The sequence below is a fragment of the Scyliorhinus canicula genome, chromosome 6, assembly GCF_902713615.1.
Source record: "Scyliorhinus canicula chromosome 6, sScyCan1.1, whole genome shotgun sequence".
NCBI classification, from domain to species: domain Eukaryota; kingdom Metazoa; phylum Chordata; class Chondrichthyes; order Carcharhiniformes; family Scyliorhinidae; genus Scyliorhinus; species Scyliorhinus canicula.
This window is the reverse complement of record NC_052151.1, coordinates 86589753-86733931: the sequence shown is the minus strand read 5'-3', so window position 1 is coordinate 86733931 and position 144179 is coordinate 86589753. Positions and strand designations below refer to the sequence as shown.

Sequence of the window (144179 nt, the reverse complement as noted above, 5' to 3'; positions counted from 1 at the left end):
TGTAGAGTCAAGACAGACCTGCAAAGGTGGGATAACCTTCCCCTGTCCTTGGCGGGCAGGGTCCAGTCGGTCAAGATAAACATTTTGCCAAAATTTATGTTTTTGTTCCTGTGTCTGCCGGTTTTTCTTCCTAAATTCTCCGACCAATTGTGTTTCACGATTCCAGCGTCAGCCAATTGAAAATCCTGTCCTTTGTCTCCTGAAAATTGATTTAAGTGCTGTGTTATAGTAAGTTGTACGTGGTGGTACCACCTTGGCCTGGGACCAATAGGCCTGTGTTACTCTGCCTTTGGTCACTATAAGAAGTTTTACAAGACCAGATTAAAGTCCAACAGGTTTGTTTTGAATCAGTAGCTTTTGGAGTGCAGCTCCTTCATCAGGTGAATGAAGAGGTGGGTTCCACAACCGCATATATAGACAAAGTCAATGATGCAAGATAATACTTTGCATATAGGCACTTTGCGCACTATGTCCCTTATTTTCTACCTATCTTGCTTTATCTGGATCCTAACTGCATCGTTTATTGTTGGAAATGTAGCACTCTAATTACGGAACCAACATTCTAGGCTATGCTCCACATTTTGATCACAGATTTCTGTTATATCCCACTGTGCCTTTGGGTAGTTAGAGACCACATTATTAAAAACTGCTACTTTTCAAAACTCTTTGCTTACAAATCTCATCCTCTCCTTCATTGCCACTGTTCTGTAGCTTGTAATTTACTCTCAACATATGGTAACAGGTCCTTTCTTCATTGCTTAACTCAATCCAGACAGACTGAGCAAAATCTCATGAATGCTTCGAGAACTCCACAGTGGTGCTCGCAGAGGACATACACACATGGAGGCAACCTATGCCAGATTGGTGAGGCAGTTAATGTGCGTGCTGAACGCTTCCAGATGTATGCAGGACGGACAGATCATGAAGTCAATCACAATGCCACACTGATATGGTGCCAGTGGCGTCATTAGGGATTCAAAACATCAGCTAACGCTGTCACTTAGCCTGACATTGCTGAACACATGGTGCTATACCGAACCTAGGGCGGAAATTGGAAATGGCGATCGGGCGGAGATTTGGGGCTTCAGCCAAAAATCGAGGTTGGCGCCCAATGGAACGCCATGGTCCGAATGCTTTCCACGTCCCGCCCTGGCGTGGGCATGAAGTAGCTCGTTAACATATCGTTAACGGGCCCGACCCAGTAGTCTCCTGCCGCCCGCGATGCTCCGCCTAAACCAGGTGGAAGTGACTTCAGCGCGGTTCACTTGTGATATTTAGAAACAGGAACCGGGCGCCGTGGCTGCTGAGGGAGGGGGAAGAAGGGAGAAAAGTTTCCAAAGGTTCAACGATGGGCTGACAGTTATGCCGCTGGGGGAAGGGGGGGGGGGTGGGAAGTCAACCGGGACCGGGTGGAATAGCGGGGGCAACCAGGAAATGGACCATGGGTTTGGGTTTCCTCCCCCACCCCTGGGACCGGAATGGTCGGATACTGACGCCATTGCCACTGTCTGAATGGCAGCCATTTGGCTGCACACTCTGTCGACTGCCCACTGTGACCTGTGAATGTGCAGAGTACCACCGATGGTATGGGTACGCTCCTCCCCCCTCACAGGCCACACCCCCCCCCCCCCTCCCCCCAGAAACCCGCGCATCCAAGCCGCTCCATCCACAGGGTGGGCATGGTCCTGCGCTGCCAGTGGCCCACCAGATGCTAGCACACCTCAGTGCACCCATCCAAGACACAGCCCTACTGCAGGGACAGAGCAGGGGAGAGCAAAGTGCACTCCAAACAGCAGACGCAAGCGCCCTGGCTGTTAGCACCTAGCCTGGCTTCCTGCCCCTCGCAGAGTGGATGCCTCACACGTGGTACTCTGCTAGCACACCTCGGGGGACCACCAGCTTTCTCCAAGACCCGCTTATCCCGGGGAGGTGGGCACAACCCGTGCATCGCACACAGGACCGATGGCACAATACAGCTACAGTCCCAATGGGTGCCCACCTTCCTCACCCAACCCCATCCGTGGGCCCTGCCCACAGGCATGCCACGAGGCATGGTGGCACACGGTGGGGTTCCCCCATCCCACAACCAGGTGTCACCCTGCTGGCTGGATATCAGACGGCCAACTCAAAGAGGGCACAGCTGAGTTGAGGTTCTGGAGATTCCAGGTAGCCTCAGAGGATGGCCTCAAGCAGCTCTGGCCTGGAAGGCCTGGCTGCAGACTGCACCATCTTGGGATAGGTGATAGCAGTCTGGGCTGTTTGGCTGCGAGATAACAACAATAACATCGGCAAAGTGGCAGCACGGTAGCATTGTGGATAGCACAATTGCTTCACAGCTCCAGGGTCCCAGGTTCGATTCCGGCTTGGGTCACTGTCTGTGCGGAGTCTGCACATCCTCCCCGTGTGTGTGTGCGTTTCCTCCGGGTGCTCCGGTTTCCTCCCACAGTCCAAAGATGTGCGGGTTAGGTGGATTGGCCATGATTGCCCTTAGTGTCCAAAATTGCCCTTAGTGTTGGGTGGGGTTACTGAGTTATGGGGATAGGGTGGAGGTGTTGACCTTGGGTAGGGGGTAGGGTGCTCTTTCCAAGAGCCGGTGCAGACTCGATGGGCCGAATGGCCTCCTTCTGCACTGTAAATTCTATGTAAAAAAAGGATGAAAGAGTGAATGCTGTCATCTGAGAGAGTTCAGTTTGTCCTCCAGAGAGAAACTGCCACTGTGGCAATGCCTCAGCATCCTAGCTCTTGGTTAGACTGTAACAGATAGAGGATAGATAGCTGGTGAGACACCAGCTTCGTCTAGATCTAGACATCTTCGTCTAGATGTTCCTCCGAGGCATCGGCCACTACAATCTAGGACGGCATGGTAGCACAGTGGTTAGCACAGTTGCTTCGCAACTCCAGGGTTCCAGGTTCAGTTCCTGACTTGGAGTCACTGTCTGTGCGGAGTTTGCACGTTCTCCCCGTGTCTGCGTGCGTTTCCTCCGGGTGCTCCCGTTTCCTCCCACAAGTCCCGAAAGATGTGCTGTTAGGTCATTTGGACATTCTGAATTCTCCCTCAGTGTACCCGAACAGGCGCCAGAATGTGGCGACTAGAGGCTTTTCACAGTAACTTCACCCCCACCCCTGCAGACCGTTAAGTTTGGGCATCACCCAGCGATGTTGGCCGCCGTATTGGGAGCCGCCCTTCTACATGTTGCCCTATGGGTGCTGGAGCAGGAACGTGGCAGGGAGGCGGCAGAGGCTGCCACAGAGGGGCAGGTGGCAGCAGCCCAAGCTGGAGAGCCGCCCGCCCGACAGGACGAGGAAGAGGATGTGGTGGTGGTACCACGGCGACGGACGGGCCGATGAGGCCCTGTGTGTACCGGCGCCACTCTTCGTACCAGGACCTCATGGACCGGGCATGCAGGAGGAGATTCAGGATGAGCCGGGAAACGTCGTCCATATGTGCCACCTGATAGCACACCTAGCACCGCGTGGCACTGGGGGTGGAAACGTGGCAATGTACTGGACAGACGGGCTGGACAGGGACAGGAGGCTGCCCATCGTCACTGGCTGGGCCAGCGAGCACGGGACGGGTTGATAGCCACACTGTTCACAGACTAGGGGGGGTGGGAATCGCCGAGTATGGGCACGGACAGCACAGTATGGCACCAGCCCACCACCCTCACCCTGCCCACCACCCCATCACCCGCATGCATACCACTCCTCCGTTGCACATCCACCTGCGGCACGATGGACAGGGCTCACACAGTCGCCAGTGGAAACATGTCTATTGCAAGCTGTGGAGGATGATGACAACCCGCTCTGTGATGAGCTCCGGGCTCTACATCGTTAGGCAATGTCTGGCTCATGGCCACAGTAATACCCTCCACCTGGGAGGTGCCTGCATGCGGCCGTGACACTGCAGCACACGGTCCCGTCGTCTGCCCGGTAGCGGGATGGCGAGGGAGACCCGGGGAGTGAGGGGAGGAGGGACACTCACCTGAGCTCGACCTGCTATCACCCCTCAGGCATACACTGGCGCTCATCTCACACCCCACCCCTGCATGCATCAGACAGAGTGCAGAGGCAGCTTCTGTAGGTGTGAAAGTGATTTTAATTACAAACAGTTCGTACACGTGCCCTTGCCCCTATGACTAATCTATGCCCTGTACCCATGCCAACTTACTCAGTGTCTAATTTTTTGGCCTTAGGGGCCCTATGACTACATCCAAGTCCTATGACTACATCTAGGTGGATCCCCAGATGGTACAGCAGAACTGGAGGTGGACTCCTGTGATTCCTGCCCTGTGACTAGGGTCCCCTTTGGCGTGCGTTTCCTGGGATGGCCCGGCCGAGATGGGCCAGGCTGTGGCTCGGGCGAGCGGGCCAGGCTGTTCTGCCCATTGCCCAGCTGATGCACCTGAGACGGAAGGTGGGGAGTCCGAGGTGTCGCGGTGTTCCAGGACATTCCCGACAGGGGAGGACCCGGAACGGGCCCCAGCACCACCTCCTCCCTCGGATAGCCCCCGGGCCTCTCCATGGGGCGGAGATGCGAAAGGATCCAGCACCCGACGCACCCCGTGCACCTGCCGCTGCCAGTCCTGGAGGGCCGCCCTGGTATCAACAATGGTCAGCAGGTTTGCAGCCATGGAGCTCAGGGAGTTGGCCATCTCTGTCTGTGTCTGGGTGACGCCGGCCAACACCTGTGCAATGGCGCCGATGTCCTCGGCGATGGCCTGCTGAGACTGGGTCACGGCGTTGAGCGTCGCTGCGATCTGCAGCTGGCTCTGGCTCATGGCTTCCTGTGAGAGGGCAGCTATGTCCCAGGTCACGCATGCCGGCTGCACGGAAAACCCCAGGCCTTGCATACTGCGACCCATGTCTGGCACCATTGCACCCATTACCTCCACCGCAGACGCCACCCGTGTGGTTTCGGCCTGGGTTGCACGCATGATCGGCACCACTCCTTGCTCTTGCACACCGGTGGACTCCTCCATCTGCATCTGCAGGTGCTGCAAGCCGGCCATCACCCACTTCGATCGTCCCTGGTTTCGTGACTGCATCAGGTCTATGCGTGGGTGTGGCTACTCCAGGAACCCGGGACCCGTCTGGACGGCAGATGGTTGCTTGCACCGGGCTGCCCTCCGACCGTCCGGCCCCTCGGCTGCTCCTACCTTCACCTGCTGTACCGGAACGGCTGTGTTGTGCGCACCAGTGAGTGTACCAGAAGCCTCATCGCTAAAGTGCCCAACCGAGGTGAGTGTCTCTGCAATGGTGCAGGGTGTAGGAGATAGCAGTGGCGTAATGTTGAGGTCCTCATTGGACCCGAAGTCCGGGGTCCCCTGGGGTGGTGTTTCCTGTCCGTCTGACCCCTGTCTTTGGGTGTCCTGGGTGGTTGTGTCCTGTGTGTCAGTGTCCTCTGTGTGGGTGTCCTCTGTGTGGGTGTGTCCTGTGTGTGGGTGTCCTGGGTGGGTGTGTCCTGGGTGGGTGTGTCCTGTGTGTCACTGTCCTCTGTGTGGGTGTGTCCTGTGTGTGGGTGTCCTGGGTGGGTGTGTCCTGTGTGTCACTGTCCTCTGTGTGGGTGTGTCCTGTGTGTGGGTGTCCTGGGTGGGTGTGTCCTGGGTGGGTGTGTCCTGGATGGGTGTGTCCTGTGTGTCAGTGTCCTCTGTGTGGGTGTCCTCTGTGTGGGTGTGTCCTATGTGTGGGTGTCCTGGGTGGGTGTGTCCTGTGTGTGGGTGTCCTGGGTGGGTGTGTCCTGGGTGGGTGTGTCCTGTGTGTCACTGTCCTCTGTGTGGGTGTCCTCTGTGGGGGTGTGTCCTGTGTGTTGGTGTGTCCTGGGTGGGTGTGTCCTGGGTGGGTGTGTCCTGTGTGTCAGTATCCTGGGTGGGTGTATCCTGTGTGTCAGTGTCCTGGGTGGGTGTGTCTATCAATTACGATGAGTAGAGAGTAGAGTGTAATCGAGGCTTTATTAAGCAGAGATGTGGAGCCTCCCGCAGCTGCTGCCGAAATGTCTGCAGCTCGGAGAGCCCACACATTTATACTCCGCCTACTGGGCGGAGCCAGCAGGCAGGGAACTACCCACGTACCTGTAGTGCAGGGGCCTTACCGTAATACCTTCGTATGCAGTATATACAATAAAACAGTGGTGACTACCACATATCATTGATGAGGAAAATCTGAGACTTGGGATGACAGCAGTTAGAAAGTGTCGCCTGTTTTCAGCTGTGAATATTGGAAATGTGGCAGCTACTGTATTCAGATACTGTAAGTATTTTGGCCTGCTATTTGCTTATTGGAATGTTTATCTTGAGGAATGTTTGTCAGATCTCATTCAAATTTATTTAGAAATAGAACGGTCCATCCTTTCTGGAACCTTCTATCATGATTTCTTCCCCTCTCAAAGACTCAGAATTTATTGGTGGGGGGGGGGGGGGGGGGGGGGGGGGGGGGGGATACAGAATTGGTCTGTGGGAGGGATCGGGCTGAGCAGTAAGCTTTCCCTTGAAGAATGTAAAAAAAGTCGAAAATGCAGTTTGCTGGGCCTCTTCTGGCTCTTGATCCAGCTGGCAGGTTTAGCCTGGCGAGAAAAATCCCTGGTTAGGCCTCCAGTTAAAGTAGCAGCTCAGACTCTAATGATATCATTGGAGTCCGATTTGATATTTAAATAGGACCCTGCCAGTTTTGGGCTTGTTGACTACGCAACATTTTTAATTGTAATCGGTCTGGTTAGGGTGGAAAAGGAGTAGATAAGTCTTCCACTACATTTTATCCATCCCCCTCAGTGAAGGAAGGAAGTCCCATTTGGCCCTTGTTTAGCCTCCCCACAGTGCATTATGGCTGTGTTATGGGTCAGCATAGAGTATGCTGGCTTCATGCCAACTTTGCTTCCGGGATTGGTGGTGGGGAGGGGGGGAGGGGGGAGTGACATTGGCGAGCCATTCACGTTCCAATATTATTCAGACCATAGTATCATAGAAACATAGAATCGTAGAATCTACAGTGCAGAAGGAGGCATTCGGCCCATCGAGTCTTCACCGGCCCTCGGAAAGAGCACCCTACTTAAGCCCACACCTTCACCTTATCCCCGTAACCCCACCTAACCTTTTTCGATACTAAGGACAATTTAGCAAGGACAATCCACCTGACATGCATATCTTTGGTCTATGGGAGGAAACCGGAGCACCCGGAGGAAACCCACGCAGACACGGAGAACATGCAGACTCCACACAGACAGTGGCCCAGGCCGGGAATCGAATCTGGGACTCTAGAGCTGTGAAGTAACAGTGCTAACCACTGTGCTACCATGCTGCCCATTTTAGGCAAGGAGAATACATTTAGTTTATATTATACATATTCGTATTACTTCCATGGTGCATTTCAAATAAACACTTCACAAAATCTATATGATCAGTCTCATTACTGTTACTAATAAATCTCACTCCTAATATTTACCCAGGATGGCAACTTTTTATATGAACACGTCAAAACCTCAAGGGATTCTTCATTATTTAAAAACTTCATGAGCTAAGTATGTTCTCATTTTAAGGACTTTAAGGAGATAGTTTCCGTCGATCTTAGCTTCGGCCAAAAATGAAAATAATAAATGAATGAAATTGTATTTTCGATTCAGGAGCAGGGAATGATCCATCAGGCAGGACTTACTCCACTCACTTGATGCAACATGTGGATTTACAGTGAACCGTGGAAGGTTCTGGATGTTTCAGACAGAAGTTTTACTTGAACTTTACAACTAATGAAATTCCTATCAAACAATTTTGAAAACTAATCAATTTCCCAACATTCATTATCCATTCATTTTTCCCTTTTGCGGTCCACTGCCCATGAGCTTTCCACTAGTTAATTTTAATTGATGGAAAATTGTGCACTGAGGAAAAGAAATGTAAAATTTTGCTCGTTGTGTTGTTCACTCAGGGTAAGCCTCAATTAACCTATAATTGTCGAGCCAGCGATTCTCACCTTTGAGAATTAGAACTCATAGAATCTCTACAGTGCAGGAGGAGATCATTCAGCCCATCAAGTCTGGACTGACCCTCTGAAAGAGCACTCTACCCAGGTCCACTGCCTTGCCCACCACGCCCTATCGCCATAACCCTGTATCCTAACTTGCATATCCTTGGGCACTGAGGGCAATTTAACATGGCCAATGTACCTAACTGCACATCTTTGGACTATGGGACGAAACCAGACCACCCGGAGGAAACCCACACAGACAATCACCCAAGGCTGGAATTGAACCGGGATCCTTGGCGCTGTGAGGCAGCAGTGCTAACCACTGTGCCACCATGATGATCTAATTGTCACCTGTGTAAAGAGTTGGTCATGTAAACCATCCTCCAGCCTAACCATTTATCATGACTCGCTGTTTTCTGTCCTTACAAGCCAATTTTCGTTATCCAACTGGATACTGACCCTCTTATTCCTTGAGCCTCAATATTGTTAACCGGAATTCTATGTTGTACATTGTCGAACACTTTTAAAAATACCATAGACAAAATCCACTGCAGCCTTTCCATCAATTTCTCTGTTACTCAGTAAATTCAGTTAGGTGAGCAATATACCTTTTATAGATTTGTGCGAGTTATTCTTAAGTAACTCAAACCTCTCCAAGTTTCTGTTGATTTTTTCCAACTAACTTTAACCAGAAATAAAATCACTGTTAAAATGACGACGCATAAAAATATTTAAGCAATCAACCTTCCTCCTGCCGGTTACAAAAGAAAGCTTTTTAATTTTTCCGAAAATTGATCTAAAAGATCGTCTTGTTCCACTAAGTGATTCTATATAAAACCTGTTCAAGCGATGGGCAGCTCAGAAATACGAATAGAGGTCTGTGAGGGTTACCACAGTGTGTTGGGAGCATCAGCAGCTGCTAAACCCAGAGCTACAATATCTTCTGGTACTTACACAGAGTTGGGTCTGGAGCCAATTATCAAAGGGCTCTTTTGGCAGGCACATTACACTGTGCAGTACTTTCCTTTTTAATTAGATTTGGTTTCATTTCTCAACCCCTTTCCCATAAATGGTCATCACCCGTGAATACTTGATATAAATTATTTACAGCGTGCTCTCAAAACGTCTGAAAGGAAGTTGCATCAACAGTCATTTGGTTGTAGTGTGCATACTGTAAAGATGGAGAAATATAGGACGGTGCTGAATTTAGTGCTCAAGCAGCATGCTACCCTAGGATACGGCTTTCTGGCCTTACTAACAGCTGGGGGAGAACAACTGTTCTCTGTTGTCGTTTTCAGCTGTCCCTGTAACTCATGGAACTTTGCCTACAGCATGGTTTTTCTTTTCATCCCAGCCCTGGTGTTATTTTTACTGGGATACTTCATAAGCAACAGAACCTGGAAGCTATGTACTGGCTGTTGCATTAATCAAGCAAGGCATTGCCCGAAAAGAATCCTCTGTCGTGGCATAAAGATTTTTGTGCAAATCACAGTGGGTGCTTTAGTAGCCCCCATAACATGGATTTCTGTTGCTTTGCTGAACGGCACTTTCTATGAATGTGGTATGTCCGGCTATTACAGTGAGCATCTCTTAAAGGCAATCTGCAATAACAAATCCAATGACTGTCAGTCCAATCTTTATAAACTGCCTTGTCGTCGTACAGCATTGCCTCTGTCCACCCAGGAAGATATTCGTGTTACCCTGTTTGCGCACTCTCAGGTAAGACATACTTTGGATGACATAAGTTAGTCACTACATAGTCACTATATTTTCTTCTGTGCCAAATTATGTGAAAACTTTGCTTTTACATTTAGCTGAAGAGAAATATACATTTATAACATTTGACATTACTATATATATATATTTACAACAGCAAATAGAATGCATGAGAAGACTAAGTGATTTGGTACTCAAGGCTAATACTCAACATAAGGGGCGTGTCTGAGAAGGAAACATGTCTCAACCTGCCCTGAAGAAAATTGGATGCCTTAATTTTGGTTTGGCTAATATCCTGTCAGAGAGTAAGATAAATCCTATCGTATTCGCCACTCTGGTCTGGGATGAACATTAATTGGAGGATGCTTATTGTTTTTTGCCATTTGGCACATTCCAATGTAAATTAACGTGATAGCTAGAGCGTCTTTGAGTTCATTCTGTTTTTGGCATGAATTCTTCATAGCTAAAAATGTACTCTTTGGGTGAAATCCAAAGATTAAGAATTATCTTGAATTTGTGCATGGTTGCATATTGATACTTAATCACTTCTATTCAGGCAAAGGCTCAGTACATTTTCAGGAAATGCACTCAGCAAAACCACATTATAAATGGAATACATTAGCCTCGTGCCTATTATGTCAACTGAGAAAAACGGATATCAATTTCCCATCCCCAAGTAATACTAGGTAAATTATTAATAAAATCAGAAAATGCTGGAAATATTCAACTGGTGAGACCTATTGCAGTTTCAGCTTAATTTTGATTAATATTGATGACTGTGGTAACAATATGTGTTACATTAAGATGTTCAAGATGAAAAGCATTTGGGTAAACAGGCAAGCAGGCCAGATTACGAATTGCAATACCCATCTGGAATTTGTATTTAGTGGCATCAGATTATGGAACGAAAGGGCCAAATTAACAGACCAGAATAAAAGGCCACTTTATTTGCTGTGGTCCTAGGCACCACTACTAATTCTTCTATTCCACTAATTTAAAAAAGCCTGTGATTCTTCCCTGTCACTATGCCACCACTTGTCCTCAATTGCAATTTGATGCGGTGTCTTTAATTCTTCAAAATAGAAAAGTCAGTTGTTGTACTGGCTGTTTCTGATCTGCTGCCAGGCTCTTCCTGTCTGTTCCTTTCCTAAATTTGGAATTGTAAAAAAAATGGCAGAAGATTGCATTTCTGAAGTAATGGGAAATATATGTTAAGCAGAATTTTCAGGAGTTACCAGATGTGAGTTCATTTGAAGCATACCTGTGTTGAATTTCAATGATTCCACCAGAACTAATTTCAGAATGGTTGTATTTTCTTTTCAAGCCAGGCTTGTACATGTACAAACTTTAAGTTTGAGCCTGGTTCTATCATGCATTGTACCTCACAGTTCATGCACTTGCATAGATTGCACAGTTTAAACAAGTTGGACATTTTAAAATCCTTTTATTAAACATAGAATACAATTTCAGAATCACTACAATTAGACTTCTTGCCTTGGTATCATAATTTTTATCCATAGATCAAAAAATAAATTCCACGCCTCTGCACTTGTAGGGGCTCTGTGATCCTCCCTATCAATTTTTATCTTTCAATTCCAGTCAGGAGTGCCGTAACACCTCATGCTTTACATTTTGTCAACTTCAATCAGCAGATTGAATTGTTTAATTTGATAGAGTTGAACCCCATATAGAACATAGAACAGTACAGCACAGAACAGGCCCTTCGGCCCTCGATGTTGTGCCGAGCTATGATCACCCTGCTCAAACCCACGTATCCACCCTATACCCGTAACCCAACAACCCCCCACCCCATAACCTTACTTTTTAGGACACTACGGGCAATTTAGCATGGCCAATCCACCTCACCTATCCATCTCACCTTTGAGAATTAGAACTCATAGAATCTCTACAGTGCAGGAGGAGATCTATGTGGAGACTATTGCTGATTGAATGCATTGTGTATGGTGAGAATATGAAGTGCATTTATGTTTTCTTGCACATAGGTGATTGGATGGAGCCTGATAGCAGCCATCACGGTTTTCACTCTGGCCTCGACCTGCATTGTACGTTGCTGCTCTCCTGTCAGCTTCCTCCAATTGCAGTTTTGGAAAAAGTACAAGGAAAAGGAGAATGAGCTGTTTGAGCAGAAATCAGCCGAACATGCCAAACAACTGGCGGAGCGAAATCTGAAAAGCTTCTTTGAATCCGAAGGGCCAAAGGAGATCAAAACCCCAAGCAGGGTAGCATGGGAGGAGATTTCCCTGCTATACACTTTCAGCAAAAATGAAGAGTATTACAGCACAATACACAAATATGCAGAAAGAAAGGCAGGTGACAACCATGCATCATCCTCTACGATCAACATAGATGTGCCTGCTGTACTGGACTTTGTTGATGGTGTTAAAAGTTCTGTTGACACACATGTTTGAGAATGCTCAGGCAACAGTAATTTCAGTGTTTCTACGCCATGCCCCCTTGCCTGAAGTAAGTTGTGTTATTATGCTTGCTCATCAAAATTACGTGGCAATATTTATAGAAGATTTATCTTATTAGACAAGTATGGGCACTTTTACAACATTATTTTTATTACATTTTATATATTTTATACACTTGTACACAAACTCTTTTATTGAGAGTGTGAGTAGGGCATTGTGTTAATGAATAGCTTTGCCATCTGATGGAGGTTGGTTCTGACGCCTGACAGAGAGGAGCAGGTCTCTTCTGTCTAGTGGGTTGTGCCATGAAATACGCTGACGGATCTGATAGGGTATCCGGACTTGAAACATCAGTTAGTGGGGTGTATTGTTTGGTTTTTGGAATGGTTTGAGGAGTCACGTGAAACTCCAGTGAGAGTAACAAGCCCAATTGTCATATAACAACTATTAAAGACTATTTATTGAATTAAAGAAAAGATAACTATAAACAGAGAGGATTACAATGCTGTAGGACAATTAAGTATATAAACCACTAAACACACACACACACAGTTTATGTGGCGTACACCTGGTTCCAAAATATACCTAGGTCCCTGAACACCTTAAGATTTCCCCTTTTTCCAATCAACATCCAAATTAAATAACTCTAGAAATCAAATCCAGCTTACAGTTACCACACAATACAGGGCAGATAACCAAATCCAGCTTACAGTTACCACACAATACAGGGCAGATAACCAAATCCAGCTTACAGTTACCACACAATACAGGGCAGATAACCAAATCCAGCTTACAGTTACCACACAATACAGCGCAGATAACCAAGTCTGATAAACATCTTTTCCTGGTCCAGTGGCATCAGGGGTGCTAGGGTACAACCAACTCAGCGTCCGACCACCCTGGGGCCTCTGATTGTTTGGGAGACCCCCCCCCCCCCCCCCCAGTGCAATTACGTCTGGCCCACATTTGTGAAAACCAGTGCTAAATGGTGCCACGACGAGGTCTTCTAGGCATGGGTGTTCGATCCCGCACCTTGGCATACTCTGGCACAGACATATTGAAGTGAGGGTTAACTGCTCACTTGAGTACGCAAATCTGGATCCAGCCCAGTGAGGGTGAGATTCAGATCTCATTAGATCTCGCGAGGCATCCCGAGTGCCATAAATCTCCCAAGAGGCCACTCGCGAGATTTAACAGCCACATCATATCACCGAATTGGACATGGCTAGGCCGTAGGTTCACACCCTTATTCTGTAGATACATCGCCAAATTTCCTCAGTATGTAACACACGGACTAAAACGTAAGCCAATGAACTAATTGATACATTGCCAAATAGTGATTGTTAGAATAGTATCCCTAAATTACACAATTGCCTAAATTAATATGACAGTGTAGACTTTATTCATGGGAGGCTATTAGTAGTTTGGGTGGGGAAGAAATTTCTCTTTGGCAGGAGCCAACTGAAGTCAATTGAAATGAAAATGGGGTCGCACGGTGGCACAGTCGTGAGCACTGCTGCCTCACAGCTCCAGGGACCCAGATTCAATTCCAGTCATGGGTCGCTGTCTGTGTGGAGTTTGCATGTTCTCCCAATATCTGCGTGGGTTTCCTCCGGGTGCTCCAGTTTCCTCCCACAGTCCAAAGATGTGCAGTTTAGGTGGATTGGCCATGCTAAATTGTTCAAAAGGTTAGGTGGGATTACTGGGTTACAGTGATAGGGGGGAGGCACAGGCTTAAGTAAGGCGCTCTTTGCAAGGGGCTGTGCAGACTCGATGGGCCGAATGGCCTCCTTCTGCACTGTAGTGATTCTATTCTATTACAATCAAAGAGAAGTTGAAATGAAAGCTGATTCTCTATTGGCTGAGACACAATGACCATTGTAAGAGACTCAGTTTGAAGCTATAGAAAAACCAAAAATATCTTGGCTCAAATGTTCAAAAAGGGTAGGCCTAGGAAATAAAATGTGGCCTAAATCGGTTAGCACTTTTCACTTTTCCTGGAATCTTTTACCTCCTTCAATTAAGTTCAATTAAATTTTATGCTGAACTGACGTTTTGTAATGATACAATTTTACTGAGAGAAAACTGGATTGTTCATTAACATAGTGTTATTATTCACGTATTAAGTCATAACTTCAAGGTACAACAAACTTATAAACATTCTATTTTAGATAGGAACATCAGTAACCATGAGAAAAAAAACTTATTTTAATAGATATCTATATATTTATAATTCAAAATAGATTTTTAGTTTATCAGATGGAGCCTTAAAGATCATAATGTTGGCTCAGATCTTGCTCAGATCTGCTCCCACTCTCCCCCTATATTTTCACCACAAACATAAACAAATTTGCCTCCGCCACTTCCAGTGACCTTGTGGCAGCAGAGTGGGAGCTGCTCTGAGGGAATTTCTGGCCATAATGCCAATTTAAACTTAAAGTTTTAACATTAGTTAATATATTCTTATTTTTCTCAACCCTTCATAAGCTGGTACCTTGTTATTTTGTCAGAGGATAAGGTAAAAATGACAAAAGTATGAGAACAGAGCCTAAAATCAAGTTTGTCTTGTAATATAACTATTTGATTTGTTAATCTGTGACATTATGAATAAAGAAGGTAAATCCAGTCTATATTTATTGAAAAAAAGTGTATTGGGTTGCCTGTGCATTATAGAATATGTTTACATGTTTATTTGCATTTCATTGTCTATTCATTTATGAAGTTGTAAGAATTATACTGAGAAGAAAAATAAAGTCTTCCATTTAATTTGGTACAAGCAAAAATCTATTTTTATTGATATATGTGCTGCTAATATGTACCCCGTTTAGTATTTTATGCTGAATAAAAATTATTTAATTAATTATTTGAACTACGACTATTTATTGTTAATGCCTGTGAAGTTATTTTTGGTTGACAGCCAACTTGTCCTCCAGTATATGGCACTGTGAAAAGGAGAAACATGAATTGCCACAAATACACCTTCCTTTTTTGATCATGGGTGGTATTTAATGGCTGGAGAGCCATTGGAATCTGCGTATTGCTTTTCAGGAAGCCATGCTGCATTAAGTGTCAATCTGCCATTTAAGTAGGTAGCAGTAAGGCTTCCCGGGATCAGGCACCAGAGAGCAGAGGTCTTACCTGCTGAGATCTGCCAGCCAATCAGAGGTCTGCAGCACTACATTGCTCAATAACACCACCAAGGAGGGTGACTGCTGTCAGTACTACATCCAACTGAGAATCCAGAAATAGGTAAGTGATAGATGGTGGGATGTAGAGCACATGGGAGGAGGCTTTTAAAGCAGACCAAGCAGGCCAGCAGCACGGTTCGATTCCCGTACCAGCCTCCCCGAACAGGCGCCGGAATGTGGCGACTAGGGGCTTTTCACAGTAACTTAATTGAAGCCTACTCGTGACAATAAGCGATTTTCATTTTCATTTCATTTTCATAAGTGTTATTGAACAAGGCATCCTCCCAACCAATTAAATGTCCACACCATTAAACTCATCCCAGGGAACGGGGTTTAAATTATTCTCCGTGCCTCTCAAAGGGAGCTAATTAACCCAAGCTGCTAAGGTACCGGGAAATGTAAAAAAAAAATAAACCTATATCAAGAAGAGGGAAATACTGGAAACATCTAGCAAGTTAGTCAGCACCAAGAAAAGTAAGATTTTGGATCGGTTCAGCTCTGACGTAGAAGTAAATTTTGAATGCTAATCTATCCTTTGCACCAGTGCTGACTGATTGACCACATAAGTCTTCCCTGTTTTTATTTTAGATTTTTAGCATTTGCAGTGTTTCTAATTTTTCTGGAGTTTTCCTGGAATGCCTTAGTTATTAGTCACGAGAATCTCAAGGAGTTCTTTGTTTAAAATCCTCTTTGGAGCTCGTGCATAAAAAAACAGCTCATAGTTAATTGGTCAGAATGGTTAAATGTTATAATAAAGCAATTGTTCTGCCAGCTTTTCCTGAGTCATTGAGCCAACATACTATTTGTTTATAAGAGTTGTGCTTTGCCGATCTTATGAACATAAGAAGCAGCATACTCTAAGTAATTAAAAACTAAAGCATGATTAATAATTCAATTACTTTTCTCGCTGCAGCATGACACCATGGCCAAGAAATTCAATGGCATTGTGACAGTAATTTAGTTGAAAAATGGGGGCTGAAACATCCAATATGACAAAGAGGATGCACAGTATCTGTTTTAAGTGGTCAACTTGATGGACGTCTTTAATAACTGTTTGAAGTTTCCTTTGTAAAACTGGGCTTGGCTGCATTTGGCACGGTTCTGGCTGTGTCCAGCTAAACATTGTGTTTGTGCAGCCTCACCGACAATCTTCAGAGGAACCATTTGAAGTTGCCTCCACAAGGTAATTTATTTGATAGTTTTTTAAAATGTTTTTATTAGGCTTTTTCTTTTTATATAAAATAAAGATGAAAGTGAGCATACACATGTTACAATTCATATTTTATTTACAGCTTTGACTTGGCCTCTTAGTCTCAACTCCCCCTCTTTCTCCAGTCCCCCTGCCCTTGTTGCGTAGTGTATCTAGTGTGTCTTCTTTCTTCGCTGGTTCATCAGACCTAAATCTATTGGGGTAGCGTAGTGCCACGTATGCTGCTTCGTGTTAAGTTACTCTTATTACGTTGTTCCTGTTCATAAGCATTTGGTCTGGAGGGGGTGGGTTGAGTTCTATGTCTCTTTGTTCCCCCCCTCCCTCCTTCTCCCCCTACACCTTCCCACTTCTCTCCCATCCCCCCTTTCATATGTGTCTATGTTTTTCTGTGGACCCTCCCTCCCCCTGGCTTATTGGATGCTAGCGACAAATAGGTCTTGGAACAGATTGGTGAATGGCCTCCATGTCTTCTGGAAGCCCTCTTCCCACCTCACCTCCGATCGTGAATTAGATTTTTTCCACTTGGAGAGATTCAGACAGGTCGGCTAGCTAGTCTGCAGATTTGGATGGTGCTGCTGATCGGCAGCTGAGCAGTATTCTTCGGCGGGTGATTAGGGAGGCAAAGGCTAGGGCATCGGCTCTCCTCCCCATGAGGAGACCTGGCTGTCCTGATACCCCGAAGACTACCACTTTCGGGCATAACTCCACCCTCATCCTCACCACCTTGGGTATCGACTCGAAGAAAGCTATCCAGGACCCGATAAGTCTGGAGCAAGATCAGAACATGTGGACGTGGTTGGCCGGGCCTCTTTGGCACCGTTCACATTTGTCCTCACCTCCAGGAGGAACTTGCTTATTCAGGTTCTGGTTAATGGGCTCTGTGTACCAATTTCAGCTGCATCAGGCTTAGCCTTGTGCAAGTGAAGGTGGAGTTGACCCTGTGCAGTGCTTCGCTCCAGAGTCCCCACCCAATTTCGAACCCGAGGTCATCTTTCCATTTTTTTCTTGTCTCATCCAGTGGGGACCGTACCTTTCCCAGTATTCGCCCATATAGGTCCTCACAGTTTCCCCTCCCAAGTTGTCCTTGTCCAGTGGGTCCTCTAATAGCAATTGTTGCGGCGCCCATGGGTATGTCTTTGTTTCCCTCTGTAGAAAGTTTTTACTTTACATGTATCCTAATTCATTTCCCCCAGTTAACTGGAAGGTCTCTGTCAGTTCCTCTAGTGTTGACAATCTGTTGTCTGTGTAGAAGTCCCTAACTGTCAGGGTCCCCCCTGTCCTGTCTCCAACTTTTGAAGGTGGCATCCATTTTGGCTGGCGTGCACCTATGGTTGTTGCAGATGGGGACCTTGATGGACATTTTGGTGCTGTATTAGCTGGTTCCACGACCGGAATGTGGCTAGCACCATTGAGCTCATTGAGTGCTTACTTGGTGGGGATGGGAGCGCTGCCGTGGTCAAAGCCAGGAAGGATGTCCATGTGCAGGAACTCTTCTCATTCTTAGCCATTCGGCTTCCGGTTCCTTACTCCATCCCTTTACCCTTTCTGCTACTATTTCTGTGGAAATATTGCAGGTTTGGGAGGGCCAGGCCCCCCCATGCTTTTTGTTCTGCAGGACTTATTTGGGGATCACAGGGTTCTCCCCCCCTCCACACACACAAATGCCATGATCATTTTTTCTACTGAGTTGAAAAAGGCCTTGGGGGATGAAGATCGGTATGGATCTGAACAGGAAGCAGAACCTGGGCAGGACATTCGTCTTGATCGTCTGCACTCTCCCCACCAGCCCCACCTCTGCAGGTCCTTTTTCACTTCCTCCACCAGGCTGGCCAGGTTCCACTTGTGGATCTGCGTCCAGTCATGGGCGATTTGGATCCCCAGGTAGCGTAATTTGTTTCAGGCCTGTTTAAATGGCAGTCCCTCCCCCTTACAGGTTCACTGGGAAGATTTCACCTTTGCTCAGGTTGAATTTGTCGCCCAAGAAGGCTCCAAACTCTTTTCAAGAGTGCCATGATTCCCTCCATGCTACCTTTTGGGTCTGTGGTGCAGAGGAGAAAGTCATCTGCATAGGGGGAAACTCTATGCTCTCTGTCTCTTCTCCGATCCCGTTCCAATTCTCTGCCGCTCTGAGCGGGATCGCTACAGGCTCAATCGATAGGTCGAACAACAGCGGGGACAGCAGGCATCCCTGCCTTGTACCTCTGTGCAGCTGGAATTGAACAGAGCTGGTGATATTCATCCAACGCTTGCCATGGGAGCATTGTACAGGAGTTTCAGCCGTCGAATACTGTTCCAAACCCGAACTTCTCCAGTACCTCTATGAAGCACTTCCATTCGACTCTGTCGAAGGCCTTTTCTGTGTCCAGGGAGATGACCACCTCTGGTGTTCTCTCCCAGGATAGGTCATTATCACATTCATCAGGAGCCTGGTATTCAACATTAGTTGTTTACCCTTAACAAATCCCATCTTGTCCTCTGTCACTTCCTGGCTAGGATTTTGGCCAGTATTTTTAAGTCCACATTAAGCAGTGAAATGGGTCTGTAGGATCCTGATTCTGTTGGGTCGTTGTCATTTTTGGGTATCAGTGAGATTGAGGTTTGTGTTAGTATAGGCGGCAGAGTGCCCCTCGCCAGTGAGTCTGTGAACATCTCCCCCAGGTGTGGAGGCCAGTGCCATCGTGAGTTGATTGTACAAGTCCGCCGGGAATGACCATATCCCACCGCCTTCCTGCCTGCATGGAGCTGATGCTCTCTATGATTTCCCCTCAGTTCGAATGGTGCTTTCAGCCCCCGTTTCCTATCCGCCCCACAACTGGCATGTCCAGTCCATCGAGGAACTGCTTCATCCCCAAATCTCCTTTGGGGGGCTTGGAGGTGTACAGCCCCAGGTAGAAGGCCTCAAATGCGACGTTGACCTTTTCCTGATCCACTACTAGTTGGTGCTTGCTGTTCCTAATCTGTTCTATTTCCCTTGTGGCTGCCTGCTTTCTCAGCTGGTGAGCTAGCGGACAGCTGGCTTTGTCACCGTGCTTATGCAGGATTATGCAGGGCGGAATTGGTGCACTACTTTCAAAGCAGGTCAAAGTCCATCTGTAGCTTTTTCCTCTCCGCCCGGAGCACAACCTTTGGGGCCTCGGAGGACCGCCGGTTGCCTCCAGCATGGAGTTGACTAGCTGTTGCTTAGTGACCATCTCTTCCTTGTTATTTCATGCTTTGTAGGCAATAATTTCACCCCTGATCACAGCCTTCAGCTTTTCCCAGAGTGTGGAGCGTGAGACCTTCCCATTCTGGTTATTAGTAATGTACTTGTCTATGGCCTGTGATATTTTCTCACAGAAAGCCTTGTTTGTTAGGAGGGCCATGTCCGACCTCCATGTGGGACGTTGGGCATGACCCATCTCCAACCTCACATCTAGGTAGTGTGGAGCATGATCAGAGATTATGATCGCGGAGTATTCCATTCATACTATCCCTGGAAGCACTGATTTCCCCACTAGAAAGAAGTCATCTGGGTATATATGTTATGTACCTGGGTGAAGAAGGAGAAATCCTTTTCCCCGGGTGAGTGAATCTCCATGGGTCCACTGCGCCCATCTGCTGGGTTCCTTTGCCATGTTAGAGGTCCTCCCTGTTTTGTGATTCAACCTGTCTGTCCGTGGATCCTTTATACAGTTAAAATCACCCCGCCCTACCCCACCCCCCATGATAAGTCGGTGTGTGTCAATGTTGGGGATTTCCGCCATGGTCTTCTTTATAAATTCCGTGTCGTCCCAATTGGGTGTGTACACGTTGACCAGGACCACTGCTGCCCCATCAAGGACACCGCATGACGTAACGTCCCCCTGGGTTCGTAACCGTCCTTGGCAGAGTAAACATCATCCTCTTATTTAGCAGGATGGCTACATTCGTGGCTCTCATCCTGTAGCAGGAATGATAGGTCTGTCCCAACCAATCCTTCCTTACCCACAGTCAGTTCTTCTCTCTCAGATGCGCCCCTTGGAGGAAGACTATGTCAGCTTTCATGCTTTTCAGCTGGGCGAAGACTCTGGATCTTTTCACTGGGCCAGTTAGTCCCTTGATGTTCCAGGTGACCATTCTGATGGGCGATTTTGTCCCCCCTCCTGCGGAATCAACCATACTTACCTGGTGGACTCGCCCCTGCACTTGGATGGGGGCCGTCCAAAATGGCTGCAGTCACGTCTTCACCATGAGGCCAGGTGCCTGCACTCCGGGGTTTCCCTTTGTCCAGAGACCCTCCAAAGTGACTGCTTGCAGTGCCATTATGTTCATGTTGCCACATGTGGCCTAGAGCCCTTACCATCTGTGGTAGTATGACTAGGGAGATTACGGTACCCTTGAACCAAGCTGCCATTGGTGCAGAAGACTCGCTGCCCATTGGCGCAGGCAAGTCATGTGCCTCTCTGCAAATTGGCTGAGGCTAGTCATGTGACTCCCCGCCGATTGGCTGAGAGGTAGGTAGCTCCGCCTATGAAGCGGGGTATAAGAACCCGTACCGGCTGGCAGTCGGACTTTCTCTGTACGTCTACTGCCGGGCACACATCTAGTATATTAAAGCCTGTTGTTTGCAACTATCTCGCACCTCGAGTCCGATTGATGGTGCATCACCATCCGTGTCCCTATGTTTCCCCTATGATTTACCCCCCCCCCCCATTGTCTTCTCCCCCATCCTCTGGGGGGGGGGGGGCTCCCTATTCATAGAATCATAGAATTCCCACAGTACAGAAGAAGACCATATGGCCCATCAAGTCATCATCTCCGAAAGAGGCACTCCACCCAGGTCCACTCCCCCCCCCCATTCACTCCACCCTATCCTCGTGACCTCGTAACCACTTCCCTGGACACTAAGGGCAATTTAGCATGGCCAATCCATCTAACCCGCACATCTTGGGACTGTGGGAGGAAACCCACGCAGACACAGGGAGAAAGTACAAATTCCACACAGACGGTCACCTGAAGCTGAAATTGAACCCAGGTCCCTAGCGCTGCGAGGCAGCAGTGCTAATCACTGTGCTACCCCAAGATATTACAGGGGTCCTTGGGGGTGGGGTGGGGGGGGGGGGGGGGCTTCCATATTACAGGTGGTTGGAGTTCAAGGTCAGCACAACTGGACAACTAAAGGGAAATCGGAAAAAAAACATGTGAACACTGTACGAGGACAATGGATGCAAGGGAAATAAAGGAGGCCTCTCACACATGGCAGTCATTGCCCTTGTCATGAGGAACTGAACAAATGAATGTGATATAAAGTAGGATTATTAGTTAGAATAATGTAGATGTGAGCCAGTCTGATGGTAGTGAGCTCACAGACAAAGAACAATGGAATTCAGCAAAGCATGGCCAGGAAGGGAGGAGGGGAGCCTCGTGCAGGGGATGGTGAAAAGGGTGCTGGGTAACAAGAGGCCCAGGGTTGAGGAATGCAAAGTGAGCCAATCAGGATATATGGCCAGGTCACGGGGTGTATAAGATGACCTATGGGAATCTTGTATGTGAAACTTGATGCCATTTGAATGATATGTGCAGAGATCTCTTTGTCTTGGACCTCACTTGGTTCTGGGAGATTCAGGAGACAGCATGTGTTCTGAATCTCTATAGAGCGGGTCAGCCTTGAAAGTTGTTTAAAAATAAATAATACTATACCTACAGATCCCTCTAGAGTTTTATTGAGGCCAGACTGACAGGTAAAGAACTTTCTAACTAATAATCCTATTTTATATCACATTCATTTGTTCAATTCCTCAGTCAAAGAGCAATGTTTCCATGTGCAGTCATGTTTCAGGGGAAGGAAAACTCATCTTTGGTCCCCTCCTGGAAATGGTGGATTGTGCTGACCATTAAAGCTACGAGCAGCAAGAATTAATCCAGGAGACTTTGAAACAGCCAACATAACGGGGGCAATTCTCCCATGCCACACCCTCTGGGAGAATCGATGTTAATGCCATTTTTTCACGCGATGCCGGTCCGACGCCGTCCCGCTATTCTCCCAACCGGCGGGAACGGCTTCATTGGGGTCGGCGCCGGGCTCGCCGGAGAACGAGGCGCTTCACACAGGCCCCCGCTATTCTCCGGCACGGATGGGCTATGTGAACTGTGGGGTGGTGCAGTGTCAGGCGGTGGGGTATGAGGGTGTGGACTGTGGGGCGTGCAGTGTCAGGCGGTGGGGTGTGAGGGTGTGGACTGGGGGTGGTGCAGTGTCAGGCGGTGGGGTGTGAGGGTGTGGACTGTGGGGTGGTGCAGTGTCAGGCGGTGGGGTAGTGAGGATGTGGACTGTGGGGTGGTGCAGTGTCAGGCGGTGGGGTGTGAGGGTGTGGACTGTGGGGTGGTGCAGTGTCAGGCGGTGGGGTAGTGAGGATGTGGACTGTGGGGTGGTGCAGTGTCAGGCGGTGGGGTGTGAGGGTGTGGACTGTGGGGTTGGTGCAGTGTCAGGCAGTGGGGTGTGAGGGTGTGGACTGTGGGATGGTGCAGTGTCAGGCGGTGGGGTGGTGAGGGTGTGGACTGTGGGGTGGTGCAGTGTCAGGTGGTGGAGTGTGAGGGTGTGGACTGTGGGGGTGGTGCAGTGTCAGGCGGTGAGGTGTGAGGGTGTGGGGTGGTGCAGTGTCAGGCGGTTGGGTGGTGAGGGTGTGGACTGTGGGATGGTGCAGTGTCAGGCGGTGGGGTGTGAGGGTGTGGACTGTGGGGTTGGTGCAGTGTCAGGCGGTGGGGTGGTGAGGGTGTGGACTGTGGGGTTGGTGCAGTGTCAGGCGGTGGGGTGGTGAGGGTGTGGACTGTGGGGTTGGTGCAGTGTCAGGCGGTGGGGTGTGAGGGTGTGGACTGTGGGGTTGGTGCAGTGTCAGGCGGTGGGGTGTGAGGGTGTGGGGTTGGTGCTGTGTCAGGCGGTGGGGTGTGAGGGTGTGGGGTTGGTGCTGTGTCAGGCGGTGGGGTGTGAGGGTGTGGGGTTGGTGCAGTGTCAGGCGGTGGGGTGTGAGGGTGTGGGGTTGGTGCAGTGTCAGGCGGTGGGGTGTGAGGGTGTGGACTGTGGGGTGGTCATCAGCGCTCCCATACCCGGGGAATTACCGATGGCGTTTGGGCTGCCCAAAATGGGAACTCCCGTTGACTGGCTGGCAGGACAGAGAATCCTGCTGTTGGCGAGGGCGCGCCACGCCAGAAAACTGGAATGGCGGTTTGGAGAATCCCGCCCCATTTTCCCAACAGTTTCAAAGAAGTGGGTGTCACTGACCGAGCCCGCATTTGTAGCCTATTCCTAATTGCTACTTGAACTTTCGAGATTATTTCCAGAGGGCAGATAAGAGTCAACCACATTGCTGTGGATCTGGAGTCACATGTAGGCCAGACCAGGTAGGACAGCAGATTACCTTCCCTTGTCGACATTAGTGAACCAGGTAGTTTTTTATGATAATCGATGATAGTTTCATGGATATCATTACCGGGAGCAGCTTTCAATTCCAGATTGTACTAATTAAATTCAAATTCTAGCAGCGTCTGTAGTGGAATTTGAATCTATCTCCTCAGAGCTTTAACATGGGCCTCTGGATTACTGGTTTGGTGACATTACCACAACACCACCATCTCCCATCAACGATGTGGTGAGGTAGGGTGGAAGGGGAGAAAGTTTGCTTAACCTAATGGCGCGGATTAAATAATTGACCCTTTCCTGCAGAGTGGTCTTCCTCTGCACTGCATGGGCTGTTAACTGTCCTAGGTATCACCTCCAAGGCTGGGATGGCCTCCTGTGACTATCCCTGGGGAAGAGGAGATCCCGCTTTTCCTGACAGGCCTGCAGTAGATGCTCCAGGGATGCATTGCTGAAACGGGAGCCACTGCTCGCTACCTTTCTCTATTCATCCTTTCTTTCTTCCTGTTACTGAAAGGCTGTCAGGGTGCATTTTAAATATGGCGCCTGAACAATAATGGCGCAGCACCCGAGTTCCTGCCCGCCATGCCATGAGGCTCAATGTGGAAAGCACGCATGTATAACTAATGAGGTGATGGTGTACAATTGTGCGTAAAAGCCCACCGTGTTTCATGATGCAAACTATCCCCAATTTCTCACCCTGTTACAGAATCTTTGGCAAGAGGGAAAGATTTTGCCCTCAGACTGCAATGGCCTCCTGTCAGAAGACTTTAAATCCTAACTGAAAATTAGATTGAAACTTTCCTCTGTCATTAAAGATTATTAGTCAGACGATATTGTGGAATTCGTGGGGGCACAATGCTCCATCAAATTTGGGGGAAAATTGGAGGACTAATCCTGCCTTACAGAGATCCAGACCAGCAGTAACAGTGGCTGTTCAGGCACATGCAACCCAAACAGCTGAAGTTTGTCGAACAATGAACTTCATCCCATTTGTAACGCGTTCAGTTTTAAAGATGATTCCTTTATATGTTTTTGAGAGGAAACGATTAAAATAGTTTTATGGGTCTGGATTTTAAGCACCCCTCTCCCCCTTGGGGAGTGGTGAGGGGGCCGCGACATAAAATATGGACAGGTGGGTAGCCCATTGTCTTCCTTCTCACCCCTGACCCAGTCCTCATAGTACAAAAGGTGGGTAAGGCATCAACTAGCCCGCTTGCTGTTAAGCCATTTAAAGCCTGTAAATGTTCAGTTGATGGCCACTTTAGGATTTCAGTGGGTTCTAAGAATTCATTTATGGGTTGCGAGTATCGCTGGCTGGGCCAGCATTTATTCTCTGTCCCTAACCTCCCTCCATTTCAGAAGGCATTTGAAAGTCTGATGTCACATGTAGGCCAGACCAGGTAAGGATGGCAAATTTCCTTCCCTAAAGGATTTTAATGAACCAGCTGGGTTTTTACAATAGACAATGGTTTCATGGTCATCAGTAGATTTTTAATTCCAGATTTTCTAACTGAATTCACATTTCATCATCTGGGATTCAAGCCCGGGGTCCCCAAATATTGACCTGGGTCTCTGGATTCCTAGTCCTGTGACAATACCACTGCGCCACTTGTCATTGTCATGATATGCAGACTTGCAGATAATGATTTACAGACAGGCACAGAAAGACAGCTAATAAACACAGAGAACAGGACATGACCAATGAGCAGGCAGGACACTCGGGGTGCTATCTCACTATAAAAGGCACGAGGCACTCACACTCCGCCTCTTTCCACTGATGAACATCCTCAGAGTGAGTCAGGGTGTATGGACAATATCACACCTCCAGCACGTGGCTAAGAGCTAGTCTGGTTCAGTCAGACAGAGTAACCACACTTAGCTTAGCAGAGAGTCGAACTCATAGAGAACTGTGCTAACTGTGCTACTGGTTCAGTAAATCAGATTGAACTAACTTCAAGGTCTGAAGTATCTTTTGGTTAAAGCTGCATTCAATTGCAGCCTGTGTTATCCCAGAGTACATAACACAACAGTAATTTCAGCAGGTGAAAGTAGGAAGGCCGTTTTTCACCAAAGTTGTGTCCACCTGCGGATGAAATACACCCTCCTGTAAAGTTTAGCCCTCGGTTTCTAAGAATCTAAAGTTGCAGTCCATAATGGGGAAGCAGTGGCGTGTGGTATTGTTGCTGGACTAGTAATTCAGAGATCCAGAGTCATGACCTGGGGACCTGGATTCGAACCTGCCATGATAGATGGTGAAACTTGAATTCAATTTTTTTTTAAAATGAAAAATGAAAATCGCTTATTGTCACGAGTAGGCTTCAATGAAGTTACTGTGAAAAGCCCCTAGTCGCCACATTCCGGCGCCTGTCTGGGGAGGCTGGTACGGGAATCGAACCGTGCTGCTGGCCTGCTTTAAAAGCCAGCGATTTAGCCCAGTGAGCTAAACCAGCCCCTATCTGGTGTTAAAAGTCTAAAGATGACCATAAAACCATTACTGATTGTCGTAAAAATCCATCTGGTTCACCAATGTCCTTTAGGGAAGGAAATCGGTCATCCTTACTTGGTCTGGCCTACCTGCGACTCCAGACCCACAGCAATGTGGTTGACTCTTAAATGCCCTCAGGGATGGGCAATGAATGCTGACCCAGCCAGCAACCCTCACATCCCATGAACAAGTAAACAAAAAGTATTGGGAGGAAAGAAGAGTTATTTATTCTTCATTCATATTACAGTCTATTTTCTGTGCTTGATACAATTCAGTTTGTGCATAGTAAAAACATTTGCATTATTATTCATTGAATATTATCAATTAATATTAACTCAGCCAACACAGTTTCCCTACAGTCATCTTAAAGATGCCTAAAGCGAAGACACAGTGAAATCAAGCTACAGAAAAATATACATGATTTTTGCAAACATTAAATAGTGCTAAGATATTACTCATTAATATGCTTGAATTCAAGCAGAACTTATAGTTTAGGTTTTGAATTTGCTGTGCATACATTTGCCCACAGGAGCTTCTTCATGGTTACTTATGTTGCTAAACCACAAACCAAAAATCAAACCAGAAGACAATGAGACAATAGGCAGAGATTTCTTCCATTGATATTGTAAATCTTCATACTTCATATCATTGTCCACTTGAAATTGCAAAAACTGGTGCTATGAAGAATAAATGTAAAAGCATGCTCCAAAGCGCATGAAGAATTTTTCTGGCCCAACCCACTCTTTTGGCATAGCAACAGACACATAAGCTTGGTTTTAAGTGCCGACGGGGTGTTTTTGCTCTTTCTCAACTGTGCGAACAGCTTTGTGTCTTCTCATTAGCTTCATTCTAATTTCTGTGACCTTGTCATCTTTGACTGAATCCTGAAGAAGTTGAATATCCACTTGCAGACGAACCTGGGAATACAGATATGCAGCCCTGTCAGATATAGCTGTGGTTTTGGTATTTGTCATGGGGGTTAAACCACAACGGCTGAGGTTATTCATGAAGGCCCTAGCTTCCCAACCTTGCCTCTCGCCTGAGGTGTGGTGGTCCTCAGATTAAATAACCAGCAGTCAGCTCTCCCCCTCCAAGGGTAAAGCAGCATATGGTCATCTGGGACTATGGCGACTTTACCTTGCCTTATTTTAATCTCCTTAGGGCATCTCCTGTTTTGCTGCTGAAAATTTAGCAGAAGCTCACTCCATTTGTAAATTGGTTTCTGCTCAAATTATGGTGGCAAAGCAGGAGACACTCCTATGAAATTGACCTCCGTTCATAAGACCTGAAAACATCATATATAATAAGTTATCAGGTTAAGGATAATGCTCTGGAGTTTGCTGAAGTGGGGCAGCTTGAGGCATACGTGGTTAGTTAGATATTTTATAGCATACTTTCTCTTGAAAATTGAATTGCCCTGTAAATTACAGGACATGTGGGCTGATAACAAAGCAGGAAGATCGATGATGGATCTGGAACATTGTTGAATAACCAACATGCTATCGCTTCAACCAGCCAAATTAAAGGATTAAAAATAAATGGAGGAAAGACGGAATAGGAGGGTAAATTACAGTTGGTAAATTCAAACTCAAATCAGGTTCAGAAAATAGATTAAGAGAGAAAAAAATAGACTTGAAAAATAAAATATAAGTAAAATTTAAAATTTGACAACTTTAGAATCTCCAACCATAATTCACCACCTGAAGGCTTGGGATGTCAGTTTTAATTGTTCATTTCCCGGACCAGAGAGGATGATTGGTAGTTATTAACAATTACCATGTTGTTAAAAGAGTATTTATGCAGTTAATTACTAATTTTATCTCTCTGTGGTGAGTTTAATGGACAATGAATGCACTAATGCAGCAACTTCATGAATGATAGGATAGTGTTCTGATTTTCTGCCAGAACATCAGACTGTGTAAATCTGTAATAATTCCGCAACTGTGTAAAATATGTATTTAAATTACCCCATTCCAGGGATTCAGGATTAGGTCTAAAATTGGGAAAAGTGTCAGCTAAAAATCCTGCTCTTCCCTGTTGCATTTCCCCTTCCCAGGCCTTCAGAATTTGGGTCCTGAGAGTTTTTCTTTCTATTTTCCGGCATTTTTTACACATCAGCAGGGCAGAATGAGTAAACATTTCCCCAGTTGACCTATTGTTTGCAAAAATTCTTTGCATTTACTAAGCATTCCCAAATTAAGAGTCAACATATGTCTCTTTTTTAACTTCTCTCTCCAAATTGTCTTTCCTGAAGACAGAGATTTTCCTGGGTCTGCACCCAGTAGCACTGGATCACCTAGGCGGTCAATATCAGAACATTTTGAGCTGGTCACTTTGTATTCCTGTGAAGCATTTTGCTCCATTCATTTACAGAGAGAGAAATTGGGGGCCTAGCCTGGCCAGAATCTTGACCCTCCCATTTTCCAATATTTTCTGGAACAGCTGAACACCGAAGCAAAAGATCTCCTCTCAGCACTTATTTCAGGGCACTATTTCACAGTATCTTGACCAACTGGCTACCCTTCACTTGTGAATTTGGACAGTGGAAGCTAGGAGGCTGCTTGATCATGGAATGAATTCTAGCTGTAGATCTTCTCCTCACTTCATACTCATGCACAGGGATTTTCCAGCAGTTGTTACTGAGTGACAACCCAAACTGAGAACTTTCTGTTGATTTTCCCCTCCCTAATTGAGGAATCCGATATAACTCCAGAACGGTTCTTAAGTCTAGAGTCGAGAACATTTCAACTATTATATATGAGGTGATTCTTTGCTAAACCGCTCCCACTGCACTAATCTTTTCTCTTTCAAATATTGAGCTAACTTTCTCTGTAAAGCTGGTGTGTGCTTCAAACGCTCTCTGGGGTAAAGTATATCTGCAACCAATACTTTGTGTAAAAACAAATTCTCCTATTTTCATTACTGCTCATGATTTTTGTACCATTTTCAGTGCCCCTCTGAGAATGCCACAGATCATATTGGAGTACAGCAGATTGGAGTGCTTGTCAGGAATTTCCACGTAGCCCCTCAGTGGATTCTTCTCTAGGAATAGTGAATAATCATCTCCAGCTTGGTTCCAGAAGGTCACACGAGGGGTCACTCCAAGGTACATCTTGAAAGCAACCTGCGAGTCACAAAACAGAGCAAATTTATTCAGCCTTGCACCACCTTGGGGTGTTTATCAAAGAATCATTTATTAATTTCAATTGTGTTGTAACTCCGGGTCAGGTGAGGCTGGAATTGACCGTGTACTAGACCAGGGGGTTGTAACAATAGCAATCTTTAAAAAATTATATTTTAATTCCAAACCAAAGTATACAAGATACATTGGGGTGATTCTCCGTTTGGGAGGCTATGTTCTCCAGCCAGAGCTGAATTACACTAGTTGTACTGGCCCCTTGCAGTTGTAAAGCAGGATGTAATTCAGTGTTCCATACCATACATATTTATGCATGGCGTGGAATATGAGGGATTTCCAAGGTCCATCTTGAGTGAGTGTCCCGATAGTGAGATCCTGCAGCTGTCCAACCCACCCCCCCCCCCCCCCTCCGGACCGCAAATCAGCCCGTTCCCCCACCACAAAATAGCTATTCCCGCCCCCCCCCCCGCAAATCAATCCAGACCCCCCCCCCCCCCTACACACCCACAGCATCACAGACCACCCCCCCATCCCAGGATTGCCTGGTGTACCCCCACCCCAAAGTACGGGGGAGTGACCCGACACCCACCCCCCCCCCCCGCCCCGGGACCCCTGTAATAGGGGACCCCCTCCCCTCAGGGTCCATGTAATGGCTTGCAGATAATGGATCTGTGGGAACAGATGCAGGCACAGCTTCGCTCCTTTGAGGAATAGACCGGTGGAGCTGCAAGGTAAATATTACAGCTGTCTGGACTGCTCTCTAGAGGGCAGTTCTGTGTGTGGGGGTTCCTGAGCGGGGTTGGGTTGGGTCACCCCTGTACTCTGGGGTGGGGGGGGTGGGCACCCAGACCTCCCCCATTGCACCGCAGCTGCCCATTCTCCCATCCCCAGATTGCCCCCTTGCTCTCCCAACACCATCAGGGAAGATATACCAAGGACTTGGAATCATCCCCTATTGACATAATAAAATATCAATTCGGCAGACATGCAAAAGAAAACACATTGCAAACATTGTACAAACATGTGGAAAAACAAAATAATTCCAACCAATAACCCTCTTCCAAACCCTCCTCCTTAATAAAGTAATTTGCCTCCTCAGGCATTGTAAAATAGCGTTCCTGTCTCTTCAAGGTCACCCAGAGTGCAATACTTGCCTGGGTACAACACCCCAAACCGGACCTCGTTTCGAAAAAGCACCGCTTTGGCCCGGTTAAAACCCACCCTCTGCTCGACCCCAATGCCTTGATACATTCGGATACTCTGGCCCTCCCAACTGTAGTGCCGTGTCGTCCTCACCCATCTCAGAATCATCTTCTGCTGGAATTTATGCTTTCAGACTACCACCGCCCGTGGCGGCTCTCTCTGTTTTAGCGGTCGGTGTACCTGGCCCACCTCCGGGGCCCTTGCATAGACCCCTTATCCACCAGCTTCGCATACACTTTCGAAACATAGGCTTTGGTACTCGGTCCTTCCACCCCTTCCGGCAGACCCACGATTCGTAAATTTGTCCACCTGGACCAATTCTCCTGATTGTTCATCTTGACCTTCAATACCTTACAGGCCACTCCGAACATCGCCACCTCTGCCTCCAACTCCACACTCCAGTCACTATGATCTGTTACCGCACATCCCACCTTGCGGATCGTTGCACTGGATTGCCACCTGCTCAAAAGTCTTGCGAAGAGGGGCTACTGCTCCCTCAATCGCCTGAACCAGTCCTCTTACATCTCCAACCGATGCTTCCAGAGCTCCCCCTTGATCAACACCATCAACTGCTCCACAGGCAGTGACTCCGGGCTCCGCCACGTTGTCTGTAACTGAGCCAAGCAGATCCTCCACCTCCGGAGATGCCCGCTGCCTTATTCGATTTCTGCTGGGAGTTGGAGTTTCTGTTGGGGCCTCACAGTAGCATGGTGGTTAGCGTCAATGCTTCACAGCTCCAGGGTCCCAGGTTCGATTCCCGGCTGGGTCACTGTCTGTGTGGAGTCTGCACGTCCTCCCTGTGTGTGCGTGGGTTTCCTCCGGGTGCTCCGGTTTCCTCCCACAGTCCAAAGATGTGCGGGTTAGGTGGATTGGCCATGCTAAATTGCCCGTAGTGTAAGGTTAATGGGGGGATTGTTGGGTTACGGGTATACAGGTTACGTGGGTTTAAGTAGGGTGATCATTGCTCGGCACAACATCGAGGGCCGAAGGGCCTGTTCTGTGCTGTACTGTTCTATGTCTATGTCTATGTCTATGGTAATCTGCCGACTTTCCACTTCAGAGAAAAATTCAACCCCCACCACTTGTTTTGCAGGATCTCCAGCACTTCACCCCAGTGGTGATGCCTCTGACCAACAGGTGTCTTTTATGTTAAAACAAACTTTAATTTAAACACAGAATTATCATAGAATTTACAGTGCAGAAGGAGGCCATTCGGCCCATCGAGTCTGCACCGGCTCTTAGAAAGAGCACCCTACCCAAGCCCACACCTCCACCCTATCCCCATAACCCAGTAACCCCACCCAACACTAAAGGCAATTTTGGACACTAAGGGCAATTTAGCATGGCCAATCCGCCTAACCTGCACATCTTTGGACTGTGGGAGGAAACCGGAGCACCCGGAGGAAACCCACGCACACACAGGGAGAACGTGCAGACTCCGCACAGACAGTGACCCAGCGGGGAATCGAACCTGGTACTCTGGAGCTTTGAAGCAATTGTGCTATCCACAATGCTACCGTAACCACATTAATTTCAAAGAAGTAGCTTTACAATCATCAGTCAGCTATGCTCTATGTAACTATAAGACTCTTTCCGGAAGGTAACTCCGTAATTCTTCCAAATTTCTTATTACTGTCCCATTGTCCAATCTAATTTGAAGAATGTCAAATTCAGAATGATCTAGATTGAACTATATTATCTGAGTTATAATTACTGTAATGATAATAATCTTTATTGTCTACGAGTAGGCTTACATTAACACTGCAGTGAAGTTACTGTGAAAATCCCCTAGTCACCACATTCCGGCGCCTGTTCGGGTACAGACAGTGATCCAAGCCGGGAACCGAACCTGGACCCTAGAGCTGTGTACCAACAGTACTACCCACTGTGCTACTGTGCTACCTACCAACACTTCCTCCTTATTTCCTTCCCTATCATAATACCTTTTGAGCATATTAACATGACATATTTCCACCTATCTGGAGTTCTTATCAATTAATTCACCTCACCCAATTTTCATTTGATTTGACAAGGCCCACTAAATCTTGTTCTTAATGGTTCACCTACCACGAATACTAATACTTTCTCCTATGAACAAAACAACGTGTTTTTGATTTCTTATCTGCCTCTTTTTTCATCACATGCTGTGACAATTACAAATGCTTTCTAGCCAACTCACTACCCCTATTTAATCTCTCCCTAAAGTTTGACACATAATCCAACAATGTAGTCTCAGAATGCTGACTCAACAATTTTTCCTTAATTAATTAAAGTTCTTTTTAAAAAATATTTTATTAAGGCATTTTAATAAACAACAAACAAAACAAATAAGAGCAGAAGCAAAATTGTACAACATAATAAATAACCAGCACCCACACCCCCTTCCCTTCCCCTCTTCCCGTCCTGCCTTCCCCATTTTTAACCCCCACTGAGCTCATGGAGTACCTGGCCGGCGGGAATGGCAGAGGTACTGTCAACAATGCCCCTAAATGTGTTCCCCTGCAAGAAACTGATTCCATCCGCCCCATACTGACCCCTCTCCCACTACCCATTTCCTTATCATAGCGATGTTAGCCACCCAGTAGTAATTCATTATATTCGGCAACACCAACCCTCCCCCTCCTCGCCCCCGCTCCAAGAAAACCCTCTTGACCCATGGGATCTTCCCAGCCGATACAAACCCCGAGATCAACGCGTTGACCTTTTTTTAAAAAATAATTTTTATTGAAATTTATGAATTTATACAACATCGAACCATAATAAAATACCAACAATAACAATAATGATAGCAATCATAAATATTCGCCCCTCCTCAATGAACAACACAACATATTAACAACAACTTAAATTAACACAATGTTAAGTTACATAACCGTAAAGAAAAACAATAGAAACTATAATAAGGAACCTTCCACCCCCCCCCCCCCCCCCCCCCCCCCCCACCCCAAAAGGCTGCCGCCGTTTATAGAACCCTTGTATTGATCATCTCAGGGCAAATTTGACCCTCTCCAATTTTATAAATCCCGCCATGTCACTGATCCAGGTCTCCACACTTGGGGACCTCGCATCCTTCCACTGCAGCAAGATCCTCCGCCGGGCTACTAGGGACGCAAAGGCCAGGACACCGGCCTCTTTCGCCTCCTGCACTCCCGGCTCCACCGCAACTCCAAATATCACGAGTCCCCACCCTGGTTCGACCCTGGATCCAACCACCCTCGACACCGTCCCCGTCCCCGCCACCCCCTTCCAGAATTCTTCCAGTGCCGGGCACGCCCAGAACATATGGGCATGATTCGCTGGACTCCCCGAACACCTGGTGCACCTGTCCTCACCCCCAAAGAACCTACTCATCCTAGTCCCGGACATGTGGGCCCGGTGCAGCACCTTAAATTGGATGAGACTAAGCCTCGCACATGAAGAGGAAGAGTTGACTCTCTCCAAGGCATCCGCCCAAGTCCCGTCCTCTATCTGCTCCCCAAGTTCCCCCTCCCATTTAGCCTTCAGCTCCTCCACTGACGACTCCTCCACCTCCTGCATTACCTTATAAATGTCAGACACCTTCTCCTCTCCGAGTCAGCATCCTACTCGCCTTTTCACCTTAGAACATAGAACGATACAGTGCAGTACAGGCCCTTCGGCCCTCGATGTTGCACCGACATGGAAAAAATCTAAAGGCCATCTAACCTACACTATGCCCTTATCATCCATATGCTTATCCAATAAATTTTTAAATGCCCTCAATGTTGGCGAGTTCACTACTGTTGCAGGTAGGGCATTCCATGGCCTCACCACTCTTTGCGTAAAAAACCCACCTCTGACCTCTGTCCTATATCTATTACCCCTCAATTTAAGGCTATGTCCCCTCGTGCTAGCCACCTCCATCCGCGGGAGAAGGCTCTCGCTGTCCACCCTATCTAACCCTCTGATCATTTTGTATGCCTCTATTAAGTCACCTCTTAACCTTCTTCTCTCTAACGAAAACAACCTCAAGTCCATCAGCCTTTCCTCATAAGATTTTCCCTCCATACCAGGCAACATCCTGGTAAATCTCCTCTGCACCCGTTTCAAAGCTTCCACGTCCTTCCTATAATGAGGCGACCAGAACTGTACGCAATACTCCAAATGCGGCCGTACTAGAGTTTTGTACAACTGCAACATGACCTCATGGCTCCGGAACTCAATCCCTCTACCAATAAAGGCCAACACACCATAGGCCTTCTTCACAACCCTATCAACCTGGGTGGCAACTTTCAGGGATCGATGTACATGGACACCGAGATCCCTCTGCTCATCCACACTACCAAGAATTTTACCATTAGCCAAATATTCCGCATTCCTGTTATTCTTTCCAAAGTGAATCACCTCACACTTCTCCACATTAAACTCCATTTGCCACCTCTCAGCCCAGCTCTGCAGCTTATCTATGTCCCTCTGTAACCTGCAACATCCTTCCGCACTGTCTACAACTCCACCGACTTTAGTGTCGTCTGCAAATTTACTCACCCATCCTTCTGCGCCCTCCTCTAGGTCATTTATAAAAATGACAAACAGCAACGGCCCCAGAACAGATCCTTGTGGTACGCCACTCGTAACTGAACTCCATTCTGAACATTTCCCATCAACTACCACTCTCTGTCTTCTTTCAACTAGCCAATTTCTGATCCACATCTCTAAATCACCCTCAATCCCCAGCCTCCGTATTTTCTGCAATAGCCGACCGTGGGGAACCTTATCAAACGCTTTACTGAAATCCATATACACCACATCAACTGCTCTACCCTCGTCTACCTGTTCAGTCACCTTCTCAAAGAACTCGATAAGGTTTGTGAGGCATGACCTACCCTTCACAAAACCATGCTGACTATCCCTAATCATATTATTCCTATCTAGATGATTATAAATCGTATCTTTTATAATCCTCTCCAAGACTTTACCCACCACAGACGTTAGGCTCACCGGCCTATAGTTACCGGGGTTATCTCTACTCCCCTTCTTGAACAAAGGGACCACATTTGCTATCCTCCAGTCCTCTGGCACTATTCCTGTAGCCAATGATGACCTAAAAATCAAAGCCCATGTTCGTACACTGCCCCTTGTGCCTTCCTCCACTGCGCCTCCGCCTTTCTAGTGGTCAGCAAATCAAATTTAGCCTGTATGCTGCGCCTCTCCCCCAACAGTCCCTCCTCTGTGTACCTCCTGTCTACCTCCAGCATCTTTCCCACCAGTCTATCCCTCTCACTCCTCTCGCTCCTCTCCCTGTGTGCCCGGATGGATATCAGCTCCGCACGAATCACTGCCTTCAGGGCTTCCCAGACCATCCCCACCTGGACCTCCCCCATATCATTCACCTCGAGGTACCCCTCAATACTTGCCCGGACCCTCCTACACACCTCCTCCTCTGCCAACAATCCCACATCCAACCGCCACAACGGGCGCTGGTCCCGCACCTCTCCCATCTCCAACTCTATCCAACGCGGAGCGTGGTCGGAGATTGCAATGGCCGAATATTCGGCCTCCTCCACTCTCGGAATCAGTCCCCTACTCACCATGAAGAAGTCTATCTGAGAATAGACCCTATGTACGTGGGAGAAGAAAGAGTACTTCCGTGCCCTCGGCCTCACAAACCTCCATGGATCCACACCTCCCATCTGATCCATAAACCCTCTCAGTACCTTGGCCCCCGCCGGCCTCCTACCCGTCCTTGAACTGGACCGATCCAGTGAAGGATCCAACACCGTATTGAACCCCCCCCCCATAATCAGACCTCCCGCCTCTAGATCCGGGACCCGTCCCAGCATACGCCTCATAAAGCCCGCATCGTCGCAATTTGGGGCACACACACTAGCAAGTACCACCTTCTCTCTCTGTAGCCTGCCCGTAACCATAACATACCTACCCCCCTTATCCGCCACCACCTCAGATGCCTCAAACGACACATTTTTCCCCACCAGAATCGCCACTCCCCGGTTCTTCACATCCAACCCAGAGTGGAAAACCTGCCCCACCCACCCCTTCCTCAGATGGACCTGGTCCGCCACCTTCAGGTGGGTCTCCTGAAGCATTGCCACATCTGCCTTTAGCCCCCTCAGATGAGCAAGTACCCTAGACCGCTTCACCGGCCCATTCAGTCCTCTCGCATTCCAGGTGACTAACCGGATCAGAGGGCGTCCCGCCCCCCTCCCCCGTCGACTAGCCATAGCCCGTCGACTGCCCGCCCCAGGCCAGCACCCCCAGCCCGACCCAGTCCCCACAGCGACAACACCTCACCTCTGTCCCCCCGGCCCCCCACCAGCTCCTTCCTGACCCTGCCAGCAGCAACCCGGTATTCCCCTTTCCCCCCTCCCTTTCCCCCCAGGCTAGGAACCCTTCTAGCCACGAACCGTCCTCCATTGTACTTCCGTGGGTCAGTTAACTTCTGCTGACCCTGGAAACTCCCGCCAAAAACCCGACCCATCCCAAAGTGGGATCATCCCCCATCCTATCCCACCTCCAGGCACCGCTCCAGCGCGGGGAAGAACCAGTTAAGGCACCGCCTCCCCCGTCATCATCTCCACCCCCCAGTCCTGCAACGCGGGAAACCAGAGGAAAGCCCGCGCTTTCGCACTGCCCCACCACACCCTTCTGACGCAGCTCCCAAATACCAGCCCCACTCCATACCCCCTACCCTATACAGAATACAACAAACCCCCCCAACCCTCCCCCCGCAAGATACAAAACTCAAACAATGCCCCACAGCAAAAAAACATAACAGAACAATACCCCCATAAATAACCATATCAAAATTGCCTCCGCACTCCAATCCTGGTAGATCCGTACTACCCCATTCTCCCAGTTGCTGCTCTTCACCTTCTTGGCCCAGCGCAGCACACACTCCCGATCACTGAACCGGTGGAACCTCACCAGCACCGCACGCGGGGGTTCATTCTCCTTAGGCCTCCTGGCCAGTATCCTGTGGGCTCCCTCCAGCTCCAGGGGCAGATGGAAAGACCCGGCCCCCACTAGCGAGTTCAGCATCGTAGCCACATAGGTCGTCAGATCCGACCCCTCCAGCCCCTCCGCAAGGCCCAAGATCCTCAGATTTTTCCGCCTCATGCGGTGATCAAGCTCCTCGAAGCGTTCCTGCCACTTCTTGTGGAGTGCCTCGTGCCGCTCCACCTTACTCACGAGGACCACGGCCTCCTCCTCTCGTTCAGTGGCCTGCGTCTGCAACGCCTGGATGGCAGCACCCTGGGTCATCTGAATCTCCGAGAGCCTTTTGATTGTTTCCTGCAGAGAGCTCAGTACCTCAGCCTTGAAATCTGCAAAACAGCGCAGGAGAGCAGCTTGTTGCTCCTGGGCCCATTGCTTCCACTCCTCTGGTGCTCCGCCGGCCGCCATCTTAGATTCCTTCCCCCGTTTTTCTGGGGGGCTGCTGCCGTTTTTTCCCCCTTTCCACTCCGAGTTTGAGTCACGAAATGCGGAGAAAGTCGATCAGCACACCTTCTCCCACCGTGAGACGTCGAAGAAATTCCGTTTTGGGCTCTAAAAAGAGCCGAAAATTCCGTTTGAAATGGGAGCTCCCAAATGTGCAGCGTCCTACGTCATCGCCGCCACCGGAAGCTACCCGAGTTGACCTTTTTAAAGAATGACTACGGAACAAAGATTGTGATGTTCTGAAATATAAACAAACAAGAACCTTGGCAGCACCGTCATCTTCACTGTCTGCAGCCGTCCCACCAATAACAATGGCAGCACATTCCACCCTCTTCAACTACTCCACCTACCGAGCCAAATTTAACTTATGCAGCTGCGCCCAACCCCACGCCACCTGGATGCCCAGGTACTTGAAACTTGCCCCTACCACCTTGAACGACAACCTCCTCTCCTGCCCTCTGGGCTCAATCTGGAACACCTCGCTCTTTCCCATGTTCAGCTTGTATCCAGAGAACCGACCAAAGTCCTCCAAAATCTACATAATACTGCTAATGCCCCCCAATGGGTCTGAAATATATAGCAACTGGTGGTCTGCATACAGCGAAACCCTGTGCTCGACACCCCCACCCCCGCCAATCCCTTTCCAACCCCTCGAAGCTCCAAGTGCTATTGCCAGTGGCTCTATAGCCAAGGCAAAAAGCAACGGGGAGAGCGGGCACCCCGCCTCATCCCACGATACAACCCAAAACATCCCAAACTCACCCAGTTTGTCCGCACACTTGCAACTGGTGCCTTATACAGCAACCAGACACAAACCCCTGCCCAAACCCGAACCATCCCAACACCTCCCACAAATATTCCCACTGCATCCGGTCGAAAGCCTTCCATGCATCCATCGCCACTGCCACTTCCACTTTTTGCTCCTCATAATCACGTTAAATAACCTCCTCACATTTACTGACAACTGCCTCCTCTTCACAAACCCCGTGTAGTAATCCACGGGAGGCAGGAGTTCTGTCACCACACCAATATTTATTTACAATAACGATATTACAGGAGCAGCTACAAACAGTGCTGCTAACAGTCCAGTCAACTTAAGACTGGCTCACAAAGCCTACACAGGTGATTATATGGGCCCCCTCAATGAGCTATCATCGAGGGAGCTCATACTCCAATTGGCCAACCAATAAAGCCAATTGGAGTTCATTACACCCCATTTGGTCCTTGCCTATCACCCCCGGGACACAGTCCTCAATTAGCGAAGCCAACACCTTCGCCAACAAATTAGCATTCACATTTAACAACGATATCGGACAGTAGGAACCACACAGTTCCAGATCCTTATCTTTCTTCAGTATCAGGGAGATGGATGCCCTTTCCCTAGCCTTGTTATATGCCCTCACCAGCAGCGGCCCCAGATCCCTCCAAAGATTTTTATAACATTCCACCGAGAACCTATCCAGGCCCGAGGCCTTCCCTGCCTGCATTGCCCCCACACTCTCCATCACCTCCCTCAAACCAATGGCGGTCCCCAATTCTTGCACCAGCTCCTCTTTCCCCTGGGAAACTCCCCCATCCAGGAGCTGCTGCATTCCACCCCCCTCCTCCCCGACTGCGGGCTCCGACACATATATGAAATGAAATGAAATGAAAATCGCTTATTGTCACGAGTAGGCTTCAACAAAGTTACTGTGAAAAGCCCCTAGTCGCCACATTCCGGCGCCTGTTCGGGGAGGCGTGCTGCTGGCCTGCCTTGGTCTGCTTTCAAAGCCAGCGATATAGCCCAGTGTGCTAAACCAGCCAAGTCCTCAAACATCCCATTCACCCACAACGGACCCAGCACCACCCATCCTGGCACATCTTTCACTCTGCCAATCTCCCTTGCCGCCTCCTGTTTCCTAACTTGATGGGCCTTCTCCCCGTACCCGTACATTCCCCATTTGGCCCTCCGCAACTGCCTACCTTTCCCGTGGACACCAGCCCAAACACCATCTGGAGCCTCGGCCTCTCCCTTAGCAACCCTGCCTCCAGGGCCTCCGAATACCTCCTGACAACCCTAATAATCTCTTCCACCTTTCTCCTGCGTGCCCGAATCGAAATAAACTCCCCCCCAACCACTACCTTGAGTGCCTCCCACAGTGTGGCGGCCGTGGCCTCCCCCATATCATTGAGTTCCACATACCCCCGAATGGCAGTCCTCACCCGCTCGCCCACCTCCTTATCTGCCAGCAACCCCACATCCAACCTCCACTGCGGGAGCTATGCCCCCTCCGGTCCACTCACAAATCCACCCAGTGCGGCGCGTGGTCTGAATCCAAATCGATGAATATTCTGAGTTGACCATCCCTACCAACAACGCCTTGCCCACCACAAAAAAGGAAATCCGGGAGTACACCATGGGCACATGGGAAAAATATGAAAACTCCCTCCCTGATCCGCTCCATGAACCCTTCAGCTCCTTTGCCACCGCCAACACCTTCCTCGACCTTGGGCTCGACCGGTCCAAACTTGGCTCAATGACCGTGTAAAAATCCACCCCCCTCATCATGATCAACCGGTGCATGTCCAGGTCCGGGATCTTCCCCAGCACCCACCTCATAAACTTCACATCGTCCTAGTTTGGGGCATAAACATTACCAAAACCACTGACATCCCCTCCAACTTCCAACTCACCATCACAAACCTTCCCCCTAAATCTGTCACTATGTTCCTCACTTTGAATGCCATCTGCTCATTTACCAGCACCGCCACGCCCCTCGTCTTAATGTCCAGTCCCGAATGGAACACCTGCCCTACCCATCCTTTCCTCAAACTTGTCTGGTCCCCCATCTTCAAATGTGTCTCTTGTAGAAAAGCCATGTCCACGATCAGACTCCTCAGGTGCGTGAACACACTTGACCGTTTGGCCGGCCCATTCAGCCCCCTCATATTCCACATGACCAGCTTGGTTGGGGGCTCAGCACTCTCTCCCCTGCCGATCAGCCATATCCCTGCTTGGGCCAGCCCCCGGCCCATATTACGTGACCCTCCAGGCCCACCCCTCATCCACCATCATCTCTCCCTTTCAAACTGCGCCGCCATGACCAAACCTCTGTCAGTGTCACCCTCCCCCCAAACCAAACACACACCCCATCCCCATCCCCCTCCCCTGCACCAATGACCTGACCACCCCCCACTGAGCTCCCATTAACTAGCCCACACAGTTAGCATTGCAGGCCCCGCCCACAGCTTCCAAACCTCCTATGCCCCCCCGATTTCTCTCTTCCCCCGTCAGCACTCCCTGAAGAAACAAAAGAATGGAAAATGGTGTACTCACCCTTCATGCTCCCCAAGCACCCTGCTATCCAGCCCAACAAAACATTTCAAAGGAGAAAAAGCTCTCCAACAAACACCAAAAGCCATAATTGAATGGCGGAGCAGAGTCGATGGGCCGAGTGTCCTAATTCTGCACCTGTGTCTTACGGTGTAAAAGGAAACACTGCTTCACACCTCCTCACACCTCCTCAAAAGTTCAATATCCTCCTTCTCCTGCCATTGTCTCTCAAAGGTTCCGTCGACTCCTCTGGCGTACCAAATTCGATTCTGGAATGTCACCCAGAAGCGGACCAGGTACAGCACTCCAAACTTCACCCCCTGATTAAAGAGGGCACCTTGACCCAGTTAAACCTGGCCCGCCTCTTCGCTAGTCTGCTCCCTTTTCCTGATAAACCTGCAGCTCGTTCCCCTCCAAGGTACACTTCCTCATCTGCCTCGCCCACCGCAGAATTTCTCCTTGTCCAAGAAGGGGTGCAACCACACCACCATCGCCCTCAGCAGTTCATCTGCCTGCTGCCTCCTCATCAGCACACTGTGTGCTAGGTTGACATCCAGGGGCTGATCAAAATCCCCCTCTTCTATCAGCTTTTCCAACATCTTGGCCACAAACGTGCTGGCCTCCGCTCCTTCAATGCCTTCAGGTATTCTCATGATCCGCAAGTCTTGTCTTCTGGAGTGCTTCTCTAGGTCCTCCACCTTCTCCTTCACCCTCCTTTCGGCCTCCGGCATCACCCTTATCTTGGCCGCCAGCGAGGCGAGCTACTCCTCGTGCACGCCCACCGTCTCCTCCACTTTCTGGATTGTCTGACCCTGGGACTCCAGCTCTGCTCCACATAATCAGTCCCTGCTTTTAGCAGCTCGACCACATTGGCCAGGTCCTCCTGGGCTTCCCTTCTCTGCCGGCTGAACTTCTCATTTAAGAAGTCCACCAGCTTCTCCGTTGACCACTGGATGGGTAGGACAGGCCCTTTTCCCTGCGCCATCTTGACCTGTGGCACACAAAGATTCTCTTGCGCCATCAGCGCCCTTCTTTCCGACCCACTCCTAGACCGTGGATCCATGTACCAGCCACATCAGAAGAGTCACACTTTCTCCTGGCACGCCTACATCTTTTTCCATCCAAACTTCCACCCTGCAAATGAGGAAAAGACCAAAATAATCTACCTTGAGCGGGAGCGACCAAATGTGCGACCGCTAACTCCATGGCCACTAAGGGAGGACTCTTATGGGTCCTCTTAACACATGACCAAAAATCAATCTGCCTGAATTTAGTTGATTCACTAAGTGCATCCTTAATTTCAAATAGTACAAATGGAATTCCTTTACCCCAGTCCGCTCGATAATCCTGAGTATAGACCCTCAACACTGTCTGCAAAACTTGGTGCCACATTTCTAAAACTTCCTGTGCTTCTGGATCACTTGATTTAAACTTCTTTATTTCTAAGCTATCCAAAGCTTCTCTGAATAACTTACACATAAAAATGGATCCCTAATCTGATGGGATGTGATTGGATTTCTTTCGTATCTGGTAAAAGAATGTGGTTAATTCCTCCACAACCCTCTTCGATGTAATATTGCATAATGGAATGGCCTCCGGAAATCTAATAAACATATCCATTATAATAATCTTTATTATTGTCACAAGAAGGCTTACATTAACAGTGCAACAAAGTTACTGTGAAAATCCCCTAGTTGCCACACTCGCCTGTTTGCGTTCACTGAGGACAACACATCTTTTGGGACTCGTGGGAGGAAACCGGAGCACCCGAAGGAAACCCATGCTGACACGAGGAGAACGTGCAGACTCCACACAGACAGTGACCCAAGCGGAAATCGAACCTGGGACCCTGGCCCTTGAAGCAACAGTGCCAATCACTGTGCTACCCTACAGTACCGCATTATGGTCAACAAATACTGATTCCAAATTTTGGCTTAGTAAGAGGTCCCACGCAATCAATCAAGATCCTAGTAAAAGGTTCATTAAATGCCAGCATTAGTATTAAGGGTGTTGGTTTGATTACTGCTGTGGTTTTCCTATTACCTGATGTGTGTGACATGTATGGCAAAATTCAACTACATTCTTATGCAATCCAGGCCAATAAAAAAGTTTTTGTATTTTTGCTTGAGTTTTACTGACTCCTAAATGACCCCCTACTGGAACCTTGTGCTCTACCCGCAAAAAAACATTTCTGTACCCCACCGGTAAGACAACTTGATGAATTTCTGCTCATTCTCATCTGCTTGAATACATTAATTCTAATGTAATAACACTCTGGTATACATTCAGATTCTATTCCTGTGTATGCTTTCTGACACAATTGCTTTATCTCTGAATCATTCTGCTGTAATTCTACTAATTTTTCTGAACTAAAGATATCCACTTTATCCTCCAGCTGCTTTTGTTCTTTATCAACCATCTGGTCAAAGATTGTATCCGATAAGTGAACCTCAGCCTCCCTATCGTTATTCCTTGATTTCTCCTCCTATTTCAACCTGTGGCTTTGGGATCTTATTGCCACACAATCTGGAAACAACCCAGGATATATTTCTTGGAGCATCTCAGTTGTTTGACTCGAGGGCACACGTGCTATGTCTCAGATGATGATTAGTGCTTAGCATTTCAATCAAACTTTGAAGTCTGAACACTATGCCTGAACTCTATGAGAATTAGCACCATAGAGGTGACTGCAAACAATCAAATGCTAAGGGCAGGGCTTCAGCACTGAGGATCTTCTCGCGACCAAAAATGGCGAGTGTGTGGATCAGGCAGGGCACCTGATCATAGTCTCACTAATGTTCCCGGCAGAGGTCTGGGGTCTAGGGACTCCAGATGTGGCCAGGGATGAGCGTGCAAAGCAAAGTTTGCCAGCATAACTGGCTCGCTGGATGGCACTCCGAGAGAAGGCAGGACAGGTAAGGATGGGGAGGCTTGGGGAATTTGAGGGTCCCGGGACCCCGTTGCTGGTTCTCCGACCTTGTCTTACATCAATGGCATCGGGAAGCCTGACCAGGTTGGCATCCCCAAAACGAGGAGCAAATCTCCAGGCTGCCATGCTTGTGTGTTGACTGGGAGTGAATGGTATGGGAGCATTTAAAAGCAGCTTAATCTTGTTTGTGGTGAGATGCTGAGGTGTGAGGCTGGTAAATCAGATGGCAAGACAACCAGTGAGGGCTCATTTTTGGCACTAAATGCCATTAAATATGTGTCACGATCTCGCCAACACGGCCATCGAGGAACACCCTGCCAACTGTGCCCAAAATGACACCTCGCAATCTTTCTGTTAAATTGTGTCCCATATCTCCTTTTCTGTTACCATTAAAGATTAATTTGCTCCTGTATCCCTGAAGATCTTAACCTCCTTACCGACCCCACCTTTCACACTGTAATTGAAAATATGGAAAGATATGTCATTTGAAACATGGAATTCTGGCAATACCTGATCTAAGAGTGCATGAGAGAATGTAGGGAAAAATCCCATGAAGGGTTAACAGCAGCTGCAGGAGAGGATTGTAAAATGCAGATAGCCTTAGTCAAGCAAGCTTAGCAAACAAAACAAGCAGGTCTTTCAAGACACAATCAAGTGAATTTTAGTATACAGCTAAAAACAATATTTCACACCTTCATTGAAGTTAAGTAAGCAGAGTGAAAAGAATGGATGAGGTTTTCAGTTGAATTAGGTGACAAATGTATAGGTGTGAAATTCTGCTGACATCAATTAAATTAAAGAAAGCTGGAGACAACCTGTCTACGAGAACACAAATTAGACCCAAATCAAAGTCAAAATTATGATCTGGGACACAATTTGATAATAATAAAACTATAGAAATGACAGGAACCAGAAGTAACACCCCTTTGGAATCAAAGCACTTTTGAACATCACAAAGGATACAATGTGAAATGAAAATTGCTTATTGTCACGAGTAGGCTTCAATGAAGTTACTGTGAAAAGCCCCTAGTCACCACATTCCGGCGCCTGTCCGGGGAGGCTGGTACGGGAATCGAACCGTGCTGCTGGCCTGCTTGGTTTGCTTTAAAAGCCAGCGATTTAGCTGAGTGAGCTAAACCAGCCCCTGTAATCAGAGATCTATGAGCTGAAGTCATGCTCAATATGAATATAGTCGTGTTAGAAATAATTCAGATTAGTGTAGTTACCAATGGAAGGAGATCGGAGTACTTTAGGCTCTACCGTGGGACCAGGCAGGGGTGCCCCCTGTCCCCCTTGCTCTTTGCACTGGCGATTGAACCTTTGGCTATGGCGTTGAGGGAGTCAGGGAGATGGAGGGGTCTGGTGAGGGGTGGGGAGGAACATCGTGTATCGCTGTATGCGGACGACCTGCTGTTGTATGTGGCGGATCCAGAAGGGGGAATGCCGGGGGTGATGGAGCTGTTAGCGGAATTTGGGGGCTTCTCGGGCTATAAGTTAAATTTAGGCCAGAGTGAGGTATTTGTAGTATACCCGGGTGATCAGGAGGAGGGAATCGGGAGACTCCCATTTAAGAGGGCAGTGAAGAGTTTCAGATACCTGGGGGTGCAGGTGGCCAGGAGTTGGGGGACTCTCCATAAGCTTAATTTTACCAGGCTGGTGGAGCAGATGGAAGAGGAATTTAAAAGGTGGGACATGGTGCCGCTATCGTTGGCGGGTAGAGTGCAGTCCGTCAAAATGACGGTTCTCCCGAGGTTCTTGTTCCTTTTTCAGTGTTTGCCCATCTTTATCCCTAGGGCCTTTTTTAGAAGGGTGACTAGCAGCATCATGAGCTTTGTTTGGGCGCATGGGACCCCGAGGGCGAAGAGGGTCTTCTTGGAGCGGGGTAGAGATGGTGGGGGGCTGGCGTTACCCAATCTCTCGGGGTATTATTGGGCGGCCAATGTGTCGATGGTGCGCAAGTGGGTAATGGAGGGGGAGGGGGCAGCATGGAAACGGATGGAGAGGGCGTCCTGTGGCGATACAAGCCTGGGGGCCCTGGTAACGGCGCCGTGGCCGTTCCCTCCTACGAGGTATACCACGAGTCCGGTGGTGGCGGCTACCCTCAAGATTTGGGGGCAGTGGAGGCGACATAGGGGAGAAGTGGGGGCTCGATGGAGGCTCCGTTAAGGGGGAACCATAGGTTCGTCCCGGGGAACATTGATGGGGGATTTCAGGGTTGGCACAGAGCGGGCATCAGACAGCTGAGGGACCTGTTTATTGATGGGAGGTTTGCGAGCCTGGGGGAGTTGGAGGAGAAATTTGGGCTCCCCCCGGGAACATGTTCAGGTATCTGCAGGTAAAGGCATTTGCTAGGCGGCAGGTGGAGGGATTCCCTTCGCTTCCCGTGAGGGGGGTGAGCGACAGGGTGCTTTCGGGGGTCTGGGTCGGAGAGGGGAAGATATCTGATATCTACAAGGTTATGCAGGAGGCGGAGGAGGCGTCAGTAGAGGAGCTGAAAACGAAGTGGGAGGGGGAACTGGGGGAACAGATCGAGGACGGGACGTGAGCTGATGCCCTGGAGAGGGTTAATTCTTCCTCCTCGTGTGCGCGGCTTAGCCTCATCCAATTCAAGGTGCTGCACAGGGCCCACATGACTGGGACGAGAATGAGTAGGTTTTTTGGGGTGAGGACAGGTGTGTCAGGTGCTCGGGGAGTCCAGCGAACCATGCCCATATGTTCTGGGCATGCCCGGCACTGGAGGAGTTCTGGAAGGGGGTGGCGAGGACGGTGTCGAGGGTGGTGGGATCCAGGGTCAAGCTAGGATGGGGACTCGCGATCTTTGGGGTTGGGGTGGAGCCGGGAGTGCAGGAGGCGAAAGAGGCCGGTGTGCTGGCCTTTGCGTCCCTAGTAGCCCGGCGAAGGATCTTGCTACAATGGAAGGATGTGAGGCCCCCAAGCGTGGAGACCTGGATCAATGACATGGCGGGTTTCATTAAGCTAGAGAAGGTCAAATTCGCCCTGAGAGGGTCGGTACAAGGGTTCTTTAGGCGGTGGCAGCCTTTTCTCGACTTTCTGGCTCAACGATAGGGTACGGGGACAGCAGCAGCAGCAACCCGGGGAGGGAAAAGGGGAGGGAAAAGGGGGGGGGCCGACAATGACTATGTTTGTTTATTTAATTTTAATATTTTTTAAGTTCTTTTGTTGTTCATTAGGGTTGGGGGGGTGGGGGGATGTGATACATGCGCCGATACGGTCTGGGGGTGTCACAGTTATTATGGGTTATTTTGTTGCATTTCATTGTTTGTCGTTATGTTTTATATTTTCTGTAAAAAATTCCAATAAAAATTATATTAAAAAAAAGAAAAAAAAAAAGAAATAATTCAGATTAAAGGTACCTTTTACAATCAGAAGTAAAATAAAGTGACTTTACAATAATGTCATAAAAAGTTAATAACTGCTAGAAGGGGGATATAAACCCTAAGAAAGGGGACAGCCAGAGAGTCAGCTCAGAGTCAGCTCTCATAGCTCAGTCATGGGAAAGATAGAGCACAGCAACCGAGCAGAACAGTGAATCCATCTGAGAAAGACCAAAAGCTAAAGAAGAGAGAGTGTCAGCTCTAATAGCTCGGTACATGGGACAGATAGAGCATAGAAACTGAGCAGAACAGCGAATCCATCTGAGGAAGACCAAAAGCTAAAGAAAAGTGATTGTCAAGGTGGACCTGAAGGTCTCTTCAAACAACTAGGAGAATCCAGAAGCAAGATCTTTTTACTTTTCTGTAAAGATAGTGATTGAATCTTTTAAAAGAAAAAATATAATAATAAAATAACTTAAAAGTTTTAACCTGAAACAGTGGTTATTACAAAGTCTACTTTACTTACTTAGCAATGCGGGACACAGGATCGATGCTACTGAGTGGTACGTAGATAAAATTCTTCTGTGAAGGTATGGGTTATACCGGGAGATAACTTGAAAATATAGTTTGACCTGAACAGCATCCACCTAAGCCTGCATAAGAGTCAGGGGGTGAGAATCGCTGTTCACCATTTAGAATGTCGACCCTTTTTGGTATAGGCAATTCTAAGAATAGTGGTGAGTTTTTAACTTCAACACATGAGTAAACCTTACCCTCACAAATAAAAATTTTAAAAATATTTGACAACTGCTTATCAACTAACCTCTGAACAGGCTTTGCACTCTTTGGCACCTCTTCCTCTGCAATCATGGTTTAAGTTTCCACTTTAATAAATCCCACTGGCCTATCCTGTTTCAGAGTCTGTCTTCCCAGTACGTCTCTTAAGCCTCCAAAACTGTGATTTTGTGTGTCCAACTTTATTACAATGGAAATATTTAAGTTTTCTTATCACTCTTCCACCCTAATAAGTTTCCTTTTTAATCTGAGGAAAAATCTATTTAATATCTCCAGCTATTAGAGACCTCATTTTCCTTGATCACCTGTGGATTTCTCATTTCCCCAGTTTCACACCTTCACAGATTGAAATTGCTGTTGAAAACCAAACCTTGATTTATGAACGAAGTCAAAACCATCTGCCATTTCTGCTGCCGATCTAGCAGTTTGAACCTTTTGCTACTGTGGGGAGTGAATCTTTAAATTCCTCCAAAATAAGGGCTTCTCATCTACCTATTATTTTGTTGCCTTCCTACAAATTCTATTTACATCTGACCTGGTTCTTTCCTGACATTCTTAAACTTTTGTCTGTAGGTTTCTGGCACTAATTCATATGCACCTAATTTGGCTTTTCTCATCTTATCCTAATCCCTAGATACCTCCTCTGATAATAACACAAGCACTTCACTAGCTCTACCTACCAACCTTGTTTCAACCAACACTACCCACATGGTTTTGGGCCAATTAAATTGTTTTATCACTTTCTCAAATAAGTAAAAATAAGGCCTCCACAACTCTCTTGTCAAACCTTGGCAGTGCTTGAATATATTTAAGCATACCCGCACTAGGCTTTTGATTAAGAGGGGTTAATACTTCCTCTCATCTTTCCTCACATCTGCATTCAACTGCAATCTTTTAAGCTGATAAACACTTTGCAGTTCAATTTTCTGACGTTCAAAATCTTTCTCCTTGTCGTTTTCTTCCGTCATTGTAGCTCTTTCCTTTTCATTTTCATCCCTTGCTAATCCTTCCATTTCCACATCAGGTTTCCCCATTTCAATTTCCTTTTGCGGAGCTCTTTCTTTTTCCTGCATTACTAATTGTTTAATTTGTAATTGAATTCTAGCTAATTCCAATGATTCAGACTGTGTCTTTGGCAAATTTAAATGTGGCGCTATTGCTTGAATTATCTCCACCTGCCTTACCCTTACAGGTAAAGTCAACTGCAGCTTGACTGCAAAATCCAAGAGCTTTGTTTTAATCACCCTTTGTAAACCAACCAGTGTGACCTCTTCAACACCCAGGAAACTCTTTGCCACTGAAAGAGCCATTTTACAAGACACTTCCTTTTGAAACTGACAAGAGAATTAACACCTGAAAGAAAGCACCAGTTCCTCACACTCACTGTTGTTAAGTTCAATAACCTCAAGCCAAACAAGGAATTAAACTTTTGAATTCTGGTAGGGTGGCCAATTTTGATAGAATGCCAGACCAGACCCAGTTCAAATGCCTCTTATAAATAAGTTAACAAAACAGGCTACTTGCTTAGCCGGGTAGAGACTTTTGGAGAGTGTTTCCACTCAACCTAACAGCATGTGGCAAAGTTGCTGTTCAACTTAAAACAGACTGCAAAATACAAACAGATCTGGCTGCTCGCATTAATTACATCATCTGTATTCCACTAAGTGTCATAACCTACTTAGCTAGGCCTAAATACAATCACTCAGAAATTATCAACACTCCAGTGAATCTCTATCAATCAAAACATGATTCCATTAGCCCTTTATCTGTAATCAAGTAAGCGGTTGGAATGGATCATGACCTCACCTTTACGACTCTTTAATTACAGCTTTAGCAGACACACAGTCTGGGCCTTAACCTAGGTTCATTAATATTATTACTGCAACAAATATATACCTTAACTCAGGTTTTTTTTATAACATTACTGCAACAGACTGTAAAATATAATATATAACAATTTCTACCTTCATCATAGTAAGCCAAGAAAAGATAATGGAAGCATCAAATGTAATAGAATTAGTATTTAGGAAGGACAGGCATTAAAGAAAAGGTGGCGGTGTGGCACTGGTGATTAAAGAGGAAATTAACACAATAGTGAGAAAGGATATTAGCTCTGACAATGTGGAGTCAAAAAACATTAGTGGGTGTCATATATAGACCCCCAAACTGCAATGGTAATGTTGGTATGGTATTAAATACAAAATTAGAGATGCATGTAATAAGGGAATATCGGTGATCATGGATAATTTTAATCTTCACATAGATTGGGCAAATCAAATTAGCCACAATGTCATAGAGGAGGAATTCCTGGAGTGTATAGGGGATGGTTTTCTTGACCAATATGTGCAGGAACCAACTGGAGAGCAATCCATTTTTGACTGGGTACTGTGTAATGAGAAGGGAATCATTGCCAATCTGGCTGTGCGAGACCCCTTGGGGATGAGCGACCATAACATGATGGAATTTTTTATCAAGATGGAGAGTGAAGTAGTTGATTTGGAGACTAGGGTGTTGGATCTTAATACAAGAAACTATACAGATATGAGGCGTGAGTTGGCCTTGATAGATTGGGGAGTTACTTAAAGGGGTGACAGGGGATAAGCAATGGCAAACATTCAAGGAACGCATGGGGGAACTGCAGCAACTGTTCATTCCTGTTTGGGACAAAAGCAAAATGGGTAATAGGACCAATCCATGGCTTACAAAGGAAATTAGAAATAGTATCCAATCCAAGGAAGAAGCATACAGATTGGCCAAAAAAAATAATGGGCTCGATTCTCCGCAAATGCGGAGAGTCGTGAAGGCTGCCGTGAAACTGGCCGCGTTTCACGGCAGCCTCCGCGCCCCCTCCCGGGACCCGATTCTGCTCCCCGGTCGGGGCTAGCAGCGGGGCCCCGTGAACCTCGGCATCGCAGGCTTAGCGAACTTCACTAAGCCCGCGCGCCAAGGTTAACAGCGGCTGACGCAAACGATGACATCAGCCGTGCATGCGCGGATTGGACGGCTCCAATCCGCGCATGCGCGGATGATGTCATCACGCATATGCGTGAACCCGCGCATGCGCGGGCCGTTATGCCCCTCAGCCGCCCCGCGGACTGATCCAGCGGGGCGGCGGAGGAACAAAGAGTGCGCGGGGTTCGGACCCGATGCCCGCGATCGGTGCCCACCGATCGCGGGCCCATACCACCCATACCAATTGGTGGCATGGTTCTCCAGAACGGCACTTTGCGGCCGTTTTCACGAACTGTGAGAGCAGGTGTGTTGGAGTTTGTGAAAACGGCCGTAAAGGCCTGGGAAATCGGCCCATCGGATAGGGGAGAATCGCTGCTCGCCGTAAAAAATGACGAGCAGCGATTTGTGTCGTGGGGCGGCCGTGGGGGGGGGGGGGGGGGGGGGGGAGAATAGCGGGAGGTTGGGAAAAATGTCGGGAAGGCCCTCCCGCTATTCTCCGACCCATCATGGGGGGGGGGGGGGGGCGGAGAATCGCGCCCAATAGGTCTGAGGATTGGGAGCAGTTTAGAATTCAGCAAAAAAGGACGAAGGGATTGATTAAGAAGGGGAAAATACAGTACAAAACGAAGCTTGCAGGGAACATAAAGACTGACACTACGAGTTTCTATAGATATGTGAAGAGAAAGAGATTGGTAAAGGCAAATGTAGGCCCCCTACAGACAGAAACAGGGGAATGCATAATAAGGGACAAAGAAATGGCTGTGTATTTGAATACATACTTTGGTTCTATCTTTACAAAAGACACAGAAATCAGATAACAGAAATGTTGGAGGTTTAGTGAGAGGGAATAACTGAGGGAGATCAATATTAGTAGACAAATGGTGCTGGGAAAGTTGATGGGATTGTAGGTGGATAAATCCCCAGGGTCTGACAATCTGCATTCCAGAGTGCTTAAGGAGGTGGCTCTGGAAATAGTGGATGCATTGGTGGTCACCTTCCGGGATTCTATAGACTCCTGAACAGTCCCTGCAGATTGGAGGGTAGCTAATGTCACTTCAATATTTAAAAACGGAGGTAGAGAGAAAACAGGGAATTATAAACCATACTTTGGTTCTATCTTTACAAAAGACACAGAAATCAGATAACAGAAATGTTGGAGGTTTAGTGAGAGGGAATAACTGAGGGAGATCAATATTAGTAGACAAATGGTGCTGGGAAAGTTGATGGGATTGTAGGTGGATAAATCCCCAGGGTCTGACAATCTGCATTCCAGAGTGCTTAAGGAGGTGGCTCTGGAAATAGTGGATGCATTGGTGGTCACCTTCCGGGATTCTATAGACTCCTGAACAGTCCCTGCAGATTGGAGGGTAGCTAATGTCACTTCAATATTTAAAAACGGAGGTAGAGAGAAAACAGGGAATTATAAACCAGTAAGCCTAACATCGGTTGTGTGGAAAATTCTTGAATCCATAATCAAGGACTTTATAGCGGAACATTTAGAAAGCAGTGGCAGGATCAGTCAGAGTCAGCATGGATTTATGAAGGGGAAATCATGCTTGACAAATCTGTTGGAATTCTTTGAAGATGCAACCAGTACAGTTCACAAGGGGGAGCCAGTCGATGTGGTATATTTGGACTTTCAGAAGGCATTTGACAAAGTCCCGCATAAGAGATTATTATGCAAAACTAAAGCGCATGGGATTGGGGGAAGTGTACTGAGGTGTGTAGAAAACTGGTTGGCAGCAAGGAAACAAAGATTAGGAATTAATAGGTCCTTTTCAAATTGGCAGGCAGTAACTAGTGGGGTAACACAGGGATCGGCGCTGGGACCCCAGCTATTCTCAATATATATTATTGATTTGGATGAGGGAACAAAATGTAACATCTCAAAGTTTGCTGTTGATACCAAGTTGGGTGGGAGGGTGAACTGTGACGAGGTTGCAGGGATCCTACAGCAAGATCTGGACAGGTTGGGCAAGTGGGCAAATCAATGGCAGATGCCAGTCCAAAGATGTGCGGGTTAGGTGGATTGGCCATGCTAAATTGCCCGTAGTGTCCTTAAAAAGTAAGGTTAAGGGGAGGGGGGGGGGTTGTTGGGTTACGGGTATAGGGTGGATACGTGGGTTTGAGTAGGGTGATCATGGCTCGGCACAACATCGAGGGCTGAAGGGCCTGTTCTGTGCTGTACTGTTCTATGTTCTATGCAATATAATTTGGATAAGTGTGAGGTTATTCATTTTGGAAGAAAAACAGGAAGGCAGATTACTACCTGAATGGTTGTAAATTGGGAGAGGGGAGTGTGCAGCTTGGTGTCCTTGTGCACCAGTCGCTGAAGGTAAGCATGCATATGCATCAGGCGGTGAAGAAGGGAATAACATCTTGGTCTTCATTGCGAGACGTTTTGAGTACAGAAGCAGGGATGTGTTGCTACAATTATACAGGTGAGGCCACACCTGGAGTATTGCGTGCAGTTTTGGTCTCCTTCTCTGAGGAAGGATGTTCTTGCTCTCGAGGGAGTGCAGCGAAGGCTTACCAGACTAATTCCAGGGATGGCAGGACTGTCATATGAGGAGAAATTGACTAGGTTAGGATTGTTCTCGCTGGAGTTCAGAAGAATGAGGGGAGATCTCATAGAGACTTATAAAATTCTAACAGGACTAGACAGGGTAGATGCGGGAAAGATGTTCCCAATGGTAGGTGTGTCCAGAACCAGGGGTCACAGTCTGAGGATTCAGGTAAACCATTTCGGACAGAGATGAGAAGACATTTCTTCACCCAAAGAGTGGTGAGCCTGTGGAATTCATTACCACAGGAAGTAGCTGATGCTAAAACTTTGAATATATTCAAGAGGCTGCTAGGTATAGCAATTGAGGTGAATGGGATCACAGGCTATGGGGAGAAAGCAGGATTAGGCTATTGAGTTGGATGATCAGCTATGATCGTGATAAATGGTGGAGCAGGCTCTGTATCTATGTAAATAGAATAGAAAAGGAGAATTTTGTGCACTAAAAAGAATTATCTGGTTCAAATTAACTGGGCAGAAATGTTACCAAACAGGTTGGGGAAGTGGAAAATCTTCCAATATAAGTTGCACAATAATATAAAATAAATATATTCCAGCAGGCAAATATGGGATGCATCAAGATTTAGAGATTCTTATGTAAATTGGAAGATTGCAACTAAACTAAATTTTCAAAGGAATGCATAGTAAATTTAAGGTTAGCCGCATTAAAGATAATTATCAACGTTATGGAAAATATGAGAGGGAGATTAGAAGTGATTCATAACAGGAACATGATTAAAAACTCAAAAGGTAACCTAAGAAGAACATGTGAAGAACATTAATTAACACATGAAATGAAAATGAAAATGGCTTATTGTCACGAGTAGGCTTCAATGAAGTTACTGTGAAAAGCCCCTAGTCGCCACATTCCGGCACCTGGTACGGGAATTGAACCGTGCTGCTGGCCTGCTTGGTTTGCTTTAAAAGCCAGCGATTTAGCCTGGTGAGCTAAACCAGCCCCTTCCTAAACCATAGGAAGTAAAAAACAGTTAGAGCGACAATAAAACTACTCGGAGCCAAACAAATTATTACAAAGTAGAAATGGTGCAGATATTAAACAAATAATTAGATTGATTTTTACAAATGATGGTGCAAGTAAGAGGTGCATAGAACATGCATATTCATAGAATAGAATCTATTCATAGAATGCCTACAGTGTACAAGGAGACCATTCAGCCTATCAAGTCTACACCAACCCTCCAAAAGAGCACTGTATCTGGGTCCACTCCACCGTCTTACCCCAGTAGCCCACCTAACCTGCACATTTTTGGGCATTAAGGGGTAATTTAGTGTGGCTAATCCACCTAACCTGCACGTCTTTGGACTGTGGGTGGAAACCAGAGCACCCGGAATTCCATTGGTGGCCATGAGCTGAGTAATCGCACGTAAGGTGGTCTAGTCTAAGAACCTCGACCAAGGGCTTTTAATATCAACAATTTGTCAAAAGTACTCTTAAGCCCCCAGGTTAACCCATGTCGACCGGACTGCCAAGTAGGATGGGAAAGAATTAGACGCCCATACGGAAAGCCAATAAAGACGAGGGGAGGGAAACCACAACTTCAGATCAAGGAATCGCACGTAGAGGCACAGAACCGGTGAGGATCGACCCGCAGAGCTCCCAGTACAGACCCAGATGCTGATCGACATGTTGACAAGCATCAGCATCTCCGAGCTCCCAAGACTCCTGGCAGCTGTCGAGTTGGTAATGGAGGCCACAATGGCCCCCATGTGGGAGGCAATGGACAATGCGGAGAAGAGGCTAGAGGCCCAGGAAAATACGATACAGGACCTCAAAAAAGGTGCCTCAGACCAACGGGACCGGATCACGGCAATCGTGGCTGAGGTGGCGAGCCTGGTCAAGACCCAGAAGGGGTTGAAAGGTAAAGTCGAAGACAGATTGGGTTTGGAGAAGGGTTCACTGCCTCGGTGAAGTTCCTGTTCAGCTCTCCTATAGCGAGCAGACGGACGAATGCCACCAGCTCCGAATACTATCTGCTGCACAGGGGAATGAGGCAGGGTTGCTGCTATCCCCATTCCTGTTCACACTGGCGATCGAATCGCTGGCCATCTTAGGAGTGGTGGACGGGCATTCAGAAAGTGGGCAGAGAGCATAGTCCTGCCCTATGCGTATGACCTGCTCCCCTATGTGCCCCCGCAAACCAACACACCCCTCCCACCCCCACACACACATGTACATTGGAGCTTGGTGGTAGTGGCAACACTAAGGAAATGGAACAGTTCAGGCACCATTTCAGGCTTGGAGAGGTGTTCATAGAGGCCCTCCATCTGCAATGATCATAGGTTTACACCAGAGAGGATAGATGCCATATTTCGGACATGGAGGGAGGACAGGTGGACACTAAGAATGAAGGACATGTACGTCGGTGATAGACTGGTAATCCTGGGGGAATTCTCAGAGACTCCAACTTACAAAAGGGAATGAGCTCAGGTACCTGCAACTGCGTGACTTTCTCCGCAAGGAGCCAAAAATGTTCCTCAGAGACTGGGACACACATTTCTGCACACAATGGTAGGGCTGGATTAGTTAGGGGATGGCTAATGTGGCGAAATCTATGGACGACTCATAGAAAAGGTCAGAACCCCGCTGGATGTGATCAGATGGAAATGGGAGGAGCAGATGGGCAAGGAGATAGGGGGCGTCATGATAGCACAGTGGTTAGCACTGCTGCCTCACTATGTGGAAGAAGTTTACAAACCTCTTCTCAGACTGTTTTCAACCAGCAACCTAACTGGGGGGCTGGGGGGGAGCAGATAGGAAAGGAGGGCAAGGGGGAGGGTTCGGAAGAGGGGAGGGTTCTGAAGAGGGGTAGGAAGGGGGGAGACAGGGAGAACCAGCTGGATGAAAGGGAGCTTGTATGCAGCAAAGAAGAAATGGGGAGGAAGGCCACTCGCAGGAAGGGGCACATGTTGAACCGGGAAGGTGGATCATCCGGACCTCCCTCGAGAACATAAGGGGGAACAGAACCTCCCCCCCACCCAGCAAAACAAAAGTAATTAGAAACAATGTAAAGAATCCTGGCAGTATTTGTAAATACGTATGTAAAGTTGTGTACAATTCTTACTATTAAACTTTAAAAGCCCCAATAGGAACACCTTTTTAAAAATTGTACAATGCACACTAATGTAAATAATGTAGGAAATGATAGTACTGGACTACTGTCACAGACACAGTGGCAGCTTGTGATATTTGTTTTGGTGTTGTTATCATTGTGGTTACTATTACTTTTTATGTATTGTTCTGCAAAGTTTTGATATTAATGCAGAATTTCAATAAACATATTTTCAAATAAAAATCGGAGCACCCGCAGAAAACCTCCGCAGACATGGAGAAAAGGTACAACCTCCGCAGAGGCAATCACCCAAGTCCAGAATTGAACCCGGCCCATAGTGCTGTGAGGCAGCCGTGGTAACCACCATGACACCCTAGAGTTAGAGATATTTGTAGAAATCAAAATGGATATGAAAAAAAAAGCAGAGCCCAGATGACTAGGTTACAGAACCCTGATTTCATCCAATTGAGGCTGTTGAGACATCTGCCATCTGATTCGGCATTATAACTGCGTCTATGAGTATTCTCATAGAATCTGTGAGCCATGGTCCCGTAGTATGACCACCTGTGTCTCCCAGCACAGAGCACATTGGAGTTTGAGGAATAGACATCATGTTGTCTGGAGCTGGTCCGTTTCTGGACTACATTACACTTACATTTTTGGTACCTGGTCCATCTAATGCAGCCAGCAAACCTGCTCCATCATTGTGTAGAAGGAGACTGCTCTATGTACAATTGGCTCCATGTGCAAGGAGGCTGATCCAAATCTGTTCTTTTAATACACATTTCTATTCCTTGGGTCTCTGGACTATTTCCCTGCCATGAGCTGTTGCCCATGGAGGTTGGCATGCCTCATCTCACTTTGCATAGGATCTCTGATCTCACATCCTGACTGAGCCCAGGGAGCAGGAACCCCCAACTTAGCACATCTCAGTCTCTGAGATCACTAGGACACTGGTACCAGCCTTGCAAGGACCATCTGGAAAATCGCAGGAAAGACAGACCTGGTGATATCCCCATAACAATCCCTAAGGAAACTGAGGGCCTAAAGGTGAACATTTTTAATACCATAAGCATTATTGATCTGATTTGCCAGTAAGCAGTGGAAAGAATGATCTCTGCAGTTCTGAATTTCCACTTGGCATATTGCACAGTTGCCAATGTACAGGAACAGCAGCTTTATTATTAATGCAAATGCATTTTATTGATAGAATTAATTGGTGAGCGGTTGCACAATGAAATTGAATGCTTTCAACGGCCACGAATATTTGAACTGATCTATGGATCGCTACGGGAATCATAAATTCTGCAATATTTAAAGGAGCTGCTGCATATCTCATATTCCATTTCCTTCTAAATAACCGCTCTAATATTACAAAAGAGGGAGTGGCAGGATGGAATGGATTTCAGTCAGCTGCTGCTAAATTTAACGGTTGGATCTGACTGCCCTTGTTTTGTGCCTTTATTTTCCTACCAGTGCCAACTGGACTGAGATGCTGCCTCGCTGCTCTGCAAGTAGACAGTAAGGAGAGAGGAGAGAATGTAAAGAGGGATTGGAGGGCAGGGGAGTGGAGGAGTGATGGAGAGTGATTGGATGCTGGGCTGGTAGTGGTGAAAAAGTTGGAATGATGGAATGTCAGCAAGGGGGTCAGTTGAAGAAAGATCAGCCAGATTGGGGGGGGGGGGGGGGGGAGATCAGAGGTTGGCGTTTGGGATGTGGAGATCAGGAGGGCTGGTTGGGGGTCGGAGTGGGTGGGAGGGGTAGGCGTGGAGATTAGTGGCAGTGTCCTGGGGAAAGATGGAGAAGAGATTGTGCTATTTTGGAGGCAATGATATTAGAAGGGTCAATGGTAGAGAGGAGGGAATGGGAGGTGATCGGGGGAAGATTGGAGGCTGAGGTGAGCAACAGTAAGACGTCTTACAACAACACCAGGGACGGGATTCTCCGACCCCCCGCCGGGTTGGAGAATCGCCGGGGGCCGGGGTCAGTCCCGCCTCCGCCGTATCCCGAAATCTCCGGCACCAGAGATTCGGCGGGGGCAGGAATTGCGGCGTGCCGGTCAGCGCCCCACCCCCCTCACCCCGACGATTCTCCAGCCCGCGACGGGCTGAAGTCCCGCCACTGTCATGCCTCTCCCGCCAGCGTGGATCAAACCACCTACCTTACTGGCGGGACCAGGCGGCGCAGGCCGGCTCCAGGGTCCTGGGGGGGGGGGGGGAGGGCGCAGGGCGATCTGGCCCTGGTGGGTGCCCCCACGGTGGCCTGGCCCGCGATCGGGACCCACCGATCACAGGGCGGGTCTGTGCCATGGGGGCACTCTTTTCCTTCCGCCTTCGCCATAGTCTTCAACATGGTGGAGGCGGAAGTGACCCCCTCCCCTGCGCATGCGCGGGGATGTCGTCGGCAGCCGCTGACGCTCCGGCGCATGCGCAGACTTCCGCCGGCTGGCGGAGTCCCTTCGGCCCCAGCTGGCGTGGCGCCAAAGGCCGTTCCCGCCAGCCGGCGGAGCGCCAACCACTCCGGCGCGGGCCGAGTCCCTCAATGTTAGGGCTTGGCCCCTAAAGGTGCGGAGACGTTCGCACCTTTGGGGCGGCCCGACGTTGGAGTGGTTCACGCCACTCCGACACGCCGGGACTCCCTCCCCGCCGGGTAGGGGAGAATCCCGGGCCAGGTTACCGTCCAACATTTGAATTTATTTGAAATCACTAGCTTTTGGAGCGCAGTTCCTTCATCACTCAACTGAGGAAGGAGCTGCGCTCCGAAAGTTAGTGATTCCAAATAAACCTGTTGGACTTTAGCCTGGTGTTGTAAGACTTCTTACTGTGCTCACCCCAGTCCAACGCCAACACCTCCATGTTAGGGTGAGGGAGTGCAGAGGAGGGAGCAATCAGAAAGACAAGTTTGATGGCGGGGGAGAGGGGGGGGGGGGGGGGGGGTGGGCAGGGCAGTGATTGCAGGGCAAGGAGAGATCAGAAAGGCCGGAGTGATGAGTCAATGTAACACGGGAAAGGTGAAAATAGAGGTCGGGTTGAGGTGGGAAGGGACTGCTTCTAGGCAGAGTGGAAGAGGCTGTGAGAGGTGGTGGTGGAATGCAGGTGGGGGGAGGGGGACAGTGGGGGGGGGGGGGGGGGGGGATGGCCAGTCGCAAGGCTAGAGGTTGATGAGCCCGATATTTGATGGTACTCCCGCTACTCCTGGCCCACAGCAGTGCTAGGAAAGTATTTACCTCATCCATATAGCAGTCCTTGGCTCCCTTTAACTGTAAGATTTAAGGTGAGCATGATTAAACCTAAAATGAAGATAAATATCTGAGGTTTGTATTTAAATGAAAAAATTGCCTCCTCAGATTTGATTGGTAGTGTGTCCCACATCCTGCCTCCGTTAACACAAATGGGACATACATTTGGTCAGTTGGATTGGGGTCTGATATTTCAAACATTTTAACATTTAACTTGATCCAGTTTTAAGAGTTATAACTTTCCTCCAGTGTGTTCAATAATACTTACCTTCGCAATTACTTCTGCTGTTTCGTATGAATTACGACATTGCGCAGTGTTTGATCGAGCCAGAAAATCTTCGACTAGCCTTGTGCCAATATTGTGCCCCCTATAAACAAATAATTGAAAAAGCAGTTACTAATAAATCCAATGGGCAAAGAAGGAAACATGGGCGGGATTCTCCGATCCCCCCCCCCCCCCCCCACCCGCTGGGCACCGGTTTTTCGGCGGGGTAGGAATCGTGTCGCGCTGGTCGGGAGTCGTTGTCAGCAGCCCCCCCTAGCGATTCTCCACCATGTGATGGGCCGAGTGGCCGTTTGTTTTCGGTTTGTCTCGCCGGTGTAAATCAATCCCAGTCCGTACCGGCGGGATCTGGGTCTGCAGGCGGCCTACAGAGTCCTCGGGGGGCATGGGGGGATCTGGCCCCGGGGGTAGGGGGAGCACAGTGGCCTGGCCCGTAATCGTGGCGCACCAATCCATGGGCGGGCCTGTCCCGTGGGGGCACTCTTTCCCTCCGCGCCGGCCGCTGTAACGGTCCACCTTGGCCGGCGCAGAGACGAACCCCCCTGCACATGCGTTGGGATGACGCCTGTACTTGCTGGTGCTCCTGCGCATACGCCAACTCGCGCCGGCCAGCAGGGGCCCTGCGGCACCGGCTGGCGTGGCGCCAGCCCCACCGGCGCCGGCCTAGTCCCTGAAGGTGCGGAGGATTCCGCACTTTCTGGGCGGCCCGATACCGGAGTGGTTCACGCCACTCCTCGGCGCTGGTACGGCCCGCCCTGCCGGGTAGGGCAGAATCCCGCCCCATGTCTTTATTTAGACGGTAGTCAGAATCAGGAACTCACTGCCACAGGGAATGGTTGAAGCAAATTACTTAAATCATTTCAAAAGGAAATTGGTGAATACATGAGAGGAAAGGGAATAGAAGGGGACTGGGATGAAACAGATGTGATTGTAGGAGACTAGTATGAACACCAGCTCAGACAAATTGGGCTAATGCCCTGTTTCTGTACCGTACATTCCATGTAATCTTATGTCAATTGATATAATTACAATAAATATTAAGCAGAAGCTACAATTTGCCTTGGTCTCAATTAGCAATAATATGATCTCTGATGCCTTCCCCTTCCATTGACATGCCCAGCTCTCTTCTAACCCTACCTCCTTCCGCATTTGCCTCTCGGAAAAAAAAATCCTTGGAAGCATTCCTGATCAATTGCAGTAACCTGAGTGGAAATCTCATTTATGTGTCTCACCGAGGATTCAGTCAACCTTTAGCCAAGATTGCAGCAACCCTCACTAGGGAGATTTCTTGTGGAAATTCCTGATGAACCTTTTCAGCTGCCTCTGCTGCTTAACCCTTTCTCCTTGTCCATCAAGCCAATCCTCCCCATATTACCACCAACTCTCCATAAGACATAGGAGCAGAATTAGGCCATTCAGGCTATCGTATCTTCTCCGCCATTCCATCATGGTTGATATGTTTCTCATCCCCATTCTCCTGCCTTCTCCCCACAACCCCTCATCCCCTTATTAATCAGAATCTCGTCTAGAAGATCAGAGGCATTTTCTTTTCCCATTTCCACCGATGCCCTCTGCAAGGTCAACTTGTTTTAAACCCTCCAAAAACATTTCAACCTCTCCCACAGAACTGAAAGGGGTCTAACTAAAGTCATAAACAGCATTCTTTATGATTGTGGTTCATTATCATTTTTCTTCTTCCACAACCTCCAGCGTTTCTCCTCTGTTGTATATCTTGATAACAGCACACTACTCTTATCTGTGTCATCATATGCAGTCAGAATATCTCTACTCATGGCTTCCGTCCCCACTGCAATAACATTACTTCTAGAGAATTCTATACAATCAACTTTCACATGTACACTAATGACACCCCTCTCTCACCTCTCTCAACCTGCCTACTGTCTCTATATGGATAGACTGCTTTCCAACATAATCCACAATTTTCTTAGCTAAGGAATTGAAAGACCACTTCCTTCTAAACCATTATCCGTGTGTTTGAGGACCTAAATTGGTGCTTAGGTGTTTCTGGGGCTGGTTTAGCACAGTGGACTAAATATCTGACTTGTAAAGCAGAACATGGCCAGCAGCGTGGATTCAATTCCTGCACCAGCCGCCCTGAACAGGTGCCGGAATGTGGTGACTAGGGGCTTTTCACAGTAACTTCATTTGAAGCCTACTTGTGACAATAAGCGATTTTAATTTAAGTCATTTCATTCAGTGTCTCAAATTTCAAATTCTTATCTATGCATTTAAATAAACCCATGTTTTGGCTGCTCCCTATCTGTAATGTCCTCTTGAGCTATAACAGCACCCCATCACTGAATTTGCTGGATTGTCTTAGATTCTGGTACCTTGACTATGTTCCTTGCCTTCACCCAACCACTGGTGACTACGCTTTCAGCCATCTAAGCTCAACCTAAGTTCATTCTCTAAGCTCCTCTCCCCTTCAAAATGGAATCCTGGCAGATACTCTTTTGTCTGTTACTTTAATGGAGTCAGTTTAGAGCAATAGGTTAATATTGCTATTAAAATGGGGGATGTAGGAATGCCACATCCGTCCCAATACTGCCATGTATAATTTCTAGCCGTATAATTAGTTACTATTGTGGGACAGGGCTAGCCAACCGATTTACTGAATCATTTGTCAAATGTTAGTCAATGTGTGAATGAAGTGGCCTGAAATCCCCATCCATTTATCTCTCATCTGGAATCCTGTCTTCAGTGGACAAAATTTCAGCTGTGTGTTCAAATTCCACTCAACAACTTCAACAAAAAAATTCCCCTGATAGAACCTCAGTATCCCTTTCCTTAGGAACCCAGCCAACTTTCCACTCTCACTTGTTCACAACTGACCTGTTTCGGGTTTTATGTTTTTCCAGTTCGTCACTAACATTCTTTCATCTGCTAGTTACTGCCAGCTGGAGAAAACAAGCTTAACTGTGGTTTACTGCTGTTTAAGTCTGGGCTGTTATCTCCCATTGAGGGGAAATTTAGCCTTTTAATGTTTCCCGGCTATTTCATCATATAAATGTACAGGAAATTCCTTATTACTGGAAATGTAATAAAAGCACAAGTTAAATTTGCAGCTCTTCCGCTCACTGATGATTTACTGTAAACAAAATAATAAATGAAAGGGAAAGTTTACAATTCCCAAAACTGACTGAGCAATTACTGTCGATGAAAAATCCACTGAACATTCAAAGGTTGTGCAGCCTCTAATTAAGACATGGTTAAATACAATTCTACATTTATATGAATGGTGGTCTCAAAGCTCGGCTCTATCCTGCCAAGCGATTTTGGTTGCAAAATGGCCTCTGTGCTGTAGAATTCGTAGAATTTGCCAACCATGTGAAAGAGCACCCTACCTAGGCCCACTTCCCCGCTCTATCCCTGTAACCCCAATACCCCATCTATGGACACTATGGACAGGATCACTCTTTTTGGCAAATCTGCACATTAGAGCGAGGCAGGAAGTCTCACTGGAATATGCAGATTCCCGTGGATTCAACCCCTTCGCCTCAGAGACCTTGGATGAGTGCCATTCAGCACTGGTCCCACAAACGGGCACCAGACGGCACGGCACTCATGAGGGTCTCCCGGGGACCCCCAGCTGCATGCCTTTGGATAGGATGGTGCCCTGGCTCTGCTGGTGCCACCTGGGTACCCTGGCAGTGCCAGCCTGGCATCTTGGCAGTGCCATGTGGCTGCCAGCTAAGGTGCCCAGGTGGTACTGCCAGCTGACATGGGCACTGCCAGGGTGCCAGGCTGGCACTGTCAAGGTGTCAAATTGGCATTTTCTGCACATGCACAATCGGGCTGGGATTGCCCGGTGTGGGTGTTGTGGGGGAGCGGGGAGGTGGAGGCTGTCCCATAGTGCTTTTAGGCTGGGGGGGGGGGGGGGGGGGGTCGGGGATTGTTTTGTGGGATCTCTCGTTACAATGGGGAGTTCCAGTGAGCGGAGCACCCCACTGGATAAAACGGGGCTTTGTGCAGCCTCGGCCACGCGTTCCCCGTTCAGATCCCTTATTCAAAGCGAGTCGCGTTGAGTAGTCATGTGTTTCTCGGCTCGGTGAGCGCCAGGAAACCCATGGTTAAACCTGTTCGCTTTGAGCTCAAGTCTCTGGAGTGGAACTCATACCTACAATCTTTCTGACTCAAGAGGTGAGAATTCTATCCAGGGAGCCTACATTTTGCTGGAGTTTGTTCCCTTTTGGGAGAATTGCGACCTCAGAAGCAATTTAGCATGGCTAATCGACCTAACCTGCACATCTTTGGATTGTGGGAGGAAACCAGGGCACCTGGAGGAAACCCACACAGACACGGGGAGAAAGTGCAGACTCCGCACAGACAGTCGCCCAAGGTACACCCAAGGACCCTGGTACTGTGAGGCAGCAGTGCTAAGTGCTGCCCCATGTATAAGCATACTTGTAGTGTGTCCTGCATTAGATGCCATTTTGGTGAGAGTATCAGTGTGAGTGTTCGGAGTGTGTGCCGGAATTATAAAGGGTTGGCAGATTGTGACGTCGGCGGAGCGTGATTTTATGGTGGCAGTGTCATTTTCAACATCAACGGGTTCAGCTAATGCCGTTGGTTAAACAAGCATAGTCGGACATTGGTTAAGCAACAAGAAGACCCCCCAATCCAATCAGCAGTATTCAAAAGGATCATCAACTAATTTCATTTAATTTCTGATTGATTTCTACAGATTTTGTCTGAACATGCAGAAGTACTGTGAGTTTTCCAGTGCGATTTAAAGTTAGTGAAGTCTGCAGCGAGTGGTGATATGGTCGGTGAGGGCCATGCAGGTTTCTGCTCAGGCTACTTGCTCTTAACCATGAATGATGGAGTCACACCAGCCCCCTTAGGCTGTAGCATGAAAAGCAGATTGAAGAAACAACACAGAGGAGGATGAGTCACTCCAGTGACTAGAGAGGAAGAAGTGCTCCCTGGAGAATGCCACATACAGCCAAGGTCTTCAGGGAACAAATCTCAACCTCAGTGCGGAACTTAATCAATTCCTCAGGGAGAGTCAGCGTGTGGGCTACACAGTTCCCAGCCTGCGGCACTACTGGCCCTGGGGAATTGATGTAGTCTGCGTGGCGAACAAATTTGTCCCCCAGCGTTTAGTGCTTTCGCCATTTTATTCGCTGGCCAGCATTTATTGCCTATCCCTAAATGCCCTTGAGAAGGTGGTGGTGCCTTCTTGAACTGCTGCAATTCCTCTACACCTACAGCGATGTTAGGGAGGGAGGAGGTTTTGACAAAGTGACAGTGAAGGAACAGTAATATAGTTCCAAGTTAGGATGCCAATTGGCTTGGAGGGGAACTTTCAGGTGGTGGCATGCCTATGTGCCTTCTGCTCTTGTCCTTCTAGATGGTAGTGTTCATGGTTTGGAAGGTGCTGTCAAGAGCCTTGGTGACTCCCTGCAGTGCATCTTGTAGAAGGTACACACAGCTGCCACTGTTCGTAGGTGGTGGAGGGTTGAATGTTTGTGGATAGGGTGCCAATAAAGCGAGCTCCTTTGTACTGGATGGTGTCAAGCTTCTTGCATTTTGTGAAGCTGCACTCAACCAGGGAAGTGGAGAGTATCCCATTACATTCCTGACTTGTGCCTTGTAGGATGTTGGTCAAATTTGGGGAGTCAGGAAGTGGGTTACTCATAAAAGAATTCTGTTCTTGTGACCACAGTATTTGTGCGGCTAGTCAAGTTCAGTTCCTGGTCAATGGTACTCCAGGATCTTGAGAGTGGGCGATTCAGCAATGGTAATGACATTGAGGGCATGATTTACAAGCCTTGTTGTGCCCAATTTGGCATTGCGATGAGGTTGTTGAATCTCGCGAGAGGCAAGATTTGCGCGATTTGTTAGGCTCATTTAAATATATCTGCACCGGATTCCCCTGGTGTCTTGGGAACAAATGGCGCCCCCAGTGAGGCCTTGACTGGGTAGCGTTTAGTACTGCTCCACACAAACATGGACCAGACGTAACAGCACTTGCAGGATTTCCCAGGCCATTGGAGACCCCTGAGTGCTCAGGAACAGGACAGGGTGGCAGCCCCTCTGGCATCCAGTCACATTGGCACTGCCAACCTGACACTGTCAGGGTGCCCAGGTGGCAGTGCCAGTGTGCCCAGGTTCCAGGGTGGCACTGCCAAGGGTTGGGGTCTGAGGGGGCCATGCCCTTGAAATGGGGAATGAGGGGGACGTAAAGGGTGGGGGAAGGGCGGAGATCCTGAAAAGGGGGGTTAGGAAGGATGTGAGGGTCCTTGTGAGGTTGCAGGTGGAATTTACCAGAATGGCTCTGGAGTAGGGGATGTTAGGTTGGAAAAGCTGGGCTTGTTCTCTTTGGAGCAATGGTGATTGAGGGGAATTTAAAAAAAAAATAAACATAGAGTACCCAATTCATTATTTTCCAATGAAGGGGCAATTTAGCGTGGCCAATCCACCTATTCTACACATCTTTTGGGATGTGGGGGTGAAACCCATGCAAACACGAGGAGAATGTGCAAACTCCACACAGACAGTGACCCAGAGCCGGGATCGAACCTGGGATCTTGGCGCCGTGAGGCAGAAGTGCTAACCACTGTGCCACCGTGCTGCCTATTGAGGGGAAATTTGATAGAGATGGACAATATTAGCACAGGTTTGGATGTGGTAGATCATGAAAAACTGTTCAAAAAGTAGAATATGGCGAATGCTGGGAATCTGAAATAAAAACAGAAAATGCGGGAAATGCTCAGAAGGTTATGATGAAAGATTACAATTAACTCCATTTTTAAAAAAATCTAAATTTAGAGTACTCAATTAATGTTTTCCAATTAAGGGGCAATTTAGCGTGGCCAATCCACCAACCCTGCACGCAGACACGGGGAGAATGTGCAAATTCCACACGGACAGTGATCCAGGGCCGAGATTGAAGCTTGGACCCCAGCGCTGTGAGGCCGCAGTGCTAACCACTGCACCACCGTGCTGCCCCATTAACTCCATTTCTCCCCACATTTGCTGCCATAACCTCTGAGCATTTCCAGCATTTTCTGTTTTTATTGTAAGGGTCCTTCCTGATGATTCCCTTATTTAACCTTGCTTTATTTTTGCTGTTATCATTTTGACCCATGGATGGCTCAATGGACTTGTATCTTTAAATCAAGCAACAGAGAGAATGAGCCTTCGAAAAGTTGCACAATAGTATATGGTGCTGGTTTCTCGAACTGGAGAACTCAGACTTTCCGGCACCCGAGAGGTGGGGTGGGACTCAGTTCGATTGGTTGGCTAGTGGCCAATTAATTGGCCATAAGGTTGTATTTTGCCCGGTAACAGGTGGTGATTGTACCTTGCCTGATTGGGATGATATCCAGAGACATATGAAAGCAGAGTTGAGAGCTGGACACACAGAGACCTGCTCTCTGGTCTGCAGGGGCTGGATTAGCTCACACAGCTAAATCGCTGGCTTTTAAAGCAGACCAAGCAGGCCAGCAGCACGGTTCGATTCCCGTACCAGCCTCCCCGGACAGGCGCCGGAATGTGGCGACTAGGGGCTTTTCACAGTAACTTCATTGAAGCCTACTCGTGACAATAAGCGATTTTCATTTCATTTTTCATTTCTCTCTCAGTGGCAGTGGCATAGTGGTATCGCAGTGAACTAGCAATCTAGAGTCCCAAGGTAATGCTCTGGGGACATGGGTTCGAATGCCGCCATGGCAAATGGTAGAATTTAAAGACAATAAAAATATGGAATTAAAAAGTCTAAGGACAACCATGAAACCATTGTCGATTGTTGTAAAAACCCATCTGGTTCACTAATGTCCTTTAGGGAAGGCAATCTGCCATCCTTACCCAGACCCACAGCAATGTGGTTGACTCTTAAACGCTCTCAAGGATGGGCAACAAATGCTGGCCCCGCCAGTGACGCCCACATCCCATGAACATATTTTTAAAAATCTCTCTGTCTCACTCTCTCCCTCTCCCTCATGTTTCTCTAGAAATGCTGTGAGCTGCTGTATTTCTGAAACTGCAGAGACCTGAATGAATCTACAATGAAAACCAAACCATTACAGACGGGAAAGCATAAATGTTGACCCGAAAGCTTGGTTTGAAGGACAATGTTCTGGAAACAAGCATCTGAAACAAAGACCTTTATCCCTTTCATTATTATTTTTGTACCCCTCTTCGCCCTCTGTGTTTGCCTGTCATACATGTGTGTGAAGAGGGTGGGGGCAGTTTAAAGTGGGGGATTAGGAATTAGATAATAGTTAACCAGTTGTATTTGCTGCATATTTCATTGTAGTTCTTGGTATAAATAAAAAGTAATAGTGTTTAAATATACAAACCTGTTGACTGTAATTACTGGGCAGCCAAGGATCAATGACTTCGGGTATTTTTCTAAGAATTATTGGTTAATTCAATTGTGTTGCAACTATGGGTTAAGTGGGGCTGGAATTGACCCCGCCCTAGCCCAGGGCGTTCTAACATTCTCATGGAAAACTGTTCCGATTAGCTGTTGACACAGGGACTCAGGGACGCAAGTTTAATGTTTGAGGCAAGAGATGTAGGACAGAGTGTGATGAAGATGTTTTTTAAACAATGGTGATGATCTGGAACTCGCTGCCCACAAGGGGTTTTCGAAGAAGGAGAAAAGATCAATCATTTCAATAGGAAATTGGATTGGAACTTGAAGGCAGTAAACGAGCAGGACTATTGGGGATCGAGCGGAGTGTGATTGACTTGATTTTGCTGTGAAAAGCTGGCATGGTCTCGATGGATGAACAACCTCCATCTGTGCTATGAATGACTCTGACTCTATGACTTACTTTGATGCCAGTAGCCTGGGCTTGCATATTAAGAATCTGTCCTTTCAGGGTAACATGCTCCCAATGCTTCAGCCTGCTGCACTCAAGCATTGGGGGCTTAGAATCCATAGAATCCCTACAATATAGAAGAAGGCCATTTAGCCCATTGAGTCTGCGCGGCCCTCAATAAGAGTACCCTTCCTCGGACCACCCCCCCCCTCCCCCTGCCCCCACCCTACACTGCAACCCCATAACCAAACCTAACCTGTACATCTTTGTAATGTGGGAGGAAACTGGATCACCCGGAGGAAACCCATGCAGACACGGGGAGAATGTGCAGACTCCACACAGACAGTCACCCAAGCTGGAATTGAACCCGGGCCGCTGGCGCTGTGCCAACTATTGTGCCACTCTGCCTTCTGCTAATGCTGTAATGGAAGCTGAGACATCTGCCATCTGATTCTGCACTATGACTGCATCTATAAGTATTCTCATAGAGTTAAGTCGATCACTATTTTCATGCTGAAAATAGAAACATAGAAAATAGAAGCAGGAGGAGGCATTCGGCCCTTCGAGCCTGCTCAGCCATTCATTATGATCGTGGCTGATCAAGTTCAATCCCCTGATCCCTCCTTCCCCCATATCCCTTGGTCCCTTTAGCCCCAAGAGCTATATCTAATTCCTTCTTGAAATTACACAATGTTTTGATCTCAACTACTTTCTGTGGGTGAAGAAATCTCTCCTCACCTCAGTACTAAAAGGTTTACTCCTTTTCCTCAAACTACAACCCCTAGTTCTGGACTCCCCTACCATCCGGAATGTTCTTTCTGAATCTGCCATGTCCGATCCTGTTAGAATTTTGTAAATTGCTGTGAGATCCAATCTCACTCTTCTATACTCCAATAAATATAGTCCTAACCGATTTAATCTCTCCTCATATGACAGTCTCGCCAGTCTAGGAATCAGCCTGGTGAACCTTTGCTGCACTCCCTCCATGGCAAGAATATCCTTCCTCAGATAATGACACCAAAACTGCACACAATTGTGGCCTCATCAATGCCCTATACAATTGCAGTAAAACATCTCTATACCTATACTCAAATCATCTCGCCATGAAGACCAACATACCATTTGCCTTCTTTACTGTCTGATGTACCTGTGCACTTATGATGTGTTCCATGCTCTGTGAAAAGTCTTGAACAAAGTTATTGCTTCCATGCTCCTTGATGATGTGGAGATGCCGACGCTGGACTGGGGTGAGCACAGTAAGAAGCCTTACAACACCAGGTTAAAGTCCAACAGGTGTGTTTCAAACACTAGCTTTCGGAGCACTGCTCCTTCCTCAGGTGAATGAAGAGGTATGTTCCAGAAACATATATATAGACAAATTCAAAGATGCCAGACAATACTTAGAATGCGAGCATTTGCAGGTAATTAAATCTTTACAGATCCAGAGATTGGGGTAACCCCAGGTTAAAGAGGTGTGAATTGTCTCTAGCCAGGACAGTTGGTAGGATTTCGCAAGCCCAGGCCAGATGGTGGGGGATGAATGTAATGCGACATGAATCCCAGGTCCCAGTTGAGGCCCTATTCATTTGTGCGGAACTTGGCTATTAGTTTCTGCTCAGCGATTCTGCGTTGTTGCACGTCCTGAAGGCCGCCTTGGAGAACGCTTACCCGGATACCAGAGGCTGAATGCCCTTGACTGCTGAAGTGCTCCCCGACTGGAAGGTAACATTCCTGCCTGGTGATTGTCGTGCGATATCCGTTCATTCGTTGTCGCAGCGTCTGCATGGTCTCGACAATGTACCACGCTTCAGGACATCCTTTCCTGCAGCGTATGAGATAGACAACATTGGCCGAGTCGCACGAGTATGTACTGCGTACCTGGTGGGTGGTGTTCTCACGTGTAATGGTGGTATCCATGTCGATGATCTGGCACGTCTTGCAGAGATTGCCATGGCAGAGTTGTGTGGTGTCGTGGTCTCTGTTCTGAAGGCTGGGTAGTTTGCTGCAAACATTGGTTTGTTTGAGGTTCGCGGTTGTTTGAAGGCAAGTAGTGGGGGTGTGGGGGTGACCTTGGCAAGATGTTCATCTTCACTGATGATGTGTTGAAGGCTGTGAAGAAGATGTCGTAGTTTCTCCGCTCCGGGAATGTACTGGATGACGAAGGGTACTCTGTCGGTTGTGTCCCGTGTTTGTCTTCTGAGGAGGTCGGTGCGGTTTTTTGCTGTGGCGCGTTGGAACTGTTGATCGATGAGTCAAGCGGCATATCCCGCTCGTACAAGGGATCTTTCAGCGCCTGTAGATGTCTGCTACGCTCCTCGCCATCTGAGCAGATCCTGTGTATACGGAGGGCTTGTCCATAGTGGATGGCTTCTTTAATGTGTTTAGGGTGGAAGCTGGAGAAGTGGAGCATCGTGAGGTTATCCGTGGGCTTGCGGTAAAGCAAAGTGTTGAGATGACCGTCCTTGATGGAGATGAGTGTGTCCAACAATGATTTTGGTGAGTAGTCCATGGTGAGTCTGATGGTGGGATGGCACTTATTGATGTTGTGGTGTAGTCGTTTCAGTGATTCTTCACCGTGGGTCCAAAGGAAAAAAAATGTCATCGGTGTATCTGGTGTATAACGTCGGTTGAAGGTCCTGTGCGGTGAGGTCTTGTTCAAACTTGTGCATGAAGATATTGGCATATTAAGGTGCGAATGTGGTCCCCATGTCTGTTCCGTGCATCTGGATGAAGAACTTGTTGTCGAAGGTGAAGACGTTGTGATCCAGAATGAAGCGGATGAGTTGCAGAATTGTGTCTGGAGATTGGCAGTTGTCGGTGTTGAGGACTGAGGTTGTTGCAGCAATGCCGTCGTCATGGGGGGTGCTGGTGCAGAGTGCCGAGACGTCCATTGTAACGAGGAATGTTCCTGGTTCAACTCGTCCAGGGTTGCTGAGTTTCTGCAGGAAGTCCATCGTGTCGCGACAGAAGCTGGACGTACCTTGTACGATGGGTTTCAAGATGCCCTCGATGTAGCCAGAGAGGTTCTTACACAGGGTCCCATTGCCTGAAACGATAGCACGGCCTGGTGTATTGGCCTTGTGTATTTTCGGGAGGCAGTAGAGATCTCCAATGCGGGGAGCACATGGGATGAGAGCACGTAGGGTGCTCTGAAGGTCTGGATCCAAGGTCTTGATCAGTCTGTTGAGTTGGCGGATGTGTTCCTTGGTCAGATCTGCAGGTAACAGTCTGTAGCGTTCCTGGTTGTTGAGTTGTCGGTATACTTCTTTGCAATAGTCCGTTCTGTTCAGTATGACGGTGGCCCCTCCTTTGTCTTCAAACAGTCAGCAAACAGTTTGTGAAGGGTGCCTCACAAACTTTATTGACTTCTTTGAGAAGGTGACCAAACAGGTGGATGAGGGTAAAGCAGTTGATGTGGTGTATATGGATTTCAGTAAAGTGTTTGATAAGGTTCCCCACGGTTGGCTATTGCAGAAAATACGTAGGCATGGGATTCAGGGTGATTTAGCAGTTTGGTTCAGAAATTGGCTAGCTGGAAGAAGACACAGTGGTCGTTGATGGGAAATGTTCAGACTGGAGTCCAGTTACTAGTGGCGTACCACAAGGATCTGTTTTGGGGCCACTGCTGTTTGTCATATTTATAAATGACCTGGAGGAGGGCGTAGAAGGATGGGTGAATAAATATGCAGATGACATTAAAGTCGGTGGAGTCGTGGACAGTGCAGAAGGATGTTACAAGTTACAGAGGGACATAGATAAGCTGCAGAGCTGGGCTGAGAGGTGGCAAATGGAGTTTAATGCAGAAAAGTGTGAGGTGATTCATTTTGGAAGGAATAACAGGAAGACAGAGTACTGGGTTAATGGCAAGATTCTTGGTAGTGTGGATGAGCAGAGAGATCTCGGTGTCCATGTACATAGATCCCTGAAAGTTGCCACCCAGGTTGAGAGGGTTCTTAAGAAGGCGCACGGTGTGTTAGCTTTTATTAGTAGAGGGATTGAGTTTCGGAGCCATGAGGTCATGTTGCAGGTGTGGTGCGGCCGCATTTGGAGTATTGCGTGCAATTCTGGTCGCCGCATTATAGGAAGGATGTGGAAGCATTGGAAAGGGTGCAGAGGAGATTTGCCAGAATGTTGCCTGGTATGGAGGGAAGATCTTATGAGGGAAGGCTGAGGGATTTGAGGCTATTTTTGTTAGAGAGAAGAAGGTTAAGAGGTGACTTAATTGAGGCATGCAAGATGATCAGAGGATTAGATAGGGTGGACAGTGAGAGCCTTTTTCCTCGGATGGTGATGTTTAGCACGAGGGGACATAGCTTTAAATTGAGGGGAGATAGATACAGGACAGATGTCAGAGGTAGGTTCCTTACTCAGAGAGTAGTAAGGGCGTGGGATGCCCTGCCTGCAACAGTAGGGGACTCGCCAACAGTAAGGGCATTCAAATGGTAATTGGATAGACATATGGTTGATAAGGGAATAGTGTAGATGGGATTTAGAGCAGTTTCACAGGTCGGCGCAACATCGAGGGTCGAAGGGCCTGTACTGCGCTGTAATGTTCTATGCTCTAGGTTCCGCACACAAGTGCAGCCTCAACCGTGACCTGGGATTCATGTCGCATTACATTCATCCCCCACCATCTGGCCTGGACTTGCGAAATCCTACCAACTGTCCTGGCTTGAGACAATTCACACCTCTTTAACCTGGGGTGACCCCTATCTCTGGATCTGTAAAGATATAATTATCTGCAAATGCTCGTATTCTAAGCATTGTCTGGCATCTTTGATTTTGTCTATATATATGTTTCTGGAACATACCTCTTCATTCACCTGAGGAAGGAGCAAGTCTCCGAAAGCTAGTGTTTGAAACAAACCTGTTGGATTGTAACCTGGTGTTGTAAGACTTCCTACTATGCTCCTTGATAGCAGCCATAGCATTTCTGTCAGGCCGACCAATGCATCAAACATTTGTTTGTTCATGCGTATAAGCCTTTTTCTGTACGCTGCCCGGCCAAACTCTTCATCTGAGTCCTCCGCTGCAAAAATCGTGTGCGACCTTGCCATCCAGGGAGATGACACCTTCAGGACCCTTACTCTCTTCCAAGACACGGCGACCATGAAGGCAGTCTGCTAATTGACTGCCTTCTGTAAAATTAAACTGGCGAGTGTGCTGTGTCAGTGAGTGGGTTGAGAACCGAAAGTGGTGTCAGCTCCCAGTTATTTTCAATGTTGGCAAGGTCTGGCCCATACTGTTACAACAAAAATAATGCTTAAATACTAACCCTGGAGGCATCTGTTTAGGCAAATCCAAATGATGATAATCAGCAATTAAACCAAATGATGATAATCAACACTGACTTTCAAACAGGCTTGTCTTATTAGCACGGCACTATTTAGTGACTGTTTTCGCCAATGGCCAAAATAACTCTCAGGTGTTGAGAGATAAACATTGGCCAGCACACTAGGGATGTGTCACTTGCTTTTCTTCAAACTAGTGCCATGGGATCTTTCATGTCCGGCTGAAAAGGCAAACTGGTCCTCTCAGCATGGGACCTTGCACATTAGAAACGCGTGGACACAAAGTGGGCAGTGATCACAGGGAAGTGATGTTTATAACAGATATTTCTATAATATTTCAAAACATGGGAGTAAAACCTTCAATCTGCAGGATAGTAAAGTCCTCTCGAATGTTAATTGTATGAAAATTTGAATATTAGGGGGTATCTCAGGATGAGACATGTGTACAGTATAGTTCAAAGTGCATGCTGCTCAGGTGTATAAGGAGCTATTTGTAAGACATGTTTTATTTACCTGGGCATTATATTGACCTAATATCTGTGGATTTATTCCCCTTCTTACTCTGATAATGGATTACAGCACTACATTACTCACATTTTATCCAGCACTTTATTGATATCCTCATCCTTTTTGCAGTCTTCACAGAGCTGTGCTACTAGAGTTCCATATGTGAGTACAAAGAGTTCAGTGCCCTGCAGGGTATAGTAACAACACTTTAGAAACGTAATTGACCAGGTAGAAATAGCTCACACATCAGTTTTAGACCCAATCTAATTTACAGTGCAGAAGGAGGCCATTCAGCCCATCGAGCCTGCACCGGCCCTTGGAAAGAGCACCCCATTTAAGCCCACAACACCACCCCATACCCATAACCCAACAACCCCACCCAACCCCTTTGGACACTAAGGGCAATTTAGCATGGCCAATCCACCTAACCTGCACGTCTTTGGACTGTGGGAGGAAACCAGAGGTCCCGGAGGAAACCCACACAGACACGAGGAGAACATGCAGACTCCACACAGCCAGTGACCCAAGCTGGGAATCAAACCTGGGACCCTGGAGCTGTGAAGCGACAATGCTAACCACTGTGCTACTGTGCCGCATAAGGCGAAGGAGTTATTTTGGCCATTGGTCAAGGCGAGGAATAGAAAAGTTTTGCACTTTGGTTACTCAAAGTCATCGTCAAATACACAAAGGCCATGTATAGCACAGCCAGATGCTGCTTCATGTTCACAAAAGTCCATCTACAGTGCATTTTTATCTTAAAGTTTATGGGTGTACCTACACCTCATGGACTTCTGTGGTTCAAGAAGTTAGCAGTGTGCAAATCCCGTGAAAGAATATTAAAAAAAAAGTTAAAATTTTACAAACTCAGAGGCAAGTAGGCCACATCTGTAATGGAACCACAGTATAAAATGGACCTCTAAAAAACCTTGGTGCTGGAAGACATGCCCGGCTCTGGGTAGATTACCTGATTTCCTTTTTATTTCATGAATTAATGGGATGTGGCTATCGTTGACTAGGTCAGCATTCATTTCCATTCCGAATTGCCCTTTAGAGGATGGTGGTGAACAGCTTTCTTGAACCATGTCCATGTGTTGTAGTCCACCCACTGTGCTACTGGGAGGGAATTCTTGGATTTTGACCCAACGACAGTGAAGGAATGGTAACATATTTCCAAGTCAAGACGGTGAGTGACTTAAAGGGGCAACTACAGGTGGTGATGTTTCCTAGGGCACGATTCTCCGCCCCCCACGCCGGGTGGGAGAATAGCGGGAGGGCCTCCCGACATTTCTCACGCCCTCCCGCTATTCTCCCCCCCCCCCCACGCCCGACCCATGCCACGAATCGCCGCTTGTCGTTTTTTACGGTGAGCGGCGGGCGATTCTCCGAGGCCGATGAGCCGAGCGGCCGGGCCTTCACGCCCGTTTCAACACGGCAGCAAACACACCTGCTCGCTGCCGTCGTGAAACGGGCGCCAGATGCCCATTTGGGGCATCTGGGGGCCCGATTGGCACGGCAGTACCACGGCCGTGCCAAGGGGGGCATAGGCCCGCGATCGGTGGGCACCGATCGCAGGCCGTGCGTCCATAACGGACGCACTCTTTTCCCTCTGCCGCCCCGCAAGATCAAGCCGCCACATCTTGTGGGGCAGCTGAGGGAAAAGACGCCAACTGCGCATGCGCGGGTTGGCGTTGTGCAACCTGCGCATGTGCGGAGGACTTCATCGGCCGTGTCAGCCGGCGTGACGCTTGACGTGCGGCCTTGACGACCGTCGTCAAGGCCGCCCCGCCGTGATGCACGGGCCGCGTTCCTAGCCCCGCCCGGGGGGGGGGAGAATTGGCCCTGGAAGTGGGCGTGAAGGCTGCTGTGGGTCACGGCCTGTCCCACGGCAGCCTTTACGATTCTCCGCATTTGCGGAGAATCTCGCCCCTGGTATTTGCTGCCCTTTTCTGTCTAGATGGTAGCAGTAATGGTTTGGGAAGAAAACAAAAGCAGAAAATGCAGCCTTTGTTTCAGATTCCAGCATCCACAGTAATTAGCTTTTATCTATGGATTTTGACGGTGCTGCGTAAGGAGCTTTGGTGAATTCCTGCAGTACACACTGCTGCCACTGTGCATTGGTGATGGAGGGAGTGAATGTTAAGGGTGGTGGATGGGGTACAACTCAGGTCAGCTGATTTGTCCAGATACTGTTAAGTTTGTTGAGTGTTATTGGAGCTGCACGCTTCCAGGCAAGGAAAGAGTATTCCATCAGACATCTAACTTGTGCCTTATGGATTATGGACAGGTTGTGGAGAGTCAGGAGGTCAGTTACCTGCTCCAGGTTTCCTAGCATCGAATCTACTTTTGTAGCCACATTATTTATATGGTCAGGGGCAATGGTTAGGTTCTCCCTTTTTGGAGATCTCCTTGCTTGGTATCTGTGTGGCATGAACATGACTTGCCATTTGTCAGCCCAAGCCCTAGATATTGTCCAGGTCATGCATTTGGATATGGACTGCTTCAGCATCTGAGGGGTCGCAAATGGTGCTGAATATTTTGCAATTATAAACAAACATATGCAATTCTGGAGGGAAGGTCATTGATGAAGCAACTGAAGACGTTGGTCTTGTAAACAGCCTGAGGAACTCCTGCAGTGATGTCCTGGAACTTAGATGACTGACCTCCAACAATCACAACCATTTTCCTTTGTGCAATGTATAACTCCAAGCAGAGTAGAGTTTCCCTCTGATTCCCATTAACTCCAGGTTAGCTAGGGTTCCTTGATGCCATATTCGGTCAACTGTTGCCTTGATATAAAGGGCAGTCACTCTGAACTCCCCTCTGGAGATCAGCTCTTTTGTTCATGTTTGAACTAAGGCTGCAACAAGCTCATGAGCTGAGTGATCCTGGCGGATCCAAAGTGAGCATCAGTGAGTAGGTTATTGCGAAGCAAGTGCCACTTGATAGCACTGTGCATAACACTTTTCATCACTTTACTGAGAGAAGTAGGGCGTGGGTCTCACCCCCACAACCCAAAAATATGTGCAGGGTAGGTGGATTGGCCACTTAATTGGAAAAAAAATAATTGGGTACACTGAAATTTAAAAAAGCTTTACTGAGAGCAGGTCGATGGAGTGATAATTGCTGGGTTGGATTTATCCTGCTTTTTGTGTACAAGATATACCTGGGCAATTTTCCACATTGCTGGATAGATGCCAGTGTTATAGCTCTACTGGAACAGTTTGACTGGGGGTGCGACAAGTCCTGTAGACTTGTGTCTTCAGTACTATTATTGGAAAATTGTCAGGGCCCATAACCTTTGCAGTTATCCAGTGCCTTTTACCATTTCTTGATAACACGTGGAGTGAATTGAATTGGTTGAAGACTGACATCTGTGATACTGAGGACTTCTAGAGGAGGCTGAGGTGAATAATCCGCTCGACACTTCTGGCTGAATGTTGTCGCAAATGCTTCAGTCTTATCTTTTGCACTGATGTGGGTGGCACCTACGCTATTGAGGGTGAGGATATTTGTGGAGCCTTTTCCTTCAGTGGTTGTACACCACCATTCTTGGCTGGATGTGGCAGGGCCTCAGAGCTTAGATCTGATCCATTGGTTGTTGAATCGCTTAGCTCTGTCTATCACTTGCTGCTTTTACTGTTTGGCACACATCTAGTGCTGTGATGTAGCTTCACCAGGTTGCCTGGTGTTGTTCCTGGCAAGCCCTCCTGCACTCTTCATTGAACAAGGGTTGATCCCCCGACTTGGTGACGATGGTAGTGTGGGGGATATGTCAGACAGTGGGGTTACAGATTGTGGTTGAGTACAGTTCTGCAGCTGATGGCCCATATGCCTTATGGTTGCCCAGTCTTGAGTTTACAGATTTTTTTCGAAATGTATCCCATTTAGCACGGTGGTAGTGCCACACAACACGATGGAGGGTTTCCTCAATGTGAAGATGGGACTTCTACACAAAGACTGTGCTGGTCACTCCTACCAATACTGTCACTGACAGATGGATTGACGACAAGTAGGTTGGTGAAGAGAAGGTCAAGTATGTTTTTCTCTCTTGGTGGGTCCCTCACTACCTGTCTCAGGCCCAGTCTAGCAGCTATGCCTTTAAGGACTCAGCCAGCTTTGTCTCTAGTGATGCTACTCTTTGGATTAAATATTGAATTCCCCCACCCAGAGTATATTCTGCACCATTGCCACAGTCAATGCTTCCTCCAAGTGGTGTTCAACATGGAGGAGTATTGATTCATCAGCAGGAGGTGGTGGGGGTAGGGGGGGGGGAGGGGGGGGGAATGAGCTGGTAATCAGCGGGATGTTTCTTTGTCCCCCCTTTTCATAGAATCATAGAATTTACAGTGCAGAAGGAGGCCATTCAGCCCATCGTGTCTGTACCGGCCCTTGGACCCTTGGAAAGAGCACCCTACCCGAGCACACACCATCACTCTATCTCCGTAACCCAGTAACCCCACCCAAACTTCTTTGGACACAAAGTGCAATTTAGCATGGCCACTCCACTTAACCTACACATCGTTGGACTCTGGGAGGAAACCGAGCACCCGGGGGAAACCCACACAGACACGGGGAGGACATGCAGACTCCGCATAGACAGTACCCAAGCCGGGAATCGAACCTGGGACACTGGAGCTGTGAAGCAACTGTGCTAACCACTATGCTACCGTGCTGCCCTCTGATGCCATGAGATTTCATGGGGTCTGGAGTCAATGTTCAGCACTCCCAGGGCAAATCCGTCCCCACTGCATACGACTGTACTGCCACCTCTGGTTGGCCTGTCATGTTGGTGATGGTTGTGTCTGGGATGTTATCTGTAAGTATAGATTCTGTCAGTATGTCAGGCAGTGAGTCAGCTCTCCCAATTTTAGCTCCCAGATGTTAGTAAGGAGTACTTTGCATGGGTGACATGACTGGGTTTGCCGTTGTTGTATCCATTTCAGGCCTTTTAAGAGTCTAGAGCAACATGTAGACCAAACAAGGACAGCAAATATCCTTTCCTGATGTGCAGGAGTGTCATTACAACAATCTACAATGGTTTAGTCATAATTAGACTTTAATTCCAGATAGTTATTGATCAAACTCAAATTCCACCATCTGCCATAGTTGGATCTGAACCTGTGTTCATGGAGCATTGCCCAGGCCGCAGGATTACTAGCCCAGTGACAATACCACTTTGCCACCATCTCATCTGTGGTTTGTAAATAGTAACTATTGTTGACAACACAGGATTTCATTCGAGATATGAAGATTCATGTTGCATGTGTTACTTTACAAAATTTGATATAAGTACCTAACCCATAGGAGGATTCTGGATGAATAAAGAACAAAGAACAAAGAAAGGTACAGCACAGGAACAGGTCCTTTGGCCCTCCAAGCCTGAGCTGACCATGCTGCCCGTCTAAACTAAAATCTTCTACATTTCCGGGGTCCTTATCCCTCTATTCCCATCCTATTCATGTATTTGTCAAGATGCCCCTTAAACATCACTATCGTCCCTGCTTCCACCACCTCCTCTGGTAGCGGGTTCCAGGCACCCACTACCCTCTGTGTAAAAAAACTTGCCTCGTACATCTCCTCTAAACCTTGCCCCTCGCACCTTAAACCTATGCCCCCTAGTAATTGACCCCTCTACCTGGTGAAAAAGCCTCTGACTATCCACTCTGTCTATGCCCCTCATAATTCTGTCGACTTCTATCAGGTCGCCCCTCAACCTCCGTCGTTCCAGTGAGAACAAACCGAGTTTATTCAACCTCTCCTCATAGCTAATGCCCTCCATACCAGGCAACATCCTGGTAAATCTCTTCTGCACCCTCGCTGAAGCCTCCACATCCTTCTGGTAGTGTGGCGACCAGAATTGAACACTATACTCCAAGTGTGGCCTAACTAAGGTTCTATGCAGCTGCAACATGACTTGCAAATTCTTATACTCAATGGCCCGGCCAATGAAGGCAAGCATGCCTTATGCCTTCTCCACCTCTGTTGCCCCTTTCAGTGACGTGGACACCTAGATCTCTCTGACTGTCAATACTCTTGAAGGTTCTACCATTCACTGTATGTTCTCTACCTGTATTAGACCTTCCAAAATGCATTACCTCACATTTGTCCGGATTAAACTCCATCTGCCATCTCTCCGCCCAAGTCTCCAAACGATCTAAATCCTGTTGTATCCTCTGACAGTCCTCATCGCTATCCGCAATTCCACCAACCTTTGTGTCATCTGCAAACTTACTAATCAGACCAGTTACATTTTCCTCCAAATCATTTATATATACTATGAACAGCAAAGGTCCCAGCACTGATCCCTGCGGAACACTACTAGTCACAGCCCTCCAATCAGAAAAGCACCCTTCCATTGCTACTCTCTTCCTTCTGTGACCTATAATGTGGAGATGCTGGCATTGGACTGGGGTGAGTACAGTAAGAAGTCTTACAACACCAGGTTAAAGTCCAACAGGTTTGTTTTAAATCAATAGCTTTCAGAGCACTGCTCCTTCACCTGAGGAAGGAGCAGTGCTCCGAAAGCTAGGTGATTTGAAACAAACTTGTTGGACTTTAACCTGGTGTTGTAAGACTTCTTACTGTTCTAGGACCTAGCCAGTTCTGTATCCATCTTGCTAGCTCACCTCCTATCCCGTGTGACTTCACCTTTTGTACCAGTCTGCCATGAGGGACCTTGCCAAAAGCCGTACTGAAGTCCATATTGACAACATTCACTGCCCTACCTGCATCAAACATCATTGTGACATTCGAAAAACTCTATCAAGTTCGTGAGACGGGGGCGGGATTCTCCGACCCCCCCCTGCCGGGTCGGAGAATCGCCGGGAGTCGGGGTGAATCCCGCCCCCACCAGCCTCCGAATTCTCCCACCCCCCAAAAGTAACCACGGCGTGAATTGCGCTGCCTGCCTCGGAGAATGGCGGGGACCGGTGCGACTCAATGGGTCCCGGGGCCGCCCGTATTCTCCGGCCCGCAATGGGCCGTGTTCCTGCCTGTTTTTGCCGGATCCTGCCGGCGTAAATCAAGATAGGTCCCTACCGGCGGGACCGAGCTCCGTGGCTGGCCTCCGGGGTCATCGGTGGGGCGATCTGGCCCCGGGCGGGTGCCCCACGGTGGCCTTGTCCGCGGTCGGGGCTCACCGATCCACGGGCGGGCCTGTGCCGTGGGGACACTCTATTGCTACGCGCCGGCCTTGTAAGCCTCCGCAATGGCCGGCGTGAAGTTGAAACCCCCTGCGCATGCGCGGGGATGACGTCAGCAGATGCTGATGCTCCCGCACATGCACGGACCCGCGCCGGCTGGCAGAGTCCCTTCGGCCCCGGCTGGCATGGCGCCAAAGACCTTCCACGCCGGCTGGCGGGGCGCAAACCACTCCTGCGCCATCCTAGCCCCTGAAGGTGCGGAGGATTCCGCACCTTTGGAGCAGCCCAACGCAGGAGTGGTTCCCGCCACTCCACTGCGCCATTTCTGCCCGCCCCGCCAATTCCCGGAGAATCCCGATCTCCCCTTCACAAAACCGTGCTGCCTCTCGCTAATACAATGACCACTTGCATGAAATAGATTTATTAAATTGTTCATGAGCTGGGGTTTTTGCAAGACTGTTGTGATTTGCTACATAGATTGTCACTTTGGACAGGCAATGGGAACAATGCTCATACCACTCCCCTGAAGTCGATGCTACAAGATGGATCATATACATTGTGAGGGCCATATCCCCAAAATAAACATTCCTCCCTTCCAATGGAGTATGACAATACAATCTTCACTTCCTATCCCTATCCCTACTTCCAGCAGTTCCAGAGTGAATTCTGTGGGGGAGGTGCCGGAGGATCCGTTTTGTAAGGGAGTGGAGTGCTGGGTGGTTCTATATTCGTGGAGATGGGATCCATGTCCTTGATGGAGAGAGGGGTCCCACAGAGAGGGGATCCAGGTCTGTATTGGAGGGGTACATTCCCTGTCCATGGGGTGGGGGGGAGGGGGGGGGAAGAGCCTGGGATGGGGGGTGGTGGAATTCTGTGTCTATGAGGTGTTCGCTTTCGGAGTCTCAATCTTCCCGGAGCCTAGGCTGATGGTGGGGCAGGCTCAAACAGATGTTGTCAGACCTGCCCCTAACTTTTCCTTGACTAAGTGGAAAAAGATATGGTTGGGAAAACCAGCAGTGCAGCTGACGGACTGTACCCCTTTTTTCACATACCGAGTTGGCACTTAGCCAAAAATCAGATAATCCTTCCCGGTGGGTTTGGCCTGTTACCTCCAAAGGCAATGTGCACTCCATTCATTCCTAGAGTGGACTTGACTTTTCTTTTTCATAGAATCACAGAACCACTACAGTGCCAAAGGAGGTCATTCGGCCCATCAACTCTGCACCAACCATTTGAAAGACCACCCGACACAGACCCAATCCCCGCCCTATCCCTGTAACCCCACCTAAGCTTTGGACACTTGGGGCAATTTAGCATGGCCAATCCACCTAGACTGCACATCTTTCGACTGTAGGAGGAAACTGGAGCACCCGAGGAAACCCATGCAGACACGAGGGGAACGTACAAACTCCACACCGATAGTCACCCGAGGTCGGAATCGAACCTGGGTCGCTGGAGCTGTGAGGTAGTAGTGCTAACCGCTGTGCTACCGTGCCGCCCTTTGGCGTCTGCTGTGTTCCCGCTGAATGTATACGTTTCACAAATGAAACCTTCATTTCCACCTGATTCACAAATTCCGCCAAACATTTGATGGTGTTTTATTTTCAAATCACTTTGCAAGTTTATGAATCTTGTCATTCAGATCAATGGTTTTCAGTATATCTGAGACAACCAGTGCTTTTCCTTTTAGTTCCTTGCGCTTCAGTGTCAGGTTTACATTTTCTTTTCTGGCTCTTTTCTTTCTCTGCCTGAAGCAAATCTTTTACCTTGTTTTCATTCAGCTGGTTATTCAGAAGGGCTGGTTTAGCTCAGTGGGCTAGACAGCTGGTTTGTGATGCAGAACAAGGCCAGCAGTGTGGGTTCAATTCCCGTAACAACTGAGAATTCTGAATTCTCCCTCTGTGTACCCAAACAGGTGCCGGTATGTGGTGACTAGGGGCTTCTTACAGTAACTTCATACTTGTGACAATAAAAGATTATTAACTATTATTAAAGCTCTTCAGTTTGTTCCTTGTAGCTTTTGGCATCCTCCTGGAAGATGGAACGGTGCTGAATCTTTTCTGTCAACTGATTCGTCAGTTTGTTCAAAATGGGGTTAAATTAATTTTGCTTCTCCTCTTAATTTTGCAGTGGAAAAAAAATGTATCCATATCTTGTAGCATGTGAAGGTCTTTCAACCGGTTTCCCCTTTCATTGCAAAGCTTGCTTGCCCCATCTTCAGTTTTCTGGGAATTTAGCAAAATCTCCTCAAGTTTCTTGTGATGTGCTTCCATTCTGCTGTTTAAGACAGTCGTCTTGTTGCTGAATGGAAATGCATTCCTTTTGCATTTGACCTTGAAGGACAATCAATTATTCTTTCAACTGTTTCTGTTATTCTTGCTCTGTTGCCAACTCATTCTAGGTTTCTTCTCAGCTTGCATCTTGCACTTAAAATCATCCAGTAATTATAATAATCTTTATTGTCACAAGTAGGCTTACATTAACACTGCAATGAAATTACTGTGAAAAGTCTCTAGTTGCCTCATTCCGGCGCCTGTTCGGGTACACAGAGGGAGAATTTAGAATGTCCAATTCACCTAACAACATGTCTTTCGGGAGGAAACCGGAGCACCTGGAGGAAACCCACGTAGACACGGGGAGAACGTGCAGACTCCGCACAGACAGTGACCCAGCCGGGAATCGAACCTAGGACTGTGGCGCTGTGAAGCCATAGTACGAACCACTGTGCTACCATGCTGCCCTGATGCAAACATTTTCTTGTAGAATAGCTTAATTTACTTTTTTCACATTTTCCTTTTCATTTACCTCAAATGGTTTTCTTTCATTCACAACCATCTGAGCACTCGCCAGGTGTTTTAGCTCTGTTACGATCCCAGTAGGTGTTATAACTGGATAGGAAGATCCCAGAATGGAACCTTGGCTCAAAATACGGTCAGTGGGATTCACTGTCGGCGGGATCCTCCACCCCGCTGGAAGCGCACCCAAGCCCACACGTTTCCCGACCACGTGGTGTGTGGTCCACCGTGGGAAACCCCATTGGTCGGCTGCAGGAACGGAGAAGCCCACTGCCTGCGGGAATGCACCATGCTGGAAAACAGGGCTGCAGGAAGGAGAATCCCACTCCATAATCTTTTCTTATTTTTAAATAAAATGTGGAGGAACAAAGTCACGGGATGACTAATTAGTTTTCACATGGAGAAAAATTACTGAACATGAAAAAATGGCATTATGATATAATACTCCTTTACTCCCCCCTTATGTTAACAATTACACACAGACTTTCAGATTAATACAGATTACAAAGTACTTCTTAAGATACAATGGCATTATTAACACACAGGGCTGAATTCTCCGCTCCTGCGATGATCGGGAAGGCCGTCGTGAACTCGGCCGAGTTTCACGATGGCCTCGGAGGCCGCTCCTCGCACCTTATTCACCTCCACCCGGGGGGCTAGGAGCGGTGCTCCGTTATTCGCGGCCACCGGGCCTTGACGCTTGCGTCGGCGGCGCCTAAGTGTCATCAGCCGCGCATGCGCAGGTTGGCCGGCTCTAACCCGCGCATGCGCAGCTGACTTCATGGCGGCTGACGGCTCCAACCTGCGCTTGCGCGGTTGCCATCTTTCCCTCCGCTGCCCCGCAAGACATGGCGGCTTGAAGTTGCGGGCCGGCGGAGGGGAAAGAGTGCGTCCCTTTGAGATGTCGGCCCGACGATCGGTGGGCACCGATCGCGGGCCAGTCCCCTCCCGAGCACGGCCGTGGTGCTCACTCCCCTCTCCGCCCCCCACAAGCTTCAAACTGTCGTTTGGCGCCCATGTTCACGACAGCAGAGACCAGGTGTGGTTGCTGCCGTTGTGAACCAGTCGGGAACGGCAGACTGCTTGGCCCATCCGGGCCGGAGAATCGCCGGTCGCCGTTTAAAACGGGGGGGGGGGGGGGGGGGGGGGAAATCGTAGGGGGGGCCAGGGCGGCATGTCGTGAGTCGCCCGGCCCTCCCGCGATTCTCCCACCCCGTGTGGGGAGCGGAGAATCGCGCCCACAAAGTCCCTTTCAGGCACACAGGGGGCGAAATTCTCCGACCCCACGCAGGGTCGGAGAATCGGCCGGCAGCGGCGTTAATCCCGCTCCCGCAGGGTTTTTAAATCTCTGACCGGCCAAAAACCGGCGCTGTGCAAATCCCGCCGGCAGCCTCTGAAAACAGCTGGCGCCGGCGGGATTTCATTTTTTTTTTAGTTTCCACAAATCTCCGGCCCGGATGGGCCGAAGTCCCGCCGACGTGGCCACGGGTCACGTCGGCGAAAATCACAGTTGCTTTAAAACGGCGTCAACCATTGATGATGGTTCAGATGGTTCAGACGCCGTTCAGTGTCGGGGGGGGGGGGGGGGGGGGGTGGGTTGCGGCATCGGGGGGGGTTGCGGCATCGGGGGGGGTTTCGGCATGGGGGGGGTTTGGGGGCAGCGGCGTACAGAGAGGGGGGCGACGGATGCCCGGGGCCAACGCACCGTCGCCCCCCCTCTGCACGCCGCTGCCCCCTACCCCAACCACCCCCCCTCACCACCCCTACCTCCCTCCATCGCCCCTACCCCCCTCCCCACCACCCCTACCCCCCTCCCCACCACTCCTACCCCCCTCCAACGCCGCCCCCCCATCTCTCGCAATGCCGCAACCCCCACCCTCAACGCCGCAACCCCCCCCTCATCGCCGCAAACCCCCCCCTCTCAACGCCGGGTCCCCCCCTCTCAATGCTGGGTCCCCCCCCTCTCAACGCCGGGTCCCCCCCCCCCTCAACACCGGTACCCACACCCCGTCCCCCTCCCTCTGAAGGCCGGTACCCACACCCCCCCCTCTGTCCTCCTCCCCCTTCCTTCCTCCTCCCCCCCTTCCTTCCTCCTCCCCCCCTTCCTTCCACCTCCCCCCCTTCCTTCCTCCTCCCCCCCTTCCTTCCTCCGTTGGGGGGGAGTGCGGCGTTAGTGGGGGTGGGGGGGTGCGGCATTAGTGGGGGGGGTGCGGCGTTAGTGGGGGGGGGTGCGGCGTTAGTGGGGGGGGTGCGGCGTTAGTGGGGGGGGTGCGGCGTTGGAGTGGGGTAGGGGTGGTGAAGGGGGTAGGGGTGGTGAGGGGAGGGGGTTGGGGTAGGGGCAGCGGCGTGCAGAGGGGGGGCGACGGTGCGTTGGCCCCGGGCATCCGTCGCCCCCCTCCTCTGCACGCCGCTGCCCCTACCCCAACCCCCCCTCACCACCCCTACCCCCTTCACCACCCCTACCCCCCTCCAACGCCGCACCCCTCTCTCAACTCAACGCCGCAAACCCCCCCCAACTCAACGCCGCAAACCCCCCCTCTCCTCTCAACTCAACGCCGCAAACCCCCCCCATTCCTCTCAACTCAACGCCGCAAACCCCCCCCCTCAACTCAACGCCGCAAACCCCCCCTCCTCTCAACTCAACGCCGCAAACCCCCCCTCTCAACTCAACGCCGCAAACCCCCCCCTCTCAACTCAACGCCGCAAACCCCCCCTCTCCTCTCAACTCAACGCCGCAAACCCCCCCCCCCTCTCAACTCAACGCCGCAAACCCCCCCCTCTCAACTCAACGCCGCAAACCCCCCAACGCCGGGTCTGTCTCTCTCCTCCCCCCCCCCCCCCCCCAAATGCCGGTCTGTCTCTCTCTTCCTCCCCCCCCCCCCCCAAATGCCGGGTCTGTCTCTCCTCCTCCCCCCCCCCCCCCCAAATGCCGGTCTGTCTCTCTCCTCGTCCTCCCCCCCCCAAACGCCAGGCTGTCTCTCTCCTCCTCCTCCTCCCCCCCTCCCAACAAAACGCCGGGTCTCACCACTTCCGCAGCTGGTGAAACTGATGCGTATCGCGTCAGTCAGCTGCTGGCCCCTCCGGGAACGGAGAATAGCGGCCTAAAAGAAGGCCCCGACGCCGGAGTCATCTACACCGATTTTTCTCGCCGGAAATCGGTGTTACGACGGTCTGCAGAGAATTTCGCCCAGGATGACTGTGGTAAGGCACACTCCTCTGAACCCAAGTGAATGTCTGTGGATTTCTCCTCAACATCCCCCAGATGATTCTTATACCGTGAGCCACCTTGCCTCACTGAACTCTGGCTTCCACATGACTGATTATAAATTCCATTTTCAAAGTCACACTTTTAAATCTTCTGTTAAATTATGCTTTCCCTCCGCTGCTTCCTCAAGGTTTCACTTTCAGGTGTTACACCCCTCCTTCAGGTTTCCTTTGTCCTAAAGCTTTTAAACTCTGAGGTTCAGCCACTGATTTCCAGAAATATTTCAAATAATGTCTTACAAACCTTAGCACTGCTGCAAATATCTTTCTGGCCTCTCATGATCCAATGCCTTTCCAACTCTCTCTGACTTTGCTATAAACTGTTCTGGTTCCCAGTTTCCTCTATTCCGTTAACTGCGGACTTCTTGGAAACTTCTCTGGAGCGAGATTTAACGGATTCTAAGTGTCATTTTGGACACATTTAGTGGGGTGTTTCTTGGCAGCCATGTTGGTGAGATCACAGCCCATATTTAATGGCACTTAGTGCCGGAAATTATCCCCCATGAGCGACTTGCCGTTAGTGGCTGTCTCGTTGTTTGATTGGCCAGACTTGCGCTTTGGCATCTCGCCGCTAGCAAGGGGGAGATGCTTTTAAATGCTCCTTCAACACTCACTCCAGTCAACACAGAAGCATGGCAGTGTACAGACCTGCTCCTCACATTGGAGATGCCATCCTGGCCAGGCTTCTCAATTTGAATGAGAAACGGGACATCCTGTTGCCTGAGTGGGTTGGACGACGAGCAGCAAGGTCACCGATGACAGCTGGGAGGCAGTGGCAACTGCAGTGAGTATGGGCAGCATGATGAGGAGGATCGCTGTCCAATGTAGGAAGTAGACCAACAACCTCCACCGAGCTGCAAGGGTAAGTTACCACCTTTCTCCTGGCATCAAATCCACTTGCCACTCCTCAAATCCCCCCCCCCCCCAACAAATCACTGGCTAACACCTTGCACCCTCCCCACATTGGATCTTTGTGCTCGCTCCTCAGAACCCACTGGCAGCCATCAGCACAACCCCTTCACATCCATGTGTGGTGCCCACACAGACCACTCCCTCCACCACCGACCCACGGTAGCAGCAGTATGCACCATCTACAAGACACACTGCAATAACTCGCCAGGGCTCCTTCGGCAGCACCTTCCAAACCCATTATCACTACCATCTAGAAGGACAAGGGCAGCAGGTACATGGGAGCACCATGACCTGGAAGTGCCCCTCCAAGTCACTCACCATCATGACTTGGAAAAAAATCACCGTTCTTTCACAGTTGCTGGGCCAAAATCCTGGAACGCCCTCCCTAATAGCACAATGGGTGCACCTACACCACATGGACTGCAGGGGTTCAAGGAACGGCAACTCACCATCACCTTCTGAAGGGCAACTAGGGATGGGCAACAAATGCTGGCCTAGTGAAGCCCACATCCCGTAAAAATTAATTTAAAAAATGAAAATCACCCACTGTTTATTCCTCCATATCAGATCCAGAAACTGGAAGCCCACATCCCGTAAAAATTAATTTAAAGAATGAAAATCACCCACTGTTTATTCCTCCATATCAGATCCAGAAACTGGAAACAGTGAGAAAATTAATATTGATTGAGAGAGAAAATTGATTGTGTTTATTGGTACCTTTATAAATACTTGCTTCAAAATAAACTAAAATTAGTTATGATGACTGTCTTAAACTGCAAAATGGAAGCACAGCAGAATAAACTTAAGGAGCAAATTGATCTCAATGAGCCTATTGCAAATTTCTCACATACCATGTGATATGCTGAACCTGTAGATGATGTAGATGGCAAATGCCAATCCTAAAGGATATGGAACATAAGAGAACAGTTTCTTAACAGACAAAAAGCAATTGTAGTTTTTTCCACCTTAAAACATTTTCCGTGATGTGTTAAATATTGAAGCTCAAGCATGTTGGTACAAGTTACCACAAACTAGTCATCCAAACTGCAAGATTTGAGAAGTACAAACAGCTTCAGCTTATATCTGTGAATATGAATGTAACTTTACAATCAATAATAGGAATGGCTTGGATTTGATATGTCTGCAGCAACTGAGATCTAGTTTTTGGAGGCCTGTAAAATCACTCACTTTATACTCTTCATAAAAAATATTTTATTCTGCTATATGCTCTTTTAACAGAAATGTAGTAGACACTTATAGAAAGAAAATCTGTTTCACAATTTGCCTGAAAATGCTTTAAAAACGAATTTGCTGGATGTGGGTGTTGATGGTTCGGCCAGCATTTATCGCCCATCCTTGGTTGCCCTTGAGAAGGTGGTGGTGAGTTGCCTTCTTGAACTGCTGCAGTCCTTCGGGTGTAGGTACACCCACTGTACTGTTAGAGAGGGCATTCCGGGATTTTGTCCCAGCAACTGTGAAGGAGCGGCAATATATTTCCAAGTCAGGGTGATGAGTGACTTGGAGGGGAATCTCCAGGTGGTGGGGTTCCCAGGTATTACTGCTCTTATCCTTCTAGATGGTAGTGGCCGTGGGTTTGGAAGGCGCTGTCTAAGGAACCTTGGTGAGTTACTGCAGTGCACACAGCTGCCACTGTTCATCGTTGGTTGAGGGGGTGAATGTTTGTGGAAGGGGGAGCAATCAAGCGGGCTGTTTTGTCTTGGATGGTGTCGAGCTTCTTGAGTGTTGTTGGAGCTGCACCCATCCAGGCAAGTGGAGAGTGTTCCATTACACTCCTGACTTGTGCCTTGTAGATAGTGGACAGGCTTTGGGGAGTCAGGAGGTGAGTTGCTCACTGTAGGATTCCTCACCTTTAACCTGCCCTGGTAGCCTAAGAAACTGATAAATGCAAGTGGGCACATGTGTTGTGCCAAGTGAGTTTAGGAGTAATTCTGCATCTCAGGAAATAAAGAACGAGTAAGCAACTTCGATTTTTTTAAGTGTGTGGAAACACTCCTTATGTGTGTTGTACATAAGTACATTGAAATTGTGATTTTATTCTGGTAATTAAGCATCTGGATGAAAATAATCTGAGTGATGTTCAATGTTAACAGAAGTTTTACAATCTGGGACACAGGGTTCAGTTTAGATAACAGAAGATGATATGTTTTAAGACATAACTTGATCATTTTCAACTTGACCAATGGTCAGTAACCTGATGAAGTGGACCACAGAAACACAGAATACCACAGTGCAGAAGAAGCCCTTCGGCCCATCGAGTCTGCACTGACGCATGAAAGGCCTAACCTGCCCACTTAATTCCACTTGCCAGCACCTGGCCCATAGCCTTGAATGTTATGGCACACCAAGTACTCATTCAGGTACTTTTTTAAGGATGTGAAGCCTCCTGCCTCTACCACCCTCCCAGACAGTGCATTCCAGACAGATACCACCCTCTGGGTAAAAAGGTTTTTCCTCAAATCCCCCCATAACTTCTGACCTCTCACTTTGAATTTATGTCCCCTCGTAACTGACCCTTCAACTAAGGGGAACAGATGTTCCCTATCCTCCCTGTCCGTGCCCCTCATAATCTTGTCCACAATCAGGCCATCCCTTAGTCTTCTCTGCTCCAGAGAAAATAACCCAAGCCTATCCAACCTCTTTTTATAACTTAAATGTTCCATCTCAGCCTAGATTCTGGTGAATCTCCTCTGCACCACATCCAGTGCAATTACATGCTTCCTATAATTTGGCAACCAGAATTGCACACAGTAATCCAGCTGTGGCCTCACCAAAGTTCTATCCAGCTCCATCATGATCTCCCTGCTTTTGTAATCTATGCCCCGATTAATAAAGGCGAGTGTCCCTTTTGCCTTTTTCACCACCCTATTAACTTGCCCTTCTGCCTTCAGGGATCTATGGACAAACACGCCAAGGTCCCTTTGTTCTTCGGAATTTCCCAGTGTCAGACCTTTCATAGTATACTTCCTTGTTAATTACTCCTTCCAAAGTGTATCACCTCACACTTTTCAGGATTAAATTCCAACTGCCACTTATCCACCCATTTGACCATCCCATCTTCCTGTAACCCAAGACACTCACCCTCACTATTAACCACCCGGCCAATCTTTGTGTCATCCGCAAACTTACTGATCCTACCTCCTACATAGACATCCATGTTGATTATAAAAATGACAAACAATAGGGGGCCCAGCATGGATCCCTGTGGTATGCCACTGGTCACTGGCTTCCAGACACTAAAACAGCCATCTATCATCACCCTCTGTCTCCTATCACCCTGTATCCCATGTGCATTTGTCTTCTTAATAAATCTTCTACTTAGGATCTTTTCAGAGGCTTTGCTGAAATCCATGTAAACTACATCAACATAGAACATAGAACATAGAACAGTACAGCACAGAACAGGCCCTTCGGCCCTCAATGTTGTGCCGAGCCATGATCACCCTACTCAAACCCACGTATCCACCCTATACCCGTAACCCAACAACCCCCCCTTAACCTTACTTTTATTAGGACACTACGGGCAATTTAGCATGGCCAATCCACCTAACCCGCACATCTTTGGACTGTGGGAGGAAACCGGAGCACCCGGAGGAAACCCACGCACACAGGGGAGGACGTGCAGACTCCACACAGACAGTGACCCAGCCGACAGTGACTGCACTACCCTCATCTCTACGTTTGGTTACATGCTCAAAATATTCAATCAAATTTGTTAGGCATGACCTCCCTCTGACAAAGCCATCCTGACTATCCCTGATCAAACCTTGCCTCTACAAGTGGCGATAGATTCTCTCCTTCAGAATCTTCTCCAGTTGTTTCCCAACCACTGACATCTGTCTATTATAGAACCAACCTAATATTATTCCGTTGAAACCAATGGAATGAAAATTGGATGTATTCTACAAAGGATGGGTGATCTATTCTACCAGGTTACTGTTCCTAGAGCTAAGTTAAAAATATTCCCAGTGCAGAGGAAAGTGAATTTGTGGAGCCTAATGAGCCACAGACCTAAGGAGGAAGCATAAGTGCATGGAATATTCTTTTTTAGCAACAGAGATTTTGAAAGGTGTCAAACATGAAGTAGATAAGAAAGGGAATGCTGGAGCTGGTATGATGATGGAACTGGTCTTTTCAAGTCTGGGGATTCCTATATTCCTAAAACACCAGGCTAAAGTCCAACAGGTTTGTTTCAAACACGAGCTTTCGGAGCACGGCTCCTTCTTCAGGTGAATGGAAAGGCTTGTTCCAGAAATGTTTATATAGACACAGTCAGAGATGCCCCGGAATGCGAGCACCTGCAGGCAATCAAATCATCAAAGATTGCCTGCAGGTGCTCGCATTCCGGGGCATCTCTGACTGTGTCTATATAAACATTTCTGGAACAAGCCTTTCCATTCACCTGAAGAAGGAGCCGTGCTCCGAAAGCTCGTGTTTGAAACAAACCTGTTGGACTTTAACCTGGTGTTGTAAGACTTCTTACTGTGCTCACCCCAGTCCAACGCCGGCATCTCCACATCATATATTCCTAAAGACATTTGAGGATATTGGTTGTTGGTGGGAAAGAGGTTAATTAATTTTTCGAAATGGTGTATCATGGGTAAATAGCTCTCTGGGGTTTAGTTGATTGCCTGATGGAACTGAAGAGGAATTTCCCAGAGTCTTGGCTGAAATTGGTCACTTTTTTTTCTGAATTTCTTTTTTACCCCTTTAGAAGTTATAATCTCCAGCAGTTGGGGAGTATCATGTTAAGGTGAGCATTGGTGAACTTTAACTTTTTTGTCACTTCTTTTCATATGTACATTCATTTGTATGCCGGCATATAAATAGACCCAGCATTATTCCAAAATTCCCAATAAATGGAGTTATAGCTATCACTGATAACATCAACTGGATGACAGCATATTCCTATCCAATATTATTTTTCCCGAAAGAAACTTCAATTGAAATAGGATTGTATCTAAATTTCACGCAGTGAGTTGCTCCTTTTTATTCTTCCGGTTAAAAATAATGAATGCTTTTAGAATATTAACAGAAGTGCATGGGGAAATATTCTTTGATTTGTTGGTGTTACAACGCTGTCATTCTTGCAGCATCACAGTTTATTGTGCCAGTGTATTTATAAACAGAAGTAAACATATTTTACATGTTCAGTTAGTGGTAATACTGATCGCAATTCACTGTTGAATGTAAAACTAGTTTTTGCTCTGCCCCAAACGATTATTATCACTAATTGCATCTGATATACCGTACTTATTTCAGGCCATAGAGCAGAAGGTCTTGGCACCCCAATTACCATCGGATTAAATGGAATAACATTTTTACGGCAATTACTGCTTTTTGATCAGATTTCAATGAAAAGCTAAACGTTAACCTGCATTTTCTCAGCAAACGAGAGACAATTTGCAATGTAAGTTCTCACCTGTACCTCAGGCAAAGTAGCACTTTGGATTTGATAGTATTTGTATCAATCAAGCAGCAATGAATAGCCAGATCTTAAACAGTTGGGGGTTCCCTGAAAAGGAGCAACTGAAGGCTACTGATTATTGATATGACAAAAAGCTGACAATTTAAAGCATTTAAAATTAGGCCTAATAGATCCCCATGGGGCAACAGTGCTTACTGACCAGCTGGTGGAATTTTATCAAGTACATACCCAGTCCCAGAGTAACAGAAATTTCTCTCACTATCTCTTTTGTAAATTTCAGTTTTTAATCCCACAAAAAGGTTTTAGAAAAATAAATGTAACACTAAGATAGCTCAATAAACCAGTACAACTCATTGCATTTCATTAGCTGATTTTAACATCGACTTTTTCTTTCTTCCATTCTTCATCTTACTCAAGTTATTACATTTATTTTCCAGTTTTATTGTGTCATAATTATTTGTTAAAATTCCATTGCATCCACATTATCTTCCTTTATTCGGGTATCTATCTTCACCTTCACACCTACTATAAATAAATACTACAATGTGGAAGCTAATTCCTATTATGAGACTGAAGCTACTGCAATCTTACAAGAATTAAACACAGTTATAACAGTGGAAACATTTACATACGACAGCGCAGAAAGATCTTACTATTTGTTGCTTTTCTGATCTTCTACTTGATTGTCGAGACATTGCTTACTGAAATCTATCACATGATATGCATTATCCAGCTGCTCAGTTTAAAGCATCTCTTGTAGTTCCCTCCTCCTGCGATTGGTTGGAAGAAATGCTGCTCCTTCAGATTTTTTTTCTTATTAAAGGCACCAACAACACTGAAGAAGACAAGCCAAACTGGTACCACAAATGATGCCAATGAGAATCTTTGCAAACCAAAGAAACATCTCCCCCTATAGGTTACAAAATCTGTTGTCTGTTCGTTGTTTTGAAAGGGTTGGCATCAATAAGAATTAAAATACGTCAATGGAAAACTCACAAAATGAAGAACGAGCCGGTGAAGACTCGATGGGCCGAATGACCTCCTTCTGCACTGTAAATTCTATGATTCTATGATAAGGGCAATTTGGCATGGCCAAAACACCTAACCTGTACATCTTTGGACTGTGGGAGGAAACTGTAGCACTCACAGACACAGGGGGAACATGTAGACTCCACACAGACAGTGACTCAAGCCGGGAATCGAACCCGGGACCTTGGAGCTGTGAAGCAACTGTGCTAACCACTGCGCTACTGTACTGCCCAAAACTGTTGTTTTGTCTGTTGATTTTTGTGAAATTTATTGGATCCACCATGGGAAATATGTTTTTTGCATAGATGCTCGGGATGTTTACTCAATGATGTACTAAGGGCAATTTTGGACACTAAGGGTAATTTAGCATGGCCAATCCACCTAACCTGCACATCTTTGGACTGTGGGAGGAAACCGGAGCACCCGGAGGAAACCCACGCACACACGGGGAGGATGTGCAGACTCCGCACAGACAGTGACCCAAGCCGGAATTGACCCTGGGACCCTGGAGCTGTGAAGCAATTGCGCTATCCACAATGCTACCATGCTGCCCGGTGTCCAAAAAGGTTGGGTGGGGTTACTGGGTTGCGGGGATAGGGTGGAGGTTGCTCTTTCCAAGGGTTGATGCAGACTCGATGGCTTTCTTCTGCACTGTAAATTCTATGATTCTATGAAGCCTTTATTTTACATTGTGCTAATAATGGTGGTATATTTCTGAATTTAATTTGTGTGAGAACTTTGCAATTCCTGAAGCATTTCTGAAAACTGAAGATAGTTGAACCAGTAATTATTTTTTTAAAATTAATTTAGAGTATCCAATTCATTTTTTCCAATTAAGGTACAATTTAGTATGGCCAATCCACCTAGCCTGCAGATCTTTTAGGTTGTGGGAGCGAAACTCACACAAACACAGGGAGAATGTGCAAACTCCACACGGACAGTGACCAAGATCCAGGATCAAACATGGGACCTTGGCGCCGTGAGGCAGCTGTGCTAAGAATCAGTAATTATTGGCTCTTGCATAAAGAGACTACTTGTCTGTAACTAATGCAATTTGAAAGCGATCATCCACTGTATCAGTTCACCTCCAAAAAGGAACTCTCTGAAAACTTGATCACTAAAATTTCACGGTTTAAAAGCTGCAAAGGACATTCATCTGTGAATGGTTTAACTAAATGCTAAATTGTTAAATAAAGAACCTGCATTTATTATGTCCTTAATTTATTCTAAAACTCTTTGCACCTAAAGGGTTATTTTTGAAGAGTAGTCACTGGGGCTAATTTAAAGTACCTTGCCGGGCACAAATGAGATGGTAGCATCTTGAAAATAGTCTTAGATCACTTATGGCCCTCTAGCCACCACCACTTTAGCTAGAATCTTGAGAAGGGTGGCAAGAGCACAAGCCGATTTCAGGAGGGAGGCTAATTTTAATTTTAGGCACACAATGGATGGTTGCCAGATGGGGAGTTTTCCCCACTTACTCACCAGCTTGAGGCCATATGCAATATGCAAATAAAAAGGAAACTGTCAGAGGCTACTCAAAGAAATAGCCCACTACCCACCTATGGGAGATCTGCCCCATCACCAGAACACCTCGCCTTAGGGTCTGACCATCAGCCGGCTCCACAAGGGAGTCAGGCAATTCTCCCTCCCTGACCCATCCAACTCACATCCTCAGTTAGCGAGCAGTCTCAGAATGCCAGCTTGACACCTGCATTTATTGGCAACATGCCAAGGAACCTTTAACCTCAAAACCTCTTAGGCCTCACAGCTACAATAATGAGCGAATTTAGGAGCATTCCGCATGGCAATTAACGGCCTACTGTGTGCCTCAAGTTAACATTAGCCCCTCCATTGAAACATCTGGATAACTGGTTACAGATTCAGAGAGCACTTTATGTCTAAAGGGTGGATGGACAGTTCTACACCAAGGACAAATGTCAAATATTTGGATTAGTGTGTGTTGAGTGCCAATTTGTCCAGAGTCTATGTCAAAATAAATTCTCATCATTCTCTTTGAATTCCTCCAACATATCAATTTTCCTTTGGAAGGCAATGTACCCATGGACACATGAAATATTCCAAGTGACACCTCCCCCACCTGTGCAGGATAGACCTTGTTGACTGGCTACTTTTGATGAAGGATGTTGAAGTAGTGTTGGTCAACTATTGCCACAAATTGTTATCATTCTGATCTCATAAACTAGAAATTGTGACCTCCTTCAGAATTTTTATTGGGAAAATGAAATGAAAATCGTTTATTGTCACGAGTAGGCTTCAATGAAGTTACTGTGAAAAGCCCCTAGTCGTCACATTCCGACACCTGTCCGGGGAGGCTGATACGGGAATCGAACCGTGCTGCTGGCCTGCTTGGTCTGCTTTAAAGCCAGCGATTTAGCCCAGTGTGCTAAACCAGCCCAGGTAGCAAATATTTCAAAGCACGGCAAATATGGAAATTTCAAAATTTACCGCATGTTGACCGACTGCAGCAATTCATTTCCTCTTGTGTAATCACCCCAAAGTACTTTTTCTGTTTCTTCTTCGTTAATGCAAATTTCTCATTGAAATAACATCAGCCATTTTACAATTAGCGATGCCCAGGCATTCAGTTTCAAATTGTTCCCTCTGTGGAGATTTGTAAATGGGAATAAATAACGCTGGGACAAATTGTGGTAAAAACAATTGAATAATGTTACTGCACTGTGACTTTAACGATTGTTAAATGCAGAATAAATACTATATGCATTTTTAAGTGCTAGATTCCTTCCTTGAATACTGCAGGACTGCATAAATATCAAGAGTAACCTTGAAAACCCATTACTCAGTGGCACTACTGTGTATTGAGTCTTGAGGCCAGTACAGAGTGCTCTTGCAGAGCTTATACAGTAAGTCCAGTTCATTTTGTGGTTAATGGATGACTCTTGAGGATATTGACTGCTTGAGGCACTTTTACTAAATGTTTTAGTTCTATTATCCTTCTGTGTTAATTCTGATAAAATCCTTCGGGGAAAGAAGGTTTCTAAATGCAAGCTTTTAGAGTTTTTCATGTCAAAATAATCTGTTGTAAAATTAGCAGAAGAACATATAACTCAGATATCTAGTTGAGTGATGGAGCGGAAACGTTGAAGAGTAGATTTTTCTATAAAGGAAATCAGTGGCATTTGATCATTCTGCATTCAAACAAAATTCAGAACCATGGGCGTAATCCAACGGCCACCCAGCACCCAAAAAGCAGCTCCCCACAGCGCAGCGTGGCTGATGAAAGCCAGGAGACCCTACTCTTGGGATCTACCCGGCTCACCACGCCTCGTGAGATCCAACACAATTTCACGAGGCGTTGTGCTGTGGATCCTGCCCATTGTGGGCACGATCACCTATTGGTAAATCTGCATACTAGAGCGAGCCAGTAAGCCTCCCTCTAATGTACACATTCCCGAGGTACTTGAGGCTTTGGTTACAACTCCTTCGCCTCAGAGACCTTGGATGAGGCTGTTCACCATGTTCACAAATGGGGACCAGACGGAATTGCACTTGTGGGGGTCTCCCACAGGATTGGAGGCCCCAGCTGCATGCCCTTTGGGAAAGGTGGTTCTCTGGTGCTGCTGCTGCCATCTGGGTACCCTGGCAATGCCAACCTGGCACTGTCAAGGTGCCCAGGTTGCACTGCCAGCTGGCATTTTTTCCCTGAGTGCTATCAGATTGCGGTTGCCCAGCGGGGGTGTGGAGTGCCGGGGACTTTCCTATAGTGCAATCGGGCTGAGGGGAGGTTGGTGATTGTTTTGGGGAGTGTAATGAACTCCAATTGGCTTTATTGGTTGGCCAATTGGAGTATGAGCTCCCTCAATGATAGCTCATTGAGGGGGCCCATATAATCACCTGTGTAGGCTTTGTGAGCCAGTCTTAAGTTGACTTGACTGCTAGCAGCACTGTTTGTAGCTGCTCCTGTAATATCGTTATTGTAAATAAATATTGGTGTGGTGACGGAACTCCTGCCTCCCGTGGATTACTACAGTAAGCCTCAGAGATTGGGACGCCAACGGGGAGTTCCATCGACTGGAGCTCCCTACTGTATTCAGGGCTATGTGTGGTTTTAGTGACTCCAGATGGATCAGCCTCATCAGATGGTGAGCCTGCAAAGCAAGGGATTTGGGTTCAGTGAAAGGGGAGGACAAGGGTCTGGCATATCAACAATTCACTTCAGACAGGTCATCACTTCTCTGGCGCAGGCCAACCTCGCTTTCGGTCACTGCTCGCTCATTGGCCACCCCGGGATCTCCAGACCCTTTCCTCAAAAGGGATGAGGACTCACAACACATGGACGCCATCTCCCCCTTCTCACTTTCACTATTATTATGGACAATTTTCTCCTGCAGAGAAAAAAGAGGACATGTGAACCGCAAGCTTGGGGGGTCAGGGGCTTTATAACAGGTGACATGTGTGGGCATGGCGCCTAGACAATAAGTGATTGTGGCGATGCGTGCCAGAATGGTTCTGGGAAACAATCTGGGAGGCTGTTTGTACAGAGGGTGCATTCATCTTTTTCCTACATTGGATGCTGGATCTCCTTGTCATGCTGCAGCCACTAATTGCAGCTGCCATTGTGTTCCCAGGCAGCGCTTGTCACAGTGCTCTGGGGTCCCTACATGGTACCCGCCTCTCCTGCAAGGCATCAAGAAGCCTGGCCAGGTCTGCATCCAGAAAGCGAGGAGCAGGTCTCCATGCTGCCATCCTCCTGGCTTGACTGGGAGTGAATACTGAGGGACTATTTGTTAGCCATGAACTGCTGATCCCCGAGTTGGGGAATCAGATTCCTGAGGATTCTGACTCAGCGTGAATCATGCGCGAGATCATTTTACTTTTTTGTACTAAATGTGGGTGAATTGCAATCTTGATTGTGCCCATCCACCTACTGGAATCACCCGGCGCTTCCCACCCAAAATGACACTTAGTCATTCGCACCCATAAACTCACCAGGCCACACTGCTGAGCCTCTTAAATTATTCATGTGGACCAAAATGAGCAAGCATTGAGGGTGCAATGCTGAGCATAACATTCAATGAACTGTTAATGTTGTACGTTTTCAGGGCAGCACAGTGGCGCAGTGGGTTAGCCCAGCTGCCTCACGGCGCCGAGGTCCCAGATTCAATCACGGCTCTGGGTCACTATCCGTGTGAAGTTTGCACATTTTCCCCATGTTTGCGTGGGTTTCGTTCCCACAACCCAAAGATGTGCAGGCTAGGTGGATTGGCCACGCTAAATTGCCCCTTAATTGGAATAAAGGAATTGGATACTCTAAAAATTTATTCAAATCAAAAATGGTGTAAGTTTTCAAGTTGTCATGTGGATACAAAATCAACATTATGGGTTGCTCAATCCAAATGGGAACTGCTTGCACTCCAGATTGCCGATTTGATATTGCCCATTTTGTGTCGAATTTGAATTTCAATTCCTACAGCTGCTACCAATGAATTATAGCTTTGTACAGGCAGACACAAAATTAAATGGGCTGAAAAGGAGGACGAAGGATGACATACTGTCACAGAGAATGGTAGTTCCTCAGACTATTTTACATGGGAATTTCAAGGTGGTACTGGTTGGATACTGCACAACTGCTTGTGTGACACTGTAAATGTTTTTTACCATTTTAGTGCAATGGGTACACTTAACTGGATTCATATGTTATCGTGTAAAATGGATGAGATCAGATCAGCAAGCTTGTTGTACATTTTTTACATTGTTCACCTCCACTGGCTTCAGTGGAAACAAAAACTGGAAAAAGTCAACTTGATCTGGGCTGTCAATTCGATCCACCGATTTTATACTGTTACCAATTGTCAAAATCTTCCCCACCTGGACGTGCAGCAGCCTATTAAAATGTAACAGCGAATAGCAAGTTCTACTGTTTCTCAAATAAATTTATCCACTTTTCCCAGGTAGAGGGGTCAATTACTAGGAGGCATAGGTTTAAGGTGCGAGGGGAAAGGTTTAGAGGAGATGTACGAGGCAAGTTTTTTACACAGAGGGTGGAGGGTGCCTGGAACTCGCTGCCGGAGGAGGTGGTGGAAGCAGCGACGATAGTGATGTTTAAGGGGCATCTTGACAAATACGTGAATAGGATAGGAATAGAGGGATACGGACCCCAGAAGTGCAGAAGATTTTACTTTAGACGGGCAGCATAGTCGGCACAGGCTTGGAGGGCCGAAGGGCCTGTTCCTGTGCTGTACTTTTCTTTGTTCTTTGTTCTTATTCAAATAAATACAATGACCGAATGGTTCCACGTGAACATCCTCTGCAGGTAGAGTACATAGAACCAGCAGGTACAAATTTCCAACTCGTGCCTATTTCTCAAGGAACAGCCAGTTCTGTCAAATTTCCATGCCGTGATGGGTAGGTGAGAAAGTTCCACAGGACGACTGGAATTTTGAATTCAATTGGAGTCGGGACTCCTTTTGTTTTTGGAGACACTGGTGTCGGCTTAACCAACAGCCGCTCTCTTTGTGCTAGGACTGCTGATTCTTCAGCTATTAGCACCGTTTAGGGAAGCCAAGACTGGTGAAGGTTTTCCTTTGTTTTGAGTTAGCTAGACCAGTCTCCCTGTCCCCATGGGAACTGCCGCAAGGCATCAGGTGACCAATAGAAGACATGTCATTAGCTCAGCCATTTTCCAGTTTTTTTTTATAAAGTAATTTTTATTGAAATTTTTTGAAAAATATGTATCAACAAAACAATACAATAATAACAATAATAAACACCCCCCGGCACCCGTAACAACACATATAACAAACCCCCCCACCCCCCCCCCAACCCCAATAAACAACAGAATAAATTAACAATAAGCAAATTAACTTAAACACTATCCCCCTAAACCCCACCCCCCCCCCCCCCCCACCCCCCCCGGGTTGCTGCTGCTGCTGACCTAGTACCTTACCGTTGAGCCAGAAAGTCGAGGAAAGGCTGCCACTTCCTAAAGAACCCTTGTATCGACCCCCTCAGGGTGAACTTGACCCTTTCCAACTTAATGAATCCCGCCATGTCATTAATCCAGGTCTCCACACTCGGAGGTCTCGCATCTTTCCACTGCAGCAAGATCCTCCGCAGGGCTACTAGGGACGCAAAGGCCAAGACATCGGCCTCTTTCGCCTCCTGCACTCCCGGCTCCACCCCAACCCCAAATATCGCGAGTCCCCAACCTGACTTGACGCCGGATCCCACCACCCTCGACACCGTCCCTGCCACCCCCTTCCAGAACTCCTCCAGTGCCGGGCATGCCCAGAACATATGGGCGTGGTTCGCTGGACTCACCTGAACACCTGACGCACCTGTCTTCGCCCCCAAAGAACCTACTCATCCTAGATCCGGACATGTGGGCCCGGTGCAGCACCTTGAACTCGATGAGACTAAGCCTCGCACATGAAGAGGAGGAGTTCACCCTCTCCAGGGCGTCCGCCCATGTCCCCTCCTCAATCTGCTCCCCCAGCTCCACCTCCCACTTAGCCTTCAGCTCCTCTACCGACACCTCCCCCACCTCCTGCATTACCTGGTAGATGTCAGACACCTTCCCATCCCCGACCCATACCCCCAAAAGCACCCTATCCCTTACCCCCTGTGGGGGTAACAAAGGGAACCCCTCCACCTGTCGCCTAGCAAACGCCTTGACCTGAAGGTACCTGAACATATTCCCCGGGGGGAGCTCAAACTTCTCCTCCAGTTCACCAAGGCTCGAGAACCTCCCGTCGATTAACAGGTCTCCCAACTTCCTAATGCCCGCCCTGTGCCACCCCACAAACCCGCCATCCATGTTCCCTGGGACAAACCGGTGGTTCCCCCGCAGTGGGGCCTCCACCGAGCCCCCCGCTTCCCCCCGTGTCACCTCCACTGCCCCCAAATTTTGAGGGTAGCCGTCACCACCGGGCTCGTAGTGTACCTCGTTGGAGGGAACGGCAGTGGCGCCGTTACCAGTGCCTTCAGGCTCGTGCCTCCACAGGACGCCATCTCCGTTTCCATGCTGCCCCCTCCCCATCCATTACCCACTTACGTACCATCGAGACGTTAGCCGCCCAATAGTACCCAGAGAGGTTGGGCAGCGCCAGCCCCCCTCTACACGTTAGTGTTCAGCTGCCTCCCCTTCACAAAACCCGTCTGATCTTCACCCGGCACACAGTCCTCTATTCTAGTGGCCAAGATCTTCGCCAGCAACCTGGCGTCTACATTCAGCAGTGAAATCGGCCTGTATGAACCGCACTGCAAGGGGTCCTTATCACGCTTCAGGATCAGGGAGATTAGTGCCCGAGACATCGTCGTGGGCAGAACACCCCCCTCCCATGCCTCGTTAAAGGTCCTGACCAACAGGGGGCCCAGCAGGTCCGCATATTTCTTATAAAATTCAACTGGGAACCCATCCAATCCCACTGACCAGCTCCTCCAACTCGATCGGCGCCCCCAGTCCCTCCACCTGCTCCTCCTGCACCCTTGGAAATCGGAGCCTGTCCAGAAAATTCTCCATTCCCCCTCCCACCGCCGGCGGCTCCGACCGGTAGTTCCCTATAGAAGTCCCTAAAGACCTCATTGACCTCTTCCCCCTGCCGCACCACATTCCCATCTCTATCCTTCACTCCACCAATCTCTCTAGCCGCGTCCCGCTTACGCAGCTGGTGCGCCAGCATCCTGCTCGCCTTCTCTCCATACTCATAGACCGCTCCCTGCGCCTTCCTCCACTGTGTCTCCGCCTTTCTGGTGGTCAATAAATCAAACTTGGCCTGCAAGCTACGCTGTTCCCCCAGCAATCCCTCCTCCGGGGCCTCCGCGTACCTCCTATCCACACTCAACTGCTCCTCCACCAGTCTCTCCCTCTCCCTCCTCTCCCCCCTCTCCCTATGGGTTCGGATGGAGATCAGCTCCCCCCTAATCACTGCCTTCAGAGCCTCCCACACCAGTATCATTGACCTCGAGGTACCTCTCGAAACATCCCCGAACCCTCCTACACACCTCCTCATCAGCCAACAGCCCCACGTCCAGACGCCAAAGCGGGCGCTGGTCCCGCGCCTCCCCCATCTCCAGATCCACCCAATGCGGAGCATGGTCCGAAATCGCGATAGCCGAATATTCGGCCTCCTCCACCCTCGGGACCAGTCCCCTGCTCAGAACAAAGAAATCAATGCGGGAATAAACCCTGTGCACATGGGAGAAAAAGGAGTACTCCCGAGCCCTTGGCCTCCCGAACCTCCAGGGATCCTACTCCTCCCATCTGGTCCATAAACTCCCTCAATACCTTGGCCGCCGCTGGCCTCCTGCCTGTCCTTGAACTAGAACGATCCAGTAGGGGATCCAGCACCGTACTGAAGTCCCCCCCCCATGATCAAGCCCCCCACCTCCAGGCCAGGAATGCGGCCCAACATACGCCTCATGAAACCAGCATCATCCCAATTTGGGGCGTACACATTAACCAACACCACCCTCTCCCCATGCAGCTTACCGCTCACCATCACATATCTGCCGCCACTATCAGCCACAACCTTAGACGCCTCAAACGCCACCCTCTTCCCCACCAGGATCACCACCCCCCAGTTCTTCGAGTCGAGCCCTGAGTGGAAAACCTGCACCACCCACCCCTTCCTCAGACGGACCTGGTCTTCAGGTGGGTCTCCTGGAGCATGGCCACGCCCGCCTTCAGCCCCTTCAGATGCGAAAACACCCGGGCCCGCTTAACCGGCCCATTCAACCCCCTCACTTTCCACGTAATCAGCCGTGTCAGGGGGCACCCCGCACCCCTCCCCCGTCGACTAGCCATAACCCATCGACTGCTCGCCCCTGGCCATCACCCATTCGGCCCGTTTCCCACGGCAATAGAACCTCACCCCGACCCCCCCCTAACTCCTCCCTGGCCAATCCAGCAGCAACCCGGTATCCCCCCTAGGCTAGGACCCCTCCTAGCCGCGACTCTCTCTCCACTGTACTCCCGTGAGCCAGCTGACTTCTGCTGACCCCGGCAGCTCCCGCTCTAACTCCGACCCCTCCCGATATGAGGTCCCCCCTCCTCCCCTGCATCAGCTCCTGGGCACCGCTTCAGCGCAGGAAACCCGGTCTAATAACCACGCCCCTCGCCACCAGCTCCACCCCCTCGTCCAGCAGCGCGGGAAACCAGAGAAAAGCCCGCGCTTTCACACTGCCCCACCCCACCAACGCAGATCCCAAACTGCAGTCCCAACCCAACCACCAACTCCATACAAACAAAGACACAGATTAACCACAAACCCCAGTACCCCCCCTTAGAACACAAAACCATAACCCACATCGTCCGAAAGCGAGAGAAAAAAAACAAACAAACAGAATAACCCGCTACAGCATAAACAATGATACATGAATAGAATAGAAAAACTCCCACGGCCCCCAATCTCTAGTTCAAGTCCAGCTTTTCAGCCTGCACAAAGGCCCACGCTTCCTCCGAGGACTCAAAGTAGTGATGCCGGTCCTTGTAGGTGACCCACAGGCACGCAGGCGGCAACATGCCGAACTTCACCTGCTTTCCATGGAGCACTGCCTTCGTCCGGTTAAACCCGGCTCTCCGCTTGGCCACCTCCGCACTCCAGTCCTGGTAGATACGCACTACCGAATTCTCCCACTTACTGCTCCTCACCTTCTTGGCCCATCGGAGAACACACTCCCGGTCGCTGAACCGATGGAACATCACCAGCACCGCCCGCGGGGGTTCATTCGCCTTAGGCCGCCTGGCCAGCACTCTATGGGCCGCCTCCAGCTCCAGGGGCAGATGGAAGGATCCTGACCCCATCAGTGAGTTCAACATCACGGCCACATAGGCCGGCAGGTCCGACCCCTCCAGCCCCTCCTCGAGGCCCAGGATCCGCAGGTTCTTCCTCCGTGACCGAAGCTCCATCTCCTCAAACCGATCTTGCCACTTTTTATGAAGTGCCTCATGTATCTCCACCTTCCCCACGAGGGCCGAAACCTCCTCCTCGCGCTCAGAGGCCTGCTGCTGCAACTCGAGTATCGCTGCACCCTGGGTTGTCTGGGTCTCCAGCAGCTTACTCGTCGTCACCTTCAGGGATTCCAACAACTCCCCTTTCAGCTCCATGAAATAGCGCAGAAGGGCCGCCTGCTGCTCCTCAGCCCACTGCCTCCACTCCTCAGGGGCTCCACCGGCCGCCATTTTGTCCACCTTCCCCCGCTTTTCCAGGGGAGCTGCTGCCGTTTTTCTCCTCGCCCCACTTCGAGTCCGAACCATAAATCCCTGGGGGTTTTGCTCCAGACCCCTTTATCCACCAGGAATCGTCGAATCAGCGCCGTTTGGGGCCCTTAAAAGAGCCCACAAGTCCTTTCAAAGCGGGAGCTGCCGAACGTGCGGCTTAGCTCCGCATAGCCGCAACCGGAAGTCGCCATTTTCCAGTTTTAACAGTACAAAAAGAGTAACTTTATAAAATGATCCATCTGATGAATATACATATATTATTTATCTTTCACGTCACGACCATGACATACCCAACAAGCCAAGAAAATAATGAAGAGCAAACAGGCAGTTGGACTACCTTTTTTCATAATGGAGTTGTGGAACAAGTGTGAGAATGGGTGACAGGCAGTCAATGTTACCGGCACTTAATGGATATCTGGGAATGGGTGTGAGAGACCTATTTGACGTAAGTAGCAAATTTCAGTCTTTAGTCAAGTTACACTCCTGTTCTTTTGCTCACAATTATTTTGGAATTCCAAGCTAACTGGTTGGGAAATTCCTGGGTGTCCAAGTTGGCAGCATAAGTGTCACAGTGTATAACTTATTGACCAGGATTCTCTGGGCCGCCTGACAGCAGAGGGAATCCCGGTGAATCGGGTGTAAGGCCTAATATGGGTTACACTCGGGTCATGAAACCCGCCCCGATGATAGGTTCCCACCCGGAGCTGGTGGGAACATGCAAATAACTCTTTAGAGTTGTTTTGAATCTAATTTATGGGCAGGCTGCCCAATTCACCTGCCTCCTGGCATGTCCCAGGCCCCCCAGCCGGGAGTCCCATTGGTGTGAATTGGTGCAAGTCCTGAGAAATGGGGGCCTGGTGGTTTGCAGGCCAAGGGGTGGCAAGGGGGTGAGTACCCTCCCTACAATTTCCTCAGGGTACTGAGGTGGATCCTTCTTTGTTCTTTAAGATTTTAGTTTAGACAGGCAGCATGGTCGGTGCAGGCTTGGAGGACCAGAGGGCCTGTTCCTGTGCTGTACTTTTCTTTGTTCTTTGTTCTTAATGGGAGGTTGAGATTAGGGGAGCTTGTGCTGAGCTGGAGGTGTTCAGGTCGGGGGGTATTTCCTGGGATTAGGATGATTTGACCGTTCATCTCTTCTGCAGCCTTTAAACCTTTGAAACAGTCTGTCAGTATCTCAAAAATACAGTTCTCTGATAAGGGCAGCACAGTAGCACAGTGGTTAGCACTGATGCTTTACAGCGCCAGAGTCCCCAGGTTTGATTCCCGGCTTGGGTCACTGTCTGTACGGAGTCAGTACATTCTCCCCGTGTCTGCGTGGGTTTCCTCCGGGCACTCTGGTTTCCTACCACAAGTCCTGAAAGACGTGCAGTTTGGTAATTTAGACATCCTGAATTCTCCATCCGTTTACCCAAACAGGTGCTGGAATGTGGTGACTAGGGGCTTTTCACAGTAACTTCATTGCAGTGTTAATGTAAGCCTACTTGTGACAATAAAAATTATAATATGTATAAAGTGAAAGTATTCCCATCTGCAGCCTTAAACCCTTTAAACTGTCTGTCAGCATGCCAAGTTCAAGGATCTGTGATATGAAGTTAAAAGTATCCCCTTTATTGTGGTGTAAACCTTTGAAGTGATCTTCTCACAGTTAATTTCATTGCCCATTGATTTTTTTCCAGCCTGTCTGTATGTCGAGAAGCCTAAAAGCTTTGAACTGCATTGTTTGCATTCAATTTCACAGACCATTGTCTTTTACAAGATATTTGATTGACAGGTTCAGGACGTTTCAAAAGCAGTTTTAAGTTTGTTTATTTATACACAGGGCTTCAATTAACTCAGGAGAGCAGCTTTCTTTTTAACCACAGTTTGTTAAAAGCTTTGTTCTCAAGAGCGTCCAGGTGCAAGGGCAATGAAGGTTTAAGGCTGCAGATGGGAACACTTTCACTTTATTATCAGATCATTTATTTTTGAGATATTGACTGATTGTGGTTAAGAGGCAGGGCTTGAAGGGAGGTATCGGGGGGCGCAGAAGCGATGGTCTGGGAGGGTTGGGGGAATTGAGTAGGGGCTGAAGGGGGACTAGGGGCAGGGCTGAAGGGGAGATATGGGAGGGCGACCTTGCAAGCGATTAGGGTGGGGTGAGGTCTTGCCAGTGATCCAGAAGGGCAGGGTTACAGCAGCATGCTGAGAGCGGGATGCCCTTGAAAAATGGTTCTTCGATCTGTAGGAGCGGGATCTGTCAGATGGATTAGGTCCCATCCCTCTCAGATCCAGTGAGAGCACTGATGGCCATTGAAAGGCACTGAATGGGCAGCACAGTAGCACAGTGGTTAGCAATGGGACTTCACAGCGCCAAGGTCCCGGGTTCAATTCCCGACTGGGTCACTGTCTGTGCAGAGTCTGCACGTTCTCCCCGGTCTGCGTGGGCTTCCTCTGGGTGCTCCGGTTTCCTCCCACAAGTCCCGTAAGACGTGCTGTTAGGTCATTTGGACATTCTGAATTCTCCCTCTATGTACCCGAACAGGCACCGGAATGTGGCGACTATGGGTTTTTCATAGTAACTTCATTGCAATGTAAGCCGACTTGTGACAATAAAAGATTATCATTATTATTATCTTGCGTAAACTTTTTTCGAATGCACATCGGGTTTGGTCCGAGCATCAGCACGGCTTTCCTGTTGCCGGGGGGGAAGGAAATTGGGAGAACCACGCCCATTCTTGCTGAATTAATCCCTACAGCCAATTCCACATAAACGACTAAAGACCTGCAAAGGAAACCTTAATTTGAGCAACTTTCCTTTCAGCAATTACTTCTAACTTTATCAGCGGCTCCAAGCAACTGCATCTAATTTCTAGTGATTTACAATCAGAAGAATACATAGGGAGGAAGAGGTCAGGAAATTTAGGATGAGAGCTATCATCCCATCCAAACGTTGTGATTTACATTTTGTTATTGTTGAATCCTGCTGGAATTTTTAACAGTCGTTAAAGCCTTGTGAGTTTACGTTTTGCTCCACATATGGACAAATCTAATATCTGCTTTAACCCAACCTGGGAATTTGAAGGCCAGGCACTCCAATGTGTGAGGTTCAAGTCTGTGATGTAAGGTGGGACTTTCAAATTCGTAAGAAACTAAAGTAAAGTAAATCAAAGTAAAGGAATACCTGCAGCTGAGGGAAGCGTTAGCTGTAATATCAGCATGATTCCTAAAGTTTCAGTTGAAATGGCAGTTGGAAAATTTTCCGCTCAAGGTTTTGCAACCACTGTCTTAATGCAGAACCAAATCAGAAAGAGGAAACTTAATAGAATGAGTTTTAAAAGGTGAACCAATTTAACTGTAGCAATGCATGTATCAAGGTTAAGAGATAGGCAATACTTAATTCACAAAATCTATTTAACCAGTACTTCAAAATGATCTGGAGGTTCCTACTCATCCACAGCTAGTTTTGTACAGGGTTGGGTCTAATGCCCTCTGATCTTTTAAATATCCCTGGAGTTTTCTGTCACTCACAACCCCTGTTCTCAATCACCATTATCTGTGTGGCATGTTTGCATGACAAAGCTGTGCTCAGTTAATAGCACTCTCTCACCTCGAGCTGACAACGTTGTGGGTTAAAATCCTACTCCGGAAAATGAGCACAAACATCAAGGCTGACACTTCAGTGCAGTAGCGAGGGCCAGAATATTGCACCATCAGAGGTGTCTATTGTCTGTAAATTATCAGACACTTGGACCAGTTTATTATTTGCGAGATGAACAAAGGACAAACACAGGTTCACGATTCAACCCAAATTTATTCACTAACACAATGGGCAGGATTCTCCAGGCTCCGACGCCGAAATCAGGTTCGACGATTGGCTGGAGAATCCCCGTTTGAACCGAAATAGGGGATGATGCCGCTTTTGTGATGCTCTGCCCCCTCCAAAATGAGTACGCCGCACGCCATATGGGCAGGCCTCAGGGCATCACCCGAGGCCCTCCCCCGATGCTCCGTCCCCAATGGGCTGAGTTCCCGATGGCATGGGACACTCATGCTATGTATTGTTGCGGACTGAGTCCAGCGCCGCCACAATTGGGTGGAAGCCGTTCTGCGGGCAGGGGTGGCTTTGGCAGGGACTAGGGGCACTGGTGGGAGGTGGTATTGGGGTGGTGAGCCTTGTCAAAGGGGGGCAGCTTTTGGCAGAAAGAGCAGGGAGTTATCCCTGTTGTATGGCCAATAGTTGTGCCTCAAACATCATCACAAAAGCAGATGATTTGATCATTATCACATAACTCTTTGGTGGTTGTTTGACGTTTGCAAATTGGCTGCTGCACTTCCAATGTTACAATGATAACAATGAAGACAAGGATCGTGGTTAACCAGGCAACAGCGATCCCGAGCCCTTGTATGCTCCAGAGACTTGGGCAACCTACAGCACGCACTTCAAAAATATTGGGGCAGTTCGATCACTGGTGCTTTTGCAAGATCCTCCAAAACCCAATGGCAAGAAAGGTTGTCCAACAGTAGCGTCCTCTCCCAAGCCAATTTGCTCACCATCAAGGTGCTAATTATTTAAAACCAGCTCCGCAGGGCAAAAAATGTAATTATCTGCATGACAACAGACTGAAGCAACTGCTCTACTTGGAATGGGGTCCAGATCGGACACTCCCAGGAATATAGCAGAAGCACATTGGAGAAGTCCACAAAGCATCCTGCAAGAGGGCAAACATCCCTGCTGATTCCTGGGGAATCTGACTTTTGATCAACTAACATGGAGAAAGCTCATTAGGAAAGGCACCGAACACAACGAGAGACTTTGTTGGAAATGTGCAGAGGTGAAGTCAAGGCATTGGAGGAAGCACCAAACCTCCAGACAATCCATCTGCAAAACCCTTCAAGCACCACCTCCCCTGCATTTGGCAGAGTCTGCAGATCGGATATTGGTTTAGCCGCCATCCGGAATCCTTCGAACAAAAGTTGAAGCAAGTCATCCTCAACTTTGAGGGACTGGCTAAGAAGTACAGAAGTACCCTAGCACATTGTGAAAGAGAGATGGAAATGTAAAATGAGGAACATAATCGTTATAAATCTTACTGCTATGAACATTAATTTCTCTCATTTCCTACATATTTATGGCAGTGAAATGAACTACAAGATCAGAAAGACACATTTTTAAGAAAAGGCTGGATATTTAATATATGCACATTTTAGATTATAACAATGGTATTTTGCTTACATTTAAATTTACAAATACTCAAGATACGGCCATCTCAATATAACAGCAAATACCAATTAATAAAAGTTTCTAAGTGAGTATTAAATTCTTTGGTGAAAATCCTTCTGCAACCTTAGCAGAAATCGTCTAGAATGACACTAACCCCCATTACAGATACGCATGGCCCTGCTCCTATGTCCAAATTCCTGGCATTGCCTTGTGGTTGCAAAGCCTCTGGCTATTCCTACAGGGCCATCAGCATTGTTGGGGGGTTCGGTGTACTGGGGAAGGGTACAGAAGGGTGTAATAGGTGGAGGGGCAAAGTGTAGGGACTCACTAAGCCAGGAGCTGCTCTCCCTGGAACTCAGTTGGGACCTTGTGTAAAGTTGGCAGAGATAAACTTGGGCTTAGCAGGCACAGGACCCTGACATCTGGTGGAAAGAATACTTCTGATGGTCCAGGCTGTGGCTTGGACCACCTCCTAATTTTTTTTCTATATTGCAAGTAATTCTCTGAAAGGGAAGTGGGAAGCAGAGGCCTGGACCCCATCCCAGCCTAATTCCAGCAGATAGCAAGGCGAGAAAGGATAGAGCTAGTATGAACATAATGGTCTGCATGGACTCTTTTTCTATGATTATATAAGATTACTTTGCACAATCTTGTAATGCTCATCCCCAACATGTTAAAGGCCCCGTTCTCATGAACCCTTCGCTTGACCTCACAAATTTCAGCATGGTCAACAGCAGTGGGTGTAATTTTGGGTTAACTGGTGGGATTGCATTCACAAGGAAATTGCAGGCAATTGTTTTATGCTTCAAATACCACATCATCTACTGGAATATATTTACTCTCTGAAGTTGATTCATCAGCCCAAGTGTGCAGGAGACTGTACTGACAAGGGTCATGCTCCAATTTACTGAACACATTAATGCCCGAGATCATTTTCCAGTCCTTTCTGTCAGGCAAGCGGATTTTCTTCACATCTTTCTCGTCTGGAGTAAGCCCCAAGAACTTTTTAATGTGCTTCAAAGCATACAGTTGAGAATGTTTCTTAACTGCCCTCTGAAAGAGCAAATCTTCATTTTCTAGGTACTGTGCCCAGTAGCTTAGGTGCAGAAAACTAAGAGGAGAACAATATCTCGGAACACAGACAGCCAGAAAAGCAATGATAGTTGCCGACAGAATTAAAATCCAGCCAATCACCTAAAGTAAAAAAAGGAAAAAAAGATTACTCAGAAAGCTTTTGCAGTCAATTTCATAAAGGTTATATTCATCTAATTTGCTCACTGGAGAACAGATGCAATCATAATATGTCTCGTGGAAAGTAAAATTATGTGGTGTATGAAATGAAAACTATTTGATTTGAACACTATTTAAGATCATTTTGAATTTGCATGACAGGGCATAGTGAGCCAATAGCATGCTTTACAACTTCTTGACTTTTATTTCAATTGATGCTAATAAACACAGAAATTGGGAAAGGTGTATGGCCTCCCTCTTAACCATAAATGTTCCAGGTTTCTGTGTAACACAAACAGCCCATTCATTATCATCCATTTTACACTCACGGGCAACTTAACCTGAGGATTCACATACACAGAAGATGGCAGAACAGAGAGTAGTTAGCAAAATATATGGGATCTTGGGCTTCATAAATAGGGGTATTGAGTACAAAAGCAGGGGTGCTATGTTAAACATTATAAAGCTCTGGTTAGGCGCAATTCGAGTACAGCACCCTGTTCTGCCTGAAAATGTATTTGGCCCCTGTGCCAATCCAATTTACTTTTTAAATCATTCAGAATCTCTGCTTTCACCATCCTCGTAGGCAGCAAGCTCCAGGTTATTACCACTTGCTGTGTAAAAAGTTCCTGCTCTCATCCCCCTGCATCTCTTGCTCAAAACTTAAAATGTTTGACCCCCATAATCCTTGTACAATCAGTTAACTGGAGCAGCTTTTTCTTTGCCTACCTTGACTAAACCTTTCAGAATATTTTACACCTCTATAAAATCTCCCATTAATCTTCTTTTCCCCATGGAGAACAGCCTAAGTTTTTCCAAACTAACCTTGTAGCTAAAATTCCTCATCCATGGAACCATTCTTGTGAACCTCTTCTGCACCTTCTCACGTACCGTCACATTCTTCCTAACAAACGATTACCAGCCACCTTTCCATTTAAAACTGTATGAAGGGTGGAATCTTCGAGTTTGTTCAGCAGTGGGAATCAAGGTGGACGGGGGCACCTAATTTGGTGGGAAGCAAGAAATCGGTTTCCTGATGACTGAATAAACGGACGTAACTTCTCTCAATGTTCAAAGTGGATTAAAGGCAGTTTAAGCTACCTAATGAACAATTGTGAGAATCTCATGCATGCTCATTCAAAGGGCACCTTGCCGGAATTATATTCACCTCTGAATTAAGTTTCCTGCCAGTGAGAATTGAGAGTGGTTGAATCTGTGCAAGTGGTTGCATGTGGAAAGCTTCACTTTTTCCATGACTTTGAGGTCAGTGCTTTAGCCTTCTTGGGGACTGCACATAACTTCACTCATATTAAGTGCCTGTAGCAAAAGCTATGCCAAGACACGGGACACAGGTTAAACAGGCATGGCAGGTGGGGAGAGTGTGTCTGTTGTGTTCTCTATTTTGCTTTACCTGGATGACTTGGATGCGTAGTGTTGAATAAAGGACACAAAGTTTTGTTAACGAACAAAACTATAAATTTATTACACTGCTAACTAAGATTCATTCACATTCCTAAACTATCTCTAACTAACAGAACTCTCAAGTCCACAATTGCTCTCTATGCCTGACACTCATCTAACTCTTTCTAACCCCTCCTCCCAGAGTCCCTGAAGTCACATGCTATATATGACTGTTCTGTGGTTCCCTCTAGTGGTAAGAAGCTTTGTCATTAAGTTGTTAACACTTTACATCCCAGTCAATATAATAATAATAATAATCTTTATTGTCACAAGGAGGCTTACATTAACACTGCAATGAAGTTACTGTGAAAATCCCCTAGTCGCCACATTCCGGCGCCTGTTTGGGTACACAGAGGGAGAATTCAGAATGTCCAAATTACCGAACAGCACGTATTTCAGGATTTGTGGGAGGGACACCCAGAGGAAACCCACGCAGATAGAGGGAGAATGTGCAGACTCCGCACAGACAATGACCCAAGCCGGGAATTGAAACTGGGACTCTGGAGCTGTGAAGCAACAATGCGACCCACTGAGCTACTGTGCTACCCTGGGAGGGGGGGGGGGGGGGGGGGGGGGGGGGTCTTAGCAGTTAGAAACAGTGGTGTTGATAGTGGGATCATGGCGGGTGAATTCAGTGCTGGGAATAGAAAGGAACAGTCCCAGTCAGTGGTGGAATGAGGAAATGAGATGCAGATGGGTCGCAGGTCCAGGGTGACAGTCTGGAAGGTGAATCCAAAGATGAGCAAAAGGCAATGCCGGAGATGAGTTTGTCAATCACAGGATGTAATTGCTCACATCTGCTAGCTGCTCCAGCGCAAGCTGCGGCTGCAAGGACTCTGGAGGAGTAATGCTGAGGGGCCTGCAATGAGTGAATGGCTCTCTGGGTGCCCCCTTTAAATATAGCACAGGAACCTTGGACCTGACTGCCCGCCCCGCTATGAGATTTGCCGTGTTCCTCGCGGGAGCATAATTAAAAAGCTGAACAGTGGAAGATTGTACCTGCTTAGCAGTGTCACCTCCCAGCGGGAACTATTCTGACTTCCCTGCCCATCTCCAGACTTAAGACTCCAGAATGGAAGATTACACCCATTGTCTTAAATTAAAGCTTGGCAGTAGGATAAATTTAAACGAGAGAAACGCAAATTTAGAACTGATGGTAGCAGCAGCTTCCCCACACACTGATAGATCTTAATTTTGGGTTCATAGAGTGATAGTAGTACAGAAGGAAACCATTTAGCCCATTGAGTCCACTCTATAAAGAAATCTAATCAGTTCCATTCCACCCTATCTATCCTTGTATTTTTCTTGATTCAGTTAGAATGTTATTAAACCTTCCTATGAAGCAATGCAACACTAGGCATGGGAACAAAGCAGTTGAGCAACACAAAAGCGGGAGTGGAATAGGGCCCAAGTTGGAGCGAGTCAATTTCCTGTTACCTAGCAATTGGACCCAGGAAAATCAGCAATTAAAAGAGGCATCTATGATTTATCATATTATTTTTCAACAACAAACACTGTATGAGTTAATAGTAATGCCAATAGCAATCTAGGAATATTACACATTTGTAATATTTTCTAAAGCACAGATAGGTTAAACAAATTATAAGTTCTCACTCATCATGAGAAATTGGGATTTGTTGAAATGATGTAGGGCATCAGAAGAGTCACAGCAGGAGAGAGGAAACTGGACAAAGGGAGAAGGAAAGAATCAAGATAGGAGGAAAAACGTTCAGTGGTGCAGGAGCAGGCTGAAACAATGGCTGCGATCTATGCCCGTCTGGGACGCAACGAGGCTGTTGAATCTCACAAGAGGCCTTTTGCAATAGTCAAGGAACTCGTTATGTCTTGTGTGTAGATGTTTGCGTTGGAGTTGCCCAAGTCACGGGATCTAATTCCCTGCCTCGGAGACCTCCAGCAAGCGCTGCCTAGACTAGTCTCCACCAACGTGGACCGGCACTTGGGGGGGTCTCCCTGGTGCTCGGGGGACCATGGGTGGTCGGACTCTGGACAGGTGGTACCCTGGCACCTCCGAGGCCACCTGGGCACTGTGGAACTGCCAACCTGGCACCGTGGTAGTGCTAACCAGGCATGTCAGCAATGCCACCTGGGTGCCACCCTGACACTGCCAGCATGCCCAGATGGCACAGCTGCCAGGCTGGCAATGCCAAGGAGCCCAGGTGGCACCTTGCACATCTTTTTGGAAAGAAGCAGTTGTTCGTGGTTGGGGCGAAAATGAGGTTTGAGGCTGTAGAGGGAAGATCTTCAGAGGAGTTGTGGTCAATTACTGGTCTGGGAACAATGGCTTAAAGGTGGTGGGGTCATGGTCCAGGCAGAGGTCTGAAGAAGTATCAGAAAGTTGCGGCTCAGCTTCCGCAAGTTAGAGGCTAGTACACTGGACAACAACAGCACCACCCTTGTCAGTAAATTTGATAACTATGTCAGGTTAGACTTGAGAGAACAGAATGTAGTAACTTTAGAGGGAGACAGGCTGGAGTAAGAGAGTGAGGGGAGCAGAGAAATTAAGACAGATTGGATTGGATAATGTTACCCAGACAGTTCTCAATGAAACATCAACTCTGGCTCCTCCCCTTCCCTCCCAAATCCGCAATAGTGTTCCCCTTGCTCTCACTTTCCAGCCATCAGCCTTCACATTCAAAGGATCTTGCTCAATCATTTTCACCACCTCCAGTCTGATGCCACCACCAAAGATAACTTTGCTTTTTAAAATTTTTTCAATTAAGGGGCAAATTAAAACGGCCAATCCACCTACCCTGCACATCTTTTGGGTTGCGGGGGTGAGAGCCACACAGACACGGGGAGAATGTGCAAACTCCATACCGACAGTGACCGGGGTCCTCGGCACAGTGAGGCAGCAGTGCTAACCACTGTGTCACCGTGCCACCATACACAACTTCTCAACAACACAAATACTTAACAGCAAAGTCATAGAAATGCATCAAAGGGCTTAGTACTATAAGTAACTACTGTATCAAGTTAGCTTCTTATTTCTGATGCAACGCTAAATTGCTCAGATTGAAGCAATTTTGTGCGAATGGTTTTCATGTTACATCTGCAAGTTTAGTGAATACCGAGCTATTTTTCTGAAGTGGAAAGACATGCTTATTATCTTGTATCACTGATTTGTTAGCATTACAACATGACCAGGTTGTGAACTGGCACTTACTATTGATGAACAACTAGAAAATAAACGGATTTTAAAAATTATTTTAGAAAAATTCAATATCATCATTCCTTTTACTACCCGAAATTAAAGTCAGTGCACAATTGAAATGGTTAAAAAAAAACACTTGTTTAGCCATACGTACCTGAGACTGAAACAGAAGTATGCGATTGCCTTCGTTTCTAATTTCACTGATGTTCTTTATCTCCTGAATGCTCACTTTAGGACATGGAAAGCGAGCGAGAATATTTTTCCGTTCTTGAAGAGGTAGATTCTCAAAAACTTTCCAGCTATCAACTGATAAAAACTCACTCATGCCGCACTTGTAATAAATGCCATTTAGCAGAGTAACTGCCAGCCAGGTTACTGGGGCGATTACAGCTGTCCCTGTTATGCTGGAAAGAACATAGCAGATTAGTTTGAAATTATTAAACTTCAATTTGGGGCCGTTTCTAAGACTCATTATTAATTTCCAGGTCAGATCATTAAGGGCGTATCCAAGGATCAGCAACACAAATGCAGGAACCAGGCTAAAAGCCAGACTATAATATAGATTCACTGTCGCCTTGCATGGACAGCTGAAGGTAAAGAACGAGAATGCTTGCTGACCACAGATGGTTACCAATGAAATTATTATATGCAGAATTGATCTCTGCTTGTCTTTGAAAAATGACGAGAGAGCAGAAAAGATCATTTTGAAAGCTTTTGACTTTCGTCTTTGGTCTTCACTTCAGTGATGAGACCACAGTGAGTTGAGCATGCAGTGTCACTTCCTCTGTTGAAATCTCTAGTTTGCTGCTCTAGTTTGCTATCAATTACACAAGATGTGTAATTGATAGAGGGCAGAAAATACATTAGTTTGCCTCTGTGCTCTTGAAGTCCATTTGTATTCCTTTTGTTTTGATTTCCCCCTTTATTGAAAAAAAACATATTTTTATTGGTATTTTCAATTTATACCCAGTGGCACTTTACGTTTAATATTTACAGCACACATTCTTATATACGTATTGCCAATCTTGGTGTTTCCCTCACCCCTTTCCCTTCTCCCCCCCCTTCCCTGGCCCCTCCTTGGCTGGTTGTTCTGTCCCCTAGCTCCTATTCTCCCCCTTCATTCCCACCTTCCCTTTATGTTTTCTGTTGCCTGTCTTTTGGGTTTGAGGGGGGGGGGGGGGCCTTCCGCTCCCTCCCCCTGCTCCCCCGCTTCTCCCTGTAGTTCCCCTGAGTTTCCTCCTCCCTCCCCCAAGAGTTCTGTGTCCCTGTCTGTCTTCTCCAATCTCTTACTTTTTCCCTACTCGCTGTTGGCTTTAAGCAGGTCTATGAACAGGCCGACGAACTGCCCCAATGCTTTGTGGAAGCCATCTTCCGACCCTCGGATGGTGTATTTGATCTTCTCCACTTTGAGAAATTCCGCCAGGTGTGCCAGCCAGTCTGCAGCTGTGGGTGGTACTGCAGATCGCCAGCCGAGCAGGACTCTCCGGCGTGCGAATAGGGAAGCGAAAGCAAGGGCGTCGGCCCTCTTCCCCCTGTAGCTCTGGCTGTTCTGATACCTTGAAGATTGCCACTCTCGGGCACTGCTCCACCCTCACCCCACAACCTTCGACATTGCCTCGAAGAAGGCTGTCCAGAACCCAGCAAGTCTGTGGCAAGCCCAAAACATGTGGGTTTGGTTGGCCTGGCCTCCACCTCCAGGAAAAACCTGTTCATTTGGGTTCTGGTTAAGTGTGCTCTGTACACTTTAAACTGCATGAGGCTGAGCCTTGCACAGGAGGAGATGTCATTGGCCCTGATCAGTGCTTCGTCCCAGAGTCCCCAGCCCACTTCCATCCCCAGTTCATCTCCTCATTTTTGTCTGGCTTTGTCCAGTGGTAGTCTTGCCCTGTCCAGGAGCTGTCTGTAGATTTTCCGCCAGTTTCCCCCTTCCTTGTTGTTCGTGATTATCAGGTCCTCGAGTAATGTGGTTCCCGGGGACTTGGGGTATTCTACTGTCTCCTTGGGGAGAAAGTGCTTTACCTGTAGGTGTCTAAGTTCCTGTCCTGTCGGTAGATCCAGCTCCATCGCCCAGTGTTGCTAGACTGTCCCCCATGTAAAAGTCCCTCGCTGTCAGCGTCCCCCCGTCCTGTCACCATTTTTTGAAGGTGGTGTCTGACATGGCTGATGGGAACTTGTGGTCTCCGCTAATGGGGGACATCTCGGTCAGACCTAAACGTTGCCTCATCTGGTTCCATATCCTTAGTATGGCTACCACCACTGGGCAGGATATGTGTTTCGTCTGGTAGGAGGGTACTGCCGTGGCAAGGGCCCAGAAGGTCGTTCTCTTGCAGGAAGGCTCCTTTCGCACCCAATCCGTGGTAGGTGTGCATATCCATCCCCTCACTCTCTCTGCCATAGTTGGCCAGTGGTAGTATTGTAAGTTTAGTAGTGCCAGGCCACCCCTGTCTTTTCTCCTCTGCAGTGTTGATTTGGGGACTCTTGGGTTCTTACTGCTCCCCCCCCCCCCCCCCCTCCCCACCAACATACAAATGCCATGATTATTTTGTCTATGTTGTGGAAAATGGCCTTAGGGATGAAGATCGGTAACAATCTGAACAGGAAGGTGAACCTCGGTCATACGTTCATTTTTATCATCTGCACCCTCCCCGTTAGGGAGAGTGGGAGCGTGCCCCATCTCTGTAGGTCCTCCTCCAGGCTGGTCAGATTCCACTTATGGACCGGTGTCCAATCCCGGGCTATTTGGATCCCCAGGTAGCAGAATTTGTTTTGGGTTAGTTTGAATGGGAGTCTCTCCAGCTCTGTCCCTCCCCCGTTTGGGTTCAGTGGAAATGCCTTGATCTTGCCCATGTTGAGTTTATAACCCGAGAAGGTTCCAAACTCTTTTAGGAGCTGAATGATTTCTCTCAAGCCTTCCTGCGGTTCCAAGGCATAGAGGAGCAGAGTGAGGTGCCGATATTGAGAACCCGGGTCCCTCACCCCGCTGAAATAACCCCCCTCAAGTACTTTCAGGGAAAATATCTCAATTGGGTCAATTCATCACCTAATGAGTGAGATTCTGTGCTCTCTGCCTCCTCTTTGGATGCCCTTCCAGCTTTTTGCGTCTCGCAGAGCAATCGCCAGGGGTTCAATTGCTGGGGCAAACAGGAGCAGAGATAGTGGGAATCCCTGCTGAGTGCCTCTGTGCAGCTGGAAGTATTCAGTGCTGGTGATATTGGTTTGAGCGCTCACCTTGGGGCCGTTGTACAGGATTCTCACCCAGGAGGTGAATTCTGCTCCTAGTCCAAACCGCTCCAGTACCTGTAGGAGGTATTTCCATTCAACTCTGTCAAAGGCCTTTTCTGTGTCCAGGGAGACGAGATCACCTCTGGTGTTCTCTCCCTGGGGGGGCGGGGGGGGGAGGGGGGGGGGGGGGGGGGGGGGTGTCATTATTACATCCAACAGTCGAACAGTCGCCTGATGTTGCAGTGAGTTGCCTACCCTTGACAATGCCCGTTTGGTCCACTGCGACCACCAGTTCTCCCACAGGGGAGTTGCTAGAAGAAGTTCTCCAGCCTTTTGGCCAGCACCTTTGCTAGTAGCTTTGCATCTCCATTCAGCAGTGAAATGGGTCTGTGCAAGCCACATTCTATCAGGCCTTTGTCTTTTTTGTGTATCAGCCATATCGTGGCCTGTGCTAGCTTGGAGGCAGGGATCCCCTCGCCAGTGAGTCTGCAAACATGTTGCTTAAATGTTGGGTCAGAGCCGGAGTGAAGTCCGTCCATTTATATTGCTAAACTGGCCACTTCTTAACTGCTTTACGAATGAATGGGCTAATTGTTGGTCTATCTTTTTAAAAATTCAATTATTTGTTTTTTAAAATAAATTTAGGGTACCCAATTTAGCGTGGTCAATGCACCTAACTTGCACATCTTTGGGTTGTGGGGGTGAATGGGGAGAATGTGAAACCTCCACACGGACAGTAACCCAGGGTCGGAATTCGAACCCTGGTCCTCAGCGCAGCAATCCCAGTGCTAACCACTGCGCCACATGACTCTCCTTAAAAATTCAAATATGATCCTGCTTCAACAAGAAGAGTAATTTGTAAGGACAGCGGAGTCAATGGTTGGTGATGGTCAACAAGAATCATAGAATTTACAGTGCAGAAGGAGGCCAGTCAGCCCATCGAGTCTGCACCAGCCCTCGGAAAGAGCACCCTACTTAGGTCCACACCACCACCCTATCCCCGTAACCCAGTAAGCCCACCTAACCTTTTCGGACACTGAGGGAAATTTAGAATGGCCTGCACATCTTTGGACTGTGGGAGGAAACCGGAGTCCCCGGAGGAAACCCACGCACACATGGGGAGAAAGTGCAAACTCTGCATAGACAGTGACCAAGTCGGGAATCGAACCTGGGGCCCTGGAGCTGTGAAGCAAAAGTGCTAACCACTCTGCTACCAAGAAAATAGGGTGCAGAATAAACAGGTTCAAAATGTATCATGTTTTATATAAGACTTCCAGCATTTGCAGTATTTTGTTTTTATTTCAAAATGCTTCATTTGGCACTCATAAAATCAACAAGATTTTACTTTGTGCATAACAAATGTATTTGTTTTAAGTTTGGTAGTGCCAGGCTATCCCTGTCTGAGGGGTGCCCGTCCGGCCATCTGCCCTCACCCCACACCCTCACCTGCCCCACCAAGCGCCCCCTCTGCAGCCACCTCCACCGTCCCCTCACCAGGTTGGAACCTTTGTGCACAGGTGTTTATTCAACAAAGTACAAATGAACATCAATATAAAGGCTTGTGCCCTAGCCCCTAACGCTGTTGTAAGTGGAGCACCTGTGCCATGTTTCTGACCTTATGGGTCCTAATGCAGCGTTTAGTTGGCTCCCCAGGCGGTACATCAAGAGTTGAGGCTGCCTGCTGCAAATCCCACCCTTTGTCGACCGTCGTCTGACGTGGCCAGGATGAGCCCACCTGTTGTGCAGATGTCTCAGGCGATGTGCTGCCACCCTGTTCGACCTGCTGCCCATTGAATGCGCCAGGGACAGGATGGTGGGGGTTGGGGGGGGGGGGGGGGGGGGGGGGGGGGGGGAGTCTGAGGCGCTGTGTTGTTCCAACAACTCCCCTGTGGGAGTCACTGGTATGGTCCCCATCACCTCCACCCTCAGGGTTCCCGATGACCACCCGACAACTTTGTGGAACGGGAGTGTGACCGAAGGAAACTCAGGGGACTCCCCTGACACCTGGAGCTGCCGATCCTGAAGGCCACACGGGTTGGCCAGCGTCTCCATGCTCGCAGCCATGGAGCACAGGGACTGCGCCACCTCCTCTGGGACTGTGACATGTCACTCATTAACTGTGCCACCTCCCTCCAGGGCTGGCGCAGGTCAGCCAGTGCATGGGCAATGCCGATGACACCTTTAGCTATAATGTATTGTGACTGGGCCAAGCTCTGGTGCGCCGTTTCAATTCCATCTGTCCCTGGTACATAGCACCTCCAACTGCACTTGCAGGCACTGGATGGTTGTTGAAAACCCCTCATGTAATGCCTGCATCTCCAGTATCGATGGGAACGCCCTTTCCAGAAGCCAGCTAGTCCCTATGACCCCTGCCCCCTCGGGTGTTCCTACATCCACCTGATGTACTGCAACACATGTATGGTGCACACCAGATACTGCCTCAAGAGCCTCTTCACTAAACTGCCCAATCACAGTGAATGTCTCTGGGATGGTGGAGGATGTTGGAGACGGCTGTGACAGGAAGTCAGTGCCGTCCCCAGACTGGTGGTCCGGGGTTTCTCAGGCTGGCTATTGGGGGCTCTCTTAGTATGGTGTCCTCCTCATTGCTGGTTGTGGATAGGGCAGGGGACAAGGGGACACCAGAAGTTCCCACCTCATTGCCAAGCGATCCTGTTAGACTTGATGCACGATTGGATCATAGGTGGTAGTGGTGAGGGGTTGGTAAGAGGGGGGGGGGGGGGGGGGGGGGGGGTGCGGTGGTGGTAAGGGAATGGGGTGGGGTGGTGTGGGGGTGATGAGGGGAAGATGTGGGGTGGTGCTGGAACCACGCATGACATGGGAAAACGCAACACAGCGGGATCTCACGTGATTCCTCGATGCTGCCCTCCAACTTGGCGCCTGCCTTCTCTCCCACTGACCAGGTCCAGTGCCCGTTGCTCCACTGCAGTGAAAGGCCGCAGGTCCGGGGGTCCTCCTCCAGTTTTCTCCTGCTCTCCACGATTATGTGCCGCATTCTTCTGGGGAGGGCGGGGTGGAGACAGGAAACACACCGTGTTAGACAGTCAGACATGGGCAGCACAGGAGGTGGACAGCTGCTGGACTTTGTGGCCAGGGCATCTGGCCATGGCGGCTGGTATGGGTGCTGGCATGTGAAGCAGGATGGGAGCATGCACACTACTGGCAGGTGGTGTTCGGTTACTCTCAGGGTGGGGGTTACAGGTGTGTGGGCTGGGCGTTAGTGCCAGGGGCACTGTGCTGCCGACTTGCCCTGCCTGCCCTGAGGAGGTTGTGCAGCTGCTTCCTGTACTTCAACACTTAGTTTCTGAAACGGAGAATTTCTGCGGCTCAAGCCCACACTCCCCACTGCAGTACTTACACTTCAACAGTGTGAGGCTGTGTAAACGGAATTCAGGTAATTCATTTGGTCAGTTATAGCTGTGCAAATGAATCAAGGAATTATTTTAAACATGTGCGTCTTACTCAATGGAAACAAACAAATTAATTTAATCATGTATGTCTCAGTGAATTCAGAGCAGAAAATCTATTATATAATATACTGGTGAGCCAGCGGTATCAACCAAATAATGACAGCCAGCAAACTAATTTGATAACTATCTGGTCTGTCTTCCTGTTGCACACAGATAATAATTGGCATGCAGATGCTATTCAAGACTTGTTTTAAAATGGTATATTCTGCCCTATTTTATATTTCATATTGATGCTATTTTATTATCTATGGTTAAAAAGCAAAACATGACCATTTGGGAAGTAAAGAAGCAGAACTGGCTGAGGTACAGGAACTTCATTGCATGAGAGGCAAGGAGCTGGAATACGCAAGCTCCCACATTTCATCACTGAATTTAAAAAACTGTCTGTTAACAAACTTTTTATAATAGGAAGAAGTTACATAAAGGAAGAAAATCTTTGAGGAACAGTTTGTGCACAAGTGGTGTGCATGGCTTGATGTTTTTTTTAAAATTTTGCTTATTAGCTAATTCATTCCCCCAAGATACTCAGTAACCACAGTATTCCTTTCCCCTTAAGTTACTCACTACACCTCAGTTTTCCTACAACTCACAACCCATTTCTCTACATCCGAAATCCTTTTCCTAGACACTTTCCAGCCATTCTCTTTGTTAAGTATCAGAGAATACATCCCTGCTGGTAAAGCATTATGTGATGTGCAGTGACGTCAGCAGGGTGTTTCTGCGGGCTTTGCAGATTTTCATCTTAGATTGTATGAGAAACACCTCTTGATAAAACCTCTCATCCTGTTTGAACGAATCCAGAATGTGGACACCTTCATACCTTGTCTCTTTGCTGCTAACTAAGAAATCGAACAAAAGAGAAAACTGGCGATGAGGATTGAGGCAAGAAAAAGCAAAGGAAAGCACTCAGCACTGGACTCACACATGACGGGCGAAGCACAGCCGCCAATGCTGAAGGGTTAAAACGTGCTATTACATCTGTGAGTAAAGAAGATCGACAATTCGAGAAAACGTACTTGCCATTAAAATCAGTAGAGTCTGAGCTGTAGGGACCATGCATGTGGTGAAGCTAAATGGGCTGTGGAGAAAGGGGATTTGGACATCTGTCCACTCTGTGCAGGCCGCTACTCGGTGAAATGAACCACAGTCAGACAACACGGAAAATAATTCTAGTTGCTGTGGATAAGGGGATTGTTTGTGCCATGTTTCCAAAGAATCAGAAGGAAGGAAGTTGGTTGAAGTCTGGACCCTAGGAGCCAGGAACCGAAATGGCAGGAAATACGGGCACCATGGATGCACTTGATGAAGACTGTGAGATGTGAAACTCATATGTGGAAAGATTTCAATTGTATCTCATAGCAAATCAAACTCTGGAGGATCTAATGGCTGAAACCTTTCTCAGCTCAGTAATGTGTAAAACATTTATGCTGTGACAACATTTATTTCACCTCGCAAAACCAGGAGATAAGTCCTATATCGAATTAATGAAAATCTGAGAAGGCATTTCTCTCCGAAACCAGTATTGATTGCGGAAATGTTTCATTTTCACTACCATAGTCAGGAAGATGGTCAAAGCATTTTAAAATTCGGAGTGACTTTAAGAAGGTTAGCAAAGTTTTGTGAGTTTGGTGGAACAGTTGATGACATTCTTTGTGATAGGCTGGATTGTGAACTCCATAGTGAAGCTATTCAGAGGAAGCTGATTTAACTCTAAAAGCTGCTGTGGTATTGCCACATCTTTGGAGATAACAACAAAAGAAGCTTCACAGACAAGAGCTGGAGCAAAGACCCATAAAATGGATACCACAAGGAACAAGGCTGCCAAAGTGCAATCATATCACCAATGTACGCAGGTTGGACGCTCAGTGTATAATTGCTGGAGTTAAACAAACCATACAAGAACTGTACAAGTCAGGGCCGCATGGTGGCACAGGCGTTAGCACAGCTGCCTCATGGTGCCAAGGTCTTGGGTTCGATCCTGGATCTATGTGGAGTTTGAACATTCTTCCTGTGTCTGCGTGGGTTCAAGCACCACAACCCCAAAAGATGTGCCGGGTAGATGGAGTGGCCATAATAAATTGCCTCTTAATTGGGAAAAAAAACTGGAATTCTAAATTTATTTTTTAAAAAATAACTGTGGCAAGAAGGGCCATATTGCCAAGGCATGTTGGGCTCAGAAACTTGCCCTACAAGAATATGCAAGAAAAAAAATTTCTAAACAGATTAGTCATGTCTATCAACTAGTAGATGAAGCTCAAGGTTACTCAAAAGACAATGGGCTGAATTCTCCGCCATTGGAATGCTCCATTTTGCTGGCAGCCCGGGGGTTTCCCGATGGCGTGGGGCTGCCCCACAATGGGAAACCCCATTGACCAGCCGGCGAAATGGAGCATCCGAACGACGTACCGCACCAGAAATCTGATATGGTGGAATAGAGAAACCCGCCCAATGTAACTGAGCAACTGCGGGAGCTGAAGCTAGGTGTCTTGTCAGTGCGGGGTGATTAACGACATTTTTGGGCATATCCAAAACTCAAAGGTCATGAAATTAAAATGGATGTGGATACAGGAGCAGCTGTCTCGTTAATACCTGAGAAAAATTATAATCAAAAAACTGAATGTGATCCTAAAGATATACATAGAACATAGAACATAGAACAGTACAGCACAGAACAGGCCCTTCGGCCCTCGATGTTGTGCCGAGCAATGATCACCCTACTCAAACCCACGTATCCACCCTATACCCGTAACGCAACAACCCCCCCCCCCCCCCCCCCCCCCCCTCAACCTTACTTTTTTTAAGGACTCTACGGGCAATTTAGCATGGCCAATCCACCTAACCTGCACATAAGAGGTTGTTCCATTACAAGGGTGCATTATGGTGAATGTAGAACCAAATGGACAGACAGCAAAGTTTCCTGTTCACGTTGCCATGGGTATTTTGCTGCTTTATTGGCAGAGCATGGCTGACAAAAAATAGACTCAACTGGAATCAGTAAATCAACTAGTGGATTCAATGAGCAACTTGCAACATCTTCTGATGAAGTATGAGATGGTCTTCCAGGATTGGCTAGGCTCGATGACTGAAGTTAAGGTGCACCTAAAAATAAAGCCAAACTGCGCACCAAAATGTCTCAAAGCTAGAACCATACCATATGTCATCAGTCAAAAATTGAAGAACTATAAAGACTAGTACAAGCGGGAGTCATTGAACCAGTTGCTACAAGTGATTGGGCAACACCAATTGTTCCTGTACTGAAACGTGATAGCTCAGTGAGAATATGTGAACATTTTCTCTGTTAACCCAGTATTTTGCGCAGATCATTATCCACTGCCACTGATTTGTTGCTGGATTTTCTGGAAGGCAAAAATTCGCTAAAATAGATCTCTCACAGGCATATTTACAAATGAATGTGGCTGCAGAATCACAGCCACTACTCACCATTGTGATGCATAAAAGATCTGTTTCATTACAGATGACTTCCTTTTAGAATAACATCTGTTCCTGCTCTTTTTCAGGAGGGCCATGGATCAAATTCCAAGTGGGCTGAATGGGGTGCAATGTTATTTCAATGATATACTTAATCACCGGTTCAAGTGAACAGGAACATTTGAAGAATTTGGAAACTATCTTGAAGCATTTACAGAGCCACAATCTGAGAGTTAAAAAGGAAGTGTGACTTTTTCAAGACACTCATAAATTACCTTGGTCACACCATCCATAAAGATGGCTTACACAAGTAGCCGAAGAAGATGTCAACAAGCTTAGAAGCACCACGTAATCAAAATGTGACACAATGAAGGTTGTTTTAGGATTGATCAATTATTATGGTAAATTTGTACCGAATTTAGCAACACAGTTGAAGCCTTTACACACTTTGTTAATGTGTCAAACAGAGAATGTGAAATTTCATACAATGAGGTAAAAGGTGCTTTACTGGAGTCAGAGCTGTTGGTTCATTATGATCCCAAGCTGAAGTTACAACTTCATTGCAATGCATCACTCTATGGGGTTGCTGCAGTTGTCTCACACATAATGCCCCTCCGTAGAGAAATGGTCAATAGCATTTGCTTCACAAACTCTTACCAATGCAAACAAATTATGTTTAGCTAGAAAATGAAATCTTTGAGCATCATTTTCGAGGTAAGAAGGTTCCACCACTACCTTTATGGATGCCATTTTACTCTTTTGATAGATTGTTGACACTTGATGACAATCTTTGGGTTGTATAAAGATATACCTTCTTTGGCAGCTACACATGTGCAATATCTAATATCGCACGTTAGAGTAGCGTTAGAGTAGCATACAAATGCTGATGCTTTATCATGTTTGTCATTACAAGTCAAGCATCAACCTGAAGAACATTTTGTCAACATCCTGTATTTCTCGCTCATGGACAGTGTGACTTCATCTCAAATTCAAAGATACACAAGTATCGATCCAGTGATGGCGAAGGTGATGGATATGGTCTAAAGAGGAACACCATCTGACAGTTGTAGGAAAGGTCCAGACCTCAAGCCCTACATCACATGAAGGCTTCAGTTGACAGTGCAGAATAGAGTCCGATTATGGGAAATCCGTGTGATTATTTCTCCTTGTTTACGTAATAGAGTCCTTGACCAACTACATGAGGGACATCTTGGTTTGATGAGGATGAAGGAAATGGTACACAGTTATTTTTGGTGCCAGGTTTAGATGCTCAAATGGACCAGAAAGTAGGGCAATGTCAATCCTGTGCAAAACTACAGAACACTCCACCATTACAACCATTACAGCCTTGGGAATGGCCGGCACAGCTGTGGCATGGAATACACATAGTTTATGCTGGTCCAATGGAGGAAGGGGATCTTACACTTAGTGATTGTGTGGATGCACACTCTAAATGGCCGGAAATCACAATCATAAAGTCAATGAGAACTGAACAGACCATTGAGAAATTAGATAAAACCTTTGCAAGATTTGGAACACCGGAGCAGTTTGTAATGACAATGGTTGTCCGTTCACTTCAAAGGAGTTCAAGGACTACTTGAAGGGAAAATGGTATGTACCATATCAAGTCAACTCTGTATCATCCTGCAATGAATGGATTGGCCGAACATTTTGTGCAATCGTCGAAACTTCCTTCAAAGCGTCGAAGGACAAGGGGACATTTTCAAAAAGAGCGAACAGTGTCTTACTGGGACAGTGTACACCCAACTACATAGAGTTCACCAACAATGCTGTTGTACAAAACAAAACTGCAAACACAGTTTGATTTGTTAATTCCGCTTGATACTTCAGAGATTATCAAAGGGCAACCATAAGCACAAATTATCAGGAGGGAGCAAAATTCCAAAAAGCAAATATTCAGTCGAGGAGAGCAAGTGCTAGCAAGAAGGTACACCACCAAGGAGAAATGGATACCTGCTGTAATCCTAGCAAAGGCAGGTCCAATATCATAGACTGTACAGACAGATGATGAAAGAGTTTGGCGACGGCATGCTGATCAGTTATTTGCTTCACAGAGTGAATCTAATGAAACTTCTCACAGGTTGTTTGCAAGGTACAGTAAAACGTATTCTGCGTACAGTCCAGACAGATCGTTCCATACATGAAAAACATAGGACATGTAATAGGTACACAATGTAAATACATAGACATAGATATCTGGTGAATCATATGGAGTGTAATGCTACTCAGTAGAGAGGATGCGTGGAGAGATCAGTCCAGTCCATAAGAGGGTCATTCAGGAGGCTAGTAACGGTGGGGAAGAAGCTTTTTTTGAATCTGTTAGTGCGTGTTCTCAGACTTTTGTATCTCTTGCCCAGTGGAAGAGGTTGGAAGAGGGAATAACTCAGGTGGGAGGGGTCTATGATTATGCTATCTACTTTCCCAAGGCAGTGGAAAACATAGACAGAGTCAATGGATGGGAAGCGTGCTCGTGTGATGGGCTGGGCTGTGTTCATGACTCTGTAGTTTTCTGCGGTCTTGGACCAAGCAGTTGACATACCAGGCTGTGATACTGCCAGATAGGATGCTTTCTATAGTGCATCTGTAAAAATTGGTAAAAGTTAATTAATGTGGACATGCCGAATTTCCTTAGTTTCTTGAGAAAGTATAGGCACTGTTGTGCTTTTTTGGTCATAGCATTGACGTACGTGGACCACGACAGATTGTTGGTGATGTGCACACCGAGGAATTTGAAGCTGTCAACCATTTCCAGCTCAGCACCATTGATGCAGACAGGGGTGTGTACAGTACTTCAATTCCTGAAGTCAATGACCATCTCCTTAGTTTTGCTGACATTGAGAGAGAGATTGTTGTCGTTACACCACGCCACTGATTCTCTATCTCCCTCCTGTACTCTGACTCATCGTTGTTTGAGGTCTGGCCCACTATGGTCATGTCATCAGCAAACTTGTAGATGGAGTTGAATTGTGCCACACAGGCATATATGTGAAGTGAGTATAGTAGGGGGCTAAGTATGTAACCTTGCAGGTCCCCGGTATTGAGGACTATTGTGGAGGAGGTGCTGATGTTTAACCTTACTGATTGTGGTCTGTGGGGCAGGAAGCCGAGGATCCAGTTATAAAGGTTTTGGAGTTTTGATACGAGATGGTTGGATGTGACTAGAAATGCCCCTCACGACACTATAAAACTCATTTCCAAACCTTTTTTTTCATCCCTTACTGGAGTGGCCACCAGTGATTCCTTTTAAGGATCACTGATTAGTCGAATTAATGAGCATGGTGCATGCTTCACCTGTTGGAACTGGCCTTTTGGCTAAGATGAGCGTGAGGTCAGGTGTAATGCCTGGATTTGGTATGTCTCTCTTGTGGGGGCCATGGATTGGATTCAACTTGAATTGGTTTTTGGAGCAGGCAAGGAGCTGGATTTGGGGTTTGCCCTTGTCCATACTGAGCTCTGGCTTTGTAACTCTGATAAAGGAATTTTAAAAACTTGCAATGAGTTATATTGATGTAATAGGACCATGATTTGCATGGGCTAATGAGCACCTTAGCTCCTCCATTTGAAAGATCCAATCAAAATGTTGGTGACCTGGATGTTTGCAGGAATGTGGCAGTAATTTATGTGCTGCTATTTTAATTGCTGTCTGACAGGAGAGATGAAGATCAGCCTCGATGTTAGCTGACTATCAGAAACTCTATGGGGGAATCATTTGTCCAACAGCAAGAGTAATGGATTCATGAATTTAATTGTGCACATAATGTACCAGACTTTGTGCAGTCTGCCTGATACACTTTGTAGATAACTTGCTCTATTGCATTTGCAGTTCTTAATTAGATATTATTTTTAATACAGGGACTGTAGGAAGTGACCAATGTGAGAAAATCATGCTTTAGAATTTCTGAGGGCATTAAACCTGTTATTCAAATTCTTCAGCTTTAACACAGGTTTGTGTAACCTGGAGTACCATATTTTAAACTCAGTGAACCTTAGATTGCATATTTGCTTGTAACTACACTGAAATGATCGAAACCCATATATAACTGATGATGTGTGCAGATATGAGACTTTTTTTAGTTTGGAAAGTTATAGATTAGAAGGTAACACCAGATGGCAGAGGCTGATTAAATATCAACCATTTGACGTGTTAACTGATCTATTAGTTTAAATGCAAAGGAGGGGACTAATTAACTGCTGAGGGTACAGAAAGGAAGTCAAAACCATTTTCATTGCAATAGAGAGAAGAAAGATCCCTCATGCAGGATCAGAGAACTACGGGAGTATGAGCAGATCACCGAATTCTGAAGAAACCACAGCAGTCTGTTAAGTCTACAATACGATTCCAGTGTTTTTTTTTTGCATTGGTCATAACTGAAACAGGAAGTATAACCTGCAAAGCAGTTAATTCTTGCCTGAAGAAGGAGCCGTGCTCCGAAAGCTCGTGTTTGAAACAAACCTGTTGGACTTTAACCTGGTGTTGTAAGACTTCTTACAATTCTTGCCTGGTTTGTGGTCATACTTTATGCATCCTGAATCTTTCCACTTTGCTGCCGACTTGTTTATAATGTACCATAATACCTCATACAAAAGCCTAATTTCACCAGGAAAGGACTGACGGGTTTTCAATTTCAACCTCACCATCACTTAAGCATCACACACTGAAAATAATCGAGAACCTAACAGTCGAACATAAAATTCTATTGATATTTTGTATATAGCTAATATATTAAAAATTGTATAAAATTATATTCAACGCTTTGCAAAATAGAAAAATTCATCCATTTTTTAAAAACAGATATCAGTTTTTACTACATCTATTTTTGTGCTGATTTACTTTTTCTGAATCCTCTACATTACATCAACACCAATCTCCATGTGCCATTTCAACCATTCTGTTCTTTGTTGGCTTCCTGTGTGCAATGTCACAGGAAACCAACAAGAAATGTCACAGGAAATCAATGAGTACACCTCAATATGAAAATGTTAAACTGACTGCAAATTTAGCGTCACAAGTAGGCTTACATTAACACTGCAATGAAGTTACTGTGAAAATCTCCTAATCGCCACTACAGCGCTTGTTCGGGTACACTAAGGCAGTGTTTTTCAAACTTATTTTTTTCCGGGGACTTGTTTTTACCAACCGACCAACCCTCGGGACCAAACCCAGCTGACCTTCGAGGCCCACGCCGACCGACCTTTGCGACCCACGCCGGCCGACCTTCGCGACCCATGCCGGCCGACCTTTGCGACCCACGCCGGCCGACCTTTGCGACCCACCATTTTCTCTTACTTTGTTTTCAGCTGACAAAATGGAGGAAATGGTTTTGGGTCCCTTTGGCCCTCATACACGCTCCTCCAATGGAACCTGTTGGATGAAGTTGAAGCCTTCTGTGGTGCGAAAGTATGGAGTCTCCATCTGTCCAAAGATAAGCTCCACAGCACAATTGTGGCACAGAACATGCGGAAATAAGGCTCTGTCAGCGAGACTGTCTTTCCCAATCTTAAATGCGATACCCAAATCCTGACCATTCTTGGAATAAGAGATTTCCACTTCATCAGCATCAAAGTTCAGAAAGCAACCAATTACATCATTCTCCCCAAACTTTTTGAAGCCGGCAGCAAGCGGCCTTCAAAAAGGCTGCGACCGTATTTTTAAAAATGCGGCCGCACTGCACATGCGTGCCCTCTCATTGGTGCACATGCGCAAACTTGAGATTTAAAAGATAAATAAAATAACTTCTGCTCACACAGAAGTTATTCCCTACCCCCCTAACCCAATAACCCCTCCTAACCTTTTTGAACACCGAAGGGCAATTCAGCATGGCCAATCTACCTAACCTGCACATTTTTGGACTGTGGGTGGAAACCGGAGCACCCGGAGGAAACCCGACGGGGAGAACGTGCAGACTCCGCACAGCCAGTGACCCAGCAGGGAATCGAACCTGGGACCCTGGCGCAGTGAAGCCACAGTGCTAACCACTAGGCTACCATACTGCCCCGTAAGCGAGAATCATACCCCTAGACCAACGAGCAACCACGCAACAAATGGCACCTTATTTATTTTTAGGACTGCTGTTAATTCTAAAATGTTACCACATAAATACATTCAATTAAAACAACAGATTATGCAGGGGTTTAAAAGGTTCCTGAACCTTCCCTCCAGCTGTGTAAAATTTATGGAGAGTGTTGTTAGCATTCATTTTCCCTCATCATTAATGGTCCTAATCCACAATTTTATCTCTTACTTCAGCTTCCATCTGGATTGTTTTAATTCAGTTTCTCTATGGAGTATGTCGGTGCCTTGATGATCTAAAATGACTTATTATAGCAGCCACATTGACCTTCTGTGTTTTTGTGTTTGTCACGTAGTTGTGCATGTCTGAGACCCCTTCTTCAATTCATTTCACCATGCATTTGCACATTCATCCCAATATCATGTCACACATTTTTGACTTTCAAGTGATCTTATCGAAAGATCAAAGGGAGGCTCTCTGTCTAAAGATCTTTGCTTATCTCACGCTGCATAGTCCTGATATCTTGGGTAGTGCCCAAATGCAGTCTTCTTAAAAATTCTTCTTTTTAAATTCATTTATGGGCTGTGGGCGTCGTTGGTTATGCCAGCATTTATTGCCCATCCCTAGTTGCCTTCTTGAACTGCTACAGTCTTTGAGGTGTAGGTACGCCCCCTGTGCTGTTAGGGAGGGAGTTCCAGGATGTTACCCCAGCAACAGTGATGGAATTGTAATATATTTCCAAGTCAGGGTCGTGAGTGACTTGGAAGGAAACCTCCAGGTGGTGGGGTTCCCAGGTATCTGCTGCTCTTGTCCTTTTAGATAGTAGTGGTCGTGGGTTTGGAAGGTGCTGTCTGAGGAACCTTGGAGAGTTACTGCAGTGCATCTTTAGACGGTACAGAAGGCTGCAACTGTTCATCAGTGGTGGAGGGCTTGAACGTTTGTGGAAGGGGGAGCAGTCAAGTGGGTGCTGATCTTCTTATGTGTTTCTGGAGCTGCACTCATCCAACCAATTCCACTACACTCCTGACTTGTGCCTTGTAGATGGTGGACAGGCTTTGGGGGGGGGGGTCAGGAGGTGAATTACTCACCGTACGATTCGGAGCCTTTGACCTGCCCTGGTAGCCACAGTATTAATATGGCTTGTCCAGTTCGGGTTCTGATTGATGGTAATCCCCAGGATGTTGATTGTGGGGAATTCTGAGAATCTGTCTGAGCAGTCTGAGAAGGTAAGTGGTTCTCTATAAATCAAGTGCATTAAGGTGTCCTTAACCCTTTCATTCCTAGGCTCACCAGAGTAGATTCTGGGCTATTCCCTGGAGTAGGTTCTGAGCTACAGTTTGTAAGGTAAGAGTTTTGTTTTGTGTTTTTTCTTCTTCTCACACTTACTAGAGGGTAGCAAGCCAGACTCGTCTCCTCAACCAGTTGGTAAGTGATTGTCTGGTGACTGGTAAGTAGTTTTTCTCTTGGCATAGTAGTTGTTGTAAGTTACCTTAATGGTTTATACAATGCAGAAGATCCTAGACCCGTGTCATGCTCCTCGTGTGCAATGTGGGCGTTCAGGGACATGTCCTGTGTCCCTGGCTCCTTCACCTGCAAGAAGTGTGTCTAGCTGCAGCTCCAGTTAGACCGCTTGACGGCTCTGGAGCTGTGGATGGACTTACTTTAGAGTATCTACGATGCTGAGGAAGTCGTGGATAGCACCTTTCATGAGTTGGTCACACCGGGACTGAGGGAGATAGGAAATAGGTGATCATCAGACAGAGGAAGAGTAGGAAGGCAGTGCAGGGGTCCCCTGTGGTCATCTCCCTCCAAACAGGTATACCATTTTGATTACTGTTGAGGGAGGTGGCTCACCAGGGGAAGGCAGCAGTAGCCAGGTTCATGGCACCGTGGATGGCTCTGCTGCACTGAGGGCAGGTAAAAGAGTGATAGAGCATTAGTGATAGGAGATTTGATTGTCAGGGGAGTAGACAGGCATTTCTGCGGATGCAGACGAGACTTCAGGAAGGTATGTTGCCTCCTGGGTGCAAGGGTCCTGGATGTCTCAGAGTGGTTACGGAACATTCTAAAGTGGGAGGGTGAACAGCCAGCTGTTCTGGTGCATCTAGGCACCAACGATATAGATAAAAAATGGGATGAGGTCTTACATGCTGAATTTGGGAATTAGGAGATAAACTAAAAATTGGGACTTCTAAGGTAGTAATCTCAAGATTGCTACCAGTGCCATGTGCTAATCAGAGTAGGAATGACAGGATAGACAGGATGAATGCATGGCTTGAGAAATGGTGCAGGAGGGAGGAATTCAGATTTTTGGGGCATTGGAACCGGTTCTGGAAGAGGTGGGACCATTACAAATTGGATGGTCTACACCTGGCAGGACTGGAACCAATATCCTCGAGGGGTTGTTTGCTAGTGCTGTTGAGGAGGGTTTAAACTAATGTGGCAGGAGGGTAGGAACCAATGAGTAGGAAGTCAGAGGGTAGTAAAGAGGAGATAGAAATAAAAGCTGGTAAGGAGAAAAGTGGAAGGAAGAGAAACAGATTGAACTGCCTAGTATGGCGGGGGGGGGGGGGTGGAAACCAGAGCAGTAAGTCAGTAAGAGAAATAACTGAGGGAGAGCTACAGACTAAGGCCAGTAAGATTAAAGGGAAGAACAGGCAGGGAGTGCTTGGTCAACGCAGTGGGACTAGTGGGCTGAAGTGCATTTGTTTCAATGCGAGGAGTATTTCAGGTAAAACAGATGAACTTAAGTTTAGATTCGAACTTGGAATTATGATGTTGTTGCTATTACAGAAACTTGGCTAACAGGGACAGGATTGGCAACTAAACATTCCAGGATTTAGATGCTACAGGCAGGATAGGAGGGGTATGCAAAAGGGGTGGGTGAGTTGCACTATTGGTTAAGGAGAATATCACAGCTGTGCTGAGGGAGGACACCTTGGAGGGTTCAGGCAGCGAGGCAATCAGGGTAGAGCTCAGGGATAGGAAGGATGCTGTCACAATGTTGGGGGTTTACTACAGATCCCCTAACAGCCAGTGGGAGATAGAGGAGCAGATATGCAGACAGATCTTGGAAAGATGCATAAACAATAGGGTTTTATGGTGGGTGATTTTAACTTTCCCTATATTGACTGGAACACACTTACTGCTAGAGGCATGGATGGAGTAGACTTTGTAAAGAGCATCCAGGAGGGTTTCTTGAAATAATATGTAAATAGTCCAAGTCAGGAAGAGGCCATGTTAGACCTGGTGCTGGGAAATGAACCCGACCAGGTGATCGAAGTTCAGTATGAGATCATTTTGGGAACAGTGATCATAATTCTGTAAGTTTTAAGCTGCTTGTGGAAAAGTACAAGAAGGTCCTCAGGTGAAGGTGTTAGACTGGGGGAAGGCTAATTACAACAGCATTAGGCAGGATCTGGAGAGTGTTGACTGGGCGAGGCTGTTTGAGGGGAAATCAACATCCGGCATGTGGGTGGCTTTCAAATGTCAGTTGATTAAAATTCAGGACCAGCATGTACCTGTGAGGATGAAAGATAAGGGTGGCAAGTACAGAAAACCCTGGATAACGAGGGATATTATAAATCTTGTCAAAAAGGAAGCATTTGTAAGGTCTAAAAGACTTAGGATAGATGAAGCTCTTAAAGAATATAAAGCTAGTCGGAAGGGACTAGTGAAGAGGGTAGCCAGCGGAAGGGTTGGTCCATTCAAGAATATTGGATGGAATCTATCTATGGAACCAGAGGAAATGGGGAAGATTCTAAATGAATACTCTGCCTCAGTATTCACCAAAGGGACGGACTTGGCGGATGAAGAGTATAGAGTGTGTAGATATTCTGAGTCATGTTGATATTAATAAAGATGTGTTTGGCATCTTCAGTTTATAAGTCCCCAGGGCCTGAGGGAATCTACCCCAGAATACTGAGGGAGGCAAAGGAGGAAATTGCTGGGGCCTTGACTGTATTTTTTGTATCCTCAATGACTACAGGTGAAGTTCCAGAGGACTGGAGAGTAGCCAATGTTGTTCCATTGTTTAAAAAGGGCAGCAGGGATAATCCAGGAAATTATAGGCCGGTGAGTCCTACGTTAGTGGTAGGGAAATTATTGGAAAAAATTCTTAGAGATAGGATTTACTCACATTTGGAAACAAATAGACTTATTAGCGATGGACAGCATAGCTTTGTGAAGGGGAGGTTGTGCCTCACTAATTTGATCGAGCTTTTCGAGGAAGTGACAAATGAAATGAAAATTAAATGAAAATCGCTTATTATCACAAGTAGGAATCAAAGATAATAGATGAGATATAAAGATGGTAGATGGTGTATACACGGACTTCAGTAAAGCCTTTGACAAGGTACCTCACAGTTGACTGCTACAAAATGTGAAGTGACATGGGATCAGAGGAGAGCTGGCAAGTTGGATACAGAACTGGTTTGGGCACAGAAGGGTGCTTTTCTGAATGGAAGGCTGTGACTAGCAGCGTTCCACAGGGATCAGTTCTGGGGCCTTTGCTGTTCATAGTGTATTTCAATGATTTGGAAGAAAATGTAGCTGGTCTGATTAGTAAGTTCGCAGATGACACAAAAATTGGTGGCGTTGGGGATTGTGAAGAGGATTGTCAGAGGATACAGCAGGATATAAACTGGTTGGAGTCTTGGGTGGAGAAATGGCAGATGGAGCTTTATCCAGACAAGTGTGAGGTAATGCACTTTGGAAGGTCCACTGCATGTTGGAATTACACAATAAATAGTAGATCTTTTGTGAGCACTGACGGGCAGAGTTCTGGGCGTGCATGTCCACAGATCACTGAAAATGGCAACGCATGTGGATAAGATGGTCAAGGAGGCATATGGCATGCTGGCCTTCATCGGTCGGGACATTGAATATAAAATTGGCAAGTCATGTTGCAGCTGTACAGGACCTTAGTTAGGCCTCAATTGGAATATTTTGTACAATTCTGGTCATCACACTATCAGAAGGATGTGGATGCTTTGGAGAGGGTAGCCATTTACTAGGATGTTGCCTGGTATGGAGGGCATTAGCAATGAGAAGAGGTTAGATAAACTCGGTCTGTTCTCACTGGAACGACAGAGGCTGAGAGGTGGCCTGATAGAGGTCTACAAGATTATGAGTGGCATGGACAGAGTGGATAGTCAGATGCTCTTTCCTCAGGTATGAGTCAAATAGTAGGGGACTTAGTGCGTGGGGAAAAGTTTAGAACAGATGTGCAAGGCAAGTTTTTTTACACAGAGGGTGGCAAATATATGGGGCTGGATTCTCCACACCCCTGCACTGAAATCAAGGCCGGTGCGGGGCAGAGAATCCATGTTCCCATAAGAAATCTAGACCGGCACCGTTTCACCGATTCTGCGGGCCCCGAAAAGCGGCGTGCATGGGGCGTACTCCACCATCCTCCACCCGAAGCCCCGACAGCGTGGAACTAATGTGCTCCAGCTGGTCGGGATGCTCGTGTGGCGGCTGCGGACTCAGTCCGCGGCCGTCCTGATTGGGGGCGGGCTGATCGGAGGCCAGATGGGCCTTATAGGCGGCCGGGGAATGTTTGTGCAGGGGTTAAGGGTCGGGCGCACGGCCGATCGGTGGGTCTCTTTTGTGGGTCTAGCTCCTCCGTCTGAATCCGCCATGGGGCAGGGTGTGGCCGCTGGAGGCCACTCCCGTGCGCATGCGCGGCCTCTGACCCGGAAGTGCCGGATCCCTGCTAACCCCCTGCAGGGCTAGCAATTTGTGTCCCTTTGATGCCAGGTTTTCTGGTGTAAAACTCTACCGTTTTGACTCCGGCATGGGGACATAGTCCCAATAATGGAGAATCCAGCCCACAGAACGCACTGCCTGGGGAGGTGGTGGGACTAGGTACTAGATCGGCATTTAAGAGGCATCTAGACAAATATATGAATAGGATGGGAATGGAAGGATAAGGACTCCGTAAGTGCAGACGGTTTTAGTTTAGGCAGGTACCATGGCAGCGCAGGCTTTGAGGGCCGAAGGTCCTGTTCCTGTGCTGTATTGTTCTTTGTTCAAAGGGTCGTGAATCTGTGGAATTCCCTGCCCAGTGAAGCAGTTGATGCTACCTCAATAAATGTTTTTAAAGCAAAGGTAGATAGATTTTTCAACAGTAAAGGAATAAAAGGTTAGAGTGAGCGGGCGGGTAAATGGAGTTCAATGCACAAAAAGATCAGTCATGGTCTTATTGAATGGCGGAGCAGGCACGAAGGGCCAGGTGGCCTACTCCTACTTCTTATGTAAAAGTAGCAGACACTTGGGAACCCCTCCACCTGGAGGTTCCCTCCAATTCACTCACCACCCCGACTTGGAAGTATATTGCCGTTCCTTCACTGTCGCTGGGGCAAAATCCTGGAACTCCCTCCCTAACAGCACAGTAGGTGTACCTACACCTCAAAGACTCCAGCGGATCAAGAAGGCAACTCACCACCACCTCTGAAGGGCAACTAGGGATGGGCAATCAATGTTGGCCTAATCAGTGACGCCCACATCCCCTAAATGAATTTTTAAAACCCTCCAATCGCCTTGCTAACACCGTAGCAACTTCACATTAGTATTCAGCAGGGAGATGAGCTCATTAGACCTACGCTCTGTCAGGTCCTTATCCTTCTTTGGGATCAAAGAAATAGATGCTTGCACATGCGTGGCCGGAAACTTCGCCCATGCCAGAGAATCATTATACACCCACAGAAGATGGGTGTCAACTCTGCCGAAAACTATTCATAAAATTCTATTGGAAAGCCATCCGGGCCTGATGCCTTCCCCGACGGCATCAACCCAACACACTCCATTATCTCCTGCAACCCCAATGACATCTCCAATCCTTGCCCCATCTCTCTTTCCACCTCTGGAACACCAACCCGTCTAAACAATGCCCTATCTCCACATCTGCCCCCGGATTTCAGATCTATACAGCCCCTAATAGAAGGCCTCAAATGTCTCATTACTTTTTTCTGGCATCACCACCCAACCCTCCTCCTTCCTCCCTCACCTGAGCAATCTCCCGCGTAGCCGCCTTCCTCCTCATCTGATGGAATAACAACCAACTAGCCTTCTCCCCATATTCATAAAGCACCCACCTCGAGGACGAAGCTGACCCATTGCCTTCCCAGTCATCTCCATGTCAAATTCCCTTTGCAGTTTCTTCCATTCTGCCAACAACTCCCTGGTCGGGGCCACTGAGTACCATCGATCCACTTCCGCAAAGCCATCAACAAACCTCTGTCTCTCCACCCTCTCAACTTTGTTCCTGTGGGCCTTAGAACATGAACATACAAGACACAGTGCAGAAGGAGGCCATTCGGCCCATTGAGTCAGCATCGACCCACTTAAGTCCTCACTTCCACCCTAGCCCCGTAACCCAATAACCCCTCCTAATTTTTTTGGTCACTAAGGGCAATTTATCATGGCCAATCCACCTAACAGCACGTCTTTGGACTGTGGGAGGAAACCGGAGCACCCGGAAGAAACCCACGCAGACACGGGGAGAACGTGCAGACGCCGCACAGAGAGTGACCCAGCGGGGAATCGAACTTGGGACTCTGGCGCTGTGAAGCCACAGTGCTATCCACTTGTCCTACCGTGCTGCCTTGTAAGATATAACACCCCCTGGACCAGCACCTTCAATGCCTCCCAAAACACGGAGGGCAAAACTTTCCCGTTCTGAATAAGCTCCATGTAGTCCTTTATCACCGAGGCCACCTTCTTGCAGAACGTATCTGCCAGGAGTGCTGAATCAAACTTCCGCCCAGGTCTCTGAGCACAGCCCGTTTTGAACCTCACATCCAAATAATGTGGCACATGGTCTGAAATCACAATCGCTGCGTATTCCTCCCCCACAATCCCCGAGAGTACAGACTTCCCCAACTCAAAAACATCAATTTGGGAGTATACCTGATGTACATGGGAGAAGAAGGGAAACTCCCTCTCTCCTGGATGCCTAAACTTCCATGGGTCTACCACCTCCCCCATCTGTTTAATAAATATCTCCAGCTCCTCCGCCATATCCAACCTGGCCATTGACTTGGGGCTTGACCTATCCGTCCTGGAGTCCAACACACAATTGAAATCGCTCCCATTAGCAGCTATTGTGAATCCACGTCCGGGATTAACACCAACATCTTCTTGACAAAGTCCGCGTTGTCCCAGTTGGGCGCATAGACATTTACTAACACAATCGGCGCCCCCGCCAAGACTCCACTCACCATCACGAACCTCCCTCCAGGGTCCTGCATCTCCCTGGCCACCCAAAATACCACCCTTTTCTGAAAAGGATCGCAACCCCCAGTAGAACATCTTCCCCACCCATCCCTTTCTTAGCTGCCTTTTGTTCTTCACCCCCAGATGTGCCTCCTGAAGGAAGACCACATCTGCCCTCAAACGGCTTAGTTACATAAACACCCAGGATTGATTAACCGGATCATTCATCCCATGCATGTTACATAGAACATAGAACATAGAACGATACAGCGCAGTACAGGCCCTTCGGCCCTCGATGTTGCACCGACATGGAAAAAATCTAAAGGCCATCTAACCTACACTATGCCCTTATCATCCATATGCTTATCCAATAAATTTTTAAATGCCCTCAATGTTGGCGAGTTCACTACTGTTGCAGGTAGGGCATTCCACGGCCTCACCACTCTTTGCGTAAAAAATCCACCTCTGACCTCTGTCCTATATCTATTACCCCTCAATTTAAGGCTATGTCCCCTCGTGCTAGCCACCTCCATCCGCGGGAGAAGGCTCTCGCTGTCCACCCTATCTAACCCTCTGATCATTTTGTATGCCTCTATTAAGTCACCTCTTAACCTTCTTCTCTCTAACGAAAACAACCTCAAGTCCATCAGCCTTTCCTCATAAGATTTTCCCTCCATACCAGGCAACATCCTGGTAAATCTCCTCTGCACCCGTTCCAAAGCTTCCACGTCCTTCCTATAATGAGGCGACCAGAACTGTACGCAATACTCCAAATGCGGCCGTACTAGAGTTTTGTACAACTGCAACATGACCTCATGGCTCCGGAACTCAATCCCTCTACCAATAAAGGCCAACACACCATAGGCCTTCTTCACAACCCTATCAACCTGGGTGGCAACTTTCAGGGATCTATGTACATGGACACCGAGATCCCTCTGCTCATCCACACTACCAAGAATTTTACCATTAGCCAAATATTCCGCATTTCTGTTATTCTTTCCAAAGTGAATCACCTCACACTTCTCCACATTAAACTCCATTTGCCACCTCTCAGCCCAGCTCTGCAGCTTATCTATGTCCCTCTGTAACCTGCAACATCCTTCCGCACTGTCTACAACTCCACCGACTTTAGTGTCGTCTGCAAATTTACTCACCCATCCTTCTGCGCCCTCCTCTAGGTCATTTATAAAAATGACAAACAGCAACGGCCCCAGAACAGATCCTTGTGGTACACGTCATTATCCTCACCAAGGGTTTCTGAACACTCCTCTATTAAAGTCTGACATCCCCGCCTAACTCAGATCTCTCCCTGCAACCAAGCTCCCATCTAGACTGGGCCCATCCAAATGGCTGCCCCTCCATCTTCTCCTGAATGCTACCATAAAGTCACCTGTACCACTAGTACAATCCCCTCCCCCCACACTCCTGCCCTACCCCACAAACCCCCTCCCCTCTGCCCAACTCCCTATCCCCCACACACATATTACCTAGCTCCTCCCCCCACTCTCTGGCTACCCGTTGCAGCCCCCTCCCCCACACTGCTTTTGATACTAGCATCTACTGCCTGTATGGCAGCTCCAATCTTAAGATCCCACTCAAAGCCCCCAAACCACCCCTCCCCCATATCTGCTTCTCCAACTTCTTCCTTCGAAACATCCCTGCCCAAGCCCCCCGCTACCGGAACCCCTTTTCCCACTTGCTTCAGCAGGAGAAATAACCCAAAACCCGGAACCATCCCCTCATCGACCAAG

General features: G+C 47.7%; 3 protein-coding genes across 4 annotated transcripts; 1 reads left to right on the top strand and 2 right to left on the bottom strand.

Moving 5' to 3' along the window:
- Window positions 1-9122: 9122 nt before the first annotated feature.
- On the top strand, window positions 9123-12566 carry LOC119967295 (calcium homeostasis modulator protein 6-like). The gene is made up of 2 exons (XM_038799633.1): window positions 9123-9672; window positions 11673-12566. Exons 1-2 carry the CDS (start codon window positions 9133-9135, stop codon window positions 12096-12098), a joined length of 966 nt encoding a protein of 321 aa, XP_038655561.1. The 5' UTR covers window positions 9123-9132; the 3' UTR covers window positions 12099-12566.
- A 13997-nt stretch (window positions 12567-26563) lies between these two features.
- LOC119967294 (trafficking protein particle complex subunit 3-like) lies at window positions 26564-95584 on the bottom strand. 2 transcript variants are annotated; one of them, XM_038799631.1, is made up of 6 exons: window positions 95399-95584; window positions 90151-90198; window positions 75274-75371; window positions 60579-60678; window positions 29301-29483; window positions 26564-27276 (listed from the first exon to the last, which is right to left on the bottom strand). In XM_038799631.1, exons 1-6 carry the CDS (start codon window positions 95438-95440, stop codon window positions 27136-27138), a joined length of 612 nt encoding a protein of 203 aa, XP_038655559.1. In that variant the 5' UTR covers window positions 95441-95584; the 3' UTR covers window positions 26564-27135. The 2 variants fall into 2 exon arrangements, with proteins under 2 accessions (XP_038655559.1, XP_038655560.1); XM_038799632.1 differs by lacking the exon at window positions 90151-90198 and having other exon boundaries at window positions 95399-95535.
- Window positions 95585-112122: 16538 nt separating this feature from the next.
- LOC119967293 (calcium homeostasis modulator protein 4-like) lies at window positions 112123-118869 on the bottom strand. The gene is made up of 2 exons (XM_038799630.1): window positions 118195-118869; window positions 112123-113371 (listed from the first exon to the last, which is right to left on the bottom strand). The coding sequence occupies exons 1-2, from the start codon at window positions 118741-118743 to the stop codon at window positions 112976-112978; spliced, it is 945 nt and encodes a 314-aa protein (XP_038655558.1). The 5' UTR covers window positions 118744-118869; the 3' UTR covers window positions 112123-112975.
- Between the last annotated feature and the right edge of the window lie 25310 nt (window positions 118870-144179).

Coding starts and splice junctions, on each gene's coding strand:
- LOC119967295 (XM_038799633.1), top strand. CDS start 9,133: ATGGAGAAATATAGGACGGTGCTGAATTTAGTGCTCAAGCAGCATGCT. Junction 9,673..11,672: donor CCCTGTTTGCGCACTCTCAG/GTAAGACATACT, acceptor TCTTGCACATAG/GTGATTGGATGGAGCCTGAT.
- LOC119967293 (XM_038799630.1), bottom strand. CDS start 118,743: ATGATCTTTTCTGCTCTCTCGTCATTTTTCAAAGACAAGCAGAGATCA. Junction 113,372..118,194: donor TACTTCTGTTTCAGTCTCAG/GTACGTATGGCT, acceptor TTTTTACTTTAG/GTGATTGGCTGGATTTTAAT.
- LOC119967294 (XM_038799631.1), bottom strand. CDS start 95,440: ATGTCTCGACAATCAAGTAGAAGATCAGAAAAGCAACAAATA. Junction 90,199..95,398: donor GATCAGAAAAGCAACAAATA/GTAAGATCTTTC, acceptor CATATCCTTTAG/GATTGGCATTTGCCATCTAC. Junction 27,277..29,300: donor TCAGAGGGGCACTGAAAATG/GTACAAAAATCA, acceptor CTGTATTCCCAG/GTTCGTCTGCAAGTGGATAT.